The sequence below is a fragment of the Acomys minous genome, assembly GCF_964271855.1.
Source record: "Acomys minous genome assembly, chromosome: 16".
Classification (NCBI taxonomy): domain Eukaryota; kingdom Metazoa; phylum Chordata; class Mammalia; order Rodentia; family Muridae; genus Acomys; species Acomys minous.
This window is the reverse complement of record NC_140498.1, coordinates 29333700-29477878: the sequence shown is the minus strand read 5'-3', so window position 1 is coordinate 29477878 and position 144179 is coordinate 29333700. Positions and strand designations below refer to the sequence as shown.

General features: G+C 41.6%; 5 protein-coding genes across 8 annotated transcripts; 2 read left to right on the top strand and 3 right to left on the bottom strand.

Moving 5' to 3' along the window:
- Nucleotides 1–41123: 41123 nt before the first annotated feature.
- On the bottom strand, nucleotides 41124–58115 carry MAT2B (methionine adenosyltransferase 2 non-catalytic beta subunit). 3 transcript variants are annotated; one of them, XM_084762460.1, is made up of 7 exons: nucleotides 57896–58115; nucleotides 49423–49617; nucleotides 47035–47149; nucleotides 46302–46454; nucleotides 44011–44204; nucleotides 42710–42823; nucleotides 41124–42006 (listed from the first exon to the last, which is right to left on the bottom strand). In XM_084762460.1, the coding sequence occupies exons 1-7, from the start codon at nucleotides 57923–57925 to the stop codon at nucleotides 41836–41838; spliced, it is 972 nt and encodes a 323-aa protein (XP_084618586.1). In that variant the 5' UTR covers nucleotides 57926–58115; the 3' UTR covers nucleotides 41124–41835. The 3 variants fall into 3 exon arrangements, with proteins under 3 accessions (XP_084618586.1, XP_084618587.1, XP_084618585.1); XM_084762461.1 differs by lacking the exon at nucleotides 57896–58115 and adding an exon at nucleotides 55567–55742 and having other exon boundaries at nucleotides 46302–46382; XM_084762459.1 differs by lacking the exon at nucleotides 57896–58115 and adding an exon at nucleotides 55567–55741.
- Nucleotides 58116–64597: 6482 nt separating this feature from the next.
- HMMR (hyaluronan mediated motility receptor) lies at nucleotides 64598–93840 on the bottom strand. 2 transcript variants are annotated; one of them, XM_084763845.1, is made up of 18 exons: nucleotides 93714–93840; nucleotides 90030–90128; nucleotides 89118–89197; nucleotides 88458–88505; nucleotides 86852–87040; nucleotides 84881–84967; nucleotides 84691–84791; nucleotides 79676–79750; nucleotides 79087–79262; nucleotides 78521–78669; nucleotides 77012–77226; nucleotides 73351–73467; nucleotides 70240–70386; nucleotides 69778–69930; nucleotides 69579–69678; nucleotides 67878–68054; nucleotides 65786–65948; nucleotides 64598–65111 (listed from the first exon to the last, which is right to left on the bottom strand). In XM_084763845.1, the coding sequence occupies exons 4-18, from the start codon at nucleotides 88476–88478 to the stop codon at nucleotides 65092–65094; spliced, it is 1890 nt and encodes a 629-aa protein (XP_084619971.1). In that variant the 5' UTR covers nucleotides 88479–88505; nucleotides 89118–89197; nucleotides 90030–90128; nucleotides 93714–93840; the 3' UTR covers nucleotides 64598–65091. The 2 variants fall into 2 exon arrangements, with proteins under 2 accessions (XP_084619971.1, XP_084619970.1); XM_084763844.1 differs by having other exon boundaries at nucleotides 93589–93722.
- LOC311587260 (small ribosomal subunit protein eS8-like) lies at nucleotides 73542–74268 on the top strand. The gene is given in 2 exon segments (XM_084763849.1): nucleotides 73542–73716; nucleotides 73719–74268. Coding segments are annotated over 2 exon segments (633 nt in total). The 5' UTR covers nucleotides 73542–73583; the 3' UTR covers nucleotides 74219–74268.
- Nucleotides 93841–93915: 75 nt separating the features above from the next.
- Nucleotides 93916–104030, top strand: NUDCD2 (NudC domain containing 2). Its single transcript, XM_084763850.1, has 4 exons — nucleotides 93916–94441; nucleotides 96203–96251; nucleotides 96639–96790; nucleotides 100331–104030. Exons 1-4 carry the CDS (start codon nucleotides 94253–94255, stop codon nucleotides 100412–100414), a joined length of 474 nt encoding a protein of 157 aa, XP_084619976.1. The 5' UTR covers nucleotides 93916–94252; the 3' UTR covers nucleotides 100415–104030.
- A 3879-nt stretch (nucleotides 104031–107909) lies between these two features.
- Nucleotides 107910–114926, bottom strand: CCNG1 (cyclin G1). Its single transcript, XM_084762878.1, has 6 exons — nucleotides 114666–114926; nucleotides 113463–113723; nucleotides 111413–111666; nucleotides 110822–110900; nucleotides 110644–110742; nucleotides 107910–110427 (listed from the first exon to the last, which is right to left on the bottom strand). Exons 2-6 carry the CDS (start codon nucleotides 113721–113723, stop codon nucleotides 110236–110238), a joined length of 885 nt encoding a protein of 294 aa, XP_084619004.1. The 5' UTR covers nucleotides 114666–114926; the 3' UTR covers nucleotides 107910–110235.
- Nucleotides 114927–144179: the final 29253 nt, after the last annotated feature.

Genomic DNA, 144179 nt, shown 5'->3' with positions numbered 1-144179 from the left:
AGAGACAGATAAAACCCAAGGACATCCTGGGAACAACAGGACCTGAGAGGTACTGGAGGGCTCGAAGGTTGGGGATGAGTTTTGCATTAGCTTTGTGACATTTTCAATTAAATGTAAAATCAACAGCACATCTTCTGCAGGGTCGTAGTGATGGAGAACACTCACCTAAGCTTGTTCACCCACTAATCCCTCCAAACAGCAAAGAAAAGGAGGATAAATCATTGCCTTGGCTACCTTTATCAGCATAAACAAAGAGATAAAAATACAGTATAAAATTTTAACTATCTTTGCCTATCCTACCTGCAAATGTGAAATTCCCCTGTGCTTCAATAAAGGAAAAATGCATCCAATGAAGTCTAACAAATGTGCCATCTGTTCAGAAAGTGGGAGACAGGCGTTTTTTTACATGTGACACAATTGCCCTCTTGTGGTCAAAGAAAATAGTGCAGCTCTTTTCCAATAAAGGTTTTAAAGGTTATTCCTAAAAAAGTACCTTTGACAAACATAAATCATTTATGAATAGAGAAATATGTATAGAGACTTCCATTTTAAATAGCATGAATATTATTTATAATAAAATTTCTATTCAACTTAGGCCTTGGACTCTGAGTTTCCACTCGCATTGAGTTTTCTTATGGAAGGGAGAGGAAATCAAGAGGAAAACAAAATGTCATTAGAAGCACCTGGATGGCGAAGAGGGGCAGCTCTTGAAGCTAATGACAATATCAGTCACTACTTCCCCATAGTTTCCTTCCTGGATTCATGCCTCATGCTTCCTGATGACTTCAGCAAGGGGATACCATCCTGTCACTTCTGGCCTTCACTTACTGGCTCTTCACTATTCTCTTGAATTGCCACCTTTGCCTACATCATTTAAGCTCAACATGGCAAGATAATACCAGAAAGTATTCCTGAATAGACAGGAACTCACAGCCTGGACAAAGAATTAGAAGAAGTTCTCCAGTTAGAATGAAGAGAGTAAAACATCTGAAACTACAGAAACCACCCCTACCCTCACTATAAAATAATATGATCAATAAATAACAGCCATAACGTTCTCCATCTTAAATGTACACATGTAAATAAATGATTAAACATTTAGGACACATGTATCACCACGGTCTACCTTGTGAACATATTTTCAGAAGATTTCTATCAACCTTAATACTGACCCGCCTTTTGAGCACTTCATATTGCAGATCTGGGTTTGAACATTTCATGTAAGTGGATTCATAACTGTGTTCATAGGTGTCACATCAAACTGAATTTTGTTTACCTGCTATTTGTGCACTTTAGGCATCAAACTGGAAACAGATCAGGGACACTTACCTTTCCTCTCCTGCTCCCTAGATCTTCAAGACAACATCTGCCTTCCGGAAGTACCTCTGCATGCTCTCTACTAGAAAGATGTTGGACTTACCCTAAAGATTCAGCATTCAGCAAAAAATTAACATAGTACTCATCCTTGTTGCTTCACACAGATGTCTATTTTACCCAAGTAAATTTAAACTTAACAAGCTGATATGTTCTACTAAAGAGATGCAAGCTGGGTATGTTGGAACCTACCTGTAATTTCAGTGCTCAAAGACATAAGGAGGAAGATTATGAGTTTGAGGCCAGCCTATACCATTAAAAAAGACACTATTTAAAAAGGTATACAAGAAACTGGAACCATGTTTCAGCAGTTAACAGAGCTTGCTGTGCATTTCCAAGGATGAGAATTTAGATACCAGCATCTACAAAACAACCTGGGCCTCCTATGCATGCCTATAACCCCCAGAAACAGAGGAATTGTTAGGTAGGGCTTGCTGGCTTGCAGCATAGAGCTGAGAAAATGTGGGACCCAGTTAAGAGAAAGACCCTGCTTCAAAGGTGAAGGCAGAGGGTAGCAGAGGAAAACACTCAGCGCCATATTCTGGCCTCCACCTTCTGTGCTTATGCACCTATGTACATGCACATAGTGTACATATACACAAAAAATAAATAAACCTTCTTTTAACGTCCAGAGGGAAAATCTTTATATTAGTCTGAGAGAATTTACAGGCATTTATATTTGTCTATTACTAAGACACTTAGCACTGTAAAAGAATACCGTTTCTGGTCAAAATAATAATAAAAAATAATAAATTATTTCTCCTAAAATAAGGCACTATGGTATGTATTATAACTATTATAAAAAAAACTCCAACTCTCCTTATTGGAGAAATTGAGATGCTGGCTCAGAATTCATATGGAATGCACAGTTCTTTCAAATACCAAAAATAATTTTGAAAAGAGTAATGTAGTAGGGTAGGACTCATACTTTCCAATTTAAAAATTTACTACATAGTTCCACTAATGAAGAATAAGAATATAGATCAATGGCATAGAAGTCAATTAGTCATGTAAATGACTATTCAGAAGTCAATTCACATGTAAATACTCGTGTTTACAAATAATGCTGAGACAACCAGAGATCCATATGCAAAAGTGAAAAAAAATAAAGCTATAAAACACTTAGAAGAAGCCATATAAATCCTTGTCATTAAGCAATGAATGCTGAGATGTGACATGAAAAAAGCAAAAACATGAAGAGTGTGTGTGTGTGTGTGTGTGTGTATGTGTGTGTGTGTGTATGTGTGTGTGTCAGAGAGAAAGAAGAGAGAGAGAGAGAGAGAGAGAGAGAGAGAGAGAGAGAGAGAGAGAGGAAACTCAGTAATATAACAGTTGCCTAATGTGCCCTGGACTCTGTAGTCCACTAAAATATAAAAGCAAAAAAAAAAAAAAAAATGCAACTAAAGAAATACTAGACATGACTGGAAAAGTGGCTCATCAGTTAACAGCACTGGTTATTTTTCCACAAGTCCTGAGTTCAATTCCCAAAACTCACATGGCAGCTCACAAGCATCTATAACTGTAGACACATGGGATCTCTTCTGGTATGCAGACATACAAGCAGGCAAAATACTCATATACAAAAACAAAAGAATTTTTGAAAAACAAAAGACTAGATAAATTAGACCTCATCAAAAATATCTAAAATCTCCTTTTCTCTCAATGAATGTTTGAAGACATGATGGTTTTGAGCAGCAAGTGGGAGTCACCCTTGAAAATTCACCCATCATTTACTCAAACTGTCACGGTCTGATCCAGAAACACAACTGAATGTGCGCTGGCAGTGTTCCTGTCACTACTTGAAAGACAATAGGCCTCATCGAAGTGTACTAAGACACCTTTCTTGGCTGGATTTTTCAGGATAGCCTCTAGACATAAATATTTTATAATGTAAAACCTTCAAAAATTATTTAAGACATTTGGGTAACAAAGTTTCTACTTATCAAAAAGAAGATAAACAGACTATAAAATAGAAGACTATGGTTAAATGCCAGATGCCTGATAAAGGGCTAATATACATAATAAATAAAGAACTCAAAAACACTACAGCAAAAAGATAAACCAACCATTCTAAAAATGGTCATAAGAGTGAATATACATTTCTCAAAAATATACACAAATGATCAACAAGAATAAAAGATGCCATTACGCCTAGCAATATACAATTTCATTTTATATGAATAATCATAAGTTTTTAACTTTATTTCTATAGGATGATTATAATGAGAAATACAGAACCAATCCAGTAAATGATGTAGAGAATTACCTTCATGCAGTGATGACAGGGATGTAAAATGGAGCTAGCAACTATGGTCAATAATTTAGCAAACTCTTAAATATGAACACAAACTTAGCACATTGACTCGTGTACAATACTTCATGGTATATACTAAATAGAATGGAAAATATATGGTCATACAAAAATCGTATGTGAGTGTTCATAGCATCTTTTAAATAAAAATAGTCTAAATGTCCATGAATTAATTAATGATTAAACAAAATGTCATATGTTCCTACAATTGGAAATTAGTGAGCCCAGAAGACATAATGAAATAGTAAGATATACCACAATATGGATGAACCATGACAAAATTTTATAATGTGATAGAAAGTAAGCAAGGAAGATCTCATTTATTTAAAATGTCCAAAGAAAGAGAAAAATCACAGACACAGAACAGAGGTTAATGGTGGCCTAGAGCAGGAGCTAGGGAAGGTGAGGAGATTAAAAGTGATTACTCAAGGATATAGGATTTCTTCTGGGTCCGATGAAAGTATTCTGTTTAGACGGTAAGGCTGGTTGCACAACTCTGCAAGGCTACTACTGCAGATTGCTTTGAAAGGAAGAGCTCAAACAGACAGAAGACTAGGCAGCTTTGGCTCCGGGACTCGTTGGAAACGATGCAAAAGCAGGTGAAAAGCTGTGATAGATGTGTAGCCCTTGCTGTTAACCTTCCAACTGACAAGTCTACACCCAAAGTCTGCTTTGCAGTGCTCCTAACAGGAGTTCACACTTCACTGGAGGAAGACTGAAAGGCAGTCTCCTATCTTTTTCTGTCTCCTACTTGCTTGCTGTTCTTGTAAGCCTCAAGGTAACAATGGGTCCTAGAGCCCAGGTATGCAGCTAACTTTACCCTCAGCCTCCATTTTTTTTTAATCCTCCCCAACCATCCCTGCCATAGCAGGGACAGCAGGACAGCAAAACCATAGCACTACATCCCCACCAGAGGCCTGGCCTCCTCTGAGGCATTGATAAACTCTAACTGCGTCTCTTGCTTCCCACACTGAATGTCTCTGGGACATCTCAACAGTCAGCCCGTCTCCTCCTTTCAGTCTAACCTTGTAAGCACATTTCCATGCTAAGTTCCCCATATTAAAATGTTTCATTTCTTTTTTTTCCTTAATTGCACTCTAATAAAACCCATCACGTATATTATAGTCTTTTAACATCCTATTATTCATATGGTAAATCACCTACTATTTTTCTTCACACAATGACATAGTATGTCATAACATAACCTGTTTTATATTATGGACATCAGTATACTTCCACATTATTTTGTATACAGCCAATATATCCTTTTTATTGTAATTGGATCCGTTCCATCTTCTTGCATAATGGTGTTCATTGCTCTAAATTTGTCTAAAGTATACTGGTCTTCTGAGGAACTTTAATTGTCTGGATTCTAATTGAAGTCATTTATTTATTGAATGCATATTCTCTAAAAAACATTGTACTGGATATTTGAGGAATGCAGTAGGTAGTCAGCCTTGCACTGAAAGAGCTTGAATTTAGGATGGAGACAAAAGAAAGCAAGACTGTGTAACATGATTTTCCTAGACATTTCCAGTTTCAAGTAGCCTGACCTTTCCATGCAATAAGTCTTGAGCTCAAGGTTTGGTTTTTGAGGTCAATGTCACAGTAAACACAGACATGCTCTTCCTTGTTCTTAGGCAATTCTTTAACCTGCTCTTATCTGCACCATAAAAACAGGCATTCTAATCATAGTTCAATAATGATTTTGAGATTGGAAGAAATCCTGAGAGCACATCTGAATTTAATTGTTTCCAAGGAGAATGGTCACAGTTCTAAGGAGATAAAAAGATTCATCAAGCTAGAAAACAAATAGTAATAAAATTATACCCAATACTATACTAACATTCAGAGAATTATCTGAACTAGATTCAACTTTGACTCTATTGCAACATCAATAGACTTCCACTGGGGCTCCAAAAGACATTTTCTTAGACTTCCTAACAAGGTCATTTTTCTTGGTGAACATTTTACTCAAGGGTGAGATACCAATCCTACATTTCATTTACAAATGGGAGAAGCCCAAAGGCCCAGAACAATTTATTAAGGACATTTTCTTTAAATAAGTTCTCTTCATAAGCCCATAATATATTCAAAAGGGGGGAAAAGGGAAGTTGGGAATTAAATAAACTCATTGGTCATCACTGAAGAGCACCAACTCATTACTCTGAAAATTTGATAATGAAAAAAGATGGGGGAAGGAAGGTCAGCATATATGATGACTTTCTAGGTAAATAAATCTCAGTGCAAGGCAAATAGCCTCAGTGAGAGGGAAAAAGTTCTTCTGTTCAAATAATTCTAGCTGGTAAATGTAAAAAAAATAAATAAATAAATAAATATAATTCAGAAATCATCAACTCTTAGCCTTCAACAAGATAAGCAATATAGGAAATAGTCTTTCAGTTTCCTGGTACTAGTATTACAAATAACCTCAAACTTCGATTGCTTAAAATACCAGCAGTCTATTTTCTGAGAGGTCTGGAAGCAAGTGTGCCAGGGTCAAAATGACCACAGAGTTCCTTCTGCAGCCCTCAATGAAATCCTTCTTTGCGTCTTTCTCCTTTCTGGGTAGGCCATCCATCAACGGTATTTCTTCTGCATCATCCCAAAATCTGCATCTCTAGCTTCACGTGGCATTTTCTCGTTGTTAAGATGTAGTCATATTGCTTTTAGGTCCACCTGACTGACCTCACATCATGCAGATTGAGACCTTACTTCCAAGTAAGATTGCACTCTGTCTTTATGTATACATGCATACAGCTCTAAGAGCTGCCATAGTATAGTGGTTAGAGAGACCAAGAGAAGGCAGTGGTAGGCAGTAGAGAAGGACAGAATGCAAGTCAAAGGACACGTGCATTGTGAAATAAAGATAATTGTTTTCCTGGCTTCAATTCTGCTCTGGTATTTTTTTCCAGTGAGTAAGTCTACAGGAATGTAATTTAGAGAGGAAGTATTGTCATTGGGACTGTATCTACGTCACTGTAACACACAGAATTGGGGACTAGGGAAGTGTTTGAATTGCTGCCTTAATCTTGTTTTGTGATAGTTTAATTTCTGAGTTAATTATAATAAAGTAACTTTCATTAAAAAATAATAATCAGACAAAATTTAGAAATTGAGGTAATAAGAAGAATAGTGTTTATACTTAACAAATCGAAATCAAAACAATTTGAATATGCATAGGAGATTCTCAAGTATTTTGTGATACATTGATAGGACATGTACTATTAATTTTTTAATGCATGCTAGAGTAGGCATTTGTGGTAGTTTAAATGAGGATAGCTCCTATAGACATATATGATAATATATATATATATATATATATATATATATATATATATATATATATATATATATTTGGTTCCCAGTTGGTGTATGTTTGGGAAAGATTAGTAAGTGTGGCCTTGTTGGAGGAGGTGTGTCATTGAGGGTGGGATTTGAGGTTTCAAAAGCTAAAGCCAGGCTATCTATCTATCTATCTATCTATCTATCTATCTATCTATCTATCTCTTCTCTGTCTCTGTCTGTCTGTCTGAGACTTGTAGATCATGTAAGCTCTTAGCCATTGCTCCAGCACCATGCCTGCCTGTCTGACACCATGCTCTTCGCTATGATAATCATAGAGTCACACCCCAAAACTCTAGGCAAGCCACCAATTAAATGCTTCTTTTATAAGTTGCCTTGGCCCATGATCACTGTTTAGTCAGAACACTTTTTGTTACAGTTTCAGTCACTTCCCATTTTATGGGTGTCCTTAGGTATTTTACTTACATTTGGTATGAGCTTGGCAGCTTGAATAAATCAAGAAATACAAAAAAAAAAAAAAAGTTGCCTTGGCCATGATGCCTCTTCATAGCAATAGAATGGCAACTAGGACAATATTCTTCATTGAATAAATGAAGGAATAATAGCTATAGTGTCCCTCGCCTGATTGGCTCATCCTGTTTTGGATGTCAAATGACCATATTCAAGGGAGACCTAAAGTTTCTCTTTCACGGAAAGCCACAGCTCAGCACCAGTCTTAATTCCTACATATTACTTGAGTCAATATCTTCATTTGGTACGATGAGAAGCATAAAGCTAAAAGCAGCCACTTTCTGACCACCTGCTATGTGGCAGACAGCAGGGATGGCCAATAACCTCTACGGTCTCCACCAATCCTGAAACATTCATGTGAAACTAGTACCTCTTCAATCTTCCACTTATAAGTGAAGAAGTGTAGATTAGAGCGATGAAAAGAATGGCCCAGGATCATGGTGACAGTGTGGACAAATCTATTACTAGAATATAAATCTAGTATCTATCTCCCTCTCAAACTTGTAAGAATACTGCGGAAATATGGAAGAATGGTGGGGCAGAGGAAATTCTTACCATAGACTAAGACTCTATCACAGGGAAATTCATACAGAGCACATATACACTCTTCCTTGCAAAACCTGATTTTGTCAACGGTAAAGACATTTTAATAGAAAATTAAAATGAAATTTTGGGATCTAGAAAACCAAATACCTAATAATTAGGGTCTGAGATATAGCTCACTCAGTCAGAAGAATGCTTGCCTAGCAGGCATTAAGCCCTAGGTTTGATTCCCAAGTCTCCATAAACAAGGTATAGTAGTAAAAACACAAACCAAAACAAAAACTGTATTCTCAGCAGCTAGGAGGTGAAGGCATGAAGATCATAGATGCAAAGTCATCTTAGGCTTCATAAGGAACTTGAGGACAACATGGGTTACATAAAACCTTGTCAAAAATAAAAATAAACAAAAAACCCAGGCACTGAAGAGATGTCTCAATGGTTATTTAAGACAAAGGATACTACAAGTAGGGTAAAAATGAAAATACTTATATTTTTCCAAGTATATGATATTCTAGAAAAGGTGAAACCATGAAGAGAATAAGTAAATGGCCTCTGGGAGTTTGTATGGAGGGAGGTATAAAAAGGTCACAAAGGACTTTTGGAGCAGCAAAACTATTTTGTATGATGCCCCTCTGGTGAGTATACCCCATTGTGCATTTGTCAAAAATGTCAAGTAAAGCCAAGTGTGAACTATGGGCTTTCAGTGGCAATAATGCTCAATTGTGATGCAGACTGAAAATTGTCTTAAAACAATATATAGTTTTTCAAATGAGCAACTAACAATGACCAGACAAATAAGAACATTTTCTTCCAGGAAGAAAAAAGAAAAGAAGCAAACACACAAGATGTGCTCACACGCCCACAGACTCACAACACACCAGACTGAAAGAGTAAAGGAGACCAGAAGTTTCAGACAAAATATTTTAATTCATATATCTAGCAAGCTAATAAGAACTTATCATCCATGAACCAAAAACACTATTATTTTAATTTAAAATGACCAAATGGAGCCAGCTTAAAATGTGGTGTCAGAAATAAAAATCCAAACAGCTGAACTTAAAGATAAAATTCAGGAAGAGGTAGAAATGGAAATGATATAAATATTGTACTTATATATGACATTCCAAAAAAATTAAAATTAAGAAAACATTTTAAAATAAACAGAGAGGGGGCAGAGAAATAAAAAACAAAATGCAAATAGTAAAAATCAAAAGGCATTTCCAAAAGCAAACAAAAAATGTAAGTAATTCTTCCAAATAAAGTTATATAAGTTTACAAGTGATGGAGTATACAGGAAGTCAGGAAACAAGAAATGAGCCACTAAGGGTGGGTGCCTTGAGGAAGGAATGGTAAAACCCAGAGAAAAATGAAAATAGGCAAAGGAGATAGTAGAGGCTGCAGAGTTGACACAGAAGGGGAGGAAAATGGGGATACCAGGTGTTGGTAGAAGGCTTAACTTAATAAAGTGTGCGTGTATGATAAAGCTAGTTGGAAACCTACAATCACCCAACCCAAGAAAAAAGCCAATCACGTAGAACAGGAAAATACAGGTGAGTTTGGGTTTGTTGTTCTTATTCTTGGTGTTGTTTTCCTGCCTCTGCTGTTGTCGTGGTGCTGATGATAAACCTTGCAGTGAAAGAGAAAGGGGAAGGAAGGAAGGAAGGAAGGAAGGAAGGAAGGAAGGAAGGAAGGAAGGGGAAGCAAAGAGAAGAGGAAAGGAGAGGAGAGGAGAGGAGAGATGACATGAGATGAGACTAGTTTAAAATTCTTTCATCTTTGACAGCACCCACTCCGTAGAAGATGAAATCACGGATGCTGCCAAATTCAAGCAGTTTCTTCTGGACAGAATGAAAGTTAATAGGCAAGCTGTGAATCTTAGTAGTGGGATTGTTACCATCAAAATGACCAAGAGCAAAATCACTGTAACTTCCGAGATGCCTTTTTCCAAAAGGTGTGGAAATACACCTCACCAGCAATGATATTTGAAGAAGAATAAGGTGTATGATTGGTTATGCACTGTCACCAACAACAAAGAGACTTATGAATTACATTACTTCCATTAACCAGGAAGGTGAGGAAAATTCAGCTCATTTACCTGGATTCTTTACTATGAACTCATAAATAAAATTTTCCTTTTTTTTCCCCAAAGTATCTTTTGTTCCTTTAGTCAGTCTCACTATGTGACCCTAGCTAACCTGAAACTTAATCTGTTGACCAGGCTGGCCTTGGACTCACAGTGATCCACCTGCCTCTGCCTCCAAATTGCTGGGCTTAAAAGTGTGCACCACCATTTCTGGACAAGAATGTGTGAGTGGTGTGTGTGTGTGTGTGTGTGTGTGTGTGTGTGTGTGTGTGTGTTGCCTATGCATGCCAAGGTGTGTGTGGTTGTCATAAGACACTTCTCTTCATCCATCATGTAAGTTGTGGGAACCAAACTGAGGTTATCAGGCCTGGCAGTTAGTGCCTTAAGCTACTGAGCCATCTTGCCAGTATCAATATTTGTTTTGGTTTCTTGGGACAGGGTTTCTCTGTGTAGCCTTGGCTATCCTGAACTCATACTGTAGACCAGATTGACCTTGAACTCAGATATCTGCCTCCCTCTTCCCTTCAAGTGCTGGAATTAAAAGTATGTGCCACCACCACCACCATCTGGCTTTAATTTTTAAATATAAAGTATAAGCCAGGTACAATGGCACACATGTATAGGTGAAGGAATCAGAAGGCTGTGACAGGAAGATCCCTTGGGTTTTACAGCAGCCTGAACAACATAGTGAGACTTAAGACTCTCACAACAAGCAAAATAGGAGGTGTAGAGGCATAGGCCTTTAGCCCCAGTATTTAGAAGGCAGAGGCAAGTTTATCTCTGTAAATTCAAGACCAGTCTGGCTACATAATAATGAAATAAAAGAATACAGGTGACATGAAAGTAGTGAGATATACTCAAGTTACAGGATTAACTGGGACTGTTTGTTGCCTTCAGAAATGGGGAGGGCAGAGGGTGGCTTAGCCAAAGCTTAAAGATACATGAAAAAGTTTAGGGTACCCTGCATGGTTAGATAATAATGACCCAGAACACATTGGTTATTCAATGAATAAATATCAGTGTTAAGCACAAATTACCTCCTGACAAGTTATTGATCAGGAATGTCCCAGAGGTACCTGGGACAACAACACACACTGTTGTCAGTCTTCCTGCTTGCCTTTCATAAGCAGATGGCCATATCCTATTGCTTAAGGTAGCATTTACAGCTAAGGTACTATCTGTTAACGTATTTTGGATACAGGACAGAAAAATCAACCTTGAACTAATTAGAAAAAACTCTCCCTGTAGGCTAGCATACATTGTGTTAGAAGGGTCAGTGCAGCCTGCTGGGGGAGAAAATATGTGGTGGTCTTATCCAATCCGTGATAATCCATTCCACAGCACTCACTCACTAGCAAGATGGGCTCACTGGTGTAGTGGTGGCATAGAAGTTATTGGGATAACCAATTATTTTCTAGTTGGATAGAAAGCCTGCTCCCTAGAAGGAAAGCCATGCGTAGTTCTGTAAAACTAGTCAAAGGCTCGTGACTGAGGAGGTCAGAGGCCCAAACTGTGGAATCTAATGTTGTTTTTCTAAATGGTCATATCATCAAACTATATTATAAATATTTATGTTTATAACCATACATTTACACTGTTCTCAGAAAAACCTCTTTCCGTAGCAGGAGGTGCACACAGACTCATAACTGATCTGTGGATTAGTAATTGAGTGGATGGGTCATCTATGACAACCTCAACTATTAAGACACAGGGAAATTTGTGGAAGAGGAAGCAGAAAGCACATAAGAGCCGGGGGATGGAAAGGAGAGCTGTGGAATGACTGCCTGTGGACACGGTGTGGTAACCTGAAGCCTCACCCTCATATAGGCAGCACAAATTCGACTCGGAGTTACTAATAACCGAGCAAAGACAATATGAATCTAGAAGGAGCTGGGGAGGAGGGAACTAAGAAGTTGGAGGAGGTAGCAGCAGCTGGAAATTATCAATAGACACTGTATAAATGTATACACATTCCAAATAATAATAATAATAATAAATATTTTTGCCCAGCTCGGTAGCACACGCTTGTAATCCCAGCACTTGGGGAGGGGGGGCAGAGGCAGGTGGATCACTGTGAGCTCAAGGCCAGCCTGGTCTACAAAGTGAGTCCAGGACAGTCATGGCTAACACAGAGAAACCCTGTTTCTCAAAAGATCAATGTATTTATTTTTTATATATATATATTCTACATCCTGGTCATAGCCCCATCCTCCTCACATTCCAGTCCCACCCTCCCTCTCCCACATCCCCCTTCCCTCTGAACACCTCTTCCCATCCACCCCAGCTCATCAAGTCACATCAAGACTGAGCTCATCGTCTGCCCTGTGCCCTGGCAAGTCAGTTCCGCTAGGGGAAAGAGAGCCCATGTCAGAGAGAGCCCCAGCTCCCCTTACTAGGAGACCCAGATGAAGCCAGAGCTGCCCAATCAGCTACATCTTTGTAGGGGGCCTAGGTACAGTCCATGCAAGGTCCTGGGTTGATGCTTCAGGTCCCAACAGTTCCCTCTGGGACCACCTTAGTTGGCTCTATTGGTCTCCTTGTGAGGCTCCTGTCACCTCCAAGTCATTTTCTCCTGCCCCCCACCCCACTTTTCCACAAGGCTCTCTACACCTTGCCCAGTGTTTGGCTGTGAGTCTCAGCATTTGTTTTGAGGCCCAGCTGGATGGAGCCTCTCAGAGGACAACTCCGCTAGGCTCCTGTCTGCAAACACAGCAGAGTATCATTAAATAACGTCAGGAGCAGTTTTTCTCCCATGGGGTTGGTCTTGGGTTGGGCCAGGCATTGGTTGGACACTCCTCACGCTCTGCTATATCTGCTCTATCTTTATCCCTGAACATCTGATGGGTAGGGTGAATTTTGGGTCGAAGTTTTTGTGGGTGGGTTGGTGTTCCCCTTTCCCTACTAGGAGACGTGTCTAGTTAAAGGGTGTCTTCTTCAGTTTCTATGGGCCCTGCTACTAGAAATCTCTGCTAGAATCCCTCCCTTTCCCCCCAGGAGCCTCCCCTGACATAAGTCTCCAGCCTGTCATAGAGATGCTCCTGCCCAAAGTTTCTCTTTTCTCTACAGGCCTTTTGTCCTCCTGCCTCCATCTCTCCCTAGGTCGAATCTCTACCCTCATATCTCTCCATGTTTTCTCTCCTACTTGCTTCCCTCTCTTTAACCACTACATAAAACAAAACCTTCAATATGGGTGTGGTGGCGTAGGCCTTTAATCCCAGCACTCAGGGAGACAGAGACAGGCAGATCTCTGTGAGTTCCAGGCCAGTCTGGTCTACAAAGGGAGTCCAGGACAGCCAAGGCTACATAGAGAAACCTTGTCTCAAAAAACCAAAAAAACAAAACAAAACAAAAACAGAGACAGGCCTTGAAAGGTGGAGTCAGAAGGAAGAGAAATTCAAGAAAAAGAGTACAACACCCTCACCTGTCAAGCCTTCTTTCCAGCCCAGGGTCAGAAGTTCAAGGCCAGCCCATAGGAAATTTTAAAAGGAAGAAAGAAAGATATACATACAATGAAACATACATATACATATGTTTGTGTGTTTACATGTGTATATTTATATAAAGTGGTATACACACACATATGCTGAAATTTCTAAAAGAGCATAAGAAAAACACCTTAAAGCCTTGCAGAAGTCAGTCAGGAGATGTGCACTAAACCCTTTGTTCAGAATCATGCATTGATTGAAAATTAGCACAAAGGAAAGAGGGATGGGATCCTTCAGGATCATACCGGTTGTGGAGCCCTGCAGGATAAAGTCTGTCCACCTTGCCTTCTAAACTGAAAAAAGGATCAACCAGCTCCTGAGCAGGACCATGTGTTCTGTGTCAGCATTGATGAGCAAGTCTGGCTTATGGGAGGTCTTGTTTCTGCCTATAATTTCCCTCCCTGTATGTTGAAAGGATAGAGCCTTAAAAATGTTTGTACTTGAGCCAATTTCTTCCAGGAAGCACGCACGTGAACACACACACACACACATACACACATGCACACACACACGCACACACACAATTCCTTACAACTGAGCCAACTATTTTTTTTTTAACAGAGTGATCAAAATAGCCAAGTTTGGACCTTGTACCAACTCACACCTCTGCCTTGGAAAGGGCTGAAAAGATATCACCCTCAATCAAGGTGAGGAAGATCCTGATAGTTCTTACTTGATTGTGACTTTGCCGTGCCCAGGTGATGGTTATATAACAATCAAAATAACTCTTGAGGCCTCTTTCAGCAGTGGGTGGCATCAAAGCAGAGAGAATCATCACTCTTCAAAGTGTGGAGAGTAAGTGACTGCTGAGCATTCAGCCCCAAATGGGACATCTAAATCTCTGACTGATGCCAAAGTAATGTTTCAGAAAAGGGAGCAAGAGATCTAAGATGGCGGCAAGCAGCATGGACTGTGTTTAGAAGCTCCAGTAAACGATTCACGGAACTGCACGGAATTCTGAACCAGGAACACCCAGCTCCCCACCCACTACAGCGGGAATACTCCACAGTTCGAAAGGATCATAATACAGAAAACCTGCGTACCCCTGCACATGGGAGGAGCGCGGATATTCTCAGACCAGAGCGGCAGCGGCGGTGGCTGAGGTTTGCAGCTGGGAACCCTCCAGCAGAGGCGACTGGCATGGTAACCAGTGGGAATTGCTGTGGTAGAGGGGACTCTGTGCAAGATTTGGGCCCCGCGACCCTAGCTGAACTCGGAGCATTGTTTGGGCCTTGTGACCCAAGCTCGACTCGGTGTGCAGCTCGTGCCCTGAGACCCAAACTGGACTCGAGCACGGTTCGGCCCCTGAGACTCTAGCTGAGCTTGGCGTGCCGTTTGGGACCAGAGACTCTAGCTGAGCTTGGCGCGGGGTCCCAACCCTGCAACTTTGGCTGGACTCAGCTTGCAGTCTGTGGCCCAGAGTCCCTGGCTGAACTTGGGGAACAATTTGGGCCCAGAGAACCTAGCTGAGCTTGACGCACAGTCCCAGCCCTGAGACTTTGGCTGAATTCGGCCTGCGAACTGGGCCCAGAGTCCCTACCTGAATTCGGCGTGCAGTTTGGGTCCAGAGTCCCTGGCTGAGCTTGGTGGGAGGTGCAGGCTCTGAGACTCTAGCTGAGCTCCCCGAGACTCTAGCTGAACTCAGCGAGCTAAGTGTGCAGTTTGGGCCTGAGGCCCAGGTTGGACTCAGCACTAACTGTACTAAGTGCATGGATTAGGCTCAGAAACCCGTTTGGGTCCAGAGACATGAACTGGACCCAGTGTGTGTGCGGTTTGGGCCCCGTGACTCCAGCACACAACAAGAACATTTGCTCAACCATGTTCATAGCAGCCTTATTCATAATAGCCAGAACATAAGTGTCCCTCAGTAGAAGAATGGATAAAGAAACTGTGATACATTTACACTATGGAATACTACTCAGCTATTAAAAACAAGGAATTCCAGAAATTTGTGGACAAATGGATTGAACTAGAAACGATCATAATGAGTGAGTTCACCTAGAAACAGAAAGAGTCAAATAGTATATACTCACTTATATCTGGACGCTAGCCCAAGGGGCATGTCTCATGAAAGTCTTCACTTACCAGGAATGTGGCACAGAGGGGAGGACATCCTATTGGGACTCTAGGTGAGAGAAGCATGGGAGAATGGGGAAATAGAAGGATCCAGAGGGTCCTAGAAACCTATAAGAAGAACATTATGATGGGCAGATCTGGGCCCAGGGGTCCTGCTCAAACCATGGCACCAGCCAAGGACAATACATGCAGTAAACTTAGAACCCCTACACAGATCTATCCAATGGACAGGTCATTCTTCACAGTTGAGTGGAGAGTGGGGACTGACTTTCACAGGAACTCTGGTGCCCCATATTTGACCACGTCCCCTGGATGGGGAGGCCTGGTGGCACTCAGAGGAAGGATAACAGGCTACCAGGAAGAGACTTGATACCCTATGAGCATATACAGGGGGAGGAGGTCCCTCTCAGTCACAGTCATAGGAGAGGGGAGTAAGGGGAAAATAGGAAGGAGGAAGGAATGGGAGGATACAAGGGATGGGATAACAATTGAGATGTAATATGAATAAATTAATAAAATATAACAAAAAAAGAAAAGGGGGAAAAAAGGCTAGAAAAGCTACCGCATGGGGGGGGGGGGGTCCTGCAAAAAGCCGTCTTGTGAATATGACATGGACATTGCAATCGCAAACGCAAGGCAGCTGTGACCGCTTTCACAAGATTTACACACACTTAAAAAGAAAAGAAAAGAAAAGAAGTAGAGACTTGAAAGGAGAAGGGGAACTAGTTGGGGAGATGAAGGCATCAACAGGCATGAGAGTGGGATAACAGGTGGTAATAGGAGTGGAGAATATGATTATAATACTTTGCATGTTAGTAAGAGACTGGCATAAAATGAAATTAAGAAATAACTTGTTTTGATTAGCAGATGGATGTACATACTGCAACGGAAATATGCAAAGGTACATCTATATCAACCCCACAAGACACAGGGAAGATTGCAGACTAGGGGGATTTAAAAAAATAAATAAACAGTAGGAAATGGGAGGAGTGCTGTGAAATGTTGTCTTCTAGACATGACATGGCAGCTGCACTCAGAAACTCACAGGAGCTCTGGTTACCTGCACAAGACCTGAACAAGACCAAAGCAGTCAATAGGTCTCACGTGATGGGAAGGACTCATGAGGTTCCACCCCTGGCTGCTTGATGACTGTTTGGTATCATGTTTCTTTGGAACCTGCTGGTGCAATGCCGAAGTTCATGCAGACAACATGGATTGGACTCAGTGAGTTATTTTAAAAGAAAAAAATAGAGGTCATGAGAGTGAGAGGATTTTGTTAAGGCACCATAGGGCATGAGAAAGTAAAATTGGCGGTGGGTATTATCAAGATACATTTTATACGTGTCTGACAGTGTTTAAAAAATAAAAATATTTTAAAAGACAATATCCAGCCAGGCGTGGTAGTGCACGCCTTTAACCTCAGCACTTGGGAGGCAGAGGCAGATGGATCGCTGTGAGTTCGAGGCCAGCCTGGTCTACAAAGTGAGTCCAGGACAGCCAAGGCTACACAAAGAGACCCTGTCTTGAAAAACCAAAAAAAAGAGACAATATCCAAAAAAAAATCTGTGCCTATGAGTCAATCCTAGATTTCGCTCTTATTCTCTTTATGATTGCATAAGTTTGAATGACAAAAAAAGATGAGAAAATTCCCTTCAATGTTTATTCATGATACTTACAGACATGTAACGGGATCACAAAGATGTTGTCTCTAGCAGTAACAGAAAAGAATTTCCATTAGAAAGTAAAGATGCTCCAATGTTCTCTAAAATGATACAAAGTCACTCTAAAATTTACTGGTTCGAGAGCAGCACAGTTTCCCTGACCTAACAGGAGTCAGATTTCTGGTTAATATGATGCTCATCTTTGAACTGACAAAGAAATCCCAGCAAGAAGCTGCAGCTACTTTTTAGTCAAGTTTCTCTTTGCCCATTATCTGCAGAGCAGATATTATTGGGGTCTGTCCCTTTCCCATGAGACACAAAGGTCAAGAGTTTCTGCCACAATATGCACACAGTGAACCAGAGCCTGCTCAAGGGCAGGCTTTTGTTGGCCTCTTTTATTGATTTGCTTGACCCCAGGAGCACACAGTAAATAGAACTCTGTTCAACTTGAAAAGAGAAACTAGACTTCTGAACCCAGCCCATTCCAATAAGAACTCTTCATTGATTTAAAAACAGAGGAAAGAAGGGGTAACAGGGGGGAAAAATTAAAAAACAATGGACATCAAATCAAATCCATAGTAAACAAAATGATGAGCTTTGGAAAACAGGCACATTGCTCACTGATGAATTCAAAAGCTGCCACGCATCAAGCTGCAATCGGTCTCTTTATGGGGTAGGTCACGGTGACTAAAACACAAGAAAATAACATGTGCCGGGGTCCAGAGGCCCTTGAGCTCTCCTGCATAGACAACCTTGTGTGACCTCAGCCAGCTGCCCTATGTTTTTAATACGACATTTGTCCTTCACTCTAAGAGCCATATGCCTAGACCTATGTAAGTGATTCTTATATGCTTATTTCTACCTGTTTACTCCCCCAAGAGCTTCGACAGAATAAGTGCCATGAAAAACAGTACCTGAAACTCAGTCACCACCTTCATCTTGATATGTGCTCCTAAGTTAATGGTGAGCGAATTGCAAGGATTGAGATATTTGCCTTTGTTTTCATCTAGCCTATGAAATGAAGATGGCAGTGACCTGAAGGGATGTAAATGAACAAGATCTATAGTGGGAATGCCATTCCTCGGCTATTAGGCAAAAACTAAGAAAAGATTCAGAAACCTTGCCGGAAATCATGTATGGACACTACACCATCATTGACTTTATTTGTGAGCCATAACGTCAATACAGTGGGAAGCTGTGCATTATAGGCTCATATGAAAAGTCCCTATGGAACCCAGTACCACATACACTGAATATACACCAATAAAAATAAAGTAGTAATTAAAGATTTATCTATTTATTTTATATGTGAGTGCTCTGTGTTCAGGCACACCAGAAGAGAAGAAATTAGATCCCATTACAGATGGTTGTGAGCCTCTATGTGGGTGCTGGAAATTGAACTCGGGACTCTGGAAGGGCAGCCAGTGCTCTTAACCACAGAGCCATCCCTCCAACAGTAAAATAGTTTTTAAGTTAGAGGCTACAGAGATGGCTTAGTGGGTAAAGTACTTATTTTGTGGGCACAGGGACTTGAATTTAGATCTCCAATACACAAAAGCTGTGGCCCTGGTGCTTAGGGAATGTAGGGGCTCACTGGCCAGCCAGTGTAAACAGTCAAAGAAGTCCAGGTTCAGTGAGGGAGCTTTCCTCAAAAAAATAAGGGAGAGAAAGATAAAGATACCCCCACCCCCACTCAACCCCACGCCATGCCCTAGACATATTTTTGGGGCTCATTCCCCATTTTCTCTGTGTCCTGAGATAGCTTTGACATCCAAGCAAGTCAAGCCAGCGACAGTAACCCGGAGTGCTTCCCTGACACTCAGAAAAATGAAGGTTGTCATTAACACGCGCACTGAACAGGTTTCTAAGGTAATTCGGCTACACATGGTGCACTTGCTCGTACTCTAAAGCAGTGCCTTCAATGTTCCTGTAATTACGCAAAGCCGACAGTGAGGTTTAGGTTGATGTAATTCCCCAGTGCCGACAGTGAGGTCTACATTTAACTCCAGCTATGACTGAACTCAAGTCGGGAGGATTGGCGCTCCAGCTGGTTGTAAAAGAGTTGAAGTGGTAAAGCAGTTTTGCTCAGCATTTGGGATTTAAATCTCAATTTCTCCTTTTAGGGTTGCAAACTTCGGTCTCACCTGGGAACTTCAGACAGTGCTGTTTTACATTTACAGTTTGTTTTGCTCAGTAATTATTCACAAAGTGCTTTATAGGGTCTATTTGGTCTCCCCGGCTTGATCATAAACTCCTGAAGTAGTTAGAAAGCTTTTAAAAATTAAAGGAACATGGAGAGAAATTTTTCTCAGCACAATGTTGGTGTCTTAATTAGGGGCCTATTGCTAAGAAGAAACACCATAACCAAAAAGCAAGTTGGAGGGTAAAGAGTTTATTCTCCTTACACTTCCAAACTGCTGTTCACCACGAAAAGAAAGTCATGACACAAACTCAAACAGGGCAGGAATCTGGAGGCAGGAGCTGATGTAGAGGCCATGGAGGAGTGCTGCTTACTGGCTTGCTCAGCCTGCTTGCTTATAGAACCAAGGACCAGCAGACCAGGGATGGCCCCACCCACAATGGGCTGGTCTCTCACCCACCAATAACCAATTATGAAAATGCCTCACAGCCAGATCTTATGGCGGCATTTTCTCAATTAAAATTCCCTTCTTTCAGATACCCCTGGTTTGTGTGTCAAGTTGACATAAGACTAGCCAGCACAGTTGATTATAGAATTGTATCTAAGGTCATGGGTGTATTTTTTTTTTCTGCTGCCTCATCAAGCTCTGATCTGGAGAATGAATCCCTAAATTGCCTACATTTGAATCAACTTTTTTTTCTTTTAAGAAAACAGATTAGGCTGGGTTGCTCAGTGGTTCAGAACAGTTATTACTCTTACCATGCAGTTCTCAACATAAACATGGTGGCTCACAGCCATTTGTAACTCCAGTTCCTGAGGATCTAATGTGCTCTGCTGAACTCTGAGGGTATCAGGCATGCATACGGTGTGCATGCGTACATGCAGGCAAACTACTCATACACATAAAATATGTAAATTTTTAAAAATTTTAAAGCTATGTTAAAGTTAATCGATGTGTATTTTCTTCTCACTAAAAGAAAAAAAAACCCTAATTGTAAATATCAGGCATGCATTAATGTGAACACATTCCCTCATATATTTATATAAAATAAAGAAAAGCTACCCAAACTTAATAAAACATCTCTCTGCATTTTTTTTTTTTTTTTGAGATAGGGTTCTCTGTATAGCCTTCACTGTCCTGGACTCGCTTTGTAGACCAGGGTGGCCTCGAACTCACAGCGATACATCTGCCTCTGCCTCCATAGTGCCGGGATTAAAGGTATGTGCCACCACGTCCGGCTCTCTGCATTTTCTAACGTGCTTTGCCTCATTCCATCTCACAGAGTCTTCTAAATTCCCTGAGAGGAGGAAGAAGCACTTCATCTTTCTGTTTTATAACTGAAGATACTGAGCTCAGAAGTGGCCTGGCAAGTCACATGGGTACTAAGAGCTGCGTTTCTTCTGTCTTCCTCTTCCACCACCAAAGAACATTGCCTTCTTTTATAAAAAAAATAGACTGATCCCTCTGTTTTCCTCACTCAGCTTTCCAAGGCTTGGGGTCAGCATCACCTCACTGAGTTCCTTGCTAGAGTGTTTACGGTCGGTAGACTTTTTTTCTTCACTCACAAACTAACATCCTGCCATCCTATTACCCAGACGCATGGCTGCACCTGGCTTAACTGAAGTTGTAAATTGCATTAAATGGGACTAAGGGATGGAGTGACTGGAGAGCTCACTGCCGGTCAGACATAATTAAGAAAGGGGGTGGGGGGGATTTGCCTGCTCTGCTGGGGCATCAGCAAGAAAGGGGCCCAGTTGACCAATCTCCTGAAAACGCTTCAACTGCTACGCTGCGCGATGCGGTTTCCGCTCCGGCTTCTCTGGAGGGGCCCTGACGTTGCTCTGCTGACAGGGTGCATACTCTGCTCTTTCTTTAGAATCTTCATTTAGAGCGATGTTGCTCAGGACCCATCCATCAGTCGCCTGTCTGAGAAACATCTGGGTGTTTATTAAAAATTCAGATTCCTCGATCTCTTCCAGGCCCCACTGACTTAGTGTATTCTGGCATCCTCCTGGTGGTAGTGATGGGGCCATTATATCTGCAGTATCCAACAGCCTTCCTCTAAAATTGAACTATTGACTCTTTATCCTTTAATATGTAGGATTTCTGAAGTCACCTTTAAAAGACTGCACACGCCTGTACTTTCTGAAACAACTCTAGACACACCTTTGACTATCATCAATCAAATCATCAAAACTACAAAATCTTAAGAGTTGATGTCAGAAGTCAAGAGGGTTTGTCCCAGAAGGCTCTTCTCTCAAATGCAAATTCTCGGCCTCAGACAGAGACTCTAGAGGCCGGTGCTTTCCCATGAGTCTGATGCACGCTGAAACTCAAAGACCACTACTCCAGTCTCATACTGCTCAAACTTCAGTGAAAATTTGAATTTCATGAGGAACTTGTAAAAACCGTGAGTTGTAAATTTAGGAACTGTAACAACCTGTGTTGTACTGGTGCTGCTGATCTGTAGACCATACTTGGAGTAGCAAATCCCTGAATCTTTTCTTTTTTAAAATCTAACATCATGAGCACAAATTCATATTTAGAAATGAGAGTAGAGAGGTGCCTCAGTGGGTAAGAGCATCCACTGTGAAAGCAGTAAGGCCTGAGTTCAAATGCGCAGCGTTCGAATGAAAAGCTGAGCATGGTCCTATGTGCCTGGCACTCTGGCATTGGTGGGCAGAGACAGGCGGGTCCAAGGAGCTCACTGGCCTGCCAGTCTAGTGCAGATGATAAATGCGAGGATCAGTGATGCAGCCTGCATCAAAAAATAATGTGGCCGGGCAGTGGTGGCACACGCCTTCAATCCCAGCACTCGGGAGGCAAAGGCAGGTGGATCACTGTGAGTTCGAGGCCAGCCTGAGCTACAAAGCGAGTCCAGGACAGCGAAGGCTACACAGAGAAACCCTGTTTCAACAAAACAAAACAAAAACAAAAACAAACAAATAAATAAATAACATAATGTGAATAGCAAGAGAGGAAGACGTCTGACATCCTCCACATGAGCCTCTACACGCTGTTGCATGAGCCTGCACACCTACACCCGCCCCCAACATACACACCACAAAAGAACAAAAAGAATAAAGGAAGGGGATAAAACATAACAGTAACTTCTTTAAAAAGAGGTCACGAATTTGAGATGGAATTGTAGGGGACACGGGCAGAGTTGGGGAAAATAGATGAGGGATGGAAATAATGCCGATACAATACTTAGGTACGAGGTTCTAAAAATAATAATTAAAAATAAAAAGAATTGGAAGGTGGGGGGGAGGGGGGAGGGGGAAGGGGGAGGCGCGGTCTTAAGCCTGGTGTGATGTTCAGTCTTGATTGTCAGTTTGAATGGATTTAGAATCATATAGAAACACACCTCGAGGCATCTAGAAATTTATTTCCAGAGTTTGGCCACAGGGCTAATAAGGCTTATCGCATCCACATCTGGGCAACAAATGGACTGAGGGTTCATAGGGAATAGGAAGGGTAAAGCCAGGTGAGCACAACCACTCTTCTTCCTGACTGCAGGTGTCATGGTTGATCAGCTGCCTCCCAGGCCTTATCACCATGTTTCCCCTGTCATGGTGAACTATATCTTCTCAAACTGTAAGCCAAAACAAACCTTTAGTCAGGGGTGTGTTCAGAGCTATGAGAAAAATAACTAATGCACTTGGGCTGAAGTGGTTGTTGAACCAGTAGGCTATAGACATAGAAAGTGAGGTTGTTAGTATACCACTAGGTAGGTGTGTGTGTACGTGCATATGTGAGTACGTGCATGGGTACATAGGTGCGTGTGTGTGTGTGTGTGTGTGTGTGTGTGTGTGTGTGTGTGTGCTTGTGTACAGACACCAGAGGTTGACCGTAAGACACATGTCTTCTTCAATCACTCCTCCACTTTTTTTTTTTTTTTGAAGCAGACATGCTCATTAAACCTAGAGCATGCTAACTGGCTAGACAGGCTGGCCAGCATGCCCCAGGGATCCTCCTGTCTCTATCTCCCAGCACTGGGATGACAGGTCCATGCTACCATGCTCAGCTTTTCTTTTCCTTTCTAAAGATTTATTTATTTTCATATATGAGTGAAATGCTCTGTATCTGCATGCATGCCTGCAAGCCAGAAGAAGGCATCAGGTCCCACTATAGATATGGCTGCTGGGAATTGAACTCAGAACCTCTGGAAGAGCAGACAGTGCTTGTAACTTCTGAGCCATCTCCCCGGCGCCATGCTCAGCTTTTAGCATGAGTGTTTGCGTATCTGAACTCAAGTCATCATTCCTGCAAAGCAAGCACTTTATAGACTGGCCCAGCTCCCCAGCTCCCATCAGTTGGCTTTGAGTTTTAGAATTAAGCATGTGTTTTCCCTAACTGGTCCTTATGCCATTCTTCAAACCTCTGATCTCTGAGGGGAAGGAAACCAGAAATGGCTCAACGGGGATCAAACCGTCTTTTTGCCCACTGTACAAAGGAACAGGAAACCACTAAGCTGAAGAAGCTGATCAGTTGACTTAATCTGTCTATAGAGAGACGTATGTTCTGGGCACAACTCTAGTCTTGGACTCAGGGAGGGTCCTGCTTCCACTCCCTGCTCTGCCAACTAGAATGTTGACCATGACATCACATCATTTCAGTAGGGCTCCGATTTCCTCTCCTACTGCACGATTGTGTTTGCCTGATCTTAAAAGTCTTGGTCCTCCATTCTATTCAGTGCTTGGTGTGATCCCACTTTCTGTATTGCATCTGGCGCCTGAAGACAGCTACTCCTGCCCTTTGCATTTATGAGTTGCTGAAAGCTCAAGAGTTTTGCTCCTTTGAGTCAACTCCTGTTGCTGACTCCGGGATCACAAGCCTTGGCAACACGTGTAGGAATTTAGATGCTACATGCTTCCTGAGTTGTACTTTGCACCTTTACCTTGATATGTTTTAAATTATTCATCCTTGATGTTCCATCTCACTAAAATTACTAATTTGAAATATGGTCACATAACAGATTAGTGTGCCCGGCTGTCAGGGGTTTACTAAGTAGCTCGCATCCACTGAGATGAGGTATGTATAAATTAGAGAGGGAGGATTTGTTCATAATAGGGACCTTCCAGAATAATTTGTGCAATAAAGACTCTGAATAGCTAGTAGGTTTATAGAATTTCTCTAGTGTAATTAGGAGAGGCATTGTTGTGTAATGAAGAAAATTAATTAGAACTAAATGTTTAGGGAATGTGTGGCTAGGTAACCAAAGGCATATTTGCAGCCTAATTGTTTCTTGGCAGCTGGAGGCATTTTACACCCTTTCAGGATGTTTAGTTAATGGATATTTTAACATGACCTACTGTTTGCTTTCCCTTAAACCATTTCACTATAGAAGAACAGTTCATCAAAGGCTTAAGCCCAGTATATATCCCACTGGAGAAAAAAAAATGCCTGTTATCTAGTTTATTTGATCATACTGTCTGTCAAGTGTTAATTATTTCTAGAAGTCCAAATTGAGGCTAATTGGCATGGCCTCCTGCGCCGTATAATTACAGAGTTCTCCTGCATGCTTACAAGACGTAAGCAAGGAAATGATTTCTAAGGCTTTGCCTTCACTTTGCCTTATGTAAAGCCTACTTTTGGGTGTTGTGCTTGGAGTCCTTTATGGATCCAGGAAGAGTTTTTTAAAATATGATTGAGGGGCAGGAGCAATGGCTCAGTAGTAAGAGGTTGTGTGTCCAGAGAACCTGACCTCACAACCAGCTATAACTCCAGCCCCAGGGGATCCAGTGCCTCTTCTCAGGCACCAGCCACCCACATGGCGAACAGACATACATAAAGGCAAAAACGAAATCATTTTTTAAAGGTTTTTTTTGTTTGTTTCTTCCTTTCTTTTGGTTTTTCGAGTCAGAGTTTTTCTGTGTAGCCTTGGATGCCCTGGAACTTGCTTTGTAGACCAGGCTGGCCTCGAACTCACAGAGATCCACCTGCCTCTGCCTCTTCCTCTGCCTCTGCCTCTGCCTCCCAAGTACTGGGATTAAAGGCATGCACCATCACCACCGCCACCACTACCCAGCTTAAAAGTTTTTGTTGTTGTTAATATGGTTAATTTTAGAATCAAGGCCAGTCTGGCAAGTATAGGGACTTGCTACTAAAACAGCAAACAGGGGTTCTAGCTCTAATATCCATGTGTCAGAGGGAGCAAACTGAGTCCTACAGCTTGTCCTCTGACCTCACAAGTATATTGGGGCATTCACACAAATATATACACACACAAACACATATACACATACACCACACACACAGGCACACACACTGCATACACACACATACATACACATATACACACACATACATAGACACATACAGACACATATACATACAGACAGACACACACACACACATACCAAACATACATATACACACATGTAAACTCACATAGAGATACTCAAATAAAAAAAATAAATAAATCTATTTTATTTTAAATTTTTGTTAAAATATGCTTAATTTCAAAGTAAGAACAATTACTTATCTAGTTGCCTGATTGTTTCTATCTTATTAATAAAAATTTGAAGGCAGGCAAGCATAGAATCAAATGCCTGCTCTAGTATTTATTATGTGATCTTAAGTTATTTAAACATTCCAAGATTTAACTTCTAGAGCAGCAAGTGAGGATAATAAGCCGTACACAATAGGCTTGAAGTAAAACCTTCTAGAGAAGCACCTGTCCTTAATGAAGACATTTCTGAGTTTCAGGTGAAAGAAACCCAGCCTCAAATTGTTTACAGTAATATCAGGGAATAATATTTTTATTTGAAGTAATTTTATATTTCCAAAAAAAGAGAAAAATAATTTTAGATTTCAGAAATGGAAAAAATATCCTTCGTAGTGTCCAGGTGTGATTGTCTGAGACCCAGAGGCTTCTAACATAGACCACTCAGTAACTGCATGCAGTTAGGAAAGCCAAGCAGCTGACATTAGCAAAGGGCTCGACTCAAAGATTGGGCTGGAAATTTTGCAAGTGTCCTAGTAAGTCTGCTCTCTGGCCTAGATATTGCATTGAATTCCCTTAGTTCATATTCCCTTAGTTTCGTCAACATTGGACAATTGTCGAGTTTTGGGGTTTTGTTTTGTTTTTTCTCTTTCATTTTAAGCAGTGAGCTCCATCATTACATAGCTCCTGTGAGTCAGGACCCAAAATACCCTTGCTTCAGGGCCTCTGGTGGATTTGCAAACACAATGATCTGTCTTAGTTCCTTTTCTGCCGCCATGACAAAGCACCATGGCCAAGGCAACTTATTAAAGAAAGCTTTTATTTCATGGCTCACAGTTCCAGAGGGTTAGAGTCCGTGATCGTCACGGCTGGGAACATAACAGCAAATACTCAACTGGACAGGAATTCTGTATAGGACTACCCTCCAGCCCAAATTGCCACGGTCATAGTCAGGAATTCAGCCAGGCCTGCTCATCCCTCCAGGAAGTGTTGACTTTTCCCGTTCCCTCATAGAAAAAGGGCGCGAAGAGGTCAAGAGACCTTTACCTGACCTCCCAACTGCCCCTCCCAGCCAATTATTTACAATTCTACACTAGTTACAAGGGAGCTGGCTGAGGGCTGTAGTCTATGGATTGAGAATGACTAAGGAGGGGGCTCCACGTACACAGCTATAAGAAAGCTCTCATCCTTACTGACTAAGTGGTGGCGCACGTCTTTAAACCCAGCAGCACTCGAGAGTGAGGCAGGCAGATCTCTGTGAGTTCGAGGCCAGACTGCTCTACAGAGAAAGTTCGGGACAGCCAACGCTACTATGGAGGAACCCTGTTCCAAAAAGAAAAAAAAAAAAAAAAAAAAAAAGAATGCTAGAGAAACCATGTCTGCTTCTTATAGCCTCATTTCAGGAGGCACATACATGTCTGTATTATCTCATTTCTACCTACGCTTCCTTTGATCCACTCAACCAAGGTGGTACAGCAAGACTTCTTCACTGTCCGGCGGTCACTCTTTTTCATCATGTAAATATTGGCTATCTTTGTGGGCTGATGACTACAATGATATAAATATGCGATTTCTCTCCATGTTTTCAACCACTAAGTCCAGTAGCCTCAACGATGTTTGCCTTGTGGCAAGTGTTTCTGTGGTTAGCACGACCTAGAAGCTAGTTTCTAGCAACTGCTATTTATGGATTAGGATTCTAGACTAAGGAGGATCTGTCCCGCCTGTATGATTGCAAGGTTCGCTCATGATTCTATGAGCTCACTCATTGCTGTATCATTACTTTTTTTTTTTTTTTATTAAAGTTGCCCTCACGTGTTGCCATTGGGAGAATTTTTAAGTTAATTCCTGGGTCCTTTTGATATAATATTATATTTTCTGAGCATATCTTTCTTTTATCTAGTCTATGCTCCTTTTGTACTTCTGTCCCTGGAATGAGCCGTTTCCCTAAGGAAATTGGTGTCATTGGAAGTTCAAGGCACCAAAGCTGGCTTGGAAGCACAAGCCAGTCAGGGAGGGGATATCACTTACATGTCCACATTTTTCTCCCTTAATTCTTTTTCAATGCACGTAATTTTTTTTTATACATAATTATATTTTGGCCATGTTTTTCTCCTTCCAGGACTTCTCTCAGATCTATCCTACCCATCAAACCTTCTTTCTCTTTCAACCACCCACCAAAATGAAAATAAAAATAAACAGTAGGGCTGGGTGTGGTGGTGCACCCCTTTGATCTCAGCATTCTGGAGGCAGAGGCCTTTGGATCGTTGAGTTCCAGGCCAACCTGATGTATAGAGCTAGTTCCTGGACAGTCTGGGCAAACAGATAAACCCTGTCTCTGAAAACCTAAAAACAATAATACAAAACCAACAAACAATAAGATCAAGAAAAGCCAAAATAAACCAAAAAGCCCATTAGAAAAAAATATGGAATTCATGTTGTCTTGGCCCTCCCTGGAGTGCAGTTGATAAACCCAGTGACATCATTGGTGAGAACCGATGTTCCCTTTGCATCCAGTTTCAATTGCCAAACTTCTTGACTAGCGGTGGGACTTTGTGTCTACTTCTTTCTCCCAGTGCTGGGATCCTGGCTGGTTTGAACCTGTTTGGGTCTCCCGTCTTTGCCTCCCATCTCCCTGAAAAAGCACAGGGTTACAGATGTGTACTACTCAGCCCTGTTTTTATCTGAGTTCTGGGAGATAAAGCACAGATCATCCTGCTTGCACAGTGTGTCCTTTACCCACTGAGCCATCTCCCCAGGTCAGGAACAGTTTTCCTTTTTTCTCTCTTTTTCTTTCTTTCTTCCTGTCTGTTTTTAATTATACAATCACTTAAGAGAAGATAAATTTATTAACTTAGAGAATGACCATGGCGTATTGTTAAGTGAGAGAAAGAGAACTGCAAACATTGAAGCCTTGTGGAAAGAAATGTGAATTTCAGTATGCATGCATATGGGACTAGACATGAGGGCTGGTCTGCCTAATTTCAGTAGAGCTCTCACTAAAACTACAGTTAACTTCAAGAGCAGCTTTCTTTTTTTCTCTTTTAAAAAAGAGTGATTTATTTGTTATTTTTTGTGGGTTTTTTTGTTGGTTTTTTTGTTTTTGTTTTTGGTTTTTTTGTTTGTTTGTTTTGGTTTTTCGAGACAGGGTTTCTCTATGTAGCCTTGGCTGTCCTGGACTCACTTTGTAGACCAGGCTGGCCTCGAACTCACAGCTATCCGTCTGCCTCTGCCTCCCGAGTGCTGGGATTAAAGGCGTGCACTCTTTTGTAAAGAGTGTTCTGCCTGCATGTACACCTGCAGGCCAGAAGCAGGCACCAGCTCACGTTATAGCTGGCTGTGAGCCACCATGTGGTTGCTGGGAATTGAACTCAGGACCTCCAGAAGTGCAGTCCATGTGCTTAACCTCTCAGCCATCTCTCCAGGCCCTCAAAGAGCAGTTTTCAATCAACTAAAAGTTAGTTGTAGCCTCATCTACAAAAAACAGTTCCAGGACAGCCAAAGCTACAGAGAGAAATCCTGTCTCGAAAAACAAAACAAAACAACAACAAGGTTATTTAAATCCTAGACTGATGAGGTAAATGAATTTGATGTACTAGGTTGGAGCTAAAAACAGTAAAGCAAATCAGAACAAGAGACTTGTATCTGCAATCCAGACTCTTGGGAGGTGGAGGAAGAAGAAGCAGTAAGTCATAGTCACTTTTGCCTATATGTCGACTTCAAGGCGGGGCTACTCAAGACCCTGTCTCAAAAACAACCATAAGACAATGAAAAAAAGAGTCTAATGCGTTTTTATATAATAAGATGCCATAGACTTACTAAAAAACACCAGAACAAAGTACATTTGTAGCTATGAAATGATGTAAAATCATAGTGTCTGATGAAATAAGTCAAAGAACATAAATCATACACATTGTTCTTTCCACCCTTGTTTTAAAATGATACATATCATTTAACGTATGCACAAACCAGCTCTGGAAGTTTACCTAAATAAGTAATAATTTTTTGTTCTAAGAAATACATGTGTATGCGTATATATAATTTGTGCATGTTCAATATTTACCTTACATCAGAGTCAAGATCTTGAGAATAATAGACGCACTTTGTTTCCCTTGATATCTCTGTGCCCATTGAAAATTGCATATAGTAAGTAAATACTCATTAGATGTCTGGGAAATGACACCCCCACATTGACAGATGCTGAAGTAAAGGAGATGTAGAGAGCGATTCATCCAACTGGTCATGAATGTAATGGGAGTGTCCAACTTGACAAACTTTACACCCTTCCCCCTTACACACAGAGAAGCACAGCTGAAATCTGGGTGAGACCTTGCCATTTTAATTTCTGCTGTAGTTAAGTGTGACAGAACCGGATCAACCCTCCCTTTCACCCCTAGAAAATACACAATTCATCGTGTCTACCCAGCAGCCCAGTCCTTCACAGTGCCGTCTGCAGTTATAGGTGCCACTGTAAAACTAATAGACCGTGTGGCTCCCAGAAAAGGGAGCTTGAGAAGGGATCCTCCCACCACACGATGCGCACGATGCACACGATGCCCACTTCAGAACAGCTGACCCAGTAGGCAGGGAAGGAGGCTGACAGCTTCAGAAACATTGGCTGTGTGCTATCGCCCATCCTGGAGCACCAGGCCCACCCACCCACTCTTCCTGGGGTGACGGGAACCCATAGCAAGTGGATATTGCTACACTTCTTTATTCAAAACATCTGAGGCTCACATGAATGAGAAACAGAAAAGTTCTAGTCAAAAGTGTGTATGGTCAAGACAGTGTGCTCTTGTGATATTTCAGGGATGATACAGCCTTTGTCTTGGGGGCTTAGAGAGCTAGGATGTCCACCACCCCCAAACAGGTAAGATTTCCAAAGGGAACTCTGGACCAAACAAGATAATAAGCCATCTTTGTTATCAGCATACAACCTATCTGATTTCACTTACAAACCACAGAGTTAGGTAAGAGCACTGCAGATGAGTTCTTGGGGGCTTCATCAAAAGCCTACTATAGACCATGTTAGTTGCTTTGGTGTTACTATAACAAACAGAGCCACCGACATTACGGGTAGGTCTTCCCTCCCCCCAGTTAAACTTCCCTGGAATCACCCTAACAGACATGCCCAAAGGTTTGTCTCCTGAATGGTTCTAAACCATGATAAGGCTTATGATCAAGAAAGACCACTGCACCACCCAATGGCCTAATTTCTAAACCTCCCCTCTTAAAGGTGCAACCACTTCCCAATCAGACCACAAACTGGGAAGCAAACCTTTGACACATGTGTTTCAAGGACAATGTGTATCTGAACTATCTAAAGAACAGCAATGTTTATGGGCTTGCTTTTTTTTTCTTCTTCACAGATGTGTCATTTTCATAGCTGAGGAAATTACATCATTAAGAAGTTCCTCACTTTACCCAAGATCAGATATTTATGGTATTCATGTGTCAGCATCTGCATTTAAAACCACGTCCCTCAAACCCCATAACTTGCATTCGGGCCCGTGACATAGCTCAGAGGGTAAAAGGCACTTGTGGCCAACCCCAGCGACAGGAGTTTGAGAGCCAGTTTTTACATAGAACCAACTCACCACAAGCTGTCTTCTGACCTACACAATGAACATGTGGCATCCTCACCACACTACATACACACACATACATACATACACACACACACACACACACACACACACACACACACATAAGTGCATTTAAATTTTAAAGACAAAAACTGGGGGCCGGAGAGAAGGCTCAGAGGTTAATGACACTGACTGCTCCTCCAGAGGTCCTGAGTTCAATTCCCAACAACCAGCAACCACATGGTGCCTCACAACCATCTGTAATGTGATCTGCTGCCCTCTTCTGGCTTGTAGGTACACATGCAAAGCAGAGCACTGTATACATAAAATATTAAACACCACCGCTGGCACCACTAGCAGTACATATGGGGAGGCCTGGTCACGTGGGGCAAACCACTGTTCCACCACTCATAGCTGCAGACCTTGAGCTACACTTAGGATTCTCCTCTCTCAGATTCCTTGACGTATAAAATGGGCGCAATAATAGTAACTACCAATAGGCCACGTTAAGCAAAATCTAAATTATACATTAAAATACCTAGATAGGTACTTGGTAAGCAGTAGCAAAAAACAAACAACAACAACAACAACAAAATACACACAACAGCTCAAAGATTAAAAAGAAAATAGGGAGGAGTGGTTCAGGGTTTCAGAGTTTGTACTCAAGAGAACAAAGTAAAGAAGCTCGTCAGGAATATGGGCCAATGAGTGTGGGATAGAGCTGTAATGAAGGCAAACTTAGACATTGTTTGTTCTGTAAAAAAAAAAAAAAAAAAAAAAAAAAAAAAAAAAAACTATCCAGAAGTGTGTGCTCTGTGGTAGCTGTTTGCTAGTCTTTAAAGAAAAAAGACATGGCCTGGTGGGATCCTTTCCAAAGGGATTGTGCGAACTGTAAAATCTACACAGTCTGAACTCCTGACTAGGATTCATTCCACTTGCTCATCCCAGGCAGAGGCTTCAGGAAGCAAAACACTGCCTTTGCTTCCTCAATGAGCACCAGTCTGCGTGGCTCAGTCACTTAAAGCTTCCAGCATCATAGGGCCTGATAGTTGGCGCTGCACAGCTGGCCTCCGAGCCTGGGGCTCCCAGGGACTTTACAGAGAGCCTCATGATTGGTTTGTTTCCATGGGATTTGGATCAAGATGAAAAATGAACCCATGGTTATTTGGAAGCAGTTCGTAGTTAAAAGAAATTCAAGTACCCCCCAATAAAAAGCGATCTGGAAATACCTTATGATAGCGCTATAGTAACTCCCTACTTGCTAATGCTCGCCCTCGGGGTGAAGACTAGCGATGGGCAGACCCATGTTTCCAAAGTTAGAAAATCAACTGAAAATTCAAGCTGTTTGGAAGAGTTGCAGTTGGCATTTTCCTCAGAGGAGAAATAGCATCACGCAAGGGAAGGATATCACAGTTGAGTGTCCCAGCATTATGATCAAAGCGTTCTTCAGAGACTTTGATCAGCGCTCCCGAAGGCACCCTAACCTCCAATACCCCAACTCCAGTTCCCGCCCCAACAGGCTCCTTCTCCACAATCCACGCAGCCTGCGTTGCTCTGAGGTTACCTAGACAAGGTGATGCAAACTGAAAAGCACAAATGTATCGTTATTGCACAAAGGAGAGAGCGCAGTACAGCCATTGCAGGAGCACCTAACTACTAAAATGCCTTCCCAACTGCCATTCATCACCACCTTTTTTGTGTGTGGCATTTGTGTGAACCCTGCCCTTGCATTTTGGCCCGGAGCAAACCCTTCAGGACCTGCTTGGCCTTCACCAGCCAAATCAGCCGTTTTTCACTGCAGACCTGCTGACTGAACACTCACCATTTACAAAGGCAGCTTGTGATGCCATGAAGAGGCCAGACAGAAATGAAATAAACAATGTTTAAATTACATTTTGGACATTTAAAAAATGCTCTGGGCTCCATTTCATAAGACATTTGCATTTGTAATGAAAGAGAAAAAGATCCATGCCTGAGCTTCTAGTCGCAGGTTAACAGGCCTTTTTATGTCGTGAGGGTTTTTTTTTTTTTTTTTTGTAGGAGCAATTACAAATTGTACACAGATTCATTATTTCTTGAGCACTTTATCAGGACATTTCCCCATACATCTAATTTGTCCTGTCTGAAATGTAACTTGACATAAGGGATTTTCTTAATTGCTTTTGAAACTCTTCCAAGATAATCACTGCTTTTTGGAGCATGATAAAAGACAGTAGACAATATTGCCAGTCTGTCTCAGGATCATGCGCTCAAGTTTTGGGGTAAGAGATAACAACAACAACAACAACAACAAAAAGGCAATGTTTCATACTACTTATTATCTCCACTTTAATTTCCTTCCAATTTGAACAGCCTTGTCATGTATAAAAACAACAACAACAAAATTGCCCCATTTTTATCTGCCCCACCAAAAGGACTGTCATAGGCTGGGTGTGGTGGCACACGCCTTTAATCCCAGCACACGGGAGGCAGAGGCAGGCAAATCGCTGTGAGTTCCAGGCCAGCCTGGTCTACAAAGTGAATCTAGGACAGGCAAGGCTAAACAGGGAAACTGTGTCTCGAAAAAACAAAACAACAACAACAACAAAAAAGGACTGTCATTTTCATAATACATATTGTTAATAATATATACATGTATATGTATATATATATATATGTTTTGTTTTTGAGACAGGGTCTCTTTATGTAGCCCTGGCTGATCTGGAACTTATATATATACTAGGCCAGCCTGGAACTCATACGGATCCACTTCCTTCTGCCTCCCAAGTGTTGGGTTTTAATGGTGTATGTCACCACCTCAAGCCTTATTTTTTATTTGTTTGATTGGTTGGTTCTAAGCATTATCTTTATTATTCTTTGGAATCTTAACCAGAGGATTAAACTAAAAATAAAATAATCAAAGTGTGTGTGTGTGTGTGTGTGTGTGTGTGTGTGTGTGTGTGTGAAAACATTAAGGTCTGCTTCTGATGCATTGAAAGGGACACTATGCTCCATAAATATGCATAGCCAGTATGCATCAAGTAAAATAAATGTATGCATAAGTTAGTTGTGTTTCTACAACTGTCATTTACTACATTTAAGCAAATCAATAGTGTATTTGTTCACTTTAGGCAAAAATTTTTACCCTGAGTTTTAATGCCCCCAATTTTAATTTTTTTTTAAATTTTAGTTATGGATCAAAGTGTCTTCACCTCTACATTCCCGTAGCATGACGTGACAAAATGGACCTTGTAGTAGTGGTTTAGTTCACTGACGAGATGAAGATGCTAGATTCTTACAAGTTCCAAATCGAACCATATACACTGTTGAACTAACCCTTTCCTGCTATGCTCTGAGGTAGGTAAGACGGTACCATTGGAGAGAGTTGACATCGAGTCACCTTATGAAATGAAGGAAGGGAGCCACAAACCAAGGAATTATGTGGCTTCTGGCACCTGACATTAGCCCTCAATGTAAAACCAGGAAGAAAACAGACATCACTCCCACAGATACAAGGAACTGAAGACACCACCAACCCAGATACACATGGACTGTAATCACCAGCCTAGATGTGCTGGGGACAAATTCTCTGTAGAGGAACGTGAATTCAGAACATGGCTGCTCTGGCAAGAGATCACATCCAAAGATCTTCTAGGTCTGTGTGATCTGGCTGGAATACAAACACACCTTTAATCCAGGAGACAGAGGCAAACAGATCTGAGTTCAAGGCTAGCCTGGTATAGAGCAAGTATCAGGTAAAGAAAAGCTTAGGTCCAGGAGTACTAGTCCATGCCTTTAATCCCAAACAAAGGTAAAGTTAGTTTGTAGAAGGAAGCACCCCTATTTAAAAGTGATGTCTAACTGAGTGGCAGAAAAGGTGACAAATCAGAGAAGGTTTAACAGAATAGGATACGCCCAACTCTCATGAGAGGAGAGAGGAAAGGGAAGCTACTTCATGGAGCAATGCAGAGAGAGGGGGCACAGTTTTACCCGGACAGTAACAGAGAGATGGGTTGCACAGAGAGAACTCAGGTGAAGACTGAATGGGCCAGAAAATGACAAGAAGCCAGAAGATTAGAGCAGATTGCTGAGTTAGTTTGAAGCCAAGCAGAGCAATTCCAGGCTGAGAGAGAAGCCAGATAAAATAAGTCAGCTGGGAGAAGAGTTTGAGATAGAACAGCTGAGTTGAACCAACCAGCCCAGAGCCCGGAAAGAACAAGAAAGGGTAAGCTAATTAAGCAGTAAATCTCAGAGCCTGAAAACATTGTGGGCCTAGGATAGATTATACAGAGACTGGAAGCTTCCAGCACTAGGCCTAGGTGAGCAGGAGGCAGTAAGCCTCTCAGACAATAGTTGAACCAGGAGAATAAAATTAAGTTTACAATTCTCTCCTCACATAAACACACTTTGATGATAATCCAGAGAGACCTATGCTGAACTTCCACTCTACCAAACTTGAGAGGTAATGCATTAAAATTGCTCAAGCCACTATATCTCTGGTATTTCTTTGAAGCCACATAGAAAGCTACAGTGTGGCAACATCCTGTCTTTATAGCCTGATTATCCAAAAAGTGACCAAATGTAGAAGTTGTTATATTAATTTTAATGCATTTAGCATTTATGTCATCCTATCCTACATAGAATGCAAATACTCATTACTAAAATCAAATTAACCTGTACTTTATAAGTGGAAAAGATAGTCTGGTCTCATTTCAGAATGGGGCACTTATTATGAAACTTATTGGAACATGGAGTAAAGGTTGGGAATTAATAACTCTCAGAATAAGGTTAATATAGATCCCGACCCTTAATCATATTCCAAGAATTGCTCTTGGAAGCAATCAGAGAATTAGTTGTTTGCTAGTGTAAAGGTTAAGCTTCATACTCTATAATAAGAAATCCACCAAAGTTAAAAAAAATTTCATGTCTTTGCAACTATTTATTTCATAAATAATAGGAATAATGACTAATTTTAGCATCCATTTTCTTTTTTTTTCTTTTTCCAGTTTTTTTGTTTGTTTGTTTTTGCTTTTGTTTTTCAAGACACGGTTTCTCTGTGTAGCCTTGGCTGTCCTGGAATCGCTTTGTAGACCAGGCTGTCCTTGAACTCACAGCGATCCACCTGCCTCTGCCTCCCGAGTGCTAAGATTAAAGGTGTGCACCACCACTGCCTTTTAGCATCCATTTTCCAGGTGAAGGCCATCAGTATTAATGGGCAAAAGCAAAGTGGTTAGTGAAGCCCTTCATCTGAGTAAAACGATGGCCTTCTCTAACTCCCAGAATGTCCCAGTGGTCATTAATTAACTGTCCCAAAGGCATAATGACAAAGAGGCACAATTCAAGTGAGCCCAACGTTCACAAACAATTCTGTAAGGTACCAAGCTAAAGAAAACAAGACTTTAATCTCATAAGGCAGGTCAGAGGCATCCAGGCCCACAACACTCAATGTGAACAGTATACAACCGCTCCATATTAAGAAGCAGACTAGAAATACACATCATACTTCACTTAAAAATAATCCTCCTTGGAAAAAATAAGACATAAAATAATGAGGACGGAAAGAAGAAGAAAGGAGAGAGCCACACGGAAGTTTAGATACTAGAAAGCAAAGAGTCTAATGCCTAAGGATTTGCCTTACTCTCCCACATCTGCCCACGCTCAGTCCCTGAAAAAGCTGAATTTTAGACAGCAGTGTGAAAGCTTAGAAATAAACTAGCTGAGTCTGAAAACTCTTTAAAACATAGATCTGAGCCTGGCAGTGGTGGCGCATGCCTTTAATCCCAGAACTCGAGAGGCAGAGGCAGGCGGATCGATGGGAGTTCAAGGCCAGCCTGGTCTACAAAGTGAGTCCAGAACAGCCAAGGCTGACACAGAGAAGCCCTGTCTCGAAAAACCAAACCAAACCAAACAAAAAATAAAAAACAAACAAACAAACAAAAACCAAAAACACAAAAACATAGATCTGAATCTTGGGTAAGGGGAATGAATGTAGTTAAAAAGGGAACAAATTAATATTCTCACAAATTCCTCCAGCTTCAGGCTTTGGTAATTGTATCACATATTGTTGTTCTTGCTTGGCTAGTTTTTATTTATTCATTTTGTATTTAATTATTTTATGACTGTTTTGCTTACATATACATCTGTGCACCATGTGTGTGCTGTATGCCTGTGGAAGTTAAAGTTGGGAGTTGGATCCCTGAAGCTGGAGTTATGGGTCTTTTGCAAGAACAGCAAGTGTTCTTTTAATGATTTATTTACTTATGTATTATTATGTAAACAATGCACTGCCTGCATTTAGACCTGCATGCAATTACACCTGCATGCCAGAAGAGGGCAGCAGATCATATCATACATGGTTATAAGCCATCTTGTGGCTTCTGGGAATTGAACTCAGCGCCTCTTGGAGAACAGTCGGTGTTCTTAACCTCTGAACCATCTCTCCACTCCTGGCTAGTTTTTAATCCTAAGTATGTCAGAGGAGCTTGGCCCAGCCTGTTATTGTTCCTACTTTATTTTTTGTGCAGTAATAAACAAAATCACTAAGTAGCCTGATTTTACCGCTGAAGAATAGACTCAGAAATGTAAAGGTAGCAACAGCTACCTTAAAATCATACAACTCCAAGCAACGTAGTCCAACCTAGTCCCCCTTACGATACTAATCCTGGCCACACGATCCTTTCACTTGAAGAAGGTCCAGTTTTCCCAAGGGATCATTAGCATTCTCGCCCACTGAAGCCAAGGAACTCCAAACACTCTCAGAAAAGCTAGAGTTAGAAAATTCCATTAATCTCCTTGGAGCTGCCACTCAGCGGCAGAAACAGCATCTGCTTTCTCCTGCTGGGTGTCTGCTTATTATAGACTTCAAAACTAGATAACGTTAAGTTTCTAGTCCGGGACAAGCCGTTGAGGTGCCTACTTAATATATCAAAGCAGACCCAGCCATCAGGTTCTCCCAGCATCCGTCATTCCACACCTGTTACAGGGTCCACCTGGCTGCCATACCTGGCCCTCTACCCTGACCTCTGCAGCCATTGGTGCTTGGCTGCTCTTCCCTATTTAATGCAGCCATTTTGGCTATCTGTCCCTTTTGTTTATCTGATGTAATGGCTGTTGCACCTGGTTCCCGTTTATTCCCTTTCCCTTCCCCTCCCCCCTTTTCCCACATGGCTCAGGGTCATGAACCTTCTGGACTCTCCCAAATGGCTCTGACTATGCTCTTTCACAGAAATCTATACTAAGCCTCCTTCTGCACCATAGCTAGGAGCAGTCGTGTCCTTTCTTTTCCTTCCTTTTCTTCCAGCTTTAGGGATCCAGGAGCCTCTTCTGGACTCGGAGAGCACTAGTACTCACATATACACACACCAACACACATATAATTTTTTTTTAAAAATCAATCTTTAAAATAAACTAAAAATTATACAGTTGAAGACACACAGGTTACAAATATTTCTATAGATGCTAAAGATACTTGATACCAAAGTCAGAACCTCATCTCCTATGCACCAGGTTGCCCGCCAGGGACGGAGAGGGGGTAGCAAACGATGTTAAAGAAGCAGAGACATTGGAATTGTGGGCTCTCCCAGTGGGAGTGTAAAATGGTGCAGCTACTATGGAAAGCAATCTGATGGTCCTCCCACAACTAAAAATAGAATTACCCACCACACAGCCAGTGCAGCAACTCAAACCTCGGAGGATTTACGTAAGGGAATTGAAAGCAAGATCTCAGGGGAGTATCTGACATGCGCGTTTGCTACAACATCATTCAGAATAGCCAAGAGATAGAGGCCACCCAAACGCCCATCAACAGGTTAACAAAAAATGTGGTATATACAGAGGCCAGAAATATGATTTAGCGTTTGGAAGGAAATTCTGACACATGCTATGTGGATGACCCTTAGGGACATCATGATGCTAAGTAAAACAAACTGGTGGATTCAAATACTGTATGGTTTTACTTAAGTATGAGTCAAACTCAGGAATGGAAGGATGGTCGGGATGTGGAGAAGAGTGACGGAGAGCTGTCATGAACATAAAGGTTCAAGTTCTGGAAATAGGTTGCATAAAAGTGTGAATATACTTAACTGGACCAGAATATTCACTTTAAAACATCTAAAACGATGAAGGTTATCTTATATATACTTTCCCCGCCCACTCCCACCCCCCGAAGATTTATTTTCTTATTTTGTGTGCGATGTTGTACCTGCACTTGTGCCTGCCCGCCGGAAGAGGGCGCCAGGTCTCATTATAGATAACCACCTCAGAGCCACCAGAAGTTACCGGAAATTGAACTCAGGAACTTTGGAGGAAAAGCCAGTGCTCTTCACCTCTGAGCAATCTCTCCAGCACCTCCCCCGCCTCCGCCCCCTACCACCAAACACACACACACAAAAAAATGTTTTTAAGGTTAAACAGGGAAAAGGGCATAATGAACATCTGAGGATGTTGGCACTGTTGATGCTTAATTATATTTTATCTGACAACTTGGCTGGGATAATGGGTACCCAGATAATTTGGTCAAGCATTACTCTGGGTGTTTCTGTGTTAGTGTTTTGCATTGATGTTATTGGACTGAGAGTCAAGCATGTATCCCTTGATAATGTGGGTCTCATATAATCAGCTGAAAACTCGAGTAAAATGGGAAAAGTGGCTTTCCCCAGCCAAGAGACTTCTTTTTTCCCCCCAAGACAGGGTTTCTCTGTGTAACGGGCCTAGCTGTCCTGTACTAGCTTTGTAGACCAGGCTGGCCTGGAATTCAGAGATCCACTTACCTCTACCTCCCAAGTGCTGGGATTAAAGGCATACACAACCATTCCCCTCTTATTGTCGAAAATTGTAGTGTTTTTAATGAGTGGCTTTTATAGCCTCCTATGTGTGAATGCTTGGTTTCCAATTGGAATTGTTTGGGAAAGATTAGGTCTTCTGCAAAACTAAGGGGCTGGAGACATGGCTCTTGCAGAGGACCCAGGCTCTGTTCTCAGCACACACATAGCGCCTCTCAACAGTCGTTAACTGCTGTTCCAGAGGACCTGATGCTCTTATCCTCACCAGGCATCCGTGCAGCGCACTTACATGTAGGCAAAACACCACACACACGTGTTTTTTGTTTGTTTGTTTCCAAAATTCGAAAGTTCTCAATTTCACTTTTTGGTTTTGCAATGTAATCAAGGCTGGGCTTCAGCTGACAGAAACCCTTCTGCCTTAGCCTGAACATGACACAGTCCAGACGAGCTGTGCCCCTGCACACCCGCCTGCCAGCACAACCAACGTGGGAAAATGTGACAAGACATGGCGTGGTCCAAATCAGCTGGTACAAAAAGATAACGTAAAGCCCATTGATGTCCACTTCAGCTTCCCCTACACCATACAGCGTGATACTATATACTAGACATTGTAAGTATGTAACTTCAAAACTAAGAGAGTAAGTGGCTAACAGCCACCACACATACTTTATTTTCTTGAGACAGGTCTCAGTATGTAGCCCTGGCTTGCCTGATACTTGCTATTTAGACCAGGGTGGCCTTGAAGGCAGAGGTCTACCTCTTTCTGATGGGATTAATGACATATTCCACCACACCCAGCAGTCCTTACATTTAAAAAGAAGCAAATATAAAATAAACCAAAGTGTTACATGCCAGCAAGTATTTATTATTATTCATAAGTGGTCAAAAGACTTACAAGGCTATTATAACCACATGTATGAAATATCACTTAGTGACAGAGTGAAAGAGACAGATATATGTATTTGTATTAAAAAAATACACACAGGCACACACTCTCAAGTTTTGCCACATGGAGCTATGAAGGAGGCATCAGGCTATACAAGTTCTGATATACATAACACATTAAAGAATCAAGCATAAAAACCACACTTAAAGTTGCAAAAATAAAGTTTCCTTTTCTTCAAGCATTTGATCTGGGCTCAAGCAAAGCAAATAATAAACACCGATGATTTCCATATGATTCTACACACAGTGAAACTGTCAATACACAAAAGTCAACAAACAAAAGCAACAAAAGAGCACGTTATAGGAATGAACAATGCATTTCATCCAAAGTCTAACAGTCGGTTTCAGCCCAGCTCTTGGACATTAAAAATCATAATTTACATTACTTGAACAGCAAGGTAAGCCAGAACAAGATAATCAACAGAAAATCATGACTGCAAACAAGGTGTTGCTGCCCTCAGTCAGTCCAACATTCCCCTAGTGCAACAGCATCATTTACCTGAAGGATCATGAGTCACAATTAAGGAGTACTCATACAAAACTATTTCCTTTATTCTTGAAAAAGTGCCACAGACTATACTTTTCATTTAAAAAAATATACAACACATGAACTAATGAAAGACGGTCTGTCTCCATCTCTTGTCAATAAGGAAAGGCCAGAGTGACTCCTTGATTCCAATTCGAAATGGCGTCCGCTGGCCAATGCCCAAGGTCTCCAATTTGGAGCAGTCGAGCTGAGCATTTTTGGGGCGTTGTGCTCCTATGACAGGGCTGTCAGTAATCTGTAAAGAAAAAACAACTCATGAGTAAAGAAAGTAGCATCCTGAGGCTTGACAACTTTATTTCAACTTTCCCTTAGTGCAAAAAAAAAAAAAACCAATGAACCAACCAACCAACAAAAAACCCTCATCTTATCAGAGCTACAAAAAGTAAGCAAAACAATACCAAAAAGAAGAAAAAGGAGGAGGAGGAGGAAGAGAAGGAGAAGAAGAAGAAGCAGAAGAAGAAAAAAGAAAAAGAGGGCTGGAGAGATGGCTCCGAGGTTAAGAGCACCATCTCCTCTTCCAAAGGTCCTGAGTTCAATTCCCAGCAACCACATAGTGGCTCACAACCATCTTACAATGAGATCTGGTGCCCTCTTTAGGCATGCAGGCACACATGTGGGCCAAAATACTGTATAAATAATAAATGAAATAGTGTGTGTGTGTGTGTGTGTGTGTGTGTGTGTGTGTGTGTGTGTGTCCATGTGCACACTCACATGCGAGAATGAGGCTGTCAGGCTTTGCACAGGTTCCCTCCTCCAGCTAGCTCACCAGCCTCACCCGTACTTCTCTATAAATGTCACCAATACTCTGACTTCTTTAGAGATAACTTACAGCCAAATACTGTCAAGATCTAAACCAAGTTCACTCTGATCCAAAACAGAAGTGTTGTCAACAATACACAACAGCCTTAAGAAGTCAGAAGAGAGGTGTCTGGACTTACAGGTCGCAAGTGGCTGCTGGGAAGGTTGAAGGCATCTGCAATTGCACACGCCATTTCGTACTTGGTCATCTGCTCGTTGCCAGACCAGTGAAAGGTCCCCTTAATGGATGGATCCTACCAACAAAGGAAAAAAAATTTTTTTTCCCAAATTTCTGGTTCCAAATGGCTAAGATTTGACAAGAAAGTTAATTTTAAAGATCCAAAAATCAAAATGCAAACCTACCTTTTCTTCAATACCTAAAAACAAATGTCTACAAATTTTCCAATACTAGAAGTAATCCATAGAAATAAGACCTTATTTTGAAATAAGAATACAAAGAGCTCCAACTTATAGTGACTAACTTTAACAAACATTTTAAATTATTCTAAGCTAAAATGAAAGCTTAACATAGTTTTAAGACAGGATCTTCCGCAGCCAAGGCTGTCTGTCCCTTAAGGGAAAAGGGGGCTGGCACTCATCTCCAGCTTGTCTTTCTCCTCCCCACCTCTGTTGCCAGCTCGGGGCTTACAGGCTGCGCAGCTCCGTAACACGCACCGGTAACCCTAGCAGTTGTCAAGGCCACTCTGGGCAACAAAGTGAGGCTCTGTCTCAAGAAACCAGAAATAATGAACTAATTAAATATAAATACTCTTTTTGTTTGTTGTGGGGTTTTTTTTGTTGTTTTTTGTTTTTTGGTTTTTTTTGTTTTTGTTTTTTTTTGTTTTGTTTTGTTTTGAGACAGAGTTTCTCTGTGCAACAAAGCCCTGGCTGTCCTGGACTCCCTTCGTAGACCAGGATGGCCTTGAACTCACAGAGATCTGCCAGCCTCTGCTGGGATTAAAGGCTTGCATCACCACACCTGGCTAGCTAAAAACTAGCCCCCACCCCTAGCCCATACAGGGTTTCTCTGTGTAGCAGCACCAGCTGTGCTAGGCTCACTCTGTAGACCAGGCAGGCCTGGAATTCACCCTACCTGTGTCTGCCTCCCGAGTGCTGGGATTAAAGGCCTGTGCCACCACTGTCCGGCCATTCCTAATCAATTTAAAAATGAACCCTAGAATGGTGCATGGCTCATCAGAGGGGCCACGAATCTCAGCAACAGGGAGGCAATGGTAGGAGCTGTGTTTGAATTTATTTCTTGCATACTACAGACCTCATGAATACAGCCTCTACGCTGTACTTTTGTTTGGTTTCCTACTTTTCAAACACATGTAATTTTCAGTCTGTGATAATCTGTGTACACACATGGAAGTTCAAGCATGGAAGAGAAAAGCACAACTTTCACTAAGACAGAAGGCAGGCCTATCCTCGCAGGACTCACCAGCATCCTCTTCTCTGCCAGCTGCCGGCACACACTGGCTACGTCATTCACATGTGTGGGGAACCTCTGCTGCCAGTGGTCCATGTTCGCTGACTTGTTGCTGAACTGTACCTTGTCGAACATAACAGTCACAGCACTTTCCTCCAGCTTCTCCACTTCCCCATAGAGAACGGGAATTCTCAGGACAGCAGCTCCTAGGGACAATACATGTAGCTATTTTATGGCTGCCTCTTTCCCAACTTAGGGCGTAAAGAGATTGTGTAGATTTAAACAATGGGAAAGTAGAACCTTGGCTTTTAATAAAAGGGTTGTAGCTCATAATGGAATGAACTTAAAGGTGACCATGAATATTTTAAGCGTCTATTATCACATACAGAACTTTTTTTTTTATCTAATTTGTCATTATGCCCATTAAAAATAGATCTATCTAGACAACCAAATGAAATCAGCACTCTTGACTGAAGGTCAAATGAGGACAATAGCATTGAAGACAATTCAGGACCAACTGGGAAGCCATCTGCACATGCATGCGACAGCAAGACTACCACAGTGGAAGGGTTCCTGCTGACTGTGGTAACCATGCTGTGGTTATGGAAACAACACCACTGTCCCTAGAAGATATACAACCAAGTGTCTGGAGACTCTACTAATCATCAGTGGATGTGTCCAAGTACACACACACAAAAGTGCCAACCTGTATCAACTGAGGGCTAGGGTGGAGTGCTCTGCTTTTACAACCACGGACAAAGTCATGTTCAGTACTGCATTTTATGCTGGTCCCTGGTGAAGGCCTGATAGTCTTTGGATTATTATCACTTTAACAAGTAGACATGTATTTTCTTTTGTAATTACTAGACAAGTAAACACAGGTCTTGCAGTGATGTGAATGCTATACCCACTCCAAAAATATATATTGAATTCTATATTCCTAGTCCAACAGAGAGAGGGGGGAAGAGAGAGAGAAAACGTGTGTGAGAGTGTTTGTGTGTTTGGGCTGGGGCGGGCTTTGGGGCAATGTTTAGGTCATGAAAACACCACTATGAAAGAGTTTCATGGGGAGCCATCCGGTTTGGTTCTTTGAGCCCAAGCTAGAAGGGGGCCTTTACCATGTGCTGGCTCTTGGATGTCGGGATTCCCAAGCCTCCAGAATGGTTGAGTAAACTCCAGTTGTTTATAATATCCACTCTGTGTGTTGTTACAGCAATGTGAAGCAGAGGCAAGGGAGAGGATGGCGCTAGGGAGACTTGGCCATGACTGATGGTTCATTTACGATGTACTTTGGCAGTGCTGCAACTGTAACCTCGGGCCTTACACACGCTCTGCGAGCACTCTACCACTGAGCCAGAATAATGCATACCATTAAAAAAAAAAAGTTAAATGTCTACAATGAGGGCATCACAAGCGGGAGCCGGGTTTTCAGGGGGACCCTACACCTTAATCCATCATTACAGCTGAACACGGTGCTACCACAGACAGAAGTTAAGCTGAGCATGGTGCTCCCACAGGCAGGAAGAAGCCATGGCAGAACTGGCACCACATATAATGACATGCAAAGATGTGGGAAGAAAGTCAGATTATGAACCAAAATGAAATTACTTGAAAAAATTATACAAAAATACCTCTCTTAAGAACCTACATTTCAAACAAAACAAAAAAAGAACCTACATTTCATGCGTATCTTCCTGAGGAATCAGCATGTGGGAGAGATTTCATGCTCCCAGTTTTAAATTTATTTTTTACTTTTTTCAAATAAATTGTTTTTATGTATATACAGATGTATACATAAACACACATGGAAAAAGGAAAAGATCACAAAATAGAATACCTCAAAACATTTATTACATTTATTAATGGGCATGTGGGGGAGGAGGACATGTGTGACGGTCAGAGGACAACTTGTGAGTTCTTTAAATCTACCACACAGGTCTCAGTCAAGTCATCAGCTTGGTGGCAGGCACCTCTACCTACTGAGTTACCTCACTAGCCTGTATTCTCTAATTTTTAGTAACCCTTATTGCCTGTTTCCACTTTTCTTTCTTTAATTAGAGAATAATTAATGAGAGGATAGGACCTAACTTTATAGCTCAGGCTAGCCTAAAATTCACAATCCTCTTAACCTCAGCTTTCAAGTACTTGGAGTTCAGGTAGGTAACACTACCCCTCCCCCAACCTCCACCTCAATTCTGGATATTTTTATAAATATACTTTTTAAATACAAAAACCCAATCTCCTCATGAGCAACAAAGCACAGTCTTCAAAAACAATCAGGAGTCACAAATGCTGGACCTTACCTAAATTGTTCTCCAGGACCGCCTTTTCTCCATCTAATTTGGTTTTGCCATACAGATTCAGGGGACTCGGTATGTCTTCCTCTGTGTAAGGGGGATTGGTGCCATCAAACACATAATCTGAGCTAATATAGATGAGAAATGCTCCAATAGCAGCTACAAAAAGAAAAGGTAAATCCACTGCATTACTTTTGCATAGAATTTAGAATGTCCTGTGTAGTTTTGTTTAGATTTGTTTTTCCTGAGGTAAACAAAAACACTCATAAGACAGCTACAAAATTTTCAAGTTAAAAAACCCAGTGAAAGGGCTTGAGAGATAGCTCAGAGGTTAAGAGTGCTGCCTGCTCTTCCAACGGTCCTGAGTTCAATTCCCAGCAACCACATGGTGGCTCACAGCCATCTATAATGAAATCTTGTGCCCTTTTCTGGTGTTCATGCAAGCAAAAGACTGTGTGTATATGATAAAAAAAAAAAAAAGTGAAAGCGGCTGGGGGGATGGCTCAGCAGCTGAAAGCACTGGCCACTCTTCCAGGCGACCTGGGTTTGGTTCCTAACATGCACATGAATGTTCACAAGCACCTGTCATTTCAGTTTCAAGAAGTCTGAAGTTCCCTTTTGACCCCTCAAAGATACCAGGCACACATACGGTGCACAGACACACATGCAGGGAAAACATTCATAGACATAAAATAAATACGTTAAAAACAGCCACCACCCAGGGATAATGTAGCATTACCTGCCTCCTTTGCTAAGTTCCCAGAGGCACCCACATTCAGCTGGGAAGCAGCATCTGGCTGGCTCTCAACAACATCTGGTCTTCTCTCTGCAGCACAATGCACTATGACATGAGGCTGAAAGTTAAATACTGAGTTTTAATTCAAAATGGAAAGCAACAGAGAACTAAGGCTTCCTCAGAGTAACTTTAGGGCAAGAAATGGTTTTTTAAGTCAACATTCCTTCAATTAAAAAGAAGACACTTTAATATTTTTTTCTTGGTTTGGCTTTTCCTTTTGTACACAGTGTTCTGCCTGCATGACAGAAGAGGGCACCAGATCTCATTATAGATGGTTATGAGCTATTCTGTGGTTGCTGGGAATTGAACTCAAGATTACTTTTAGAAGAGCAGCCAGTGCTCTTAACCTCTGAGCCATCTCTCCAGCCCAATTAGTTTGGTTTTTCAAGACAGGGTTTTTTGTGTACAGCCCTAGTTGTCCTGAACTTGAACTCAGAGATCTGCCTGCCTCTGCCTGTTGAGTGCTGGACTACCTCCAGGCTCATTTAACTTAATACAGCTTTGTCATAATTCCTTAAGAAAGAAAAAAAAAGAAAGAAAGAAAGAAAGAAAGAAAGAAAGAAAGAAAGAAAGAAAAAGAAAAGAAACACATGCATGCTAGGCAGGTATGTAACTCCTGAGCTACAACTTAAACAGAAATATAAAAAAAACTACTAGTAACTGTATCTATAATCAAAGTAATCTGCTATCCCAAGGTGGCGGAAGAGTCGCCATGACTATTATGTCTGTTTGCTCCTAAGACCCCAGGCCCCACACAGACTGCTAAGTGCTCTGCCACTATGCTACACCCCAGCCCTAACATTTAATCAACTCAGGACAAAGACAAGTAGTACCAGTTGCAAGTTCAATTTATAAGGTCAAGTCTTTTCACCACTCATTTAGCAAGAATCAGCTATCTAAAGAAACCACATGTTCATCTGACCATAAATGTAGTAAACCACCATGGACCAAAAGCAACTTGGGGAAGAAAAGCTTTATTTCACTTACACACCGAAGTCCATCATTGAAGAAAGTCAAGGCAGAAGCTGGTACCAAGGCAATGGATGAACTGTCATGGGCTTGCTCCCCATGGCATATTTAGCCTGTTTTCACATGTAACTCAAGCCCACCCTACATCAGTTATATTAATAAAATAAAAAATAAAAAAAAAAGGAAAATGGAAAAAAAAAGAGAGAGAAAAAGAAAAATGTTCCACGGACCATTGTGTTAGAGGAATTTCCCAATTGAGATTCCCTCCTTGCAGATGACCCTAGCGCCTGTGAAGGTGACAGCTAACCAGGACACACCAGGAACAAGGTCTTTACATGTAAAGAGCCTGACGCATCAAAACAGAAGGATGCAGGAGCTCTTCTACAGAGAGAAGGCTTTTTTTAATGCAAGAGGAACAGAGAAAGAGCTAAACTGGTGTTAAAAGTTGGAGTGCTGGAGGCCAGAACTCACATGATGGCCAACAACTATTTATAACTCCAGGAGCTGCAGAGATGGCTCAGCGGTTAAGAGCACTGGCTGCTCATCCAGAGGACCTTGGTCCGATTCCCAGCACCCACATGGCAGCTCACAACTCTCTGTAACGCCACCTCCCGGGCATCTGACACCCTTTCTGGCCTCTGCAGGCCCTACCCGCATGTGTTGCATAGATACACATACAGGCAGGCAAACGCCCATACACAAAAATAAATAAAAATAAACCAGAGAGACGAGGGGTGGAGGTGGGGGCAGAGAATATGCCCACACAGTCAGTTTTCTCAACAGTTGCTCAAGAAGGCATCATCTTAAGAATTGTTTTCAAAGTTGAATGTGTAACATCTGGGATGCTTCAAATACAATATCCTGGCCAATCACAGACTTAATACATTACACTCTTTGGACACGCGGCCTGAAATCAGGTTTCCCCAGTGTTTCTAGTGCTCATGCTCCTAGGTGCACAGTAGAAAAACCAAAGATAAAATTCGATGACAAGGAAAACAAAATCTCCATTTTTCTCCAACATTTCTTGGATCATGGCAAACAGGTTACTGAAATTCCTCTGATCATACTTTTTCAGCATTAAAGTAGCAATATTTTTTTTTTCAGTCCCAGATAACACCCAAATATTTGATGGCAAGTATGACCACGAAAGCATTAAATAAACAGAAGCTGTGCCAAACTACAGGGCTGGAGGCCCAGGTTGGAACACATACCCAGCACCATTGCAAAAGAAATACACTCCGCATTGCTGGTGCTCAGTAGGCTACAGCTGTCCAGCACAACTTCGGGACAGCAAGCACACTTTCCATATAATCCGGACAACTAATAGAACACTCGTACAGTTCCAAACATACAAACCCATACCTGAAAATCATGAATGAGGTGATGAACTGCTTCAGCATCCAACAGGTTCACTTGTTCAAATTTTGGTCTTGCTCTTCGAAAGCCACTGCCAATGGCATGCCAGTTACTCTGCTGAAATTCTTTGTAAACTGCTCTGCCAAGAAGCCCAGTGGCGCCTGTAACTAGGACCCGACGGCTGGGGATGTTTACCTCCTCCTGGAAGTAGAAATGGGGAAAGCCACACTTTGAAAACAATTCTCCTAAAGAAATGAGTGCTGCCAATACTGTGTACCAAATACCTGAAATCTAAGTTTTTTTAAAATTAATGTCATATAGCTAAAAGTCAGTTTTAACTCTAGATTAATCAGTCAAACTACACCAACAAACTGCATGACTTAATGAGTTTGCTTGTAAATATTTTATTTTACACGTCTGAGTATTTTGCCTGCATGCATGTGTGTGCACTACCTCCGTTGCCCAGGGAGATCAGAAGAGGGTATAAAATCTCCCAGAACTGGAGTTACAGGGAGTGAGCCAGCAAGTAGGTGCTGGGACCTGAGCCCAGGTCCTCTGCAAATCAACAAGGTACTCTTACCCATAGAGCCATCATTCCAGCCCCCACTTAGCAAGTTTTAATACTCAGTGTCATTGGGGCTAGAGAGAATCTTTCATGGTTAAGAACACAAATTCCTTTTGCAGAAGATGGACATTGTGTGGCTTACAACTACCTCTAACTCAAACTCCAGATCTGATGCCCTCTTCTGGCCTGAGGGTACTGCATTTACATGTACACACCTACAGCTCCATATAAACACAATTTTAAAAAATAGCAGGCAGAAGAGATGGCTTAATGGTTAGGAACACCGGGTGCTCTTCCAGAGGACCTGGGTTTGACTCCTAGCACACATATGGCAGCTAACAACTGTCCATAACTCCTGTTTCAGAGGATTTAATATCCTCGTCTCGCCTCTGTGGGCACCAGGCATGTATGTGGTACACAGACACACAGGTGAAACATTCATGTATATTTTAAAAAGTTTACTTTATAATATATATATATATATATATATCCTTTTTGTTTTTGCAAAACAGAGTTCTCTGTGTAGCCTTGGCTGTCCTGGACTCCTTTTGTAGACCAGGCTGGCCTCAAATTCACATCGATCCCCCTGCCTCTGTCTCCCAAGTGCTGGGCTTAAAAGCATTCATCACCACTGCCTGGCAAAAATAAAATTTTCATAATCAAGAAAAGACGCCCAAGATAAGATCACAACGAACTTTCACATTTGATTTAGATTTCATTTTAATAATGGAAGTTATTTTTGCTTTTATGATGACTACATCACCCTGATGATTAGCCAACAGGAACTTCACATCTTCAAAGACACCATGAAAATGCACAAGGGTCAGATGTGATGTCACATATTGATAGGTTTGAAAATCTATCAGCATTTCAAAGGAGTTTATTTGGATAAAGTCAATTTAGTCCTTAGAACACATACATTCTAAATTTGAACAACCTAATATGTCTGCCTGTCAGCACTAAATTTACTTACACAGAATACTTATGACTAATAAGATACAGATAGCATAAAATCTGTGTTGCTATTAAAAATGCGTTTGCTGATTTTTTAAAAAGTTACTGCTTAATGAATAATTAGATGTCTGTAGACGTAAGACAAAGTTTAGAAAAATCCTTTCCTGCCAAATTCTCAAGTAAAGCCTACTTTTCCTTTTTTTAAATAGAACGTTTTCAGCTAGCAGGGTGTCACACACCTGTAAAGCCAACATGAACTCCGTGGCTGGAACTCTCATTAAATTTTATCACGAGGTGCTATTCCTGTTAGTCACCTAATTCTGAGCTGGCAAACAAAGCAATGCAATAGCCAAAGACATTTTTGAACTCTAACTTCAGGTAAATGATTTAGTAAACATACATACTTGACTTAAGAACACCAAAATCAAGTGCTTCTAGCAGATTCAAAAGCTGAAATCAAAAGGGGTGTACGTATGGAGGGGAGAGCTGTTTACTTTGAACTTTGGCAAGAAAATAACTCTCCAGGGCTGGAAAGAGGGCTGCTCCTCCAAAGGTCCTGAGTTCAATTCCCAGAAACCACAAGATGGTTCACAACCATCTATAATGAGATCTGGTGCCCTCTTCTGGCGTGCAGGCGTACATGCAGGCAAAAACTAAATACATAGTAAAAAAAATCCTTTAAAAAAAGAAAGAGAGTAACTGTCCAAAGGTGTAAGTGTAAAGCAGGTGTGCTGACGGCCTCTGTAATCCCTGCACTCAGGGGACAGAAGCAGGAGGATGTCAGCACACTAAGCAAAGCCCAGCCTACACAGAGAATTCCAGGCCACCCAGGCCCATAAAGCAAGACCATAAAACACAAAAACCATACTTGTACGAATACATAAATCTGAAATGAAAGGGGTCAAAACATACTAAGTCTTGAATAGACTCAGAAAATCCTATGCGTGTGATAAATAACATGAAGGTGCCTGGGAAGATACCATAAAAGAAAACTATGGAGAGGTGGCTCAGAGGTTAAGAGCACTGGCTACTCTTCTGGAGTATCCTGGTTTGAATCCTAACATGAACATGGCAGCTCACAATCATCTGTAACGCCAGTTCATGGGGAGACATCACTCTCTTTGGATCTCCAGGAGTATTGCATACATGTGGTAAACAAACATGCATATATACAGGCAAAACAACTATACATGTGAAAGTTTTAAATAAAAGTATATTGCTCTCGCAGATGATCAGAACCGAGTTGTCAGCATCCACACTAGGAAGCTCCCAGCTTCCTGTAAGGCCAGCTCTAATGGGATTGATGCCCTCTTTTGGCCTCAGTGGGTACTGGACACAAGGCACACAACTACACATCTAGCACGCACATAAAATGTTTTCTTAAAGAAACTGGAAAGTTCACATGTGTAGTGTGTTCCCAAAATTCCAGTGCTAGCACTGGTCATCTGATGCAGGAGGATCCTGAGTTTAAGACCAGCCCTGGGTATAGAGATCTGTCTAAAAAAAAAAAAAAAGAAGAAGAAGAAGAAGAAGAAGAAGGAGGAGGAGGAGGAGGAGGAAGAAGAAGAAAGAAGAAGAAGGAAGAAGAAGAAAGAAGAAGAAGAAAGAAGAAAAAGAAAAAGAAGAAGGAAGAAAAAGAAGAAGAAGAAGAAGAAGAAGAAGAAGAAGAAGAAGAAGAAGAAGAAGAAGAAGAAGAAAAGTTTTCCACACATTTTCTACCTCTGTAATATCCTTGTAATATCCTCAGAACCTTTGGACTGAACCAGGCACAGTGGCACATACCTGTAATCCCAGCACTCCGGAGACAGAGGCAGAGGGAGAGGCAGGAGGATCTCTGTGAGGCCAGGCCAACCAAGGCTACACTGAAAAACCCTGTTTTGAAAAACAGTAAAAAAAGAAAAAGAAAGAAAGAAGATATCCAGACTGCTTAGGTAGGAATTGGATTCAGATGGGAACAGGGTGACTGACTCCCAGTCTCCCCACTGTACCCACAGGCAGTATTCATAACAGGAACAAGTAAGGGCTGCCCCTCTGCCAAGTCTCAGCAAGCAGCAGGAGTGAATTTCACCTGCACAGGTTGAGAGAGCAGCAAGTGCAAGCAAATCATAGCTCTCTGTACCGTTTGTTGCAGTTTTGCTTTTTTTTTTTGAAACATGGTTTCACTATACAGCCTTGGCTTGCCTGGAAATCATCCTGCCTCAGCTTTGCAGTATGCACAAACCTTTGGGGCTAGCTAGATGGCTCAGAGGTTCAGAGCGGGTCTGTTCTTCCAAACGTCCTGAGTTCAGTTCCCAGCAACCATATGGTGGCTCACAACCATCTATAATGAGATCTGACGCCCTCTTCTGGTGTGCAGGCACACATGCAAGCAGAATACTGTATAAATAATAAATAAATCATTTTTAAAAATTACTGGGTGTGGTGACACCAGTAATCCCAGTCCACTGGAGGTGGAAGCAGGCAAATATGCAGATTTGAGGCCAGACCCTGTTTAAAAAACAAACAACAGCCGGGCGTGGTGGCGCAGGCCTTTAATCCCAGCACTCGGGAGGCAGAGGCAGGCGGATCACTGTGAGTTCGAGGCCAGCCTGGTCTACAAAGCGAGTCAAGGACAGCCAAGGCTACACAGAGAAACCCTATCTCAAAAAACCAACAAACAACAACAACAAAAACATCTTAAAAAGCCATCCTGAAGCCAGGTATGGTAGTGCACGCCTTTAATCCCCACTGGGGGAAGCAGAGGCAGGCATATCTCTGTGAGTTTGAGGCCAGCCTGGTCTATAAATCGACAGTGAGGACAGCCAACCCTACAGAGAAACCCTTTGTCGAAGAACCATAAGAGAAAATAAATTAAAAAAAAAAAAAAGAAGAAGAAGAAGCCACCCTGAAAAACTATCCACCACTTCCAACTCCCTGAGTGCTGAGATTATTGGCACATGAGTTAGTACACCTGGCATGCTTTACCACTTTCCACTTTTCTTTTACTGAACTGTGAAAACACATTAGGCTTACGTGCATACATGCATCTGTGCATGCACAAACAGTTAGCACATGTTGTCAGCACTGTGGAGCTGCAAATAAATCTGAACTTTATCTAATGTCCAGTCATTTGGAGGTCATATTGAATGTACACAACCCAAACATAATCATTTTGCATTAGTATCTGGACATGGTGGCCCACGCCTTTTAATCCCAGCACTCTGGGAGGCAGAAGCAGAGGGAATCTCTGTTGAGTCCAAGGCCAGCCTGGTCTACACAGTGAGTTCCAGGACAGAAAGGGCTGCATAGAGAATCTGTTCTAGTTAGGATTCCTATAGCTGTGATTAAATACCACGACCAGCTGCGCCTTTAATCCCAGCACTGGGGAGGCAGAGGCAGGTGGATCACTGTGAGTTTGAGGCCAGCCTGGTCTACAAAGAGAGTCCAGGACAGGCAGGGCTACACAGAAAAACCCTGTCTCAAAAAAACAAAAAACCACCATGACCAAAGCAAAGTTAGGAGTTAAGACTATCTGGTTTACATTTCCACATCAATGTTCATCACTGAAGGAAGTCAGGGCAGGAACCTACAGGCAGGAGCTGACATGGGGCACCGAGAACTGCTGCCTACAAGCTAGCTCAGCAGCTTGCTTTTCTTAAAAACAACCCAAGGTCAACGACCCGGATGGTCCCATACACAATGGGCTGGGGCCCCACGTCAATCACTAATTAAGAAAATGCTAACTAGGTGGTGGTGGTGTTCGCCTTTAATCCCAGCACTCAGAGAGGCAGAGGCGAGCGGATTTGAGTTTGGGGCCAGCCTGGTCTACAAAGCAAGTCTGGGACACCCAAGGCTACACAGGGAAACCCTGCCTGGGGGCGGGGAGGGGGCACACAAAAAAGACATTTTCTCAATTGAGATTCCCTCCTTTTCAGCGACGCTAGCTTGTACAAACAACATCATATTAGCAAGCACACATCCTGCCTAAACAACAACAACAACAACCAAACAACAACTGATCGTCTCCTATACTCTATATATTTTCAAGACACATTGGTTTGGGAATTAAGTCTTATCAACTGTGCCGAATACACTCAGTAGATCCCTAAGTGCTAAGAGGCTTGAAACTGGCACGGCGGACCGTATTTAGGAACAGGCAGGAGTAAGTTTACCAGATAGGCATCTTCCAAATTTCAGCCGGCTCCCAACCATACAAAATACAGTGGCTAAAAACACTTGGGGCCAAGGGAATTCCTGCGCAACTCTTACAGAATAAACGCGAGACAAACGCCTGACCCTCTCTATGCCTGTTTCCCCACCCGTGAGACTGAGCGTTAACAGCGTCCCATAGCTGGAAATACCGACATCTGTATAAAGTGCCTGAAGTAATAATGTGCCCCGTGAAAACTATGAATTCACCAAATTGACACCTCCGACATCATCGTTAGTGAAAAGCCACCCTCCCTTCCCCCTTAAAGATCCAGAAACACACACAAAAATGAATAGAGAACCCAAATGGAAACAAGCCCCCAGGGGCGGCGGGAGCCTCCACCCCACAGCTTCCTAGCTGCAGCGCCATCAGCGCAGCCCTGCTGGTAGCGAGGTAAACAAACTCCGAGGCGCCATCCGGGGCTCCACGCCCCGTAGCTCACCTCCACTAGCCGGCAGCTGCCGGGGACGAAGTGGATGGAGAGTTCCTTCTCCCGGCCCACCATGCCCGCCGTCTTGGCGCCGCCGCAGTTGCGGACTGCAGCCTCCTCCAGAGCAGCTCAGCCGGGGGCCGCAGCTCCCGCGCCCTTGGCCCTCCTCCCCCCCCTCCTAAGGCCAAGGCGGACTCCGCAGGCGCTTCCGGCTTCCGCTGCCATGGTCGTGCCTGCTGATTGGCCGTCTCCAGCCACGCATTCAGAAAGAGGCGGGACCTCAAGGGACGCTCTCAGCCCACGTGCCAGTTCTTAAAGACATAGAGCAAACGCAGACACTGCTGCCAAGCAATAAATGCAGGCTTCCTTGGGCTTAGGGAGTGCTGTCTTTTTTTAAATCTCTTCTTTTGCTTCTTCCTTCTTAGTGAAGGAGTAAAGGAATCGCAGACTGAGAAATGCCCAAGAATCGACTGCGCCTGTATTATATACAAAGTAGACTAAAACAGTAGAGGCAAGAGCTAAGGGTGGTCCCATAAGCACAGAGCCAAGATTCATATTGGTTGTTTTTAAGCAGTCTCAAGTTCAGGCTGGCCTTGTATTCAGAGAAAGTTCTTGAACTTCTGATCCTCCAGGGCTGGGATAACGAGTGGGCAACCAATTTAGGCAAGGTGTGGTTGGCAGTTTGTTTGTTAAAGCGAAGAAAAAGAATAAAAATAGGTTCTTGTCCTCTGAGTCATTAACACCTCTGACACGTCCCCCTCCACTCCCTGGAATGTTAAACAAAATGCTCTGAAATTAAAAAAAAAAAAAAAAAAAGCTTAAAAATAAAAAGGTGTGGGAGAGACTATTATCTGGGTACTTTCTAAAAGGCAGAGTCTTCGTTTGTTTGTTTTCAGAGTCGCAGAACGAGCAGCTCAACTGTGATAACAAGTCAAATCTACTTTTAAGTGGATTTAACAGGCGTCCTCACTGCCCGTTGCAAGTGCCACTTAGGAAAATGCCTCCAGAGGCTGCTAGAGCCAAGCCTTGTAGGAGCCGCACAAACTTCAAATGACGGAGCCAAGGAAGGCGGCCGGGCACTCTTCCAAACCTGTGGCTGTTTAGAAGTTAATCAGAAACGACAGCCCCTAGGGTCTGACTCAGCTCTCAACTGAATTAGCTGCAGGTTACAGCAACAAGCAAGCTTGCAAAACTTACTGAAGGGAAAAAAAAAAAAAGTCCGCACACACGACAGGACTCGCCCACTCTCTACCCAACAGTCTGTTCTTGTCCAGACACCCACATAAAGGATTTCAAAAACCTCCCCAAAACGTGACCGCTGCCTGGGTTTCCCCCAGAGGCCTCGTTTTTCAGAATCTTCCCGGTTTATTCTTAAACTGAAGATTAAGCTGCCCTTTATGAAAAGTTTTCTTCAGGTGATTTTACTTCCTCGCACAAACACATTGAAGAACTCACTCCCTCGCTCATGTAATTCTTTGGAAGAGAAAACAAAGGCAGCCTGAGGCCCCTCAAGTTTTGTTGTTTTGTTTGGGGGGGGGGATGTTTTGTTTTGTTTTTCCTAATCCAGGCCTTATGGTTACTAAAAGAAAGGGTTATCTATCCCAACGCTAAATTACAAAAATAATTAGAAAAAGCCCGAGGGGAGGGGAACAGATCCAAGATTCCACATCATCCTTATCAAAGTGAGAATGTTCCAAGTTTGGAGTTGGAATGTGTGTAGTCCCTCCCTAAAGGGGGCTATAAAACACACCCAAGAGGAAGACGAGTCAAGGAATTGTGCAGTTAACAGTTTGGTTGTCAGAGCAACCTCATGAGTGAGTGAGGAACTGTTTGCTTGCCTATATACAAGAATACGGTTTGACACTTGTCGGGCAAAAGTTGGGCATAGCTCTAGGAGCATATATTTAAGTGCACGTTTTAATCATTCCGCTTAAATAAGAGAAGATTCTACGTTTACAGTCAACGTCGGACTTCCGAACGGGGTCACACCTTAAAGAGTGCAAACTAGAACTGCAAGTCCCCGTTAGCAGATTCAAGCCCTTACAAGACAAAAGCCTGGCCATGCACCACGGGTTAAATCTTATACTATGCCACAGTTGCACTTAATGTGCAGAGTGAAAACTATCACTCGGCTTCACGTTTTATTTCTGTCAAACCGGGTTCGGATTTCCTGGATTAGAAACCCAAGATAGTTTATCCGGTGCCCGAGCTTAGGTTTCTTAAGGAAAGAAATGGCACCGGCTACTATTTTCTTTACACCCTTTCACCTCTTACCAGCCATTCCGGGTCGCTTTTAAAGCAAGGTTGAGCCGACATTGGGTCTTGAATTCCTAGCTCTTACCTGCTCCATTTCCTCCGGCATTTCAGGCATGATTCCAGAACTATTTTTGCGGAAAACGCGGCGAGAGGAACCTAGGCGTCTGGCTTCTCTGACCGGGTCTTTGTTCCCTCCGCCAGCACTGAGCGCAAGGACGCCAAAAAAAAAACCGTGAGGCGCAGCTCCGCTTGACCTTTTAAATTAGCATTTCCATTCCAATCCTGGAATCTCGTGCAGCTTTCCACAGTGCAGTAAGCTGGCAGCTGATTCCTCCTGCTAGTTTTAAAACTACCCAATGAGAAGTTGCATGTTTAATTGCAAGTCAAGCGAGGATCCATGGCTACGAGCCATGTCAGAACTAACTATAAAAACAAACCAAACTAGCCCTGCAATTCCCTGGGAGAACTTGTTGGCATTGTCTCTTGTATAGCGATAGTAGAGCGAACCAACGGTTGTCGATTCCTCTGGTGAAATATTCCATTCGTTTCCCACCTTACAGTAACAGAACCTTCAGTAAAATTCCTCAGTGCTTTTTTTTTTAATTTAACAATTTCAAATAGCAATTAAAAAAAAATCTAGTGGTAGCTGGGCGTGGTGTCTCACGCCTTTAATTCCTACACTGGGGAGGCAGAGACAGACGATCCTCATGAATGCAAGGCCAGCCTGGTCTACAAAGTGAGTCCAGCCAGGGCTATTACACAGAGAAACTTTGTCTTGAAAACGAACAAACACAAATAAATCACCCTCCCCCCAAAACAAACAAATCTAGTTATAACAACGAGATATGGTTATTTCCATTAACTTTGTTCTGCTTAAATTTAGCCAAGCATTAAATCCTGCTGATGAATACTACTCACACCTGCCTGTAATAATAGATCATTTTCTAGCAGTGAAGCACAGATAGCTATTTTTAACCGTTTCAAGAGCGATTCAGGTGTAACTCAGCTTTGAGACGCTTTTTGGGTTTGTGGCTTAGCACAGTTTTAACTATAAAAATCAACAGAAGCCGGTATTGAAATTGAGCTTTAAAATATCACCCACCCACCTGGGTGTGGTGGCCCATGCCTTTAATGCCAGCACACAGGAAGGCAGAGGCAGGCAGATCACTCTCAGTTCAAGGCCAGCCAGGTCTTAAAAAAAAAAAAAAAGTGACCAGGACAGCCAAGGCTACACAGAGACACCTATCTAGAAAAACAAAACAAAACATCATTGCTCAGCAGGGGAACAGTGGCTCATGCCTTTGAAGCCACCTGTTGGGAGGCAGAGGCAGGCAGATCTCTGTGAGTTCAAGGCCAGCCTGGCCTACAGAGCCGATTCCAGAACAATCAGGGTTACACAAAGGCTGTCTGCTGAGTGTAGGGAATCACTCAGTTTTATAGTCTACCCAGTGGGCATACCACACATGGCAAACCTGTAGGGGGCAGTCAGAGGATCCAGAGGCTCATGGATTTAAGAGAGGGATGCTGCATTTACATTTAAATACATGCCTTAAAGATTAGTCTCATCAAAAGGCAAAAGCTACAGAATCAAGGAAAATCTTCTCAGATACAGCATTGAAATTAAACCACCTGATTTTTTTAATTGGTGAATTGGAATTCCTCGAAGTGAAGCCCTCTTGCTTAGTCTGAGACTACTAATAAAATAAAACTCAAGTAAACTACAGATTGGAAAAATAATTTCAATACATATACCTGAAAAGACATATTCAGACTATTTAAAGAACTGTAACTCAGTAATATGAAAAGGCAATTCTTTTTTTTTTTTAATTGACAAAAATTTTACTGAACATCTCAGAAGAAAGCACAGGAACGGCTGTCTTAGTCAGCGCTCTACTGCTGTGAAGAAACACCATGACCACATTTAACTGGGGCTGGCTCATGGTTTCAGGGGTTGAGTCCTTTATCATCATGGCAGGAAACAGCATGGTAGACATGGTGCTGGAGAAGTAGCTTGAGAATTCGACAGCTAGATAGCAGGCAGCAGGAAGAGAGAGTGACCCTGGGCCTGGTGTAAGCTTCAGAAACCTCAAAGCTTACCCTCAGTCACACACTTCCTCCAATAAGGCAGTACCCACTCCAACAACTGCTCCACTAATGCCACCCACTCCCTACAAAAGCAAGTCCAGGATAGCCAGGGCTAGACGGAGAAACCCTATCTCAAAAACAAAAACAAAACAAAAAAATCAAAACAACAACAAAACAAAAACCAACCAACCCCCCCCAAAAAAAACCCATTTATTATTTTTTATAAGTGTGCATGTTCCTGTGGGGAAGGGATGTATGTATGCGTGTGTGTGTGTGTGTGTGTGTGTGTGTGTGTGTGTGTGTGTGTGTGTGTAAATTGGAGGTTAATTGTAGGAGCTGCTTCTCTCCTTCTGTTATGTAGTCTAGGTGAGGGGACTTGGGTCCTCAGGCTTGGTGGCAAGCACTGAGCCATCTCACAGGCACTGTCGCTTAGCTCAAAATGGCAGGAAACCTCAAATAAACCAAATAATTGTCAAGAGATGAATGGATAAACAAATTCTGGTTTACCCATACCAGCGAATATGACTTAAGAATACAAAGAAATAAACTACAGGGATGAATCTAAATCATTTCTCTGAGTGAATAACGCTAGGCACAGAGAATATGATTCAAAAACAGGTGAAAATTTAATCTTTATGAAAGGCATAATCTTGTTTTTTTGGAAGAAGAGTCGGGGTGGGGTGGGGGGAGAGGCAGGGACTTGAGGCATGGTTCAGTGGTTAAGAGCACTGTCTGCTTTCCCAGAGGTCCTGAGTTCAATTCCCAGCAAGCACATGGTGGCCTCACAGCCATCTATCCTGGGATCTAATGCCCTGTTCTGGCATCTAAGTACACATGCAGATAGAGCACTTACAGAGAAAAAGAGAGAACAGTAGAGATTGACAGGTGAAGCCTATCTCAGGGAATGAACCCGTTTGTATTGGTACAATGTTTATTTTACTTTATTTACTTTCTGTAGTTTATATCTAAGTTATTATTTTATAATGCAAGCCAAGCTGGCCATGAACTTACATCTTCCCGCCTCAGACTCCCAAGAGCTGGAATTACAGGTGTGCACAACATATATAGCTATACCTACATTTTAAAATAATAGTGTATTATATTTTGGATCCTTCAAGTCACAAGTGTAGATTCAGTCAATATTTTCTAGGATATTAGCCATTAGCCAAGTAATAAAATAAATAAACAATCAAATATCTAAACTCACTTCGTCCTAAAAACAGTGTCAAAATATGTTATCCTTTATAGGGTGTGTATATGTTTTGTAAGTTCAAAAGGTTATCTTTAAGGTACTATGATACTCTAAATCCAAAAACCAATGTCTTAATTTCTTCTTTTTACACTTTTTGTGCCTCACAAAGTTGTACAAGTGAAATGACTGAAATCTAACCATCTTCCCTTTGAATCTCCATACAGCATTGCTCACTTAAAAGCAAAGCAAGGGCTAGTGAGACAGACTCAGTGGGTAAAGGTGCTTTCCATCAATGTCCCATGAGTTAGACCTTGGAGAACCAACTCCTACAAATTATCCTCTGGCTTCCACCAAGTGTGCCGTGGCAAGTAAGCATGAGAGCACACCACACACACACACACACACACACACACACACACACCACTCGTAAATAAAAATAAAGCTGCTTTAGTGATCTTGCTACAAATATGCTGACTAGAGGTGTTCACTATTTGAATATGAGTCATGTTGAATGTGGCTGTTGCTGCTGGCAATTTTAGGTGTGTCCAAGAACAAAACTGATAAACCCAGAAGCTTAACTTGGGACTTTGGATTCTAGGACCTCATTTTGAATGTGTGTTATCCTATGCTTTAACCACAAGCAGCGCTGGTCCTTGGCACATTCTATAAATGACTTCAGCAATGGGCAGTGACAGCAGTGAGGAACAGCAACTAAAGAGCTTGGGGCTGGAACATGAAGGATGCAGCATCAACGTCAGCATCCAGCATGCTGAGAGGGATGAATGCTGTCACGTCTGATCTAGCCTCCGTGTGTAGTGGATGCAAACATGTTTTTGTTTTGATCCCAAGTATGGGATGGGCAACAGACTTGAGAGGACAGGTGATGTTTATCCACTTAGAAGAGGAACCCCTTTGTGGGGGCGGGGCCTTGGTTTTTGCCAGCTGAAACACATGCCAGTACAGCCTCTGAGAAGAGATAGATATGTGGACCCAAAACAGGAGGCTGGGTGTTTTTTGGGTCTTGGTATTGTCTGGCTGTTCATTGCTCCATTTCCAGATGCTCCAAGAGAGAACTGCTCCAGAGAAAGTTTCCAGGCTCTGGGTTTCAGCTGCTGTTCCAGGTTCCAGCAGCAACTTTGGTGGAATTGCTGGTCTACTGAAGCTCTGCCAATTATACTTTGTGAGAGAGCACAGAGACCCCTGAAACAGTAGGAAATAGCAAAGACTTTTGAAGATCAAAGCCCACCCCCAGTGACAAACCTCTTAATCTTTCCCTAAGAATTCCACCCTAGGGTCCTCAAAGGATTCCATTTCCCCCTCCATACCACAGACTTCAACACATCCTTTGGGACACTGGACACTTTAAGACCCAAATCATAATAGTATCCCACAGTCCTTTGCAGAGTTCCATGACTAATCTTCTTTGGAGGCCAGACAGATGTGAAATTGAGAGTGCTAGCCATTGGACCTGGGACCTTAAATGCAATGGTAAGAAAAGATCCCAGGATGCCAGGGCCCAGGGATAAAAATCAACTGCCAAAGGCAAGATTGGTTTTTCACAGAGGTCAGCAAAGCCAAAGAGCAATTGGAATAGTATGACTGCATAAAACCATATGCTTAGGTAGTTGGTTATGATTTGCTCATGAGTCAAGGACTGGAACTACTAAATTTTCACTTAAACTAAATTAAGTCTAAGAGTTCTGTTTAGTGTGGGTGTGTTCGGGGAGCGGGGAAAATCAAGTGGGACCCTCCATCACTCTCCATCTGTTCCTTTGCGGTAGGTCCCTTCCTGACCCTGGGCTTTGCTGTCTTTCCTGTCACATCTTGCCTTAGACCTGGGGTGTCAGGCATGTACCAGATCCTGGTTTGTTAACCAGTCCTCCTACCCATTGAGCTTCATCTTCAGCAGGCAGATGATTCTTTGTAGATATGGTCATTCTGAAGCATGGTCCACAAAAGATCTGAGTCCTGTGTTTCCCTGTGTATAGTTACTATGACTAAAAGCTATAAATCTCTATGGAATACCAGAAGAATGACTAGTATAGATTTTTCAATGTAAAAATAAGTATGTAGTCTTGGCTGGCCTAGGACTTGGTATGTAGACCAGGCTAGCCTCAACCTTATCCATCTACCTCTGCCTCCAGACTACTAGGATTAATGGCGTGTTCCACTACCCCTGGCATAAATAAATCTTTAAAAGAAGAAATAAAAGGTACTATTTATGAATCTGGGGACAAATTAGGGTGGAGGTAGATACAATTAAATACATCTTAGAAGCAATACTATAACTTCATTATATAAAAATTGAATCACTGGTTGGGTGTTTGAGTTTCTATATGACTTTATTTTATATTACACTTATATTACACACACATTAGGAGGATATGCAGATGACAAGTTCTTTCTCTTTCTTTTGTTTTTTGAGACAGGGTTTCCCTGTATAGCCTTTACTGTCCTGAACTCCTTTTGTAGACCTGGCTGGCCTCTAACTCACAAGATCTGCCTGCCTTTGCCTCGAGTGCTGGGATTTTTTGTTTTTTGGTGGTTTTTGTTGTTGTTGTTGTTTGTTTGTTTTTCAAGACTGGGTTTCTCTGTGTAGCCTTGGCTGTCCTGGACTTGCTTTGGAGACCAAGCTGGCCTCGAACTCACAGCGATCCACGTGCCTCTGCCTCCCAAGTTGTGGCGCTGCTGCGGTACCGAGTCGAGGGCAAGGGACTGCGGATTTAACTCATGCACGCACACACACATATACACACACACACTAACACAGCGGGTCCTTCGTGCTAAGAGAGCAGCAGCAGCAGCACGGCAGCGGTTTATTATTCTCCTTCTCCAGAGTTCCAAAGAGCCTTCTTATAGGTAGCAAAACAGGAATCCTCCTCCCAGGTGAAATCCCTCAAGAGGTGATTGCACACAAGAGGAAAAGTCTCGAGTAAGGGAGGGGCGCGTTCTCAGAGCAGTAAACATGACTAGCTAACCAAGATAGACACAGACATGGAAGCTGCTAGAAACAGGACATGAAACAGCAAGACAGGCAGGCAGTCCAGTTGGGCCTGGTTCCTACACAAGTGCTGGCATTAAAGGTGTGCACCACCACGCCTGGCTGAGTGCTGAGATTAAAGGTGTGCACCACCACACTGGGCTGACACATTCTCTAAAAATCTTTTTTGTAATGTTTTTCAGATTTCCTTGAGCCTGGGCATGGTGGTGCTTGCCTTTAATCCTAGCAATTGGGAGATGGGACAGGGAGATATCTTAATTTAAGGCCAGCCTACTCTACAGTGGGAGTTCTAGGACAGCCAGGGCTACACAGAGTAACCCTGTTTCAGACCCACCCCCCACAATTCATATTTCCAATGTATCTAAAAACTAACAGGCTAATCTTAAAAAAAAAAAAAAGGCTTATATGGCAAGCTACATGTTTTAGTTAGTACTGGGATAAAGCCAAGGAATTTGGAAATAATTAAAATAATCCAGTGATTTTGATTAAAAAACAAAAGCAAACCAAGATTACTGTGGAGATAAGGTGCTCTTATTTCTCTTTGAACTGAAAGGAGACGGATGACAGAAACCAGAGTGAACATGATCAGAAAATCAGCGCACAGACAAGAGCCAGCCAAAGCCTTCCCGCTCTTCACCAGAATAGAGAACTCGAGAATCAAGCTAAAATATTGAGAAAATACAGAATAAGGGGAAAATTTTAATACTGATTTTTAAAAAAAGTCAATTTGATTGTAGTGCAATGTAAGCTGCAAAGCAAATAAGGTGGTTCAGAATGAGAAGATAAAGGTCAAGATTACGGAGATAAACAATAGAAAATCAAAGGTCAAGACATTTTGATAACAAATGCTGAATGTCCTTTTGTATACCTAAGAATAGGCAGTTGAAATTAAATATATTATATAATATATACTATAAACATAATATCAGGAATAGTGAAGAGAGCAATCTTCCGGAGGTATTTCAGATGTATATTTCCATGATCCTTGATGTTGCATCTGAACTCAGCAGCAGTTTGTGTTGCCTGAAAAGACAAAGAGCTGTAAGTATTGTTTATTAACGATGAGCCAGGCTGTGGATGTAGCTCAGGTACAACACTTGCCTAACATGTTCAAGGGCATAGATTCAAATCCTTGAAAACCAAGCCAAATCAAATTCCTAAGTCATTATAAACTAAAACCAGACCTAACTTCTTAAAGACAGAAACAATGTGCCATAATTATAATATACAACACACACAACACACATATATATATGTATTTATACACATATAACATATACATATAATACACATATATTCACTATTTCAAGCAATTAGGATTTAATTGTAAGATATACAAAGATCCAAGAAAAGAAAAGAGTTTCTCTAAAATTGAAATGTAAAAAATTATTATGGATCTAAGACATCACAGAGGGTGTAAGGAGAAGGGCTGCTGTTAGGAGCAATAAAAGACTTTAAGGAAGATGAATCTGAATGGAGCTTGAAGGACAGGAGATCTGGATATACAGAAGCAGAGTAGGGGAGGAGGAAATAGCATTGCATACATCAACTCACTAAGAGTTTCTTCTTTATTAGAAGATATCAACAGTTTCATAGTTAATAAAAATAAAAAAAGTTAAGTCACCAACTGCTGTGAAGGGGGGGAAGGAGGGGGGACAGAGAATGACAGATGGATAAATACACTTTAAAAATATTACCTTCTTTTAATGGGGTCTTGACAGGAAAATTCTCTTTAGATTCATGATGAAAAGCCTTGGAAGGGTCAAAGTGTTTGATGCCCAGAGCTTTATTCAATTCTCCCTGGAGTCTGAGCTCATTTTGTTTCCTCTTAATAAGCTGAGATCGGAGTTTTGACACCTCCTAAGTAAGAAGAGTCAAATCACTAAAGTGTACAGTGGTAAAATGTGTTACTATTGTTGGAGACATATTCTACAAAGTGCATCAAAGCTAATGGCAAAAATAACTACTACACATTCACTAAGACCGATTTGAAACTGCTGTGGCAAAGTAAACAAAGTATTTTAACCTTTCTTGTGCTTCTATAGTTATGAGTATAGTATTCTGATCAAAATTGAGATAAAAATAAGTTGCCCACAAATCATCTTTTGATTTGGCTGCATTAAAGTCTGCAGGCAGGCTTCCTAGACAGTATAAAAAGGTAAGCAATTCTGTTCTTCCTCTGGAAATGGTCCTAAAAGCACCAAAGCAAAAGAAGAAAAAGCTATCAATGAAGACTCACAAACTGTCTGGAGTTGGAAAGCAAAGAGCTTCCTCCCTGCCCATGAGAAACCGCACAGTCAAGAACACAGGCTTTCCTTTTCCACAACTAACTCCCAAGGACTCCTATACAGGGAGAGCCCATTTTGCCAGTAGCTCATACTTGCTGAGGTGATGTCCGTGGGCAAATTTATTAAGAGTACAAGATCTCTTTTGCTCAGCTGCACTTTTGCAGTGCTGGAAACACTGGGCACTTGCTCATCCTTGACCTAGTTCTTAACGATAACTCTAAAGAGATACAAAGGTTAGAGAAACAGAGGCTATTTCTCACCCTCTTTCCCTGCAAGCTGTTAAGAACCGCAGCGCCAAGGGCGGAGATGGCACTAAGAGATGATTCCCTGCCCTCAGTTTCTGTGGCAGAATACTAGCTTAGAGTCTGCCCAAGGGTAAGACAGATGAGAATAGCTTCCTGGGATCACAACAACTCTCCAGGGAGGCCAAGTACATCACTGAACCTTCAGAGTCCTCAGACTGCAGAACTGAACTCAGAGAGGAAGCTCCAGAGATGCATTACTCACTGATCTTAGGCTCATTGCTACCTTCCCTATCACTTCACTGAGCTGAGCCTTCTACTGCCTGTACTATGGCTTGTGGGCAATTTCTTCCCAGGGCTGTCTCACATCCTTGCAACAGTGTGGCAGGCTAAATTCAGGTGCCCCGACCTGTGATTATTTCCTATTCTCAGGCCTCCATGGCAGCTTAGTCTTAAATAATAGATTTCTTCCCAAGACGGCTCCTACCCACTGTCCTCTCAATTGTATAGTGACAAAATGGATTTCCTTTTTGCTGACCTGTCCGCCAGTGGAACTGCCTTCTCATCAAATCTCAAAACTTGATTTGTGATTTGTGAGGGCCATGGCTTATCCTGAAGGTAGGACTGCCAGCCTTATTCACCAACCTATGCAAGTCCATATCAAAGTTCTTTAAAAATTCAAGTGAAGTTGGGCGGTGGTGGCGTACGCCTTTAATCCCAGCACTTGGGAGGCAGAGGCAGGTGGATCCCTGTGAGTTCGTGGACAGCCTGGTCTACAATGCAAGTCCGGGACAGCCAAGGCCACACAGAGAAACCTTGTCTTGGGAACAAAACAAAACCCTCAAGTAAAAACTACTACATGAGGTTGGAGAGATGGCTGAGAGGTTCAGTGCACTGACTGCTCTTCCAGAGGTCCTGAGTTCAATTCCCAGCAACTACATGGTTGCTTACAACCATTTACAATGTGATCTCATGACCTCTTCTGGCCTGCAGGTGTATTGTAAACATAATAAAAAGTAAATAAATCTTTAAAAAAATTACTATATGATCTATCTTATAGCTTCTGGATATATACCAGGAAGAATCAAAATCAACATACAATAGATACTCATATGGTCAGGTAATGTAGCCCATTGTTTAGTATGCCAAAATAAAATATACATTAACCTTCTAGAAGAAAAAAAATAAATAAAATTCTCTATAAACTGCTTAATTTTTGGGTTTTTATTACATCTGAATACAAGTGTTACTTTACAAACCGATTTGAGTTGGCTGTTTTCATCTTTCAATTTCACAACATGCTTGATTTTTTGCTTTAGATTCTGGTGACCCAGTAGCTCTGCATATGAGTCTCTTATTTTATTTAGCTGTTCCTGAGTTGCACCACGTTCATTCAATAATGCCTGCTTCTCTGCTTCAAATGCATCCAGTTGTTGCTGGAAAAGAGAAATGTGCATATATTTCTACTGCCTCACATTGGTATTATAAGCATTTGTGACCATACCTGGCCAATACTTTTAAGTCTTACTAATTTCATATAAAGCATAAAAATAATACATACAGTATTCTTACTCTTCTTTAAGGCTCTATCAATTCTCTAAGAAAATCTTTTAAGCCTTGCATTTCTCACCTTAAGTATCATAGCCATTGAGAAAAGCAATAAAGAGCCAGCCATCTTTTTTGTTGTTGTTGTTGTTGTTGTTATTGGTTTGTAGGCTTGTTTGTTTTCAGATAAGGTCTCCTTATGTTGTCCTGGCTATCCTCAAACTCAAGAGATCTGTCTGCCTTTGCCTCCTGAGTGCTGAGATTAAAGGTCCGTGCCATTGCTCCTGGCACCTTTTTCTTAAAAAAAGATCAGGGTTTTCTCATGTGTAATGGTCTATGGCCATGATTTCAGTATTCAGAAGGCAAAAGCAGGAGGATCAGGAACTCAAGGCCATCCTTAGCCTCACAGAGTTTCAAGCCGACCTGGGGTCACAAGGAACCAGTCAGGAAGGCATAGAAGCTGATATTCATAATGCTAGAATGTGGGAAGCAGGAGAAGGAGGGCTTCAGATTCCAGGCCAGACTGCTTGGCACAGTGAGTACCAATCCAGCTTGGGTAATAATACCCCATCCTAAAACCAAAGGACAAACTATAACACAAAATTCAGCATAGTAACTTGAGAAATACTGTGATAGATCATATCAAAGTAATAGGTAATTGATTGATGTTCCTATCAGGAGAGCCTTCAAGACTACTAAGTTTAAGAAAGTAGAAAGCGTTTTATTTTTTATATTTGGGTTTTCAAGACAGGTGTTCTCTGTTTAGCCTTGGCTCTCCTAGACTCCCTTTGTAGACCAGGCTGGCCTCAAACTCACAGCGCTCTGCCTGCCTCTGCTGGGATTATAGGCGTGTACTACCATACCTGGCATAGAAAGCATTTTAAAAATACAACTACACTAAAATTTTATGTACACTAAACTTGTCAGTTGGTTGGAGAAATTACAAGCAGTAATATAAATTGCACATTTTCGTCACTTTACTTTTGGTTTTGTGTTGTACTGGGCATTGAAGCTTGGGCCTTGTACACGTCAAGCACACTCTACCACTGAGCTCATTACCAGATAGAAAACGGCTGTAAGCATGAATGTATAGTGAAGAGCTACTGAGGAAGCACCAAGTCATAGTCAAGACTAACAGGGAAGAAATACATCCTTAAAATAGATGGAACTGAGTTTAATTTAAATTTATTTTACGTGATGTGTATGGATGTTTTGCCTGCATGTATGTCTGTGTACAACCATGCCCACAGGACCTGAAAAGGGTGTTGGATAGCCTGGAACTGGAGTTACACCCAGTTGGGGAGTACCATGCTGGTGCTGGGAATTGAACCTGGGCTCTCTGGAAGGGCAGGTAATGGCTTAACCACAGGGCCATCTCTCCAGTCCACAAGTAAGTTTAATTATAAGCAACAAACCTGGAAAGGTTTAGTTTTGTTATACAGTTCTTCATACATTAGGCGCCATTTATCATTTTCCATGGTTAACTCTGTCACTGTATTCTCTTTCTCTGCTTTTCTGCATGGGAAAATTAAATTTAAAAAATTGAATTATCCTTTTTCAATTTGTTAGAAAAACCAATGCCTTACATGGCACCCAAGGTCAAGGCTGACTTACCTTGCTTCTTCATCTTCCAGTTGCTTCCTAAAGTCTTCATCTTGCTGTCTGAGCTGATTTTGCAAATCTGTTATTTTCTCAAGAAACGAAGATGTGATTTCTTTAATTTCTGCTTCTTTCAATGTTGATCTGTTCTGTAAATCTAGAAGCATCCTTGGATTTGAAAGAAAAATCCACTAAACATCTGACAGTCATTTTAAGTTTTACCCTTTTCTTTTTGAAAATAAACAAATCAACCAACCACCACGAAGCAACAGAAGAAATTATTAAAAGTTGTAATTCTAATGGGGTCTGGGAACTGATTGGCCTTTAATAGCAACAGAGGGGAGAGGATCTCCATTTGAGGCCAGCCTGTTCTACACAGAAGGTTCCAGCCAAGACTACAGAGTAAGACTCTGTTTCAAAATAAATAAATAAACACTGTAATTCTTTTCTAACTAGTGCGGCGTTTGTGGCGCTCACCTTGCATAGTCCTGATTTGTGCTCTCGGCTGTCAGTATCTGCTGTTCAACATCTTCTACACGTTTTTCAGCCACGGCTACTTTTTCTTGTAGAGTCAAGTTCTCCAGCTTCAGATCTTCTATTTCTTTAAGGGTTGACGATTTATAGCTTATTGAAGAGAGAAACAGTTAACAAACACTTTCTTCTTACTACTATATACATGACAAAGCTTGATTTTATATCCTTCTTGACAGCTGAGAATTCAGCACCTTGGGTAATGTGCTTACGTGACAGTGTCTGTTTATGAGTGTCTTGCGTGCATGTATGTCTATGAAACACATGTGTGTAGTGCCTGAAATCCAGAAGGTAACATCTGATATCTTGGAACTGGAGGTATGGAGGTAGATGCCTCAGCCACCATGTGGGTGCTGGAAACTGAACCTGGGTCCTTTGGAATAATACTTAAGATTCTTTTTTGGGTGGATGGGGGGGTTTCTGAGACAGGTTTTTTTTCTATGTAGCTTTGGCTGTCCTAGACTCACTTTCTAGACCAGTCTGGCCTCAAACTTACAGAGATTGATCTGCTTCTGCCTCCCAAGTACTGGGATTAAAGGCGTGTGCCACCATGCTAGGCTGCTCTCAGGGTTCTTAAAACTCCAAGAAAGCCACCTCTCCAGATCCTTGACATTTTATTTTTAAAAAAGGAAAATAGGGCTGGGTGTGGCACACACCTTTAATCCTAGCACTTGGGAGGCAAAGGCAGGCAGATCTCTGTGAATTCAAGGCCAGCTTTGTCTACATAGGGAATTCCAGAACAGCTAGGGCTACAAAGAGAGACCCTGTCTCAAAACAAAACAAAAAAGGCACAATAGGAAGTCGATCGGACAGGAGTTGAGGGAAGTGCTTATAATATGAAAACTAGCTATTCTTCCCAGACAACGAGAGGAACAGAACTTTGGATTAAGAAGGTGCTGGGAATGGCTAGAATAGCTAAAGAAGGAAGTAAAGTACATGGAATTGTGTCCTCGTTTGTTTTTTGAGACAGGGTTTTCTGTGTAGCCTTGGCTGGGGACTTACTTTGTAGACCAGGCTGGCCTTGAACTCACAGAGATCCACCTGCCTCCGCCTCCTGAGTGCTAGGATTACAGGTGTGCACCACCATGCCTGGCTCTTTGTTTTCTTTTTAAATTATTCATTTAAAAAATGACTGTGGTACAGCCACACAATGGAATACTACTCAGATACTAAAAACAAGGACATCATGAAATTTGTAGGCAAATGGATGGAGCTGGAAAAGATCATACAGGCATGGTATATACTGTCTTATAAGCAGATATTAGTAATATAATATAAGACAACCATACTATAATCCACAGACCTAAAGAAGCTAAGTACCAAGGAGGACCCTAGGGAAGATGCTTAATTCTCATTCAGAACAGCAAATAGAACAGACACTGGAAGTGATTGGAGAAAGGGACCAGGACGGACGCCTACCATAGATGTCCTCTAGAAGACCCCACCCAAAGGGGATTGAAGCAGATGCTGAGACTCACATACAAACTTTGGGCAGAGGGCAGGGAGTCTTATGAAAGAGTGTGTGTGTGTGGAGGGGGGGGGGGCGGGGGGAACAGAAGGACCCGGAGAGGACAAGAACTCCACAAGATCAACAGAGCCAACAAATCTGGGCCCAGGGGGTCTGTAGAAACTGATGCACCAAGAACCATGCATGGAGAGGACCTAGGCCTCTGCTCAGATGTAGCTGACAGGCATCTCAGTCTCCATGTGAGTCCCCTAGTAAGGGGTACAGGAGCTGTGTAGGCCATGGATTCTCTGTTGCCTGCTCTTTGATCACTTCCCCCTAGTGGGGTGGCTTTGCCAGGCCACAGAGGAAGAAGATAAAGGCAGGCCTGATGAGACTTGATAGGCTGGGGTCAATTGGTAAGGGAAAAGAGCTCCCCATTTCTGAGGACTAGGGGGACAAGACGGGGGATAACAAGGGAGGGAGGGAGGAAACCGGGAGGAGACGAGGGAGGGGGTTACGATCAGGATGTAAAGTGAATACATTTAAAAAAATAAATTTAATAAAAAAATGACTGTAGATCAATACATATTCATATTGACTGAAAACGTTACTAATTTTCTCTTTTGCATTCGGAGACAGGATCATACTCTGTAAAGCCACGTTGAACTTGAAATAGCTTTCTTTGTAGGGCTGGAGAGATGATTAAGAGGTTAAGAGCACTGGCTGCTTTTCCAAAGGTCCTGAGTTTTTCCCAGCAACCACATTGTGGATCACAACTACCCACAATGAGATCTGGCATCCTCCTCCGGCGTGCAGTGTACATGCAGGCAGAGCACTGTATACATAATAAATCACTACATAGTTCTGTCTGGCCTCAAACTTACTGTAATTCTGCTTTAAATATCCATGTGAAGGGTATGCAGGTGTGAGTCACCAACCCTATCCAAGAATAACTACAAGAGACAAGGAACAAATGACACAGCTTCAGTGGTGACTGAAGGCTTTAAAAGACTAAAATATTAGCTTCCATACACAGTGGAGCATTCCTGTAACACCAGCAGTGCTCTCATGGCAAAAAATATCTAAGAAAGTGGGGGGCGAGGAGGGCAGGGGAAAGTAGCAAAGAACAGAAAACTAAGAAATTATCAAGCTAGGTACGGTGGGGCACACCTGTCATCCTAGCACTTGGGGAAGCAGGGGCAGGTGGATGTCCGTGAGTTTGAGGCCAGCCTGGTCTACAAAGTGAGTCCAGGACAGCCATGGGTACAGAGAGAAACCCTGTCTCAACAAAATAAAACAAAAATTATTGAATAGGCAAATAAAGTGGCCTAAATTAGTTGAAAATATAAAAGCCTTTGAATTTTTTAAAAAATGATGCTATCAGGAAAGTAAGATGGTGGTACCAAAGGTTACCATGAGGTGTGAACTTGATGGTAGGAAAGGAAACACCTATATACGTATAGGAAGATTAGTAGATGACACCAAGTGCCCATTTACAGCCGGACATTATAGAATTTAAGGTTAATAGTGTCATCCTCCATTGGATTGCTCCGTTCATAGATTTCTGTAGGTAACCACTTCTCCCATTCGCATATCCAATAGAGAAATACCTTTCCAACTGAGCAGTAACGTCTCTAAGATTTTGCACTGTATCGTTATATTTCTCCTGCATGATCAAGGTGGCGTGGCCGTGAGCAGCGTTACTTTTCTCCAGTTCAGCTTCTTTCCTAAGAACAGGGAAAAATTATTAAAGACCAGAAACAAATATCTTGTGTGACCCTATTAATAAACTGTTGTATAGTTTAAAATATACATTTATGCTCTTTCCAGCCAGCGCCGAGCGATGGGCATCTCTCGGGACAACTGGCACAAGCGCCGCAAGACCGGGGGTAAGAGAAAGCCCTACCACAAGAAGCGGAAGTATGAGCTAGGCCGGCCTGGGGCCAACACCAAGATTGGCCCGCGTCGCATACACACAGGCATACACACAGGCATCGAGGAGGCAATAAGAAGTACCGTGCCCTGCGACCGGATGTGGGCAACTTCTCCTGGGGCTCTGAGTGCTGTACTCGTAAAACAAGGATCATTGATGTTGTCTACAATGCATCCAATAACGAGCTTGTGCGCACCAAGACCCTGGTGAAGAACTGCATCGTGCTCATTGACAGCACCCCGTACCGACAGTGGTACGAGTCCCACTACGCACTGCCCCTGGGCCGCAAGAAGGGGGCCAAGCTGACTCCTGAGGAGGAAGAGATTTTAAACAAAAAACGATCAAAGAAAATTCAGAAGAAATACGACGAGAGGAAAAAGAACGCCAAAATCAGCAGTCTTCTGGAGGAGCAGTTCCAGCAGGGCAAGCTTCTTGCCTGTATTGCCTCAAGACCAGGCCAGTGTGGCAGAGCGGACAGCTATGTGCTAGAGGGCAAGGAGCTGGAGTTCTACCTGAGGAAGATCAAAGCCCGGAAAGGCAAATAAACCATTCCTAGCTCATGTAATAAAGGTGTTTATTGTTCTATTAAAAAAAATATATATATATACATTTATGACATAATCTCATGGTTTTAGTAACTTGTTCACTGGTTTCATCTATATTTACTTTCCACTGAATTTCTTTTCATGTCACCTGCAGTATGTAGCTAATTCAACAAAAACCCATTTAACAACCTATAAAGACAATCTACCGAGTAGTCTGAAGACTGAATGCAATGCCAGCTAAAATCACCTAGATTTTATGAAATTTAATCCCATATACTGAAACACACTATTGAAACTACACATAAAGACACTTCACATTAAAAGCTCCTTTGAAAGGTTGTTAAAGTAAGTATTATGTTTATTTCTGATTATATGAATAAGCCACTTATGCTGTTATTATTTACTTTTTTTCTTTTTGAGATAAGATCTTGCTATTTAGCCCAAGCTGGCCTTGAACTGGGGGGGGGGGTGTCCCTTCCCCCAAATCTCAGCCTACAAGTGAAAGGATTGAGGATTCTTCTTTTTTTTTTTTTTGGTTTTTCGAGACAGGGTTTCTCTGTGTAGCCTTGGCTGTCCTAGATTCACTTTGTAGACCAGGCTGGCCTCGAACTCACAGCGATCCGCCTGTCTCTGCCTCCCAAGTGCTGGGATTAAAGGCGTGCGCCACCACCGCCCGGCGGATTGAGGATTCTTAACCTTAACAAAATCTTGAACAGTTTTGTATAGTAACAGGATAGGTTTTAAGTCACTTTTCTAAATGTATACTACAAATCTAAAATATTGCATATTATTAAAATGCTATAATGTGTATGGGTGGGCATATGAGCTGATGAAAGGTCTCTAAAAGAGTATGGTGAAGCAAAAATTAAACTGTGCACAATTCTTTTTTGTCTTTTGTTTGGTTTTTGATTTTTTTTAGAGAGGTTTCTCCATCTATCCTTGGCTGTCCTGGAACTCACTCGGTAGACCAGACTGACCTTGAACTCAGAGATCCGCCTGCCTCTGCCTCCTGACTACTGGGATTAAAGGTGTGTACCACCATGCTGCTTCACTGTGCACAGTTCTAAGTGCCCAAATCAAATGAGATGAACCATGGGTCAAATTCACTGCACAACAGGATGACCACAGCAAAAACAATGCAATGCTACTAAACGGTTTATAATAAAAAATATTTTCCTTGTCCCTTGAGTGACTGTCAGTTCTTGTTTTTTCATCTGAGCCTAAGATATCTAGCCTTGGAAGGACCTAAGACATCTCATACAGCACCTAATGAAACAGAAGGCCTCAAACCCATTTTCCTTGGAGTCATCACACAGCTAACTAGGGAACCTAACAAAGATCTCGTGTGATCAGAACTGCTTTTGCTAGAGTAAGTGACTCTCAACCTCCCTTTAGGAAATGGGTTACCTGCTCAACTTCTTCATGTTCCTCTTCCCCCAAATCAGTTGCAATTAAGAAAAATCCCTATAATAACACCTTTGTACTGCTCCCCCCAAACTGGGGTACACAAAACCTTGGTGGCTTCCATGTCATGAATCGAAAAAAAAAACCAAAATAGATCATTAAGTCCTCAACAGGGGCAGGAATGAAACACATAATAATATCTCAGGCTCATATCCCATCCACAGTAGCTTGCTTCCTTGATGAAATTCCAGGAACTTAAATGATAAACTTATTTGTAGCTTAAACTCCAGAATCAAATTGCCAGGCCTAGATAAGAGACTTTGCTCTCCAGCCTTGTTGATCTGTGTCTAATATCTGAAACCCATGGTAGAGGACTGATTCCTGATCTCTACCTGTGCCTGTACTCACACATACACACCTCATATACTCACCCACAACAATAGTATATATATATACTGTGTGCGCGCGCGCGCGCGCGTGCGCCTGTTTCAAAACATGGTTACTTCGCTGGCCTCAAGCTCACTGTAGTCTTGCCTCAGCCTCTGAAGTTCTGTGAATCCATGTACAAGCCACTCTAACCTGCTTTCTGATTGTCATTGCTGAAGTAAGACTGCTGACAGGGTAAAGGCACTTTGTTCTTTTTTTTTTGTTTTTTGAGTCAGGGTTTCTCTTGTAGTCCTGGCTATCCTAGACTTACTTTGTAGACCAGGCTGGCCTCAAACTCACAAAGATCCGTCTGCCTCTGCCTCCCGAGTACTGGGATTAAAGGTGTGTGCCACCACGCCCGGCTCAGTAAAGGTACTTATTAACCTTGAGTAAAGGTACTTATTAACCTTGGTGATGAGTTACAGTCTGAGGATCCCACGTGGTGACAAGAGAAGCAACTCCTCAAAGTTGTCCTGAGACCTTCACATGCATGTCACACACACACACACACACACACACACACACACTAATGAAGTGTTTGTATTTTCTCAAAAAAGCTACTTTAGAAAATCAAAAGGCTTAGATGTTTTAAAATATAAAACAGACTCTTTGGCTTTAGAAAAAAAGGGCTTTTTGCTTTTGAGACCAAGTCTCACTATTACAGCCTAGGATGTCTTGAGTTCAGTTTGGAATCCAGACTAACTTTAAACTCATCCTCATCCTGCCTTAAGCTTTTGGGTCTTGGGATTAAACGTATGCCAGGCAACACCTTTTACTTTGACTGTCATACATGTTTACATACACATGTGTGTACCTATGTGAGTGTATGCATATTCTTACCATGTCCTTCTCTGTACCTTACCTTCTAAGATAATGCAATGTCTATGCATGTACATGGTGACATGAAATTCAAAGAGAACATGCTATATAAAAGGTTATATTTCAAGTCCCATCAATACACACTCTCTCAGCTGTTCCTGTAGCCGCTGGAGCAGGTCCGCGGTTGACTTGGTTTCCTCCTCCAGCTGTTTGACCAGCCGGTCGTTCCGTTCCTCCTTCTGCTGCACCGCATCCAGCTCGTCCAGGGCAAGCTGCAACTCCTTCGCAAAGACGCTCTTCTCTGCCGTCATTTCCTCTTGAATAGAGCAGAGCTGCTGCTGAAGGCTCGCAGACAGCTCCTGCATTCAGACAAGTGACCACAGCATTACTAGGCATGGCGCCAACAACCTTCACAGAGACAAGAACTGCAATACAGACAATCAAGTATGGAAACTAAATCAGGAGGAAGCTTAAAGGAAATGCAAAAATATAAATACCATACTCAATTTCTCCTGATTCCATGTTATAATTTAACACTGTAGAAAGTGTAATTTCTACCTTCTTTATAACTGCTTTGTAATTGGCTTTTTTATATACTTCAATATACTCTATTCAGATACGATAAAAAGGTATATTATGATCTCGATATTACACAAAATATTTATGTTGTAAGATACACACACTCAAAGTTTTATAATAAGACATGTTCGAGGAAAAAAATTATAGATTTTAAGTATTAGTTTTCACTAGTCCTTATCCCAGTCTCAGTTTTCCTTTTCAGAGATAACTTTTGGTTTAGAGAACATATTGCCCATATAGTTTCATACATATATACATTTTTGGGAGGCAATGCCATATATTCTGTATGTAGAAAGATTTTTAAATTCATAAAAATAGTTGAGATCTTTTTAGGTCAGTAAATATATGACTACTAACCTTTATTAAATGTTGCTCCAAAATATATATGAATGCATGGCCATTCCTACCAATTCAGCCTTCACTAGAGTGTCACAATGAAATGGCTTAGTTTCTGGATATCTTGTTATGGAAAGTCTGTACTCCGTTGATTGCTATGGGGAGATCCTCTTTCATGTTTATGAGTTATCTAAGCATCGTGTCCTGTTAGAATTGTCTACCTCTATTGTGTGACCATGACTTTTTGCTTGTATTTTTTAGTAGGCTTTTTCTATCACTGATATACAAGATGTTCTTCATGTAACCCGTATTTTCTTTTATAAAAATATTGTTTATTTTTATTTTATATGTATTGGTGTTTTGCTTGCATATATATCTGTGTAAGTGTGCCAGATCCCATGGAACTGGAGTTACAGACAGTTGTGAGCAGCCATGAGAGTGCTGGGAATTGAACCCAGGCCCTCTGAAAGAATAGCCAGTGTGTGCTCTTAACCACTGAGCCATGTCTCCAGCCTCAGTGACCTGTATTTTCAAATTTGTATTTTTTTTTGCCTATTGTTAGACACTCTTCTTAAGATAATTATAAATATCTATGTCATCTACTTAATACAAACGTTTACCAATATCTGTGGCTAAACACTCAAAGGATATACGTAAAGGTTTTTTGCCATTAAGAAAAATGATAGAAATAAATTGTTTTGTTTTGTTTTTTAAACAAAAATAAACGTAGTTAGCTACCTTCTCCTGCTGCAGAAGTGACTGGCTTTGTGACTCTTTTTGTTGCAGCTTTTCATTTTCTTGCTTTTCCAGAAGCAGCTTCTCTGTTACCACCTGTAGCTCAGCACTGAGACGTGCAGCCCTTTCGCTGTCCTTGCTGACAAGGTCATCTGTAAGAGGAAAGCACCAAACAGCCACCACTAAACACTAACGCTAAGGAGCTTGGTCCCTGGAGTAGCTCGTCCCTCCGCGTTAGCATACTGTACAGATCAAGCATTTCCCAAGGCTGGAGATGACTACAGCCATTATTACATATGCCACACAGAGAAGCTAGCTCTGAGTTAGCGCCAACTGTAAACGGCCACCTAGAGTAGAAGTCATCAACTAATACAACTCTTTGTTTTTAATCAAAGAATACAATGTGTTGAAATAAACAGAAAACAAACATCATATAACTTCTTAAATATGCACATGGGGTTTTTTTTTGGTTATTCACACGATTACGCAAAATGTTGTTTTCACACAGCCATGCATTTTAGAGATAGTATCTTTGCCTTTACCGTGAAGGGATATAAACAGCACAGTACCTCTTTCTGTCTGCAGCAGCTGACATTTCACAGTCAGCTCTTCTATTTGTTTAGAAAATGTAACGTTTTCCTCAAGAGATTGCTTAAGATGTGAAATCTCATGATCCTTCTCTTTCAAATCTTCTTCTAACTGGGCAATATCAAGTTTGTATTTTTCCACTTGATCAGCTGCACAGCTGCATTAAAAAAAAAAAATTGAAGAGAATTCCTTTTAAGGTAGTGGAAAAACATGTTCAACAAAGTTGATATTGAGGGCTTCCCATATGCCAGGCAAGTGCTCTACCAACAAAGTTATATCTCCAACCAGTAAAGTTCATTTTAATAATTTTTTATTGCAATTATTTATTTATTCCACGTGTATGAGTGTTTTGCCTGCCTGCATGTCTGTGCACCACATATATGTAGTGCTCACAGAGGCCAGAGATGGCATCAGATAGATTCCCTTGGGAACTGGAGTTACAGATGGTTGTGAGCCACCATGTGGGTGCTGGTAATTGAAATGGGTTTTCTGGAAGAGCAGGCAGTGCTATTAACTGCTGAGCCATCTCTCTAGCCTGAAAGTTAATTTTAAAGTTACTATTTATATTACCTAATTTCTTCAATGTATTCTAAAAGTTTTTCTGTTTCAGATTTTTCATCGATCTTTTCTTTCTCTATGGAAACACTGAAAAGAAAAGAAAAAGAAAAAGAAGTAAATACTTAACTACCATACTTAGTACTTACTAGATATTAAATACTATTATATCAGGTAAGGTAACTGTAGAGGTCAAGTTCTTACATATAATTCCTTTCTTTTTTAAACAAATAATCTTATCATTATTAGAAATTAATTCAATGTACATATTAATGAGATGAGTTTGCTTATTTAATATTAACATAAATAAATACTGACCGAATGTTTGGTAATGCAGGAAGTAGAGCATCTTTAATATTTTTACATCTGAACAATATTTTGATTTTATGATCATCGATTTCAGAAAAAATTTTATATAACACAATGGCCTAAGTGTATTTAGGACTGTTTCAGAAACTAGAAATTTTGATGTAATCCCAAACCAAAATTAATTGAACATTTACATGAACTTCAAATCAACAACTCAAATAATAATTTTTAAAATCAAGTATTCTAGCACAGTATAATACAAAGATATATTAGTTTTACACTTGTACTATGACATCTGATGATCTTACCTATCATTTCATGTGATTTTTTTTTTGGGGGGGGGTTAGCAACTTAGATCAACACAGTAGATTACATTTTATTTACAAGAAAAGCTTTCCAGACACACTCTATTGAAAGAGCTATGCCGAGAACTGCAATATAAGTTAGAACCAGTCTTCTTTGGCAGCTTTCCTAGTTTCCTCACCAACCCTAAGGACACTCTGTGTGCCAAGAGGCTTTTGTTCCAGGCTGTATGGTGCCCAACTGCTTATGTGATTTAGACTCCTCAAGAGGATCTAGTTTAAGGGATGAAGTAGATTTAAATAATTTCATAATAAAAGACACGTAAGGTCTATAAACTCACATAACAGCATTGAACATTAACAAGAAGTTAAAGTAATAAATTATTGCCAAGTTGTATGGTGCAGGCTTGTTAATCCTAGCAGGAGGTTCTGGACTCTGAAGACTTTTGGGGCTACTTGGGACCCAGGACCCTGTTTCAAACAGGATCAATAAAAACAAACGAGAAATTAGCACACCGTATCATTAGGAAGGCTGAAATAGACCAGCAATATCAAACACCCTGAGCACAGAACAACTCCAAGGACCACACTTTGCTGCACGGCTATACAGAAGCACAGCTGTGTGCACGTGGTACGTATGTGGGAGTTTGTGTGTAAGTGGTGTGAGACTTGTTTATGTATGCAGGTACACACGACCATGTGTGTGCTGATGGAGGCCGGAAGTCAACATCAAACGGCCTCTTCTGCTGCACTTGACCTTCTTTTCAGAGACAGGGTCTCTCCGTGTAGAGCTCATTGTCTGGCTAAATAAGCTGGCAGCCAGCATCTGCCTATATCAGCTCATCTTGACGGTACAGACACATGCCCGTGGGCACTAAGGATCAAAACTCAGGTCATCTCGTTTGTACAGGAGGCACTGTACAACCCCAGCCCTTATCTCTGAGCCTAAAAAACTGTTTCATACGTAATATTCTGGTCTGAGAACCCCCACTTTCATATGCTTGCTAAAGATATATAAAGATGCATGTTCACAAAGACATACAGCATGCTCATAGCTGTCTTATTCAGTTGTCAAAAACAACAACAAATATCACAAAAAATGATCAAGAACAGTAAGAAATTGAGAAATAGTCATTAGTGAAATTAAACTAACCAATTAAAATAAAAATTATAATACACATGACAGTATATATGAATTATGGTGACTCAGTCTTGTACTCTGAATAGTGATAAACTTTCCCTAAACATAAATTTATAAGAGGCAGAAAACAGTGTAGGGATGGGGAACGTTATAAGATTACAGAGGCACCCTTCTGAGGGGGAGGAAATGCTCTCAATTTGGTTAATGCTTTCACAACTGTGTATGGCTGTGAGTCATCAATCTGAAAACTTGTGCAGCATTTTTTTTTTTTTTTTTGTGAGACAGGGTTTCTCTGTGTAGCCTTGGCTGTCCTGGACTCACTTTGTAGACCAGGCCTGCCTCTGCCTCCCGAGTGCTGGGATTAAAGGCGTGCGCCACCACGCCCGGCAGCGCAGTAATTTTTTACAGAGCTCTAATTGGACATTAATCCTATCTTCCAATACCAGTGTTTCAGTTTGAGTTAGACAACTAACTCAATATGATGATGCGAAGAATGATTTTTAAGGTCTTTCCTGCTCATCAAAACTGACGATGCATAAGAGTAGTAAAAGGTAACATTCATAATACTTGAGAACGATTAGCTTTAACTGCCATCTAAGAGGTTACGGAAGGCAATGAAGAAAGTATTGAGGAAATAGTAAATACAGCCTTCAGAGAAAGGTAAAGAAGTAACTGGTTCATAACCTACTGCAGTTTTAACTTAATAAAAGGAAATAATACAAATCAGAGCAGAAATGAATAAAATGAAGTCAAGATTGACTTTGACCTCTTACGTTCCTGCCTCCACCTCAGAAAGCAGCATTACTATATTTGGCTCTTTTAGTTGCTCCCTTGTGATATTTTTGTTTGCTTTAGAGTTTCCAAGGACCCCACCCACAGGGCCTACGTCCTCTGCTCTGCCCAACCTCCTCAAGTTTCCACAGCTTCCCAATAGCACGACCAACTAGGAACAGGTTGAAAACATGAGCTTGTATGGGTCATGTGCCACTCAAACCACAACAGAGGTGATCATTTCCTATAAGGAAAATTACATAATAATGATATAAAAATTTAAAGAGGATGAGTAACTTCATGTTTATAGATATAAAAATCAATATCGTTACAATGTTCATGCTTCTCAAGTAACCTACAAATTCAATGCAAGCTCTAACAAGACAGCAAAGACATTTTTCACAAAGAAAGAAAGAAATCTACAATTTGTATGAAGATACAAAATGAAATACCATATAACCAAAAGACACCTTGAGGAAACAAAGCAACTCAGGAGGTATCATACTACATGATTTTATATACTACAAAGCTCCTGTAATGAAGATACCATGTTAGAACAAAAACAAGACTACTGGGTATATTAACAGCATAGAGCCAAGAAGGCAATAAGCACATCTACAGCACCCGCACTGGAGACCAGAGAACCCTCACGGATGGTGCTGGGAGCACTGTGGATCCGCGTGACGGAACAATGAGAGTAGGCCCCTACCACCATCAGCTTCCAGAGTCAACTCAGATTGGACAACGTACTTAGCACTCAAGTCAACTCTACTACCAGCACACACCCAAGGCTAATGTTTCAGGACACCGGAAAGGGAACGGGCAACTGGTGTGCGTGGGTGCGTGAAAACCCCCAAAGCAAGAAAAGTAAAAGCAAAACCAGATAAATGTAACTCTATCAAACTAAAATCATTCTAAAAGCAACGATCTGTATGAGACCACCTACAGAATTGGAGAAAATATCTGCAAAGTATATCTTTAATAAAGTTCCAATACTGTGGTGGCTTGAATAGTAATGGCCTCACAGGTCATATGTTTGAATACTTGGCCGACAGGCAGTAGTCTTTTTAGCAATGGTCTTGATGGAGGAAGTGTGTCACTATAGAGGTGGGCTTTGAGGTCTTATAAGCTCAAGTGAGGCCTAGTGTGGCAGTCTTCTGCTGCTGCTTGTGGATCTAGACGTAGAACTCTCAGCTCCTTTACACACACACACACACACACACACACACACACACACACACACACCCCACAACCAACAAGAGACTCTTGCAAAGGACCTAGGTTGGATTTCTAGGATCTACATGATGGATCCCAATCATATGTAACTATAATTCTAGGGGAGCCAATGTCCTTTTTTGACCCTCATTGGCACCAGGCATACATATGGTACAAATATAGGTAAAATACTTACACACAAATAAGTCTTTTTGTTTGTTTGTTTTTTCAAGACAGGGCCTATCTGTGTAGCCTTGGCTGTCCTGGACTGGCTTTGTAGATCAGGTTGGCCTTGAACTCACCGAGATCCACCCGCCTCTGCCTCGGCCCTAACTTCAGTCTTTTTAAAAAAGATTTATTTGTGCCGGGTGTGGTAGCACACACTTTAATCCCAGCATTTGGGAGGCAGAGGCAGGCAGATCTCTGTGAGTTTGGGGCCAGCCTGGTCTACAAAGCGAGTCTAGGACAGCCAGAGCTGTTACACAGAGAAACCCAGTCTGGAAAAATCAACAACAACAACAACAACAACAACAACAACAACAACAAAAAGACTGAAGTTAACAAGTACTGGTAAGGATGTGCAGGAAAAGGAACCCTTGAGCACTGGTGGTAGGCAAGTAATTTGACATATTTATGGAAAAAGAATGTAAGTTTTTCATAAAAGAAAATGAAGCTGAAAATAAATCACCATTAAGATCAACAATCCCATTTGTGGGTATAGATCCAAAGGAAATGAACTCCTACACAGAAGGAATGGCTACTCTCCCATGCTAGCCATGCAACAGAAGCCATGGACATCTATTCAAGAGATGAATGAATACGGAAAACATCTCAAAGATATACAATGAAATAGTATTTAAGCATGTAAAAAGTGAAATTTATGACATGGAAATTTATGACAACATAGAGTTCATTGTGTCTAGTGAAATAAGGGAGACACAGAAAGACAAATATCATACCATCTCACAAAATCTTGGAAGTAGTAAATTGATTATCATTGAACACTGGCTACTGAAGCTGGGACAAACAGGGGGAAGCCAGGATGGAACGGTCGGCCGAGGGCAACTGTAGGCCAGTGAGTTCTAATGTAGAAATTGGTGTGCTACAGAGAGATGAGTTCAGACGGAGCTTTGTAGAACTCTAAAGCTTAGGCTGTCTCACTATAAGGAAATGAAGAGATTCGCCTGTTTCCTCATTAGGCAATGTGTATGCACAATGAAACATCAAATAGAACAGTTAAGTAAAGAAAACAGATTAAGAAAAGGTCACATCTCCCAGTCGTTTCCACTTACAGTTTTCCCTCCAGCTGCTCTATTTTCCCCTGAGACTCTGCGAGGTCCCTCTGCGTGGCCTGCAGCTTCAGCTCCATGCCTTCGTGCTTCGCCATCACACTCTGAACAGCAGACAGAGCGGAAGTTAGGAAATGAGAAATCCTTCGGCCCCAGGGCCAGCGGACAGTGCCCACGCCAAACGAGCACTCACCCTCATCCTTGTTTCTCTCTTGTTTCTAAGCTTCATCAATTCCAGGCTTAGCGTTCTCATATTCTTTTGGTGGCCGTCTTCAGAAAACTACAATAAACATATAAAAATTCAGATGTTTTCTGCCAAATCATACATATTATTAGTTAAGGCTGGTGAGGCATAAGATGCTTATAATCTCAGCATTTGAGGCAGAGGCAAGATGAACAAGGCCACGATCAGGGCCAGACCTTGTCTCCAACAAAACAAAAAGCAGGAAAAGAACTACTTAAATACCACCTCACGTGTGGGTCATAGAACTATTAACTGTGTCCAGTGTAGTCTGGCAGAGAGAACAGCTTCAGCCACAACAAGTACCTACTCTATGCCAGCACTTTTCTCCTTTCTTCCTGGATTTTCTCGTTTATTTTGAAGCAGTCTAAGTGGTCACTTACTGTTATATGTTAGAAAGGCCACTGCAAGGTCTAAGTAAACCCCAAAAAGAGCTGGGGAAATATGTTTTCTAAACTAGTCTCAGCTACCTGGGACCCCTGAGGTATGCAGGATGTGGGGCCCAGTCTGGGCCTTTTAGGTCAGAATCTCCCTTGGGCTCTAGTACACTTTTGACTCCCTAAAGAGGATGTACTCTGTCTGCACATAAAAGCCTATCACAGACCCTGAATAGATGATGATGTCAACTCAACAGTGACTTGTCGTCTCTTCCCTCTATTTCTGCAACTGGTTAATGGAATCATGTGTTCTTTAGGATCTATTAGTACATTATTTACTTATACACACAATTTATATATTAAGCTCTTTCAGTTCCTTATTTATTTCCTACTGCATTCCTCAAAAACCCTTAGAAGAATGTTTTTTGTTTGTTTTGTTTTATTTTTTAAGATTTATTTACTTAGTGCGAATGGGTGTTTTGCCTGTATGTATACCTATGAGGGTGTTGGATCCCCTAGAACTGGAGCTTCAGACAGTTGTGAGCTGCCATGTGGGTGCTGGCGAGCTGAACCCAGATTCTCTGGAACAGCAGCCAGTGCTCCTAACCACTGAGCCATCTCTCTAGCCACCCTCTCCCCTCCCCCCCATCTTTTCTTTTGGAGACATGATTTTGCCATGTAGCATAGGCTGGCCTCACACCTGTAATCCTCCTGCCCCAGCTTGAGTGTAGTATTACATGTATGTGACACTACTTTCCCCTCTCAGTTTCAGTTTAAGATTTCTTTAAAAGTTATTTCAAAATGTAAATTCTATAATATTCTTGGATGGTTTGCGAAGGGGTGAGAAAATATCGGACATCAAAATAGAAAGCTGTATGCCAAGCCTTTTAGTAATGATTTTTTTTATTCTTTATTTTTTATTTTCTGCTTTGTTGAGACAGGGTTTCTCTGTGTAGCCTTGGCTGTCCTGGACTTGCTTGGTAAACCAGGCTGGCCTTGAACTCACAGTGATCCGCCTGCCTTTGCCTCCCTAGTGCTGGGATTAAAGGCACGCCACCATGCCCAGCTAATAATAATTTTTTAAAAGGCAAAAATAATCCTACAGAAATTGGCTAATATTTAAAGCAATCATTTCAATAGTCACAGCAAGACTAATGGTTTGCCACTGCCAACTTCATTCTACTTGGAACCGTTCCTGCCTGACCAGTGAAAGCAAAAGCTCCTCCACCTATGCTGAAGGTGAGTAAACAGTCTCAACTGCACTTGTAGGTTTCACAAGCTTAAACCACCGAAGAACTTGAATGTGAAGGTAGTTTTTGGTTGGTTTGTTTGTTGTTTTGAGACAGGGTTTCTCTTGTATTCCTGGCTGCCTTGGACTCACTTTATAGACCAGGCTGGCCTTGACCTCAAGAGATCTGCCTGCTTCTGCCTTCTGAGTGCTGGGATTAAAGGTGTGCGCTACTACACCCAGCTGTGAAGGTGCTTATTAACATATAAGCATATAACATATAACAATTTTGATGTTGTCTTGAGGGTCAACTGGTACCTTAGATTTTAGTAGCTCATTGGCTCTGGTTAGCTCCAGAAGCCGTTTTTCTAGGGAAGCATGACTTGCAGAGAGACATGTTTTCTCTCTGACTGATGCGTTTAGCTTTGCTTCTATCTTCTCCAACTCAGATTCCATATCCCGGATCCGTTTGTCCTGAGCACCTCGCTCTTGCAAAAGAACACGAATCTGGAAGAAAATAAGAGGATAGACAAATGATTGACCAGACCTACATTTTGATAAGGTGCTCAGATAGTCTTATTTTACTTGCTACTTGAATAATCATATTTACTTTATGACACTTCTTAAAGATATACAATTTAAATAAAGAGTGGTTAGGTTTTGAGAGGCGAAAGCAGGTAGATCTCTAATTTTCAGGCCAAGCTGGTCTACCAGGCTTGGAGCTACATACTGAGACCCTGTCTCAAACATGTACATAGACATAGACACATAGACACAGAATCACCACCAACAAAACACAGTGATTTTTAACTTCCACAAACTTACAAGTGTAAGTTATATTTAGTCGCTTAAAACTGTAAGAATTCTTGCTTTCTCTAGTCCTAACTACACAAATTTAAATTCTAGCTTGAAGTTCTCAGTGTTTCTTATTTCAAGAAAACAGTCCTCAGTAGAATGTAATAGGCAGCAGTGAGCCATCGGTTTTGTTGTTTCCACTGGGTAAACGGTACAGCAAAAGAAGCTAATATTTGTCAACAATAGACAAACACAATGACACAACATATTGAACATGTTTGGGGATGGCATGAGAGCTGACTCTGTGGGCAAAGGGCTTGCTACTAAACACGAGGACCAGAGAGCCCCAGGACCCACATAAATGCCAGTAAGGTGCTGTAGCCTGCTTTTAATCCCAGCACTTCAGGTAGACCAGAAGCTCCTCTGGAGCAAGCTAGCTGGGCAGACTAGTTGCAATGCTGAGTTCTGGTTCTCTGAAGCTCTAGTTCAATACTTGAAGGTGGGAGAGCAATTTAAAACACACTGGCTTCCTATTTATGTGCATGTGAACATGCATATATAGAAATATGTACGTAGCCGGGCGTGGTAGTGCACGCCTTTAATCCTAGCACTCAGGAGGCAGAAGCAGAGGCAGGTGGGTCTCTGTGAGTTCGAGGCCAGCGTGGCCTACAAACTTAAGTGTAGGAGAGCCAAGGCTACACAGAGAAACCCTGTCTCAAAAAAACAAAACCAAACAAATAAACAAAAATTTAAAAAGTATGTATATATACCACACATTCATGCCTCCCCGCCACCCCCAAAAAAAGTCTGGGTAAAGCTTGCCAACCTAAAATCTGATGCAAATCATTAGTCCTAATCTTGGCAGTGCCACTCATCAGCAATGTCACTAAGCAAATCACTACACGAGTCAGTATCAACCAGAGCACCCTCCATAGCGACAGTCAATCTTAAAATAAGTGAGAGATCAGTGACTAAACGAAGGGACCACCTCCAAAGGCTCTGATATGAATGACATGTTTACCTCACTCTAAAACTGCTTATTTGCTATAGAGTCTTAGCCTGCAAAGCTATGCAGTTCTCTTTCCATTATGCAGTGTTTATTTTCCAGTAAGTTGAAAGGATGGCTTACCTCTTTTTCTAATCTCTTCATATCTTTATCATTCTTCTGGGGCTCCTTCTGTTTAAAAGTCAAAGAATAACTATGAACTTACATGCCACAAACATCACAGCCCAGTCTGGTATATAACTATTTATTTTTTGTCCTGTTCCAAATTTAAAAGGAATTCATGTGTATGAGTATTTGCCTACATGTATGTCTGTGGACCGTGTGCATTTCTGTGACCTGGAATTCTCTGGAACTGGAGTTCTAAGCTGCTATGAGAGGCTAAGTGGGTCCTGTGAAAGAGCAACCACTGAGCCATTTCTCTAGCCTCTAATTTTTAGTCTTTTGAGACATCTCACTTGGTAGTACACACTGGCCTTGAAGTCACAATCCAACTTTCAAGTGCTGGGTTTGAAATCCCACACTAATAAACCCATTTTCATGTCTATTTTAAACACTGTAGAGTGTCACGAAATATTTAAGAAGTCCCCTCGCCACTCTTTTCAGGTGCTGGGACCTGAAGCCAGGTCTTCTCAAGAGCAGTGAGTGCTCTTGTCCAGCTAATCTCTAGTCCTAGCTTACTTATAAATGTGATTACACACGGCCATTTTAATCAAATATAGGATCTTGCAGGTATGTAGTCAGTGACATAACGAATGCAGCAACTGTCTTACAAATGTTTCTCACCTTTGACACCAATGTCTTTGTTTTTTTAGCTGAAGCAAGCAAGGTAGAATCCTTGTCAACGTTAAGATTTTGCTGAGATTCTGCAAAACAATACGACCATTGATGTTAAATGTTTAACCAAATACAATAAAACTTCCAAACATCTCACTGCAGACAGTAATTGAAGCATAGTCAGCTTCCCTTTGGATTGCACATTTCAAATTTGTTATAGACCCAAATCCTTCCTTACATTTTTTATTTTCAAAAGAATTAATTTGTCTGTGTCTGTTTGGGGGTTTGTGTGCTTGGAGTGCTGGTACCCAAACTCAGGTCCTCTGCAGGCGCAGTATGTGCCCTTAAGTGCTGGGTTAGCTCTCCATTCCCCTTCTTGAGAGTCCCCATATCCTGACAGAAAGGTAAGCAATTATCAAAAGAGAAACTACCTCTGAACATCTTGCTTAATTACTCTCGTTATCTAGAGTGTAACTAGAAATATCATTCTGTACTTGATTCCTTCATAAATATATCAAATAAAGGTATTAAAATATACTTCTGCCTGGCGTGGTCTACAAAGGGAGTCCAGGACAGCCAGGGCTACACAGAGATACCCTGTCTCGAAAGGCACATCCTTCTGACCATGAAACTCTTGAAGTACAAATGCATTTTAGGATTTCAATAGCGTTGCCAATAATGTTAGGTTATAAGGCTGTTTTTAAAAAATATTTATTTATTATTATATATACAGTGCTGTCTGCATGTACTCCTATAGGCCAGAAGGGGGAATCATCTCGCATTATAGATGGTTGGGAGCCACCATGTGGTTGCTGGGAATTGAACTCAGGACCTCTGGATGAACAGTCAGTGCTCTTAACCTTTGAGCCATCTCTCCAGCTCGGTTATAAGGCTGTTTAATCATTGTTTGTTTGACGTTACCTCTTTGGTTTTTAAATCTTTGTGATTTCTGAAAAGACACCGGTCCTTTAGATACCTCTGAAGTTTTAACATCATAAGCACCTGGAGATGGAGCACAACCTACAGAAAACACAAAATAGCAATTTATCACTTCATGTTATTTATTCTATTACTATATTAGCACATTAGCAATACCTATAATAGGTATCTATGATCTTAAGTTAAACTAGTGGTTCTCAACCTTCCTAACACAAGCCTTTAATATGGTTGCTCACGTTGTGGTGACCCCAATCATACATTATTTTCATTGCAACTTCATAACTGTAATTGTGCTACTGTCATGATTTGTGATGCCAATATATGATATGTGTCCCCTGTAAAAGGGTTACTTGGCCTAAATGGAGTTGAGACTCACAAGTTGAGAACCACTTGGTTACCTACACAGGAAGAAGAAATCCCAATTAAGGAAGTGTTTCCCTCAGACGGGCCTGTGGGTAGTCCTCCCCTGGGCAGGTAGGTGGTCCTGGGTAGTGTAACAAAGCATGCCATGGAAAGCAAGCCAGGAAGCAGAACTCCATCTGCGCTTCATTCAGTTCCTGCTGTGCTTTGCCTTGAGAATAGACTGTAATCTGCAAGCAAAACAAACCCTTCCACTCCGCCCCACGCACGTGGCAAAGACTGGCAGTCTGACTCTGTGGTCAGTCATTGTTGATGAGTTAATATAAACTGCTCCAGAAAACATTTTTCCCCAAGATACACCGATAACCTATGATGCCTTTACTTAACATTCTGTCTTCCCTGGCCTCGAGCTCCCTTCACAGAGCTCCACTATGTGACTGCGGCTCACCCGGCACACACAGTACACTCTAGAATCCCTGATCCTCGCCCTCCAGCTTTCCAGGGTGCTTTAGTTACTTGCAGCATGATGCCTAGCTTCACCATACATCTCTTTTCTTAGCACTTTGTCCTCTTTCAATGTATGGTCCAGGTGAATAGATTAGGATACTAGGACTCAATATGCTTCAAAAGAGTTTTACTTTTTTTTGGTTTTTTTTTTGGCTGCTTGCCAAATCAAAAACAGTATAACTCAAGCTTTTCCACAGAAGCATCTCTTAGAAGCCGAGGGCAAAGGAGGATAACCCTAGTTTGAATATTCAGAATGGCAAACAGTAGTATGAATAAGAGCTTGTCAGTGCAGTAAAAGCTGGGGCGGAGGGAGGGGGGTATGTCAGAGACACACACTCACATTTCATGTTAGTCACAAGGAAAGAGGCAGATGGGAGGAACACAATTTTGGCCTTCATAATTTTGTCATTTTATAAAGTAAGCACAATAAATTATCTGCTTTATATAAATAAAGTTCATGGCTTTCTTATGCATATAAACCTAGCCCTGAGGGCTGGGCGTGGTGGCGCACGCCTTTAATCCCAGCACTCGGGAGGCAGAGGCGGGCGGATCGCTGTGAGTTCCGAGGCCAGCCTGGTCTACAAAGTGAGTCCAGGACAGCCAAGGCTACACAGAGAGACCCTGTCTCGAAAAAACAAACAAACAAACAAATAATAAATAAATAAACCTAGCCCTGAACACTGAAAATCAGCCAGGTTATAACACAGCTGGAGCTAAGGAATGGAGACCATTGTGTCTGAAGGGACTTTTAAATGTGCCTATTTCATCTCTTTGGTGTCCACATAAGACGGTCCCACTTGTTTGAATATCTTAGACATAAATTTGTTTCTCACTTAAAAATATCAAATCACCTAATAAAGTAATGAGTGGTACCGGGCATGGTGGCGCACACTTTTAATGCCAGCACTCGAGGAGGCAGAGGCAAGTGGATCAATGTGAGTTTGAGGCCAGCCTGGTCGACAAAGTGAGTCTAGGACAGCTAAGGCGACACAGAGAAACCCTGTCTCAAAGAACCAAAAAAACAAAGAAACAAACAAAAACAAAACAAAACAACCAACCAACCAAAAAACCACAACAAAACAATCAAACAGCAGCTGAGCCATGTGTGGTGATGCAGGTCTCTAAGTCAGCAGCTGGAGTTCAAAGCTAGCCTGTGCTTGTATCCCTATCTCAAAACATAAAAAGTCTGCCCTACTCTGCAGAACCTAAACTGTTTGAAACCCTTGGAGGCGGTGCAGCCCTTGAACTGGATTAATCTAATCACTCACTTGACCTTGTGCTGGCAGAAACCACAGACTTAATACTGACTATTAAACAGTAGATGTTACAGAGGAGATCAGCTCTATCACTAACTTGCTGGCTGAACAACACAGAAACTCCCACAATCTTCCCATTTGTAAAGCGTACAGCTTTGCTACTTTGCTCACCTGGCTACTCAAAGGAACAAATTCCAGATCTTATGACAGTACCATTGCATGGTTAGCATCTATCACATCATACCTAAGGCTCCTAAGTTATTGTGTGTAGATGCCACAGTGGTTAGGAGCACAGGGTGTATCTATGGGAGTCTGGGTTCACAGGCCAATTCTGAGCAGATTTCAGTCTCACTTCTGTTTATTTGTTAGAAGGGGTGGGTCACTGACAGACTTTCTATCGGCACAGGCCACTAAGTTCCTGGAAACACCTATTTCTTTTTTTTTTTAAGTATATTTTATTAATGTATTCATATTACATCTCAATTGTTATCCCATCCCTTGTATCCTCCCATTCCTCCCTCCCTCCCATTTTTCCTTTACTCCCCTCCCCTATGACTGTGACTGAGGGGGCCCTCCTCCCCCTGTACATGCTTATAGGGTATCAAGTCTCTTCTTGGTAGCCTGCTATCCTTCCTCTGAGTGCCACCAGGCCTCCCCATCCAGGGGACATGGGCAAATATGGGGCATCAGAGTTCGTATTTCTTTCTTTCATTCTTTTGCTGGTTTTTTCAAGGCAGGGTTTCTCTGTATGTAGCCCTGGCTGTCCTGGATCTCCCTTTGTAGACCAGGCTGGCACTCACAGAGATCTGCCTGCCTCTGCCTTTAAGTGCTGGGATTAAAGGCTTGCGCCACCACACTCAGCAGAAACATTTATTTATTTCTTACAGGACAAAACATTAAAAATTACTTTATCCTAACTTTTTGGGCACTACCACCATCTCCACTCAAATTACTGTGCCAATTACACATCAAGTGCCATCAATGCTGAATACTATTTAAGGATTATTTCAGCGGAGAGTTGAAAAAAAAAAGAACCTGAGGCAGCTGTTATTACTTAACTGACTTCTCAGTCTTCATGCTTTTACATTCCATATAATGTCAAAAAGAAAGTTATAACTTAAAACAAACAAAAGTTCGTAATACCTGCCAGCTCCTAATCCTCTTCAACCAGCTGTAGTTTTCTCTATGGCGTTGATGGCTTATTGGTAGAATTTCACGCATGAAGGCTCGCTGTGTGGGGTCAGGACCCCACTTCACTTGGGAGCCTCCTCTCTAGCATCCTATACAACGCTTGCTAAGAGTTTACTGCGTGAGTTTTAAGAAAAAACACATACCACCCGGCCCTACGCTGCCTTCCGGACGACTGAGGGACGAAGAGGGCACTCCCTTCCCATCCCTGCTCCCGCACCCGTACGCACCCGAAGGGTCATTGAATCTTTTCAGGGGCGCCTTCGGAAAAGACATTCTGACAGCTGAGTCCAGACGTGAAAGCAACCAAACGCCTTGGCAACTGTCTGCTCGCCTGAATTCAAATTTTCCTCACCTTCCCGAGCCAGCCAATCAGAAAACCTACACCTAGCTGACCAATCCTGAATGGGTCATGGCGCATGGACGCTAGATTTCTGCAGTGCTCAAACGGGAGGGCTGTGAGTTTAAGCTTGTAGCCAATAAGGGACTGTGTCTTTTCGCCGCAGCGCCGTCCAATCACGTCAGGTGTTACTCAATTTTTACTAGGGGGCAGCACATTTCGCGCAGGCGCACTTCACAGGCAGCCAGTAGGAGAGTTCCTATTTTGGCGTCATACTGGCACAAAAGGTTGTGGGCTCCTCACTCCTTTGTTCCAGCGTCGTCGTTCTTGGGATGTCAACACCTCTGGGCTTCGGTTCTTTCACACTAAGTCTCGCGAGCGTCCTGAATGGGCTCTGAAAGGGAAAACAATTTGCCCACCGGGACACACCAGTTTGGACTCTTGCGCATGTGCGGTGACCCCAAGACGCCGAAGGCAAACTCTTGAGTCGCATCCCGCCTGTGCTGTTGGCTCTCGGAGCGGTGTCCCTCGGCGGCATCTGGAGGAGGAGGAGAATGTCTGCCCCGTTTGAGGAGCGTAGTGGGGTGGTTCCGTGCGGGACGCCGTGGGGACAGTGGTACCAGACACTGGAGGAGGTGTTCATTGAAGTCCAGGTGCCCCCGGGCACTCGCGCACAGGACATCCAGTGCGGCCTGCAGAGCCGGCACGTGGCTCTGTCCGTGGGTGGCCGCGAGATCCTCAAGGTAGCAAGCCAGGGCGTGTCCCGAGTTCCTTCTTCTGGCCTCCTTGCATCCTGAGTCCTAAAATTGCACGGTTTCAGAGGGATAGCTGCTGGGAGGCAAGGTTAGTTCCTGGCGGGCAGAAAGAAAGCGGTAAATTGATGGGAGCCAGGAGTCTGAAGGTAGCACCTACCCCCCCCCCCCCCCCAGCAGATCTTGCGGGAGCAGAAATGTAGATCTCTTCCCCCCCCCCCCTTTGTTTCTAAAACACACTTGGGGTTCTTCTCATTCCTCTGGGGTTCCTATGCTAACAGAAGGCTAACTAGGTCAAAGAGTCCCAGATACTAGGCAAAAGGTTTCTAAACCGTATTCATGATGTGTAGGCAAATGCAGGAAATTACAAACAAGGATAGGGTGATGGAATGAGGATTCAAAGATGTCGGATTGGCTTTCTAAATTACAAGTTTCTTGCATATTCATGATGGTCATCAAGATAATGAAAAGTATCCCTTTTATTTGATTTCACCGAATCTGGCCATACCTGGGTTTTTTGTTTGTTTGTTTTTTGTTTTAGATAAGAATTAATTTATTAACATTCACATAATAATCAGTATATTCCACCCCTAGAACAGAGGCGTAGCCTGTTTGCTGGCCGTGTAATATAGTGGGGAAGGGAGACAGGGTGCCCTGTTTGCAACTTTGGGCAGGAGGAGATGAATAATTAGTCACATCTAATTTGACATCAAATCTGCAATATGTAGCTCTCTATAAGAAATTGTCATTGTCTAGAGCCAGCTCCTCAAAAGAGATTGAACTGGCTTTAATAACATTGACTTTAAAAGGTAGCGTTTTTAAGGCGGGCATAGTGCCTCACACCTTTCTTTGATCGCAGCATTTGGGAACCAGAGGCAGGTGGATCTCCTCCAATTTGAGGCCAGCCAACCAGATCTCCTTAGCTAGCTCCAGGGCTACAAAGACCAGTGTGGTTCTCAACCTTCCTCATGCTGCCACACTATAATAAAGTTTCTTAATGTTGTGATGATCCCCGACCATAAAACTATTTTCGTCGCTACTTCATAACTGATTTTGCTGTTATGAAACTGTAATGTAAGTATCTGATATACAGGGTATCTGATATGTGACCCACAGGTTGAGAACTGCTGACAGACTCTCCTGCAAGAAAAACAGTCACCAGGTGGTGGTTGTTCACTGCCTTTCATAACAGCACTTACGAGGCAGATACAGGTGGATCTCTGTTGAGTTTGAGGCCAGCCTGGTCTATAGAGCAATTTCTGTGACTTCCTCAATAGGAGATCCCCTCCAAGTGCTGGGATTACAGGCATGCATCACCTTGCCTGGCGCCTTGTTCACTTTAATTGGTAAAGCATTTTACACATAAATTTCACATTTTCTCTATCAGTAAGGAGTAGTATAGCTTTATCTGTTTTTGTTTAGAGGGCCTTGTGTTTTTTTGATTTTTTTTCGTTTTTTTTTTTTTTTTTTCCCCCAGAGTTTCTCTTATAGTCCTGGCTGTCATGGACTCACTTTGTAGACCAAGCTGCCTTGAACTCAGAGAGATCCTCCTGCCTCTGCCTCCCAAGTGCTGGGATTATAGGCCTGTGCCACCATGCCCTGCCCAAGCCAAATCGACCCCCCCCTTTTTTTTATTTAGTTAATTTATTCAGATTACAACTAATTTTTTATTCCATCACCAAGCCAAATCTTAATGATAAGAATTTATAAAACTTAATGTTGTAATTTTAGAACCTTGTATTTATTTTCCAGGGGAAATTGTTTGATTCTACAATCGCTGATGAAGGAACATGGACTTTGGGTAAGAATAGTCTGTTATAATTCATAAACTTTTAAAAATTGGATCGAGGAGCATGGCATGGCGGTGCATGCCTCTAATCTGAGCACCAGTGGGAGGCAGAGGCTGCTGGATCTCTGTGTTTGAGGTCTGCCTGGTCTACAAAGTGAGTCCAGGACAGACAGCCAAGGCTACATAGAGAAACCCTGTTTTGAAAAAGGAAACCAAAACAAAACAAAAGTTGGATCATGGTATTGTTTTTTCCTTTGTATTATTTTCTTCTCTTTGTAGCTGTGAGAAATGGAGAAAAATGTTGGGAACAACTGTATATCCCACTTACCTAACAGCCTTTGGAAAATACAAGGTTTAACAAGGAACTAATTTCTCTGTCATTTGTTTCTTTTATTTTAGAGGATAGAAAAATGGTGCGCATTGTCCTGACAAAGACCAAGAGAGATGCCGCAAACTGTTGGACTTCCCTTCTGGAGTCTGAGTATGCAGCCGATCCCTGGGTGCAAGACCAAATGCAGAGAAAACTTACCTTAGAGCGATTCCAGAAAGAAGTAAGTCAGATGCGTGTGAGTGTGTGCAGTCACATGATCCAAGTGCCTGTATTTGTGAGGTGGGATACGCAGTTGGAAAAACCTTTTGGGTGAATTTTAAAGTGAATGGCTAGAAAATAGTCTATTGTATGGGCCTTAAATTTCACAAATAAATGCGTTGCTGTGAGATTTAAGATTACTGAATGGCACATCACACCTTTAATCCCAGCACTCGGGAGGCAGAGGCATGCAGGTCTCTGAGTTTGAGGCCAGCCTGGTCTACAAAGGACAGCCAGGGCTACACAGAGAAACCATGTCTAGTAAAACCAAAAAAAAAAAAAAAAAGGCAAGGTCCCTTCATTTGATTTCCCCCGCCCTGCCCCCCCCAACCTCATGCCTCTGCCTTTTTGTCTGATTGATTTTTAATGTCTCTCATTTGCATGTAGAATTTTTATTTAGCTATTTCCCTTTGATATTGTCTTATTATCCTGTTTTTCTCTATTTCAAACAAACCTGTCCCTTCCCCTCTGAAAGTGTATGAACATTCCAAGGTGGATATTTGGTAGAGGAAGGAACTAACCACTGTACTTTGAGAACTTCAGTGGATAATTTCCACCTGTTTCATGCTCACTTCAGTGTCTGTAACCAGGACTGTTCCTTGTAAGTTTTCAGCTTGCATTTCTAGTTACTTACTGAACAGATCCATTTATCTGTCTGTAAGACTTTAAATGTCCAACATGAACAGCTAATTTCATAGCCAATTTTTTTTTCCTAATTTTCATATTAGTTAATGGAAACTAGTTGTTCATAATTAAGAATTATGGGTGGGGTGGTCAGAGACGGCCCAGTGGATGTGGCACCTGCCATGCAAAGCTGGGCAGTGAGGTGGCTGCCTTTGATCCCAGCACTCCTGAAGCAGAGGAATAGGGTCTCTTGGGTAAGCTGGCTGTCTAGACCACCTAGAATTCGGAAGCTTCTGGGTTACTGAGAAACTCTTCCTCAGAAAATGAAGTAGAGGGAGCCCTTGGAGAAGACACCTGATGGCAACGTTAGTCCTACACGCTGGCTTCACACCCACTGGGCAACCTCTTAGGAAATCTTGTTATCACTGGCTTCACTTCACACTGCCCAGTCTATAGTGTTCTCGTCTGGATTACTTCAGTGAGTTCCTTTTATATTTTTTGGTTGTGAGCCTAGCCTTTAACAGCTGAGCCATCGCTCCAGCCCTTCAGTGAGTTTCTAACTAGCCTCCTGACTCTTGCCCAAGCAGTCATCTCAAAGTAGCAATTAAAGAAGTCATTTATAGTGTAAGTCAGAGTAGTGCATTTTTCTACTCAGAATTCCCCAAGTTCTTCCTTTTGTTTTTTTTTTTTTTTTGTGATATACAATGAGATTAAAAAAGAATTTATATGCCTTAACTTTTTCCCATTTATTTATTTAATCACTTTATAGCTTGATCATAGTCCCGTCTCTTTTCTCCCCCTAGTCCCATCCTTCCCCCTCTTTTTTATCAGAGAAGGAGAGGTCTCTCCCATGAATACCAACCCACCCTGACATACCAAGTCTCACCAGGGCTAAGTGCATCCTCTCCCACTGAGGCCTGGCAAGGCACCCAACCTAGGGGAAAAGATCCAAAAGGTAGGCAACAGGGTCGCTGACAAGCCCTTAGTCCCATTGTTAGGGGACCTATGTGATGACCAAGCTGCACATCTGCTGCATATGTGTACGGGACTAGGCCCGGTCCATGTATGCTTTGGTTGGTGGTTCAGTCTCTGTGAGCCATCATGGGCCTACTTTAGTTTACTTTATAGATCTTGTGGTGTTCTCCCACTCTTCTACAAGAATCCCAGAGCTCAGCCTATTGTCTGGCTGTGGGTCTCTGCATCTGTCACTCCACTGCTGAATGAAGTCTCTCAGAAGACAGTTACAGTAGTCTCCTGTCTGCAAGCATAGCAGAGAATTAGTTTCAGGAGTTGGCTATCTCCCATGGGGTGGATCTTAAGTTAATTAAGCCAGGCATTGGTTTGCCATTCCCTCAATCTTTGTTCCCTTTTTATCTCTATACTTAATGGGTAGTTTCTCTCTCTCTCTCTCTCTCTCTCTCTCTCTCTCTCTCTCTCTCTCTCTCTCTCTCTCTCTCTGTTTTTACGAGACAGGGTTTCTCTGTGTAGACTTGACTGTCCTGGGCTTGCTTTGTAGACCAGGCTGGTCTCAAACTCACAGCGATCTGCCTGCCTCTGCCTCCCAAGTGCTGGATTAAAGGCGTGCGCCACCAATGCCCGGAGATGAGTTACTTTCCTACCTACCTCTCCTACCTTGTTTTGTTTTGTTTCTCTCCTGATTGTTTGTGACTGTACAGCTCTGGCTGGGCTGGAACTTGCTATATAATAGATCAGGTTGGGCTTGAACTCAAAGAGGTCGGCCTCCCAAGTACGGGGATTAAAGGTGTAAAGGTGTGTGCCAGGATGCCTGGCTCTCTGCTGATGCTGGCTGACTGGAGTGGTAGCTTTCAGCTCATTGCTCAGTAAATCATATTTTGACTATCCCATTAAAGTCTATCATTTTCCGTCCTATTTTTATTTATCTTTTTTATAGCACTTACAAGCCTTAACACACTAAATCAGAGGTTGACAAAATGAGAGTCAGGGAAATTCAGCCTGCTGCATGTCTTTGCGGGTAAAGTTTTGTCTTACATAGAGCAATTTCTTGTAATTGAGTAATTATGACAGAGGTCATGTCTGCAAAGTCTAAAGTTTACTTCTTGACTTTGTACAAGTCAAACTTATTAAGCTCTGTGACTGGCACTTAATGGTTTGTGATTTGTGTTTTCCTACTACAATGTAAGGTTCTCTATAGCAGTGGTCTTTAATTTGTTTACTTTTGAAATCCACATGTGTTTAAATGGTATTTTCCAAATAGGAGCTCAAAAAATGCCCATTAAACAAATGAAATTTGCCCTGAAAAGCCCAAAACTTGAATCAGTACTTTATAATATATAATATGTATCCATATGCTAAAATACTATATATCTCTTAGAACTCTGCATGGCATATAGTAAAGTTTAAAAAAAAATGCTGTATTAGCTGTGCTTGGTGACACTCACCTTTAATTACAGCCACTTGGGAGGATGAGGTAAGAGAACTGCAAGTTCAAGGCCAGCCTGGGTGACATAGCCACATCATGTCTCAGAAGAAGAAAAAATTAATTTTAAATTAAAAAAAGCATAATTCAGCATAGAGTGCTTGCTTAGTTTGTAGGAGGCCTAATGTTCATTCAGTCCATAGTATGTCAATCAGGAAAAAAAAAGCTTTTAAAGTCCATTTATACATAGTAAAATTGAAATATACATTTCACTATACAGGCTAGCATTGTCACATATGTGTCACTATTCTAAATATTTACAGATCTGAAAGCTGCAAGGTGTCTTAATTTTAATTTTTCTTTAGGTGATACTGTGAAGTTTGATATCTTTTCTTATTTTTTGACTTACTTGTTTCTTTTTTGTTCAGTGGTGACTTCAACTTGGTCTCCTTGTAAGTTTTACTATTTTATGTCTTTCAGAATCCTGGTTTTGACTTTAGTGGAGCAGAAATCTCAGGGAACTACACAAAGGGTGGACCAGATTTCTCAAACCTTGAGAAATGACTGCTGTTCTGTAGTGTGCTCTGCTTGAGGATTCCCAGCAGTTGCGGGCAACTTAATGCAGCAGATCTGAGGGATGAAATTACGGATGTCACAGTTAACAGACTGCGAGATGTACTTCAGTGTGATTGTAAAGACTACATTCAGATATGGTTGCCGTAGGAGATGTGCAGATGTCCTGTGGAAGACGGGAAGGCTTGTTGCTCTGCGTTAAGTTTTATAGGCTACATTTTACTAATTTCATATTTAATTGTATTTTTACTACAAAAGCATTGGAGTACAAATCATGTGAAATGAAAGGTGCCTTCATGGAAAAATTAAATTTTTTTTTTTGATGTGATGCAGAAATAGTGTTCAGTAAACTTCTGAGTAAGAATTTTGGGCTGGGCGGTGGTGGCACACGCCTTTAATCCCAGCACTTGGGAGGCAGAGGCTGGTGGATCGCTGTGAGTTCAAGGCCAGCCTGGTCTACAAAGTGAGGACAGAATTTTATATCCCTTTACCTGAGTATGCTAGTCCATACAGGGAAAGTACAGTACTTACAGTACTGGAAGCATTTTAAGAAAGGAAACAAAGTACAAAGAAGTACTTTGGATAGCGTTAGTTAGTGAAATATTCTAACTATGTGGTGCTGCCTAAGTGATTAGGTCAAGAAATTGAAAAATGGTAAAACCCTAAGAACAAAGATCTTAATAACCTGTTGGTGTCAGAAAACAAATTTAGGCCCCTGGTTGTAAGCCAGTCACTTTATTTAATTTTAATGATTCAGACAGGCAGGATTGTCTAGAAAATTTTTCCTTCATCCTTTTTGTATCTTTTAATGCTTTAAAACATATCTGAAATGTATAGAAAGCTTACAAGTGAAATATCATTAACAGATTAAAAATCTTAAAGTTTTTAAAATAAATTGACATGGTGTCACCTTAATGTTTTACTTTTTTTTTTTTTTCTTAAAAAAAGTATGTTCTCAGCAGGGATGTGATGGCACATGCCTTTAATCCCAGCTCTTGGGAGGCAGAGGCATGTGGATCTCCGAGTTTGAGGTTAGCCTGGTCTACAGAGCTAGTTCTAAGACATCTAGGGATGATGTCACAGAGAATTCCTGTGTCCAAAAAAAAAAAAGTGTGTTCTCTCAACTATGCAAGCATTAAAGTTAGAAAATCAACTGTTTAATCCTCAGACCAGTGCCGTTCATGCTGAACTGTTACCAACAGTGTCCTTCAGACGAGGAAGTACTGTAATCAAGATGTGCTGCTCTAGCAGAGGTCCAGCGTTCACTTCGGTCTGGGACAAGTTCCCGTTTTCCCTTGGATTTATTTATATATACATATACATACATACATACATACATACATATATACATAGTGTGTGTGTGTGAGGGAGAGGGAGAGAAACAGGGTCTTATCATGTAGTCTGGCCTCAGTTCTCAGTCCCTATGGTAACAGGTGTGTATCTGTGCCTGGCTTAGGTTTTGCACTTTTGAAAACTATGAGACTTTTGTCTCTTGCTTGTTCAGGGTGAGGTATATTGTCTGTAGAGTTCCTGTTTCGTGCGAATGTCATCCTGTACCTGGTGCTGCCTATCTTAGTGAGTAAGGTAGTATCTGCTAGATTTCTTCACGTTACTGTAATACCTAGTTTTGGGTGTTTTGTGGGAAAGTAGGTTTTAAGCAGCTCTTATTTTAACCAAACTTTAAACTTATTTACTGTTTTATTCTTTGAGCTAAAAATTATTATTCTCAGCTGGATGTAGGTCACACATGCCTTTAATCCCAGCACTTGGGAGGCAGAGGCAAGGGGAGCTCTGAGTTTGAGGTCAGTCTGGTCTACAGAGAGAGTTCCATGACAGCCAGGGCTATACAGAGAAACCCTGCCTTGAAAAAGAAAAACAAAATTATTATTCTCGTTACTTTTATGCTTAAAATTATATAATTTGGCTAGTTTAAAACCAGTCTAGATGGCTTCTCTGCCCTTTTCTGTCATTGTTTGAGCAAGTTCTTACTCTCCAGACTTATCCCTGTCCCAGTCTAAGAATCAAGCATTTTGCTAAAGCCTCCAGTTCTCTTTAGTGAATAAATGCTTTTAAAAGCTAGCCGTCCGTGCTGGTGTGTGAACACTCTCGGTGTGTTTTACCTCGCACACATTAAACCTCTACATGCATACTAGAAATCATGACTTCCCATTAGACACCCAGTTCTAATCCCATGAGGTTTATTTAGAACTTACTTCAGTCGCCTGGTTTCCACCACTCTCAATGTACTTGATTGTGACTCTCCTCTTTCCTGGGGTCCTTGACCATGGGTCCTCAAGAACAAGGCCTGAAAGTACAATGGAATGACCTTTGGGAACCACTGCATTGGGATAGCTCAACTTTTTATTCTGGGTGAACAAAGGCTGTATAGTCCTTGAGTGGGGGGTTTACAGGATATGTGTACATAGATGGTTAAGGCTAGAGATTCCAGGGCTGCTTTGGCATTTGGCAGCATGGTTCTATCATATGAACAGCAACACAGTACCTAATAATCCCATAGGCAAAGGGAGGGGAGAGCTAGCAGGGAACTGTGCCAAAGTTCATATACTAGATATGGTTATAGGCATCTCTGCCTGAAGACACTCTTCAGATGATGTTAGACTGAAAGTGTGAGGCCCAGCTGAGGAGAGGGAGTTCTCTATCCAGAGCCAAGGTCAGAAAGGCTATCTGGATCAGGACTGCAGCCTTAAACAATAGGGTCCTCCATTGCTTGACAGCCTGCCATAGGCCACCTCCGTAGGAGGGCCTTCCATGTGTGAGGCTGTGTAAGGGTGTCTTCACTGCCCAAGCCCAGCACTGAATGCCAGGAGCTGGTCTATTCTGATGCTTTTGGCTTTTTGCTTACTTTCCTTAATGTTTTTAGGAACGAATATTTGGGAGGAAGAGTACTTTTCTTGAGTTGATTCTCTTTGAAATTTTTATTTTTCAATATTATTTAGAACAAACACATATAAAGTTAATGTTTTCTAATGAATAATTTGGTGAGTTTTAGTACATATATAGGTTTGTGGAAGCACTTTCTTGTTTACCCTAAAGTAGTGCTGTCACCTGAGAACTAGTGAAATTCTTTCTTTGTTGTTACACTATTAGATGTCAACTCAGGAAACCAGTGTCTCTGTTTATGGCTCTTCTGTATGGTTTTGTCTCTTTTTGAATATATAATGTAAATGAAATCATAAAGTTTGTTGTGACAATTTGCATACCATAAGCTCACCCATTCTGTATATAATTGACCATGCCCAGAGTACACAGCCATCGGCTTAGTGAATTTTCAAGCATTTTTATCACCACAATAGAAGCCTTGTTTTCCTCAGCTATAATTACCTTCTGCCCCAGCCATCTTTGGATATTCCACTGCATAGATCTTATAAAAGGCATTTCACATACATGGCACCATAGGATTTGTGGTTTTGGGGAAGTTTACCCATGCTTGTTTTATGAATATTATTCTGTTGTATGGCCTTCTCATATTGTTAGTCCATTTGTAAGGTGCATATTTAGGTATTTTCCTGCTTTGTCTCTGCTGAGTAATGCTGCTATAAATGTGTTCCACCAGGCTTTTATGTGCTTAAAGTGTTTTCTTACTGTCCTGGCCAGTGTTATTTCCATTTAAGCTAGAAGTAGTTTAGAGGAGCAAACTTCATTTGAAAAGATGCTGTCATAAAATCTGCCTGTAGGCAAGCCTTTAGGGCTTCTTAATTGGTGATGGGGTGATTCCGGCCCATTGTGGGTGGTACGTGGTCCTGGGTCTACGTGAATGCAGGCTGAGCAAGCCAGTAAGCAACAGTGTCTGTGGCCTCTGCGTCAGGGTTTGAGTTCCTGGCTTGGCCTCCCTCTGGACTGTGATTCAAGTAATGTACATCAAACAAACCATTCCTCTCCAGGTTACTTTTGGCCATGGTGTTTCATCACAGTAATATTAACCCTAACTAAGATACTTACATGCGACATCTTCATTTTAAGCATTTGAAGAACTGCCAGGCTGTTTTCCAAAGCATCTCTATATTTACCTGTGGTGTTCAGTGTGCCAGTTTTTCCACATTGCTGCCTACGCTTGCTCTTAGCTGGCTTTCTGAGTCCAGTCATTCTAGTGATAGTAACTAGTATCTTTGTGGCTCTGTACGCTTGTATACGTATATATTTATTGTTTGTGGGGGGAGGGGTTGGGGGCATACATGTTCTACAAGTGCAAAGAGGTCAGTTTTCTGTTTTTACCATGTAGTTCTCAGGTCTTGGTGACAAGTTCTTTTACCCACTGAGTCATTTCACTGGTCTCTTTGTGGTTTTGATTTACATTTCTGTGAAGGCAAGTTATAGCTAGCGTTCTTGTGTTTATTGGACATTTGTGTATCTTCCTGAAAGATAAAAAAAGTTTATTCAAATCTTTTGCCCATTCTTAAACTGGGTTGTCCTGGTGTTAAGTAGTAATCTGGGTTCAAGCTAGCAGCTCTATAGTTTTTAAGTCATTTCCTGACCAGCCAGGGACAACAGCACAGACTTGGGAGTAGACTGCGCCAAGTAATGTTCATCTTACTAAGTATTTAAGTATATGTGCTACTTGTTGGGTCCCAGCCCTCGGGAAAAATTGAATCAGGGTTCACCTGAAAGAGGGAGTGGGGATTGAAAGTAGGATACAGAGACAGGAGAAATAGCGAATCAAGTCAGGAAATTTCTGATCAAGATTCCTCTTTAATGTGGACAAGTAAGACTTTATATAGTAAGATCAATAGGATCTATTCTGATCCCTCTCTCCCTAGCTCCCAAGGCAAGAAGAACGCAATAGCCTGAATAGTTCTCTGTAAGAAATTCCTTAACCCTCCAGGTGTTTCTCAGTAGGGATTTCCCTACTTCTTTCAAAGGTAAATAGTGCAAGGATGGCCTGGAACACAGAGACCACCTCTGGCAGAGATCAGCAGCTGGAAGGTCACAGCATGCAGCCTAAGCACAGGATTTCTGATGTGGCAGAATTTGGCATGGCTTCCCACAGCCATGCCAATCAAGCCACAGAACAGACTAGGGAGCTGAACTGGGACCCAAAGCCAGAATATTTCAGTTTTTAAGCTCTCAAACCACAAACATCTTTGCCAAGCTATCCCACCAATAAGGCTTTAGGGAACAGGACCTTCCTTAGGAACATGTCTTTGTGGTACACTTACCCTGTTCCCGTTGGTTGAATTATTCAACTGTGGTGGGACGACTTGCCTAGCATACATATATCCATGTCTCAGCCTACCAACCAGAATGCCAGCTGCCCATGTACATGTTTCTTTTTGCCAAGCAGGATGTCAGCTCCCAGGTCTTGGGAATTTATACTTTGACTCCTAACCAAAATGTACGTTTTATTCAAAATGGCTTCAGCTTGGTTCCTTTTTACAGTGGTGAATTGTAATACTTTTTAATTTTTGAAATGGCTTATCACAGCCACTCACCCAACCCTGGTCACATGAATCACTCAGATTGTTTATTTTAACTTTTTTTTTTTCTTATTTGGTCTGCATGAATGTGTACCACAGTGTGTAGTGCACACGGGGCCATAACAGGGCATTAGATCCCCTGGAAGTAGAGTTGTTGACAGTTGTGAGCTGCCATGTGGGTGCTGGAGATGGAATCCAAGTCTTCTGCAAGAGCAGCAGGTGCGCTTCTTAATCACTGAGCCATGTCTTCAGCTCTATACGTTTTGGCAGTTCTTGTCTTTAAAGAACTGACTTAATAAATCTAACTCTGTAGGTAGAATTATTCGTTTTCTTCTTTATGCCCCTTTATAAAATCATTTAGTTTATATGTGCATGAAAACATGTTTCACAGTACTTGCAGATGTCAGAGAACAAGTCAAGAAAGTCCTCTCTTTCTACCCATGTGGGCTCTGAGGGTCAAACTCATCTCCTGCTTATCAGCAAGTGTCTTTACTCTCTGAGCCATCCCACGAGCCCTGGATACCTACCTTTTGATGTCTTGTAGGGTCCTAGACTTGCTTTGTAGACCACCCCAGTTTCTAAAGTAGAATCTTTGGTGGGTCTTAAGAGCATCATCGTAGTCAATGAATGCAGTGACTGTACTTGGCTTTTCAAGCTACTGAGTTAGTGTAATTGACACATGGTGCTACTTCATTTCCAGCGTATTATCATCATTAATTTTCTGGTAATTCTGTGGATTTCCAGTAGCACTGTCTAGTTTTCCAACTGTAGTTGAAGATTTCTCCTTTCATTGCTGTGCATTTGCTTCATATAGCTTAAGTGAGCTACACTATCTCACTAACAACCTTCGGTTATGGACTCCCCTCCTTCAGCAGTTTCCATCCCTCCTATGTCTAATTATTGAACTAATATAAAAATCATCTGCCTTTGGATTAGGAAAACTATGAGCTTCCCAGTTAACACTGTGTAAGACATGACACATTTGGTTAGGTTGTTTTGTGATGGCACATTTGATAAACACAAGTTGGTCATTATAAAAGAGGGAAAGTCTGAATATTATTATCATAAAGTTCATGTACTTAGAAAGGGGACTTTATGGTCTCTAATGTGAGTCAAGTACAAGAGGCTATTGTCATTCCTCACAATGCCTGCTTTATAACTTTTTAAGTGCTCTAAGGAACTGGGTCCATTAACATTTCATCTTGGAAATGAGGCCCCCTGGGTCTCCGGGGGACTGGCACAGTGGTGAATAGGGAAAGGAGTGTGTCTTACTTAGGATTTCTAAGAGAAAACACCAGGACCAAAAGCAGATGAGGGAGGAAAAGATTTATTGTGCTTACACTTCCACATCATAGTCCATCGTAGAAGGGAGTCAGGACAGGAGCTCAAGGCAGGGGCAGATGCAGAAGCCAAGGAATAGTGCTGCTTCCTGGCCTGTTCCTCGAGACTTGCCCACAGGCCAGCCTAGTGGAGGCATTTTCTCAATTGGGGTTCCCTCTTCTAAAATGACTCTGGCTTGTGTCAAGCTGCTGTAAGACACGCTAGCACAGGGTTGCATCCATTGAGAAGCTTCCTATGTTCCACTAAATAACCTTTCACTCATGTTCAAGTGAATAACTCTAATTAAGTTCAGAACACCTAAGTAAAATTTTATTATGAATAACAGCCATAGTAGTGGTGTGTCTAAATGGAAAACCAGATTAACACTAATGCATTATGCAGTGTTTTAGTGTACATTTAACAAACATACTTACCTTGTGTTTTCTTAAAAAAATTAGGAAGTAATTAGATGATTGTGACACTATATTTTCTGAGCTAGGGTCTCATCATGTAGCCTTGGCTGTCCTGCAGCTTGCTATGAAGACCAGCCTTGGTTCCCAGTGTTGGAATGAAAGGCCTGTGCCACCATCCCCAGCTTCAGAACTGCACTATTAAGATTCTGTTCCTACTTCTGTGCATCTTATTTTAGTAAAACTAATATACAGTACAAAGAAAGGTTATTTTATAATAACGCTAAAATACTTAAATCACAAGAGACAACACTCAGGGAAGGATTGCGTTTCAATAATTTTATTGAAAGGTGTATTCCTTCAAAACATAACGGTAGTTGGTTAGTTTACCTCTGTCCACTCAAAACCAACACTGTTTTCAAATTGAAGCAAATCAACCTTTAGGAAGAATTGAAACATTATCCTTGCAGCGTGGTTTACAAAGGCTAAGGATAAAACACACCAATTCTTAGGTTTATTTCTCAGCTTCTCAATGGGAAAATGTTATTATCCATTATATGTCAAAATGAATACACTCTGGGTAGACTCAGGATGCACAATGCACCGAGGAGCTGCCTACAATTTAAGTGTAGATCTACATTCAAGTCCAGCATGAACAATCTGAACATGTCCTTTAAGACACAATAGAGGAAGTTTCCCAAATACATTCTTTTTCTTTTAAAACAGAATTTTACATTAGAAGCAGTGGCAGTTTATAAAAAGTCTGGTAAAAATTTCTAGAGTGTTTTATCAAGCCTGAACTAAGTTTAGTGCAATAAATAAATTTTGAGAGTGATAATTCATCCAGTTATTACTGCAGTAAAAACAAATTTCCTCAAATGGGACTAGACTGAGGCAGCAACTCTTTAGAATCTTTCTTTTATTATGGATACAAACCACCTATTCTCTGAAGAAATATTAAAGGTAACAATAAATTTTCAAAATTTGTGAGATCTGCTTTATATAAAACAGCCACAAGTTTAAATGTAATTCTCAAATCCTACCTCTAAATTAGCTATTACTTGGTTATGGGTGCCAATAAACCATTTACTGCTTAAATGCTTCTTATACTTCTCAAAGTGCATTTTGAAATGTTGGTTTTGATGTAAACCTCATAATTTAAAATTTGAGATTTAAATTAAGTAGTTTACCGTCTTCAATACCACCTAAATATAGAGTGATCCAATCTAGGAAGTTAGATCAATGTGAAAATGAAGATTCACAGTTTAATTTCACATTTATGTCTTTAGCTTTGATTTGAATGCCTCATGTGTGAATTCAAATCTAAGCATAGCTCTACCAAGCCTAGAACCAGGTCCCGACCCTGAGACCATTCTGCTAACGTGGTAAGATGAGCTTTTTTTTTTTAGCTTAAATCCTGTACCATAGGTCACAGTAACAGAGAAAGACTTCAGGAACAGTTTTTGTTGTAGCTGCTGCAATCCTACTGCCTAAGCAAACAATACAAACTCAACAGAAACCTGCCTACATTCTGTGAGCTGCTGAAGGTGAACTGGTCATATTTAAGATGCATAAGCATGTATTTATTGCAGGGGGCTATAAGGCAAGTGCATATGTCAAAGAAGAACTTCCCAAAAAGCTTGTGGGAGTTCGTTCTTTCCTTCAGTCATGTAGCTCAGCTCGTCAGTGTTGGGGCAAGCATGCTTCTGAACCATCTTCCCAGCAACATTTATGGTTTTTGCTTTTTTTTTCCCCCTTTTATGTTTATTTTTATTTATTTTTAAAATGTATAATATGTGGATTTTTTGTTTGTTTGTTTGTTTTTTGAGAAAGGATCTATTATGTAGTTTTCAGGCTGTCCTGGAACTGACTGTGTAGACCAGGCTACCTTTGAACTCACAAAGATCCACCTGCCTCTGTCTCCCTAGTACTGGGATTAAAGACATGTGCCACCACGCCCAGCAACATTTATTTCTAATCATAAAAAGATAAATTTTTGCTACGATTAAGAAATTTAGATGGCAAAAATGTATATGTATCAGGGACCAAGTTTACATTTTTATGCATATGATTACTTTGTATTGGTCTACTATAGAGGTAAAATACTGGCTCTAGAATTAAGGCAGTTCAGGAGTTTCCAGAAACCTAATGTGGAGACTGCCCTATATTACTTTGTAAATCCATCACCCAAGTTCATACTTTAGTTTTTTAATCAATGAGCAGACTCAAATTTGTTCATAAGTGGGTTACATTTTTTTTTTTTTTTTGCCATTCTGCTTGGGCTTCTGTAATTTTAAGTAAGCTACAGTGAGGTTATATGTAATTAAAAACTGCTATTTCAGTAATTGCTGCTAAAATTCAGGTTTGGAGGACTCTTTCCTAAGCTAATCATTTGACAAATGTTTTATTATACGTATATATGTATATATATAGAGAGAGGTTTGATGACTCCTTTCTCTTAAGACTGCTGTGCAGTGTACGTAGCGAATGCCTTCCAGTATTCGATAACCAGGTCAACAAAGTCATTTCCCCTTTACTGTTTTAATCTCATGTTTATACTGTAGAGAGTATTTCAATTCTTCAGTTGGAGCAGAAAATTATCACACTGGAACAATTCCTGTAGTCATAGAATAACAGCCAGAGGTACCAACTAAGAAAGGGTTTCAGGAATTGTTGGCAGGTGAGCTATTCTGTAATAACTGTGCTTCAGTTGCCGTGCAGTGCGTCCAGACACAATCCATTTTAACTTCTGAACATTGGGTTTGGAACACTTGTTTGATGAATATTCACTTAGACACTTGGATACAAGCTCTTGCCAGAAGGTCAAATCTCGGCCATTTATCTGTACATAAATTAGAAAACATGTATTAAAAGCGTCACAGTATCCATAGTAATAAATGTACTCCCATTAACATGTTTCTTCATCATCCAAAGAGAACTAGGGGAGGACCACCTCAGCTTTAAATCAGTACATGGCATCTTACTTTCCTTTCGGTGTATACTGAATCAATGTCTTTTCTTGCTGGCTAATAAGATCAGCGCTACAACTTTGGCATACCTTGGAATGTTTCTGAATACATTCTATTCCTTCTGTTAACTCCACATACTTCAGTGCCTGGACCTCCAAAGCAATGATAGACAACGCCAACACAGAAGGCTGAAAAGATAAATATGAAGTAAATGCCAACGGGAAAAATGCGTGGCTGTGATTACACTTTATCTTATAAGATATTTACCTTTGCCTTAGAAAATATGATCCTGCAGTGGCATGCCTTAAGTTGGGCTTCCAGTCTTTCGAAATTAAGATCAGTCCTCCTTTAAAGAGAAAATAAGATTGATTTTATGTAGACAGTAATATGTCTAGCTGACAGTTTTAGAAATGTATTGAAGTCAGTTTTTTACAATGAAATTCATACACACTTATAGAAAATTATCTGAAGAAAAAGCATTTCTCTTCTATCAGTAACAAGGAAGAGTCTTGAATGATTTTTTTTCCAAACCATTCAGTGGACAGTAGTTTACCACAAGTAGCACCATGTTGTTTCAATAAAAATTTCTGCATTTTTTGAGTGTATTCCTATAATTTGTGTTAGATGCTTATTTCCTAGGTTCTGTAAAGTAGAAATGTCTTTTAATCTTGAGAAGGAGCCTTTAATTAAAGTTTGACAGCTGTCTTTTCACTTCTGTTAGGCAGCAAAGTCCACAGGACCACAGGTGGCATTAAATTATTTCATCAGAATTCTATGAAAATAACGACTTTATGTAACAGCCAGACAGTATCCCTTTGATTTCCAAAGCTTTCTTTGTTCTAAATGAAGTTCACATACCTTTCAAGGGGCAAGTTCTCTTGAATGAGTGAGTAGTAGAGCTGCAGAAACTGAAAGGCAGTAGTAGCTTTGACTTTCCAGCACACTTTCTCCAACACAATCTTTTCCATTCTCATCAAGTCTGAAACTGTGAACCTATACTGACTTATTCGGATCAAATCGGTGGCCAATGGGACGTTCCTTTCCTCTTCAATCGATTTCACAGCCAAATAAAAACAGCTTAGTCCAACACACCCAAGATGCTTCGCCTGTACCTACAAACACAACAGCAGTGTGTGTTGTTACCATGCTTCAGTGAATGGAACACAAGGGAACCTAGGAGCCATCATTATGAAAGTATATCTGAAACAAATATCTCCACTCCAACAGATCTAACATCTACTCAGACAGGAGTCTTCTGCGCCACTTTGAAACCAGTGACTTTGAATAGATAGGGAGGATAGCTTCAGTATTAACAGCTAAGCTTTAAAAGCCATATATTTTGTCAGTTATTGGGAAATAATAATAAATGATCCTCCTTCAGACAATGCTTCCTTTTTAAAAAATTTTATTTACATTGGTGTTCTGCCTTTATGTTTGTCTGTGTGTCTCAAATCCCTTGTATCTGGAATTAGAGTTGTGAGCTGTTATGTGGTTGCTGGGATTTAAACCTGGGTCCTTTGGAAGAACAGCCAGTGCTCTTAACTGCTGAGCCTCCTCTCTGCCCCCATCCCCCTTTTTAAACATTTATTTATTAGTATACAGTGTTCTGCCTGCACACAAGAAGAGGGCGCCAAATCTCATAGATGGTTGTGAGCTATCATATGGTTGCTGGGAATTGAACTCAGGACCTCTGGAAAAGCAGCAAGCACTCTTAACTGTTAAGCCATCTCTCAGACAATCCTTCCTTTTCTGTTGCATGCAAACTGAAGCTGGAAATGCCAAATGGCTAAAGGAATTAGACTTTTTATATGTGGATAGCAGCTAAGAAATATATCTAATTCTTAAGCATAACCAACATTCTGACTTTAACATCTTTAAATCTACAAACTGAGTTGATGAAACATCCAGTGTATCAAGAAAGGTTCTGATTGAGGCTAGTGTGAGGGCCACCAAACCTGATGACCTGAGTTCAATTCCCTAGGAATTGGTGATTCTTAGAGAGAACTGGTTCCTGCAGTGTAGTTCTTACCTCCACACATGATGTAGCACCACTGCCAATACACACACAAACATACAAATATATGTAAAAACAGTTTTTAAAGAAATATTTCTAATTTAATTAAAAATTTTTTTTTAAATCTTTTGAAATGGTCCCATTGTATAGGTAGCTCTGGTTGTTCTGAAACTCACAATATGGCCCCAGCTGCCCTCAAACTCACAGAAATCTGCCTGTCTCCACCTCCCAAGTGCTGGGATTAAGGCGTGTGCCATTATATAAGGCCTTTAATTTTGTTTTCATTATTACCTTGTGTATGTAAGGGAGAGGTGGCTATGAGGGCATATGTGTCAGCTTTGGGGAGTTGGTTCTCTCTCTTCACTGCATCTTCCAGGGTTAGAACTTAGATTTGACTAAGGTAGGTGTGGCAAGTACTCTTATGTGCTGAATTATTTTGCTGGCCCAAGAAAGGTTTTCAAAATACAGACAACTTTCCTACCGGAGTATTGCAATTAATTGCTTGAGGGATGATTTTCTACTTCAGTATAGAACAAATAAGTGATGTGTTGCTGCTCCTGACTATGAGAAGGAAGCACTACCACAGCATTTGAAAATGTTTTTTGAATAGCAGCTCTAGAAACCAGCAATTAGATGGCTCACCCCCCCCCTTTTTAAAATTAATTTTATTGTGTACATGAGTGAATGTTTGCTGCATTTCTGCAGGTGCTGGAGGAGGACAGAAGAGGGTGTCAGATCTCAACTGCCCACTTGGGTGCTTGGAACTAAACAGAGCTTCTGGTCGACCAGCCAGCCCTATTAACCACTGAGCCATTTCTCCAGCCCTCTGCAATTTGATCTCTTAAACGCACTCGGAAGAAAATTAAGAAATGGGATATCGTAGCTTAAACATACCTTCATTTTAGACAGGAATCTGTCCAGTAAATTCACAGCTAGGGAAAATGTCTCTGTGTCGAAGCCGAAGAACTGAGTGAGACTGAGTAGATCTTTTACTTCAAAGTCTCTCAGTCTTGCAGTCATTCTGAGGCCATTGTCATGTGCAGACTCAATGAGTTTCAAGCCGCAGACCTTTGGCTGACATCGAGACTCCTGCTCCAACAGCGTGTTCAGCTGGTGTAGCAGTTTCTGAGAGTCAGTTGTCAGGACCTCTATCATCTATAAATAGAACAAACCCAGAAAAACAGAGTAAGAGCTCCTTCCTGCCTGGCCATCTTTACACTGTGCCAAGAAGTGCTTTATAGTGCATGTCCCCCCCCCCACCCCCCATTAAGTCTAAGACACTCCAAAGGGCCCTAAGTTAATTCCCACCTTCTCCCAGAAAGTCACATTCCTAAAGTGTGTGTGTACAGGACATGAACTATGGCTTAAAAAAAAAAGTTTCCATCTTCGGGAAAGACATTTCCAATACATGCCAGAAACAGATACTTCCACACAAGACACACCCAAACCGAAAACTTAAATGACAGTACAGTACATGCTCTGCTATATAGATTAACAACGTGAACCTTTCTTAGTTCCTTACCTGTTAAACAGAAATAAGATTATTACCTAAGCTCACGAATTGCGTGGCTTAAATAGAGTCACACAAACCGCTCAGTACACAGAAAGGTGCTTAATTATGGCCAGAAAATGAGCTTATTTCTACATCTTTGAAATGAGGGTGACATCTGTTTCTTGGACAGGCTGTGAATAACACACGATGAGTCAGTGTGGCGGAGTACTTAGCACACAACGCTCCTCACCGTCTAACGCCATTTAAAATCCAAAAGAAAAAGTTAGGCGAAGCTGAGAATCTCATTGGGCTAAGTATGCACTATAGTCCTCTGAGTCCCGAGCACAACCTAAGTCCTGGATACAGAGGACGATCCTTCTCTTGATAACTTAAAAGATATAACAGGAGCTGAAAGTCGCCTTGGTAAGGAACCACTAACTCAGCTCAGGGCTGCAGGTTGGGACTGGGAGGCATGACACAGGAACAAGGCTCCCGTTGCGCCTCTCCAAGCGCAGACCAGCCTGGGCTTGCGCCCCGGAGCGCGCCCGCGGCACCCCCCCGCCCCCGCCCCCCCCCCCCCCATCCACCCGGGAGCCCCTTCTCACCTTGACAGCCAGGGCTTCTCCGCGGTGACCACCCTCCCCGGGCCTGCTCTCAGCTCGCCCCACGTGCCTGATCCGAGAGGCCGACGAGGGGAACGGACTCGCGGGCGGGCAAGAGAGCAGGGGCCCGGGGAGGGGCCAGCGTCCCGGGTGGAGGGCCCCTCAGCGCCCTGACCAGGCGCTACCTTCCACGGAGTCAGCGCGCAGCGAAGGAGCTGCTCCGGGCTTGAGGGGAGTCTGCCCCGGGCAGGGGCTTGAGCGTAGGGACGCACCTTCGCCGCTGATTGGTGTTGGTGGATGGCCGCTGAGGAAGCTGGACCAATCAGAGCACACTTCCCATTCTCCAAGACTCCAGTTCTCCGCCCCCTTGAGGCCACGCCCAGATCTCTCAGCCCCTCCCTTGGAGCCTTTCGGAACCGTCCTTCCCTCAGCAGCGGAACTGAACTCTCTCAGTGCCAAGGCTTGCCCGGGCAGGTCTGGCTGGTAATAGCCGGATTGACCCGGGTGGCATTCCAGAATGTACTGGGAGGTTTCGGGTTTTTTTTTTTTTTGCCTTGTTTTGTTTCGGTCTTTTGTTGTGTAGTGATTCGGCCCCCTCTTTGTAAAAACACAATAACAAGGCATGCGTTCGTTCACTTTACAGATAAAGAAGTGGTAGGTTTCTCTGTAGTGATTTGTTACATTCTGGAAGGTTCTCTTTGAGTTTTGGAAGTCAGTTAATCTATGTTTATTTATTTATTTTGCAAAACTTATAGAAGGTTACAATGAAGTTGGACTATGTACTTTCTTGGTCCACTACTGATTTTCTGAATTTGTTTTTGTTTTTTGTTTTTTAAACAAATTTTAAGACACAAGCTTGGTGGATCAAACTTGTCCCACCCTCGTACCATCCATCACCACCAGCGGCTTAAAATGAAATGTGTCCGGCAGACAACAGCAAGAACATGACGTGGAAAAACCCAAGAGCAGTGAGTGGAATTACAGGCCTCAGGGTAGGGTGTGAAGGATTATTACTCTCTTTATTCTCACGAACTTAATCTCTGTAAGCCTCTTCTCTACCAAGTTAACGGAACATAATTATCCCGAATTCTTGCTGGACTCCCTTCTCCGGGGTGGTGAGAAGGGCGTGTTCTCAGGAGCAGTGCGCAGGCAGGCAGTTCCCGCCTTTCTCGCCTCTACAGATAGCCCTGGGTGCCAAGGTTTGAATGAAAATGGCCCTAGTCTGTCCACAGGAAATGGCGTTGCTAGGAGGTGGGGCCTTGTTGGAGTAGGTGGGGCTTAGTTGTAGAAAAGCCACTACGGCTTTGAGGGCTCAGAATCTCATCTCCGGGCCTAGTGGCTCACTTGCTCTTCCTGCGCTCTGTGGATCCACGTGTAAGAACTCAGCGCCTTCTCCAGCACCACGCCTGCCTGCACACTGCCATGCGTGTCGCCGTGACGATAATGAGCCCGGGTAGGCACGGCGTCTCTACACAGCAATATAAAACCTGAACTAAGACGTGCTCTAACCACTGAGTCATCTGTCCAGTCCCTTTCTTTCATTTGGTTTCCATTTTGGTTTCTCAAAATAGTAAACAACAACAACAACAACAACAAGAAAAAAATATATTAGTTTAGTTTAGGTTTTTTTTTTTTTCATTTGTTTGGGTTTTTTTTTTTTTTCCAAGACAGGGTTTCTCAGTGTAGCCTTGGCTATCCTGGACTAACTTTATAGACCAGCCTGGCCTCGACTCACAGAGATCCGCCTGCCTCTGTGTCTGGAGTTCTGGGATTAAAGGCTTGGACCGCCACCACCCGACAGTAAAAATATCTTAATCATAGATAACTGGGAGAATTAGACAATGCAAAGTGTGGTAAATGGTAGTCTTTATTATTAACTTATGTTTATTTTTGAATCACTTTTGTAAATAGTTGGTTCTGTTTACTCTTTTGTCAGTCTTCTTAGCCTAGAGTATTAGAATCGGTAAAATCTATTAAGTTTTTTTATTTCTTTAATTTTTGAAACAGGGTTTCCTCTGTGTAGCCTTGGCTGTCCTGGACTTGCTCCATAGACCAGGCTGGCCTGGAACTAACAGAGATTGCCTGCCTCTGCCGTCCGCAGCCATTTGCTCTAATAAGAAATTTTAAATTGCATGTATTACTTTCTAATCTTATATATAAAATTTCCATTGAGAACTTCTGGAAGTATATTATTATATGCTAAAATATCTTTTCTCTCAGGATTCTGTTTTTTCTTTTTATTGAATTCTCAATTCTTTATATGAAAATGATTTCACTGACATTGAAGAAACAGATATAGTTTAAGTCTAATATCCTTTGCTTATATTTCCCTTTTTTCCTATTTCAATTAAAAAACACTTTATTTTCATTTTAAATTATGCATATATGTGTGTCTATGTGTGGGTTTGTGCAGTGCCCTAGGAGGTGGGGACAAGGCATTGCATGCCCTGCAGCTGGAGTTGCAGGAGATTGTGAGCCACTAACATGGGTGCTCTTAACTTAGGCGCCATCTTTCTAGCCCTCATTGTAATTTTATATATTAATATTTTGGTTCTTGACAATTTCATATACATACAGCGTGTGATCAGATTCACTTTCCATTACCTCTTGTCATCTTGTCACGTTCTTGTTGACCTTACCCTTATTTTTTACAACTAATCCCTTACATGTGTGCATGTGTGTGTGTGTGTATGCGTGTGCATGCTGGTCTTATGCATGTAGTCACAAATGCTGTGAGTTCCTGATTGGTATGAACATGTCATATCCATAAGATAGCATTTCACGGCAACTCCTCCCCACCCTTCAGCTCCGCGAGTCTTTCCTCCCCTCTTCCTCAGTGTTCCTGGGCCTTGCTGGGGGCTCGTTAGAGAAGACCTGCTCGGTGGTGAACACTCAGTAGCCACTGATTCTCAGCACCTGGATCCATTATGACTCTCTGCTATAGCCTACCTCAGAAAGAGACTTCTCTGATGAGGGCTGAGAGAAGCTCTAGTCTGTGAGGGACCACTGCAACTTCGATTTGGTAATGTTAAAATAGGGACCGTCTTGTGAGGAATTTAAAAGAACTACAGAATCTTTAAAACAGCAATTGTCTGTTCCTGTAAGAGTATGAAAACAAGTATTTCATTATAACTCAGGCTCAGAAAGACAAGTACGGAATATATTCCCTTATAGGTGGATCTTACTGCTAAGTGGATGATAATCTAACTGCAACCCACAGACCCAGAGAGGTTAGCCGAGGAGGAGGAGGGATCTAGTAGGGATGCATGGACCTTCCTGGGAAGGGGAAATAGAACAGATTTTATGGGTGGACCTGGGGGTGGGTGGGGGTGGGGATGTTAGTGGGAGAAATCAGGATTGGGGGGGATGGAAGAAGAGAGTACGGGGGGGGGGGGAGGAGAGAGAGGGGGGGGAGGGGGAGGGGGGGAGGGAGAGAGCTGGAATTGGTGGGCATTTGGGGGCTGAAGTGGAAACCTAGTGCAGTAGAACCATCCTGGATTCTATGAGAGTGACCCTAGGGAGGACTTGTAGTACTGCAGATATTGAGTCCGAACTGTCCATCTTTTGTAGCCAGGCAGGACTTCCAGTGATGAAACTGGGTTCCTTTAGATGGAGTTCTTGGCCAAAGAAATCCCATGGAGATCTCTAACCTACCCCAGCTGATGCCGGGATAGAAGGTCACTCGCTGAAACCTGACAGTAGGGCCCCATGGCGGAGGACAACATCCACATGGCTTGTTGCATATAGGGAGGTCGAGCTGGTGCCTGCATGGAACTTCCCCTCCCCCTACATTTTGGTCTCTTTTGGTGTGAGAAGGTACTCTGCAGGTTACAGAAAGAGCTCAGCCACAAAAACCTCTACCTCCAATGTTTGCTGCCTATAAGATGTACTGGGGGCAGTGGTGGCACAAAACTTGTGGGAGTGGCCAACCAATGTCTGATTTAACTGGAGGCCTACACCACAAGAGTAAGTGAATGCCCTATACTGCCTGGATGGCCAGAAACTGGAGACTGGATAGCCCAGAGACCTAGGGTAGAACCAATCATGACAGGAAAAAAAAAAAATCAATGATTTCTAATGAGATTCTGCTATGCTCAGAGATCAATGCCTTGGCAAGTCATCATCAGAGAGGCTTCCTCCAACAACACAGCCATACATTAGGCAGAGAAGAGCCTCTCTCTCTCTCTCTCTCTCTCTCTCTCTCTCTCTCTCTCTCTCTCTCTCTGGAATTCTCTTGGAAATCTAAATTGGACGTTTCCAATGGGTCCCTACCCTCAGAGATTGGGGAACCATGTGGAGGGAGGGGAAAAAAGATTGTAGGAGTCACAGGGGATGGAGGAGACCAGGAAATCATGGTGCACTGGATCAACTCAGCAGGACTCACAAGGGCTCCCAGAGACTTAAACGGCAAGCATGGGGCCTACATGCATCTGTACCGGAGTCTCTGCACGTATGTCATCGCTGTTACCTTGGTGTTTTGTGGGAGCAGGTGTGTCTCTGACTCTTTTTCTTGCCCTTGTAACTCTTTCTATTGATTGCCTTGTCCAACCTCCATGTGAGGGCTTTTACCTTGTCTTGGTGTATCTTGTTTTGTTATGTTTTGTTGTTGTCTCTTGGAGGCCTGCTGCTTTTTTGAGGGGAAAAGGAAAGGGCGTGGATCTTGAGGATGGGGAGCTGGGGGAGCTGGGAGAAGTGGAGGGAGGGGAAACTGTGGTTAGTGTGAATTGTATAAGAAAAGAATCTATTTTTTAATAATTAAAAAAATTTTGTTTTTGGTTTTTCAAGACAGGGTTTCTTTGTGTAGCCTTGGGTGTCCTGGACTTGCTTTGTAGACCAGGCTGGCTTCCAACTTACAGAGATCTACCTGCCTCTGCCTCCCGGGTGCTGGAATTATAAACGTTGGCCACTACACCTGGCTAGAAAAAAATATTTTTAAGAAGTTTATATTTAATCATGAGTTCCTATCAGGAGGTTTATAAGTGACTGACTTCTGCAGTGTTATCTTGACTCAATCATAAATACAATAATATAATATGCATATGCACACTTAAATATATATATATGCAAATATATATGTATATTTGTAACCTGCTTAAACTCTATAGCACCCCCATTAAAACCTACTTCAATTATTTTCTAGCATAACTGTAGCTCTTCTGTTAACACCAGCTCTTAGCATATCAAAAACCATTTTAACTCCAAGTTTCCATTTTAATTATAAAATAAAATTAAAATTCTCAGCTCCTATGTGCCTAAAACCAAAATGGTTCAATGCTCCCTGCTTAAAATAAAACAATAACTAATAAACACATATTCTACTTACATTAAAAATAAATAATGTTCTATTAAAATTAAGGCTGCAACATCCTGCTATGTTCCTTACTCCCAGAGAGCTAAAAAGCCCCCAAAGGCTCTCCTACCCTAAATCCCAGCCAATCAGCTTAAAATGCTTTGTCTAGCCAGTGGCTTACATTGTGCTCAGAACAAAATCAATTCTTCTTATGTTTAGCTAATCAAACTAATGTAATTCTGCTCTCCTTGCTTTCCACCTGGTTACCTAATTGTTACATAGCTGTGTTTTTTCTTATGAAAAGCCTGCCTTAAAAGCAAACCAATGTTATGGTCTAATTTCCAAGTTCAGACCATGGCCCTAACTGGTCAGTTCTTGTTACCAATGCCATAGTCTAAATTTACAGATTGTGGCCCTAACCGGTCAGTTCTTGTTACCAATGTCATAGTCTAAATTTACAGGCTGTGGTCTTAATTTCTCAGTTCTTATTTAGCATCCAGATAAACTTCTATCAATCTAAGTCTGGTGTTCAAGTGGTCAATATGTGGGTATTCCTAAACTTTGGCTTTGAACTCACAGAAATCTACTTGCCTCTGTCTCCTGAGTGCAGGGATTAAAGGTGTGGCTCACCACCACAGCTCAATGGCACATTTGATTCCCATCTTCCATCTTTCTTCCCAATCAACACTTAAATACAATTCATGGTGACTCTGAGTCTAGATAAGACAGTCAGTAACAAGAGGATTTACTCATGTTCTCTAGTATAGTGTTTCCTTTTGTTTTGGAGGCAGGGTTTCTCTGTGTAGCCTTTCTTGGCTGTCCTGGACTTGCTTTGTAGACCAGTCTGGCTTCCAACTTGCAGAGATCCACCTGCATCTGCCTCCTCGAGTGCTAGGATTTCAGATGTAAAAACACCTTAAAAATCAAAAACAGTACTTTGAATAATTTGAAAATAGAAATTAAAAATATAAAATAGATACCAGAAATAAAGCAGTTCGTGGTGTTTTTTTAGTATCTGTCCAAGTAAAATTATTTCAAATTTTAACTTGTGTGATGAAAGCTTTGCCCGCATGCATATCTGTGCACTGATTGCATACCTGGTACTCAGCAAGCCTCCAGATTATTGCCTTTCAGTGCTTGAAGCTGTGGTTATGAGTCCCACCTTCCGGTAGCCGTCAGTTTCTGCTGTTGCCTGGGACTAGTGGGGTCCCCTTTCCCTCAGAATACCAGTGGCTGGTGAGTGAGGGAAAAGGAGAAAGCCCTGAAGTAGGATAACATTCCACATCACTGTGTGTGTTTAAAATAAAACCAATCAGCTGGGTACAGTAGTGGTTCAGTTCACAATCCTAGCACTAATGAAACTAAGGCCAGAGAATTGTTGTGAGTTTGGGGCCAGCCTGAGTATAGTATTAAAAAGAAAGGAAAAAAAGCAGCAAAAAACAATGATGAAAATACAGATGTCAGGGTCAGAAACTAGCTGCTCGGAGACCACCATTCACACATGCAATTGGCAAGTGTGATAGTAAGCATCCTGTATGCTGGGGCCAGCCACTTTACAAAATGGCTGCACAGGCCCATGTAAAGCCAGTTAGGGGAATTCCTGATACCAGTAGGTCATCTTTATTTCTATTGGTGTAAATGCTTTGGGGATTGGGTGGCACCAAGTCAGGAGTTAGTCCTGAGCTAGAGACCAATTAAACAGGCAGTTGAGCAACCTTATCTCCCCTGGCCAGGTGTCTTGGCCAGTTTTGACTGGCTGCCCATTTTCTGTGTTTTTTCCTGTAACTGAAGTCTCTATTTCTGAGAAACAGAAACTTAAGCCTAGGCTAGCTCAGTGAAAAAATTGAAGCCTGTCATAGAGTTGTTTAGGCTCATTTAACAAGGTCCCCCTCACATACAGGAACTGAAATTCTCGAAGAAAAAATAAACATATCTTTTTAATGTCAAGGAAACAGACCAGTGGTAAATGCTATGTAAAGTTATACACACTATGCTAAAGGGAGAAATGAGAAGACTTAAAATAAATCAAGAGGGAGGAATCTCAGAAAGGCATCGGCTTTTTGGATCCAGGAAAAAAAAGAAATTGTCTCAAGGAGAAAATGAACACAATATCTGATCCTGCCGTGAAAATAAAAATGTAAGAACAGGATAGTAAAACAAACCAATGAGAATGTGAAGCACTCTTCAGGGTTACAAGATAAGGCCAGGAGGTGGACATGTAATAAGAAAATTTGCTTTTCAAAGAGAAGCAAGACTTATTTAAATAATGTCAAGAAAGAGAAAAAAAAATGAAGCAAAAAACTGCAGAATCAATCAGAAGCTTCATCTACTACAAGGCAGCTAGTGGTCACGAGTCTATGGAATCTTCTTGTAAGCAGTACTATGACAGAAGCTTCTAGTCAAAACTTTACGAACTACAGTGGAAGCAAGGGGCTCAGGGCAGCAGACATGTTAGCATGTGTAAAGTATGGAGGGGGTGAGAGATGGCTCAGGGGTTAAGAGGACCCTGGCTCATTCCCAGCACCCACTCGTTCACAACCGTCTGTAACTTCAGCTCCAGTGGAAGGCAACAGTCTTGGGATTTTCTGAGTATTAAGAAGCTGGTGTGTGGGGAGAGGAAAGCAGGAAAGGCAAACAAAACAAAACAAAACAAAACAAAACAAAACAAACCAACAGCCACCAAAATCTAGAGACAAGAAAGCAGAGGGAAAGAAAACACCAAGGTAATAAACAAAGTAGTGGCCTAACTCCAAACAGTCCTTACCAGTTTACTATCAGCCTAAAGAACAAAGGTTCTGACCCTCCAGGTCCCTTATTTGAGTACAGTGCAAAGGAATAAGAAAACTCGATTATAACCAGGCATGGTGGCGAATGCCTTTAGCGGATGGCTTTGATCCCAGCACTTTGGAGGCAGAGGCAGGTAGATCTCTGTGAGTTCAAGGCCAGCCTTGTCTACAAATCAAGAGCAGGACAGCCAAGGCTACACAGAGAAACCCCATCTTTAAAACAAAACAAAACAAAAGATATTTTTACTTGGGCCTGTAAAAGTGGTTCATCAGTTAAGAATATGGCTCAGAGGATGAGAGCACTGGCTGCTCTTCCAAAGGTCCTGAGTTTGATTCCGAGAAACCACATGGTGGCTCATAATCATCTATAATGAGATCTGGCACCTTCTTCTGGCATGTAGGTGTACATGCAGGCAGAGCACTGTATACATAAGTAAATAAATCTTTAAAAAAAGAAAAAAGAAAAAAAAATGCTCTCTTCCTTCAGGGGATCCAAGTTTGGAGCTTAGCACCCATGTTAGGTGGCTCACAACTGCCTATAACTCCACCCTAGTTTCATGGTATCTGTGGACACGTGCCCTGACTTGCGCACATATCCACCCTCGCCCTCCCCCTGCATCTCTCCCAAAATACATGTATAATAATTAAAAATAAAACGATATCAATCCCAAAAACCTTATTTGAAGAAGCAGTCCTTACATATTTGTTGTAGGAGATGCAAGCTAGCACATCCCTTATAGAAAGCCATATAGAGAATCTTCAAAAAATTAAAACAAAACCATAGCATGATATTGTAGTCAAAATAAATGAATGAGTATGTTTAAGGCACATCTGCATGTCCATGTTCACTGCAGTATTATAAGGGAATCTCTCTCTTATCTAAGTGTCCACCAATGGATGAATAAACATGGTATACACACACACATGTCCACATACACACACACATTCTCTACCCACGGAAGGCTTAAATTCTGTGATTTGTAACATCATGGATAAAAATAGAGGTCATTATGCTAAATGACATAAAGCAGGCATAGAAAAACGAGTGCTAGCTAGCTCGTCCACATGGGCACTCTAAAAACATTAATCTTACTGAATGTGAGAGCAGAACGAAGGTTTAAACAGGCTGGGGAAGACTGCCCATATACAGGAAAGTGAATAATGACACTCTCTGAGGGTTAATTGTGTCTTCTGACTTTGGTAATATAGAAAGCTTTCAAAGTTCATTCACATATATCTTTCCATCCAAAATTCCCAGAATACTGGACACATTTTTCAGGGCTGAGATTATATATTTATTTTCTAAGACTGCCATAGCTAAATCTAAAATCCTTTAGACCAGATGGCTTAATCAGGATTATTTCTGGAGGCTAAAAGGTTGAGATACAGTGCTCAGTGTGCTTGGTTTTCTGCAGTCTCTTTAGCTGACACATGTCTTCGTGTGTGCATCCTCCTCCTCCTCTTCTTTTTAAAAAAGATTTATTTATTATTTTTGTATATTGGTGCCTTGCATGCTCGATTGTGTACAATGTGCTTTGCAGTGTCTGCAAAGGTCAGAAGAGAGTGTTAGATCCCCTGGAGCTAGAGTTACAGTGTGTGTTAATGCTCCTTTTCAGGCCTGGGACTCAAACCCAGGTTCTTTGGAGGAGCAGATTGTGCTCTGAGCTACTGAGTCATCTCTCCAGCACCCCCTTCTTTTTGAGGTAGAGTTACATATAGTTCAAAATTGCCTTTAATTATCTATATAGGGCTGAAGATGACATTTTAACTATCCAGCCTCCAGCCTGGGAAGACCTGCACTTACAACTACCTTCAAATACTAAAAGACCCTGCTCTCAAATTCTTCCACTGTAGAGAATAAGGCTTCAACATGTAAAATTTGAAGCCCACAATTCTGACCGTAACAGATTGAAAGTCATATTTGGTGTGGGGAGAAGACAATTGGACTAGAGAAGTGAAATGATTTATCCAGGGTCATTTGGCTCTTGAGTTACAAGTTAGAATGAACACTCAAACTTTTCACAGTCCTATTTTTGCCCATTACATGATTAACAGCCCTTCTGGAATTCCTTGTGTCCATGACTTGTGTTCATGAGAGAATTTCAACTTCACGGACAAAGGAATGTCATTTAACCATATAGGAAATCTACACAAAATCATGACTTGCTCATGTATTTTCCTATTCAACTAAGCCCATTCTCTGAGTTGTCATCATTTTGTGATGTCCGTTCCACAGTAAGATATCAAGGGTTGGTTGATTCAGTTACTCCCGAACACACAGCTCCTTTAACATGAAGCAGGTAAGGAAAGAGTAGTCCTTATTATGTATTTCCTGGTGAGGCATATGATGCAAACCGATTTGGGGTGAGATTATTGCTGCTGCTCTAAACTCCCCTTTTATATTGGGAAATTCCTAAAGACATCCTGTGTGTATCCAAAGAAAGACAGTATTCACCTCAGAACTCAGGGTCTTGGCTCTGCTGCTCACCACCTTGCAGTTCATCAGGAGCAGGTTGTTGCGGATCCTGCTTCACACAAAACACAGAAAGGTCATAGTTTTCATTTTATAACTGAAAGTTTGGATCCTGTGATCAACATCTCCCAAATTCCCACACCAGCCTCTGACAACCACATTTTACTATTCTGGGAATCTTACATGCAGCATGGTGACTGTAGTAAGTTATGTAAAGAAAAGGAAGTTTATATAAGCCTGCATGACTCCACAAAAATTTGTTTGCCCCCAATCAATATTTTTCTTGTATCAAGTGATAGAATTGGCAATATGTCAGCTCTAAACATTTCTCTAATCAGGTATTTGTATTGAATACCCTCTATTTTTCTTACACTCTTAACCTTGATTCACTGAATAAATGAAAAGATGCTTAATACAAGCTTCTCTCTGATTTGATGTACAGTTTGCATTTCTCAAAACAAAAAATTTAACCTTTGTTTGTATATGTGTGTGAAGGTGTGTGAATATGTGCATGTGCCCATGGAGACTGGAGGATGGTATCCAATTCTCCATCACTGATGATACAGGTGTTTGTGAGTCACCTGATGTGGGTGCTGGGGACTGAACTCAGGTTTTCTGCAAGACCAGCAAGCGTTCTTAACCACTGAGCCTTCTCTGTAGCCTGATTCACTGTACATCTCAAAAAAAGAAGGCATTTTACACAGCCAGTATTACTTGAGTCACCATTCTCCCAAGAAGGGGTAATCTATAGAAAGATATCTACACGTGTGCCAGGAGGACTGGTGCAAGCCTGTAATCCCACTGTGGAGGCTGAGGCAGGAGAGAGTCTAACCTGGACTGCATAGACAGTCTGGGCGCCATTTTATCTTTAAATCCAACCCTTATTGCAAATCAAAAACCGGAATCAATAACAAAAGAAAAAAAGAAAAATGTTGGAGGAAAGCCCGTGTCTAGAGAAGACTAGCTTGTCTTCAGCTCTCTTGAGCTGGAGTTCAAAACCGAAAGGAATTTAAGGAGTCTGTGGACATGTGTGTCTTCTGACTTTGCCTTTCCTCACCTGAGTGGGCTTCCCACAAATGACCATATGAATCACCTCTCCCAATGATCATACTGACCTTTGCATTTTTCAAATCATGCTTTAAAAAGAGTTCAATTAATATACCATAAAATTAACTTGTCTAACAGTCCAATTCAGTGGACTTTAGTATATTAGAATTGTGCAACTGAACCATTGGCTGTCTGGAGCTTTTCTCAACAAAGGGACCCACCATCCATGAGCTGCTTGCTCTCTTATCTCCTCCAAACCCATAGGTGGAGGCTACCAGTGATCTACTTTGTGTCTCTGTGTATTTGTCTGTTCCGAACTGTAGTATACATGGGATCATATAATGTGAAGTCCTTTGTTATGGGGTTGTTCTTTTAGCACAGTGTTTTCAGGGTTCCTTCACTGCTGCTGTATGTACCAGTATTTCATTCTCTTAAATCCTGTTTCACAGTGTACCACATCCTGCATATTTCTCTATTCACAAGCTATATTTATCTTTCTACTTTTTTTTTATTATTAGTAACATTACCTTTACTCACAAGTTTTTGAATGCATATACATTAACAATATTTATATATTTCTTTTATTTGTGTGGATGTATGTGCCTGCATGTATATATGCACATTACATGAGTGTAGTGCTAAGGGAGACCAAAACAGAGCTTTGAATCCCTTGGAGCTAGAGTCACAGGGAATTATGGGCCATCTGACATGGGCTTGGGAACAAAATTTAATTCCTGCAGGAGCTGTACGTACTCTCAACCACTGAGCTGTCTCTCCAGCTCCCATTTTATTCACTCTGACACTATTATAACTATAATTATTTTAATTTTCTTTATATGCAACTGATCTTTGTGTTTTGTTTTCTTTCTTTCTTCCTTCCTTCCTTTCTTTCTTTCTTTCTTTCTTTCTTTCTTTCTTTCTTTCTTACTTTCTTTCTTTCTTTGATACAGAGTTTCTCTGTGTATCCTTGGTTGTCCTGTGCTTGCTTTGTAGACCAGGCTGGCCTCAAATTCACAATGATCCACCTGCCTCTGCCTCGCAAGTGCTGGGATTAAAGCATGCACTACCACACCTGGCCTTGTGCTTCTTTTTAAACTTGCAGCAACTCTGATGGATTTATTGTACTGATTTTTCTTGTGTGAAATCATCAGGAATTTCACCATACATTTTCTCATCTACAAATGCATTTTTTTTTGTGTGTGTGGTGGTGGTTGTTCTTTCCAATTAGAAATCTGTCTTTGTCGGGATTCTTGAGAGAAATACTGATCACCGCATCTACAAAGTCCTGCAGTGCACTATCTGCAGGCTGGAGAAGCCAGAAAGCAGGTATTGACTCCTATATCTTAAGGTCTGAGGACCGGGGAACCAGACTGCTCTAAGACTGGAGTCCAGAGTCAATCAATATCAAGGAGCGTTTATGTTCAAGGCCAAGAGGAGATCAATGTCTCTAGAATGCATAGAGTGGCCCATGCTTTTAATTCCAGCACTTTGGAGGCAGAGACAGTTGGATCTTTCTGAGTTCTGGCCAGCCTGGTCTACAGAGTGAGTTCCAGGACAGCTAAGGCTACACAGAGAAACCCTATTTCAAAAAACAAAAACCGAACAACCAAAAATTTGCATAGTTTGCCAGTCTCTCTTTCCCTTTTCTCATCTCTTCATTTCTCACTCCTCTCTCTCTTAATTAAAAAAAAAATTGAAATTATGTGTATGCGTGCAGGTCTGTACTTTGTCAATACAGGTGCCTGCAGAGTCCACAAGATGGATTTCCAGGAGCTCTAGTTACAGGCAGTTGTTTGATGTCTACTGTGGGTGCTTTCAGAGAACCCTCAGGTCGTTTCAAAGATCAGCAAGTGCTCTTAACTGCCGAGCTATCTCTGTCTCTCCAGGCTACTTAGCCTCTTGTAAAACGGGGCTTCCTTTGGGGCAACAGTTTCCAAATAGTGACACAAAGACATTTTTACTTATGCCCAGGCCTTATTAGCTAGGCTTGTTCTCAAGTAGCTCATACCTCACTTGTTTCATTTATTCTAATCTAAGTTCTGCCACGTGGCTCTTAGGGACTCTTCTTCAGTCCTGACCTGTTTCTTGCTGAGCCTGGCTGGTGACTTCCCATGTCTCCCTATCTCCCAGAGTTCCCCTCTTGGTTATGGAAGTCTTGCTTCTTTTTCTGCTTTTGCCATCAGCTTTTTATTAAAAGCAATCAGAAAGGCAAGAGACAAAATGTTTATAAAACACTGAGACTGGTGATGCTTACAGATACCAAGGTTCAACCTGTAACCAGATCTCTGCTGGAACAGAAATCAGCATTTGAATAGACAAAAATAACATATACACAACACATTTATTATTGTTGTTGTTGTTGTTATTATTATTATTATTATTATTATTATTATTATTATTATTAATTTGGTTTTTCAAGACAAGGTTTCTCTGTATAGCCTTGGCTGCCCTGGACTCACTTTGTAGACCAGACTGGCCTCGAACTTACAGCAATCTGCCTGCCTCTGCCTCTGAGTGCTGGGATTAAAGGCATGCGCCACCATGCCTGGCTACACAGTGCATTTTAGTTTCCTTTTCTTAAAATAATTTAAAATTAATTTTTTAATATTTCCATCTCTCCTTCCCCTTTCAAACTTCCTCCACATCTGCCCCATTCCCTCTCAAATTCATGATCTCTTTTTTTTGTTTGTTTGTTTTCCGAGACAGGGTCTCTCTGTGTTAGCCTTGGCTGTCCTGGACTTGCTTTGTAGACCAGGTTGGCCTCGAACTCACAGTGATCCACCTGCCTCTGCCTCCCGAGTGCTGGGATTAAAGGCGTGCGCCACCACGATCTCTTCTTTAATTATTACTGTTATTCTTTAATTATTACTGTTACAGTTCTCAGAAAGCTTACTCACTTACTCACTCACTCACTCACACTCACTTATGTGTCGTTGATTCTGGCTCTCTGTGGAACTTCAACATTGGACAGAGGACTTACTTACCTGGAATGTTTCAGTGTGGCTATTTGGACTCCCTACAATATAGGGGCTGGGGTCTAAGGTCCAGTGTTCAGACTGGTATGACCATGGCTAAAGCTGGAATGCATTTTCTGAACTAGTCTTGAATATAACTTATGGTCTTCCATTTTCTACTGATGAGGCAATTAGACATGGCCTAGTTTAAGGGTAGGGAAAAGTAGCTCCTCTTCTTTTTGTGGGTGATAAGGTTCTGGAACAGAATCGAGAGCCATGAGTACTGCAGTACTTATTTTTAGAAAACACACAAGCTGCCACACACCTCAGTGGTAATATATGAGTTTTTAGAAAAGTAACCGAATTCTAAAGAAATGAATGTCAAAGTGGTGGGCATTTCAGGCACGGATGGGAGAACTATTTACACAGCCCATTCAATACTGGTCAAATGTTATGTTGGCACACATGCTACATCTCATGGGCTAGCTGTGTTTGAAAATGCAAAACTTTGCGAAGTGTGTGTGTGTGTGTGTGTGTGTGTGTGTGTGTGTTTTCAAATTTAAAATTATCAAGATGTGAAGGGAATGTTCTAATAATTTTCTTCATTGATGCTTAAATTCATATAGAAACATTTCCAAGTAGCTTTGATATTATCAGTGCAGACTCTTAAAGGCTCGGAAACAACCTGCTTGTAAGGATAGTAAAAATGAGACAATTTGAAAGTTGAATATTTCAATATCTTTGTTTCATCTTTATTAACTTTATAATTAGGTTGCTTGAGAGCCTTTATACACTTATGTATTTACAAAATGCACATATATGGAGGGAAGTGGACATCTGGGGAGAATAGGTTGAACAGGGGAAGATGCTGGGGGTAAATATGAGCAAAGTATAATGCTATACATACATGCATATGACAAAGAAACCCATTCTTCTGAACTCTTCCTAAATTATTCCTAAGAATAAGCAAAAGGTGAATGCTGAAAATATTCATGTGTCCAGGAAGATGGAGGAGATGGACTTAGAAGTCGTGCAGAAAATAATTGTGTTGCAGGGGCGTGCCGAGCCCATTGGCAGTGACGTTTGTGCTGGGTTTGAGCTGAGGGCCGAGTGACTGGTGTTCAAATTTCCTCATTAAATACACACGTATTGAGAAAGCACTTCATGGCTGGGGCGGGAGTGAGAGGAGGAGAAAGAGGCACTTAAAATGTCACTCCCGGAATTCGAGAATCGGACACATTTTATGTTTTTATGCAAACTCCAGTCTGCTTACATGCACTAAACATGTGAGGTTTACTGGACAGGAGTATTACATGAACACTGGGTTGTGTGATAGAGTTACGACTCTGGCTTGGGAAGTGAAGCCTGGTGCTCTGTGTGGTTCGTCATAACATTACTTGCTGTTTTAACCTCCTATTTATTCCCATGAGTGTGTATTAAAGGCACGGAAATCCTAACATTGTCAGTTAAACAGACTGTTTCACAAACTCTCTTTTGTTATTCTTTTGGACAGCAGATCTATGTTTATTACTTTTTCATTTCTTTTTTAAAAAAATATATTTTATTAATTTATTCATATTACATCTAAATTGTTATTCCATCCCTTGTATCCTCCCATTCCTCCCTCCCTCCTTCACATTTCCCCCTACTCCTCTCCCCTATGACTGTGACTGAGGGGGACCTCGTCCCCCTGTATATGCTCATCGGGTATCAAGTCTCTTCTTGATAGCCTGCTATCCTTCCTCTGAGTGCCACCAGGTCTCCCCATCTAGGGGACGTGGTTAAATATGAGGCACCAGAGTTCATGTAAAAGTCAGACCCCACTCTCCACTCAACTGTGAAGAACATCCTGTCCATTGGCTAGATCTGGGTAGGGGTTCGAAGTTTACTGCACGTATTGTCCTTGGCTGGTGTACTTTTTCCATTTTTCTCTGTGTAGTGTAGGTGTTTGTGTACACGTGTGTGCAGATATGCTCACCTGGGTGTTCACTTGTGGGGACCAGAGGTCAATATTAGATGTCTTTCTCTATCACTCTCTGCCTCAGTTAAATTTTTTTCTTTCAGGTTTTAGATTACAATCTAGTGAGATAATTTCTCCCTTCCTATCATTTCTCCCAATCCTTTCATATATCACTCCCTGCTCTTTCTCAAATTCATGTCCTCTTTTTTCACTAATTGCTACTACATGCATATATATGTATGTATTTACATATATATTGCTAAATATAACTTGCTCAGTCTGTATGCTACTCGTATGCATGGTTTTAGGTCTGAAAACTTGGTACTGAATACCAGTTGGTGTGTTCCTCCCTGCTCAGCTTTACCTGGTGCTCTTTGGCATGTCTGTTCGGGTTGACTCGTATTCAGGTCATGTTTGGCAGTCATGCTGATGAGACTTTGTGGGCATTTCTAGAACACAATTTCACAACAAACTTCCTGATACCCTGGTTCTTAAAATCTTCCCACTGCCCCCTGGCTGGGCGTGGTGGCACACACGCCTTTAAGCCCTAGCGCTCTGGAGGCAGAGGCTGGAGGATTTCTGTGAGTGCAGGGTCAGTCAGGACTGCATAGCAAATTCTAGGACAGACAAGACCACACAGAGTAACTCTCTGTCACTCCGTGCTAAAATCCCAATCCCCAAAGGGAACAAAAACCAACCAACCGACCAACCAGCAATAACCTCAGAAATCTTTCTACCTCCTCTTTCTCAGTGTTCCCTGAGCCTTAGGTATGGGAGTTGTTTGCTAGCTGGGCTCCACCACTCTGCCTTTGATTGGTTGTAGTTTTCTGTAGTGGTCTCAGTCTGTTGTAAAGAGACAAGGCTTAAGAAATCATGTGCTAGCAAGAGTCCCATGAATGAAGGGCATGCGTGTCCAGAGTTGGAGTGGAGGTGAGAAAGGACTCAATTATAATGCATGTTACAGTGCATGTTTGAATTATCACCGCTGAAGTGATAACATTGGTCCTCAAAGTTGGGTCACAAGCCATCATCACCCAGGACCCATTTCCTAAAGCATAGGCATGGAGTCCAGAGTTCTGAGCATTAGAAAGCTTTCCAGAATATTTTGATGTACATAACAGTGTGAGAAAGACTGCTTTAAGGATGGGTCTCCTTCCCTAAGTATAGAATAAAACAGGTTGAAAACTGAAATAGGATCTAAATGACATCAAATCAAAATGGAAGTCTCCATGGAGTGACTTTGGGGTATAGATTTTCACAAAACAACATCGTGAATTAACCAGAGTACTTTCAGCACTATGGCTGGTTGACAGCAGGATTTGACAGGGTAAAGGTAAGACTATACCTAGATAGACCCTGGGCGGGAAGATGTTTGAAGAAGACTGAGGAAGCTGCTTGCTTTTGGCAGCTGCTTTGTTGCTGTGACGAAGGAAGTTGGTACTCTGTATGCCAATTGAGACTTACTTGTACTGGGTGGTTTTTGTGTTTTTAATTACATAACCTTTGGAAGGTCCTAAAAGACCACTAGATGGCAGCATAGTGCCACTTCCCGAGAAATCAGCACCATCTGTGTTTAGGGGGAAAACAAGCCTTAGAGTTTGAAAAGAAGGCTAGCGCATCCATTTCTATCAAACACATTGCTATGACGTTTTTTTTTTCTTCAACATTTTTCTTTTGAAAGAGTTCCCCATTAATTTTGATAGTCAAAGCTCAAAGTTTCTGCTAACTGAGAAGAAGACAGCCAGAGGTTTAAGTAAACCCACAGGGGTGTAGATTCAAACCAGAGAAGGGAATTGACCATGGCCTTCACATAAATTGCTTCATCTAGTCTTTACAGTGTCACCCGAGGCAGGCATTATCATATCAAGATTCAGGCTTAGTAATGAGTTCACAACCACTTACCTGGATGACAAACCTGAGTCTGGAGCTCCTGTTTGCTTAACCTGCCAACAGACTGCACACACTAAATCCTCATATGCACTGCTTTTAAATAGTTTATTATCATCCTAGTAAATTATAGCTGTCTTAAAATACACGTTTTTAAAGACAGGAATCACATATAAGGTTTCAAGATAACTCTTCTATACATTTCAGCATAATATATTCTGTTAGCTTTTTTTTTCTAGGCTTAGTATTAATGTCATTGATTGGTACTGATTATTGATTGGTAAGACATAGAATTGAAATTTCTTATTCTAACTGAATGCTGCAATCTAAACTCCTTTTCTTTAAACTGCACTGAGATTTACATGTGATTTTCTTTTTATTTATTTATTTACTTATAATAAATTACATCCAGAAAGAACAGTTATGAAACAATCAGGAAAAAAAGCCATATGCAAAAGTTACATTCAAAATGTTTAGCTCATTTGTATTTGGCCACCTTGAAGATAATACTGTCTATCCTACCTAGGTGAGTCTAAAATTTCATACCTAAATCATTCTCTGTCATATCTCGTATTTATCAACTTAAAAACATCTTTCTTAAAGCATGCATCACTTTCTATTTTGTACAAAATTATTTTGGCATTAACATTATTTTTTGCACATTAATTTGGAAAGATGGGATTTGTCCATTGGTGAACTCCTCATATTCTTGCTTTCTATTGCCTTTACTGATTTTTTTACCCAATGGATTTAATTTATTATGGAAGCAATGCATTCTCTTCTTCCTGTTCTAATTTTTCTTGATTGCAATTATTTACTGTCTAATTACATGTATACCTTTAGTAAGTCTATAACTCAGCTGAGAGGAGCAGAAGTGTATGGGCACTTTGGAAGGTCACATGGTGTCTTAGTCAAGGTCTTTATTGCTGTGATGAAGCGTTATGACCAAATGCAAGTTGAGGAGGAAAAGGTTTCTTCTACTTACTCTTAGACTGCACTCTTCATCACTGAAGGAAGTCAGGACAGGAACCCAAACAGGCCAGGAACATGGAGGCAGGAACTGATGCAGAGGCCATGGAGGGGTGCTGCTCACTGGCTTGCTCCTTATGGTTTGTTCACTCTGCTTTCTTATAAAACATCTTCTGGCATGCAAGTATACATGCAGCTAAAAGCACTCATATACATTAAATACATAAATAGATAGATACATCTTAAAAAAAAAAAACTCAACAACCCAGGATCATCAGCCCAGGAATAGCACCATGCACAAGTGGACTGGGCCCTCCTAATTGATCACGAATTGAGAAAATGCCCCACAGCCAGATCTCATGGAGACATTTCCTTAACTGAGACTGTTTCCTCTCTGCTGACCCTAGCTTATGTTGAGTTGATACAAAACCAGCCAGGACACATGGGAATCTAGCAATCACAATGGCCTGTTTACTAGGCTGCCTGTTTCTCAGACAGGATAGAGTTCTGATTTCTGTGCTGAGTTGGTAAGAGCATTTATGCTGAGTCCAGACTGTGTGCATCTAACTGGTAAAGGCAACTACAGTGTGTGTGTGTGTGTGTGTGTGTGTGTGTGTGTGTGTGTGCGCGCGTGCGTGTGCGCGTGCATGCACGCGCGCCTGCCATGGATTGTGGAAGTTGTTGTCTCATGCAAAACAATATTGGGCTGTTCTTCCTCCCAAGTTGGAGTTTCTGAGTCAAATACCATCTTCACATCATACTGACGCAGCTTCCTGTTGGGAAAGAAATCCAGTTTGAGTGACAGATATTATAATTGTTTGATCTTCTTAGATTACGGAAACAGTTGAATGAAGGGACGAACCATGTGAAGAAAACACTAAATAAACTCTTCTGCCCCAAAGGATGGAAGCTGCACACATTGAGTACTAGTTAATTCCAGCTGCTGAGCCAGCGACTGCACGCCTGTTGTCTCAGTCACTCCTTACAACAATTGAATATATTAAATACTTTATACCCATGACATCTTACCCATGAAGAATCAAGTATCAGGAAAGTTCCTGTTAATCTCTATGTGATGAAACAGCCAGCAGGTGGTGGAATAGCAACAGCAAGAACATGTGAGCTCAGACCAACACAAAATTAATGCAAAATCATCACAGTGAGCAAAATAACAAATTTTATACAAATGCATAAGCCCTAACAGAACCACAGTGACACAAAGGAATCTTTCTGACCTTCCTTACATTTGTACCTAGGCAAGGGCACTGATTGCTTGCCCTGTGCCAGCCTCTGAAGTATTCCAAAGCGCTTGCATGATACAGATTTTCTTTTCAATTTTTATCAATAAAAGTTACTGTCTTTTTACCATCTGAATCAAATACCAGCTCAGCTAGGGGAAAGGGATCCAAAGGCAGGCAACAGAGTCAGAGACAGCCCTTACTCCCATTGTTAGGGGGCCCAGCAGTTAACCAAGCTGCACATCTGCTACATATGTGTAGGTCTAGTTCATGCATGCTCTTTGGTTGGTAGTCAGTCTCTGTGAGCTTCATGGGCCCAAGTTAGTTTACTCTGTATGACTTCTTGGGGTGTCCTTAACTCCTCTGGCTCTATCTATTCTTCCTCCCACTCTTCCACAAGACTACATGAGCTTGCCCTATTGTTTGGTTGTGAGTCTCTGCATCTGTTTACACCAGCTGCTGGACAAAGCCTCTCAGAAGACAGTTATGGTAGTCTCCTCTCTGCAAGCATAACATAGTATTGTTACTAGTATCAGGGCTTGGCTCTCTCCCATGGGGTAAGTCTCAAGTTGGGCTAGTCATTGGTTGACCATTCCCTCAATCTTTGCATCATCTTTATCCCTACACTTCTTGTAGGCAACACTAATTTTAGGTTGAAGGTTTTATGAGTGTGTTGATGTTGCCTTCCCTCTACTGGAAGTCCCACCTGGCTACAGGAGGTGCTGAGTTTAGGCTCCTTAACCACACTGCTAAGAATCTTAGCTAGTGTCACCCTCATAGACTTCTGAGGACTCCCTTGTCCCAGAGATGTCCCCCCTCATTTCCTTTCTCTCTCCTGGTCCTCCCTGCCTACTATGACTCTTCCCCACACCTGATTCCTGACCCCTGTTACACCCCTCATCCCTTTTTTCACACAGGTCCCTCCCACCATCTACTTCAGATGTCCATTTTATTTTTTATTCTGTGTAAGATTCAAGCATCCTTTATTGGGCCCTCCTTGGCTTGTTTGGGTCTGTGAGTTTCAGCATGGTTATCATGTACACTATGCCTAATGTCCACTTATAAATGAATACATACCATGGGTGCTTTCCTGGGTCTGTGTTACTTTACTCAAGATGATCTTTTCTGGTTCCATCCATCTGCCTGAAAACTACGTGATGTCTTTGTTTTTATAGCTGAGTAATATTCCATTGTGTAAGTGTACCACATTTTCTCTAGCCATTCTTCAGTTGAAGGACATTTGGGTTGTTTCCAATTTCTGGTTACTACAAATAAAGATGTTTTGAACATGGTTGAGCAAGAGTTCTTGTGGTAGGGTGGAACATCTTTTGGGTATGGCTAGGTATTGAGGTAGATCTATTCCCAATTTTCTGAGGAAGAATCAGTTTGATTTCCACAGTAGTTGTTCAAGTTTGTACTCCCACCAGCAATGGAGGAGTGCTCACTTTTTTCACATTCTTGTGAGCACGTGCTGTCACTTGAGTTTTTAATCTTAGCCATTCTGATGGATGTAAGATGGAATCTCATAGTCATTTTGATTTGCCTTTCCCTGATAACTAAGGACATGGAACATTTATTTTTAAAAAGATTTTAAAAAGAGTTATTTATTTATTTACTATACAGTATTCTGCCTGCATGCCAGAAGAAGGCACCAGTTCTTATTATACATGGATATGAGCCACCATGTGTTTGCTGGAAATTGAACTCAGGACCTCTGGAAGAGCAGCCAGCCAGCCAGAAGCGCTCTTAACCTCTAAGCCATCTCTCCACCCCTTCTCCATTGAACATTTCCCTTAAGTGCTTCTCAGCCGTTAGAGATTCCTCTGTTGAGAATTCTCTGTTTATTCTGTACCCATTTTTTTTTTTTTTGAGACAGGGTTTCTCTCTGTAGCCCTGGTTGTCCTGGACTAGCTCTGTGGACCAGGCTGGCCTCGAACCCACAGTGATACACCTGCCTCTGCCTCCTGAGTGCTGGGATTAAAGGCATGTGCCACCATGCCCGGCTCTCTGTACCCCATTTTTCAATTGGGCTATTTTGTTTGTTGGTGTTTAATTTCTTGAGATTAAAAAAATATATATTTTCGGTATTAGTCCTCTGTTGAATATAGGGTGGCCTGATTGGGAGGAAACGCTTAGAGCATTGTATTAGAAATACCCAAGGTGAGATCATCCAATATGGCATCGATTGCACACTGTGTCTGATCCACAGAACAGCAGTGACTGCACAGCCACTAAAGGACTATACTGAGAGCTCCAAAACACAGTGCTAGTGGTTTCCAGAAAGAAAGAAATCCTGTCATGTGGATCATCCATGCCCTCCCGCTGCAGGACCCTAGGACCATGCTCCAGTGAGCTCCCAGAGACCACAGGCCACTTGGCTCAGTGCAGTGCGGGCCAAGGAGATGGCATTTGAGGAGGGGCTGCTGTTCAATTAGAGCCTAAGAAAAGACTGCACGGCCCACACCACAGGACTCACAGATGTCCTCTCACGGGTGGGCCCGGACCACGCTCAATGCCGAGATACTAGGGGCAGCACCAAGGAAGGTGCCTGTGGTGAATGGAGCACGTGGTGGAACCAGAGACTCAGGAGGCTCAATCAACAGAGCCACAAGTTCCCTGGTACAAGAAGCAGAGCTGGGCCAACATCAATGGTTTCTGCGAGCTACTCAACGAAGACTTTGAGCAGCTTCTACTTGCCACCTGCTTGAGGGCCCACAAGATCCAATACCCACAGGAGTAGGAGGCCATCCAGGCCTTGATGGGCAGCAACAATCTGGCGAATTGAATGGGAGCAGGAGAGCTGGCCCTAAGGACATGGAAGCAGTAGAGCTGACCCTGAGGACACAAGAACAGGAAAGCTGGCTCTTAGGACATGGAAGCAGGTGAGCCAGCCATGGGGACATGAGAGCCTGAGAACTGGCCCTGCTTTGAGGACACAGGAGCTGGAGAGCCAGCCCTACCCTGATGACATGGGAGCAGGAGAGTGGGCCCTGTCCTGAGGACACAGGAGCCGGTGAGCTGGCCCTGCCATGATGACACAGAAATGAGAGAGTGGGCCCTGCCCTGAGGACAAGAGAGTGGGCCCTGATCCAGGGCTCTGAGTGAACCTCACCCCAACATCTACCCCATATATGACCTGCTGGAACACATGAAGGGGCCGGACCTGCAGATTCAAAGGCTAAGAATCTCCTTGGCACACAGCAACAATGGGATATCCGACAGCAGTCCCAGTGAGGTTCCAGTAACGATAGTGTAGGCCTCCAAACAGACCCATGACTTGTAGCAATGAACATTTGAAAGTAAACATATATGGACAAAAGGCTATACTGTGTGATACACTACAGCTTCTGTGACAAGATTTTTTTTTCTGTTTGTTTTATTTTACTGGAGGGAGGAGAGGGATTTTGGTGCATGATGTGTAAATCATAGACATTCAATAAAAGTAAAAAACAAACAAACAAACACAAAACTCCCCAAAAAACAACAAAAAAGAATGTTAGCCATACTTTCTCAAATGCATCTGTTGAATGATACTTTGAAATTTAGCAAAGTTAGATCTTTCATCTTTGATAATGTTCATAATGCAGTGCCTGATGTATAACTTAATATGTGTTTGGTAAGCTAATGTGGCAATGAATGGCTATAAGTATTAGTAACATAGATGTCTATAAGTTGTTGAGGTTACATACAATTGTTAAAAAAAAAGGTCATTCTGGTAGTGTGTGTGTGTGTGTATGTGTGTGTGTGTGAGAGAGAGAGAGAGAGAGAGAGAGAGAGAGAGAGAGAGAGAGAGACAGACAGACAGACAGACAGACAGACAGACAGAGAGAGACAGAGACAGAGACAGAGACAGAGAGAGAGACAGAGAGACAGAGAGAGAGAGGGAGAGAGAGAGAGAGAGAGAGAGAGAGAGAGAGACAGAGAGAGAGACAGAGAGACAAACAGGCAGACAGAGATAGATGGAGACAGACAGTGGGAGAGACACATACTATATATGTATAATTGAGTAATTCTGTATATGTTAATTTATACAGGAAATTATTATGGAAACAGTTTTCTTTAACCAGCTAGTTTTCCAATGATAGACACAGAGAGACTATGATTTATGATTAAGCTGTAGGCACTATTCTGTGCAGCTTCTGAGCTATTCTAATCCTCTTACCTTAAAAACCTACATAAAAGCCAATCATTTGTCAATCTGATGACTTCTGGGTAGCTTCTGCTCCATCAGTCTGTCCTTATAGCCATGTGCTCATTGTCCATTCTGCCATATATTTCTCTCTCTCTCTCTCTCTCTCTCTCTCTCTCTCTCATTATACCATACAAGAATCATCACAGATTTTTTTTTTTTTGCTATCCTTGTGCTGTGGTTTGAACATGTCCCCTCCAAAATCCAGATGTTGAAACTTAATGGTCAATGCAATGGAAAAAAGAGGTGATCCCATCAAGAAATAGGTTGCCAGCGTTTCATGAAAGGCTTGAAGTAAGTTGGGCTCTTTTGCCTTTCCGCCTTCTTCCATGTGATGAAGCAGTCACAATGTTCCACCTTGGGAGCAGAGAGCAGCCCTCACTAGATAGGCACACTTGCCTGAGCCTTGGTCTGGAAACTGACAGAACTGAAATGAACTTACAGAACTGAAATGAACTTTTAGAACTGAAAGAAAACACAATTCTATTGTTCATAAATCACCCTGCCTTGGGTGATTGTTAGTGTAGTGTCAAAAGACTAAAGAACTAGTTTCTAAGTTTCAAGAAGGAATGGGGATTTTCCTAAGTGGATATCAGTTTTCCTGACAAATCACCCAGCTTAAGTGGGGCTGTTCAATTATTCAAATAGAAATTATAATAGAAGGCTCATTAGAGAGATTCTTTTCTTCCCTGATCCACAGCTTCTTGATCCTATTCTCAGCCTTGCTTACTCCTTTACCTACCACATCTTTTTATAAAAGTTATAGGAAAAAAATACGCTGTCAATCAGTATTTACTTTGAAGATAAAAAACCTGCATTTTTCTGAAGGTGCATCTTTTAAGATGATGCAGTGGATACGAGGGCATCTGAGTGCCTTGCTGTACGATGGGTAAGCTTTTATCTATGCTCACTATGAGTTGAATTGTTTTGAGTAATTGGCATTAAGAAATAGTTAAACTCAGTTGTCGGAAATTCAGGTTCTAACTCATGAGACATAATGCCTCATGTAGAAAAAAAGATCCATCATCTTCAAGGGTTTTCTCTTTACTGGAAAACAATCAGTTAATGGACATTATTCAGAAGTAGTTAAATGGTGAGCTCTGGGGCCAGAGTGCCTGGTCGTGCCTTCCAATTGCACTTTTTTTTTTCTCAGAAATGAAACTTATTTTTTCTGAGCCCCAGTTCTCTCATCTATAGGATAGAGATAGTATTTGTCACATAGTGTTGCTCTAGGGGGTAAATGAGGTGTGCCAAGTGCTTGGCACTCTCCTGGCATATCTTAAATGCTTAATAAATATTAATTTTCACCATTGTTATTTAGCTGATTGATCATCAGATAGCTGCAGCCACTGATGAAGTCACTTCTGGAAGGGGAAAAGTTAAGGGCATACGTTTCCCCCCAAGGTTGCTATTTTGCAAACTTTAATATTAATGCACTCAGTTCACAAGATGAGCTTCAGAAAAACTGAGAGCTGAAGAGGAAAATTACCTAATCATCAATGTGCTTTCAAAAGTTTGATTCAAATTACACCAAATGCTAGTACCAAATTATTAAGGACTAAGAATATGGATATACCATTCCCAGGGCTATTTAAACTCAGTTGCACTCTGCATACTTATAAGAACCACACTTGACTAGAAACCAATGCATATGTGAGACTGTTTCCTATGTAAACTATTTCTTTGAAATGAATTATAACAGTATTTGCAAAGAGTTAGTACATAAGTTTCCAAATGGTGACACACACACACACACACACACACACACACGCACACACACACACACACACACACACACACAAATGTTAAGAGCAAAATATTTTAATGTAACCACTTTTATCACCAAGTGAGCTTATATAATCATTTTGTTTAGGCAGAAGAATTGCTACTTCTGGGCTACTCTATATAAAAAAAAAGTAACACAAACAAAAATATTTGAGCATTTACTATCAGATAGATTCAAAGTCAGGAATGTTCAAAATACCTCATTTTTCTTGTTCTCTGAAAGGTGTCAAGAGTCCATTCACTTACCCCGTGAATATTTCTTACTTATCTAATGCATGTTTTCAAGATAATCTACCATCAGTCTTAAAATAGCTCACAAGAGAATGTTATTTAGTTTGGTGTGTATTTTCAGCATAGTTGGCCAGCAGTTTTATGATATGCCATTCTATTGAAATTCATCAGGCCTGAATCCCACTTTTGTGTGGATTGATTACATTAGGTTGATTTATTGCCAGGTACTATTGGCAGAGAGAGTTTAGCTTCAGACCTTTGAGAAGACTTATGTTAAAGATGTGATCAGAATATGTACAGGCAGTCCTCAAAAGAAGAAACACAAATGGCCAATATGCATTTAAAAAATGCTCAACATCCCTGATCACCCAGAAAATGCAAATTAAAACTACTTTGGGAGACAACCCATCTCAGATAGAATGGTTATCATTAAGAAATGTGACAAAAACAAACCAAAACCAAATTAAGAAAGACAGACAGACAGAAAGAAATCTGACAATAAAATTTAAGAGAAAATGTGGGGGAAGAGGAACCCTTATTCATTGCAGGTGGGAGTGCAAATTAGTACAGCCATTATGGAAATCAGTACGGAGAGTCATCAAAAACTAAAAATAGAACTACCATATGGCTCATCTATTTCACTCCTGGGCATATACCCAAGGGAGTCCATAGCCTACCACAGAGACACTAGCACATGTTTACTGTTGCTATATCCATGACAGCAAGGAAAAGGAAACAGCGTGGATGCCCATCAACAGATGAATGAATAATGAAAATGTGTACACATACACGCACGATGGAATATTATTCAACTGAGATAAAAAAAGAAATCAGGAAATTTCAGTTCTCAATTCCATTTGTTCTTGGTGGCATTTTCTTGGAGGAAATAGAAAGTAAGAATAGATAAAACACAATTAAACATCGTTTGTTGATCTACTAGTTTCCTCAATTACTGTGATAATACATACATATAATTCAAATTTTTTGATCTTAATGGAGTGGATTATGTTATAAATATCTCAGCCCCAGTTTGTAGATGAAGTAGTTGATGATTACTTCAGGATCCCAACATTCTAAATCTAGTAAATAATAGGCCTGGATTATACAGCTTGGTTTGTTTTCTGTCTGTTATTTCTATAGAAAGCTCATTGCAAGGACACCAATGATGGCCCTTGAAGCTCATTCTCTTCTGCACACCTTTTAAGAAGAAAGAACTTATATTGAACCTTGCTGTCATCTAGGATGATGGTTAAAGAAGCTGTGACATCTCTTTAAGATTTCAGTTTATTTTTGATTATGTGGGTATTTGTGTTTCTGTGTGTCGGTATGTGCGTGTGAATAAGGTACTTACAGAAGCTCAAAGAAGGTGTAATATCCCCGGGAGCTGGAGTGACAGGTGGCTGTGAGCCACCCAATGTAGGTGTCCTGGGAACCACAGCCAGGTTCTCTGCAAGAACAGCAAGTGCTCTTAACCACTGAGCCACCTCTCCAGCCCCCTGCTCAGCTTATTTTAACATTTTCCCTTTGATCCCTTGGCTGTCTATGACTAAAGACTGATTGATGAAAAGCTAACAGTGCTGTAGTTAGCATATTAAGTTGACTTTTATCCCTCCTGCTAATGTTGAGACAACTAATTATAAGCCCTGGTTGGGAGAGAGGAAATTTGACCTCTGATAGACCAGTGGAGCTCTTCAAAGGGGAAAGGAAGAACTGGGGTCCCCTGATCCCTTTGTTTCTAGTCATCTGATCTAATTACCTTAGACTAGGACTCAGTACTTGGAGTCTTCACTGATGCACAGCCTCAGAAATAATGATTACAGCAAATCAGGGCTCATGAATATGCATTTTATTTCTGCTTTGAGACATTTCAGTTATCTAAATTAAAAATACAAAATTATGGATTGCAAAGAAAGCAGTAGGGACTTTTTTATTTTAACAATTGGAAAATATCACTGGAAGTGAAGTCTTCCTGCCAGCACAAAACACATAATCAATGTGCCAGGAAAAGGATGCTTTTCTAAATGCTTGTTTTATATACGCCCTCCCAAGAAATATATTTAAAGACAGACTATGGAAGCTTTAATTCATGCCTTCTGGTTGTGAATTTCAGTTTCAGGGCTATCCACTTCAGGATTGAATCGAACACCATATTGTTCACAGGTTGTCCTCTACAATCAATATCTACTCTCAGAAGTTCAAAAATATGGAGACTGGCTTTGTTGCCTTTTCCTTCCTGAGATGCTTTCCTTTTCTCCAGAATCTTCTGGAATGTTCTAAGTCTCATAATGTGAAAACCCTGCATCCTATTAATCTTGACCCTATAGACCTTATACCCATGCTGTAAAAAGTGCCCTTTTCCTTTACTGCTTCATGGAAATGACTCATATGATTCTGTCTTTATACAACATCTTAGGAGGCAATCTGGCTTAGTGAATGTGGGTACATGTGTTGGTGTTTCATAATATGCCAGGTTAGCATTGTCTTTTTGTAAGTTAAACTTGCTAACCTCATTTTCAAAGCCCTGAGCAATGCTAGGCAGCTACTACATGGATAACTTGGACTTAATCATGTGGCTACATAACTACATATAAGAAGATATAACTAAAAGAACATATGTGTTGAGGTAATAATTAAAAGACGCCGTAGAGTTCAGTGATACAGAGGAAAGATGCAAAGGCATAGCATCCCCCCGCCCATTTCATAGTGAG

Bases quoted from the DNA above. Each gene is read 5' to 3' on its own strand.
- CCNG1 (XM_084762878.1), bottom strand. From the start codon at position 113,723: ATGATAGAGGTCCTGACAACTGACTCTCAGAAACTGCTACACCAGCTG. The intron at 111,667-113,462 runs GTATGTTTAAGC...TTGTGTTTGTAG, and splicing joins GATTCCTGTCTAAAATGAAG to GTACAGGCGAAGCATCTTGG. The intron at 110,428-110,643 runs GTATGCCAAAGT...ATTTATGTACAG, and splicing joins GTATTCAGAAACATTCCAAG to ATAAATGGCCGAGATTTGAC.
- MAT2B (XM_084762459.1), bottom strand. From the start codon at position 55,629: ATGGTGGGCCGGGAGAAGGAACTCTCCATCCACTTCGTCCCCGGCAGC. The intron at 46,455-47,034 runs GTAATGCTACAT...TTCTTTTTGTAG, and splicing joins GAACTTAGCAAAGGAGGCAG to CTGCTATTGGAGCATTTCTC. The intron at 42,824-44,010 runs GTGAGTCCTGCG...CTTTGTTGGTAG, and splicing joins TGGCAGAGAAGAGGATGCTG to GATCCATCCATTAAGGGGAC.
- HMMR (XM_084763844.1), bottom strand. From the start codon at position 93,634: ATGTCTTTTCCGAAGGCGCCCCTGAAAAGATTCAATGACCCTTCGG. The intron at 88,506-89,117 runs GTGAGAAACATT...ACTTTTAAACAG, and splicing joins CAAAGACATTGGTGTCAAAG to AAGGAGCCCCAGAAGAATGA. The intron at 87,041-88,457 runs GTAAGCCATCCT...ATTTTCTTCCAG, and splicing joins TGAAGAGATTAGAAAAAGAG to ATTCGTGTTCTTTTGCAAGA.
- NUDCD2 (XM_084763850.1), top strand. From the start codon at position 94,253: ATGTCTGCCCCGTTTGAGGAGCGTAGTGGGGTGGTTCCGTGCGGGACG. The intron at 96,252-96,638 runs GTAAGAATAGTC...CTTTTATTTTAG, and splicing joins TGAAGGAACATGGACTTTGG to AGGATAGAAAAATGGTGCGC. The intron at 96,791-100,330 runs GTAAGTCAGATG...TATGTCTTTCAG, and splicing joins TAGAGCGATTCCAGAAAGAA to AATCCTGGTTTTGACTTTAG.